General features: G+C 41.4%; 2 protein-coding genes across 5 annotated transcripts; one reads left to right on the top strand and one right to left on the bottom strand.

Moving 5' to 3' along the window:
- Positions 1 to 12,020: 12,020 nt before the first annotated feature.
- SLTM (SAFB like transcription modulator) lies at positions 12,021 to 40,912 on the bottom strand. Of its 2 annotated transcripts, XM_084641189.1 has the most exons (21): positions 40,701 to 40,912; positions 39,601 to 39,688; positions 31,476 to 31,540; positions 30,891 to 31,079; positions 30,573 to 30,620; positions 29,460 to 29,487; positions 27,642 to 28,110; positions 27,043 to 27,092; positions 24,225 to 24,343; positions 22,166 to 22,315; positions 21,972 to 22,081; positions 21,696 to 21,856; positions 20,980 to 21,071; positions 20,568 to 20,731; positions 19,269 to 19,449; positions 18,547 to 18,671; positions 16,726 to 16,896; positions 15,768 to 16,082; positions 14,341 to 14,482; positions 13,226 to 13,383; positions 12,021 to 12,762 (listed from the first exon to the last, which is right to left on the bottom strand). In XM_084641189.1, the coding sequence occupies exons 1-21, from the start codon at positions 40,872 to 40,874 to the stop codon at positions 12,654 to 12,656; spliced, it is 3,108 nt and encodes a 1,035-aa protein (XP_084497315.1). In that variant the 5' UTR covers positions 40,875 to 40,912; the 3' UTR covers positions 12,021 to 12,653. The 2 variants fall into 2 exon arrangements, with proteins under 2 accessions (XP_084497315.1, XP_084497316.1); XM_084641190.1 differs by lacking the exon at positions 30,573 to 30,620.
- Positions 40,913 to 51,614: 10,702 nt separating this feature from the next.
- On the top strand, positions 51,615 to 142,829 carry RNF111 (ring finger protein 111). Of its 3 annotated transcripts, XM_084641191.1 has the most exons (15): positions 51,615 to 51,949; positions 66,892 to 67,781; positions 68,823 to 68,945; positions 71,825 to 71,951; positions 95,656 to 95,819; positions 98,492 to 98,689; positions 99,461 to 99,780; positions 100,846 to 101,101; positions 103,453 to 103,795; positions 110,303 to 110,428; positions 111,480 to 111,606; positions 132,006 to 132,098; positions 133,056 to 133,151; positions 139,124 to 139,227; positions 141,206 to 142,829. In XM_084641191.1, the coding sequence occupies exons 2-15, from the start codon at positions 66,911 to 66,913 to the stop codon at positions 141,321 to 141,323; spliced, it is 3,066 nt and encodes a 1,021-aa protein (XP_084497317.1). In that variant the 5' UTR covers positions 51,615 to 51,949; positions 66,892 to 66,910; the 3' UTR covers positions 141,324 to 142,829. The 3 variants fall into 3 exon arrangements, with proteins under 3 accessions (XP_084497317.1, XP_084497319.1, XP_084497318.1); XM_084641193.1 differs by lacking the exon at positions 68,823 to 68,945; XM_084641192.1 differs by lacking the exon at positions 68,823 to 68,945 and having other exon boundaries at positions 139,100 to 139,227.
- The last annotated feature ends 1,350 nt before the right edge of the window (positions 142,830 to 144,179 follow it).

Here is a 144,179-nt window from a genome sequence, read left to right as displayed (position 1 = left end):
CTTAAGCAAAAGGGTCAGCTTTAAAAAAAAAAAAAATTTTTTTCTACCAGGAATGACTGCATTGCCTCCAGCTCCCACAAGTGAGTGCAGAAAACCACCTCTAGTCCTTTGTAGTAGTTTGATATAAATCATGTTGTACGACTGACTTCCTACCTTTCAATCACAGCATCCCTCTGACTGAAAGACAGGATACATCCGCAAAAAGAACAGGAGTACTTGTGGCACCTTAGAGACTAACAAATTTATTTGAGCATAAGCTTTCGTGGGCTACAGCCCACTTCACTGGATGCATGCAGTGGAAAATACAGTAGGAAGATTTTATACACAGAGAACATGAATGTTATAATACTTGACGTCTGATTTGTGTCCATTTATTCTTTTACGTAGAGACTGTCCGGTTTGGCCAATGTACATGGCAGAGGAGCATTGCTGGCACACCATTTGCAAACTGGACACCATTAAATTAGGCTTGAATAAAGACTGGGAGTGGATGTGTCATTACAAAAAGTAAAACTATTTCCCCATGTTAATTCCCCCTTCCCCCCACCGTTCCTCAGACGTTCTTATCAACTGTGGGAAATGGCCCGTCTTGATTATCACTACAAAAGGTGTTTTTTTCTTTTTTCTCTCCTGCTGTTAATAGCTCACCTTACCTGATCACTCTCGTTACAGTGTGTATGGTAACACCCATTGTTTCATGTTCTCTGTGTATATAAAATCTTCCTACTGTATTTTCCACTGCATGCATCCGATGAAGTGGGCTGTAGCCCACGAAAGCTTATGCTCAAATACATTTGTTAGTCTCTAAGATGCCCCAAGTACTCCTGTTCTTTTTGCGGATACAGACTAACACGGCTGCTACTCTGAAACCTGTCAAGGATACATCTGGATTTTCATAATGATTTTCTTTGATTAAGCTTTCAGCATTGTCTTAAGTATTACTTGCAGAAGTACATATCAACTTTTTTCGTTTGTTTTACAATTGCCTTTTGGTATCTTGTTTTATATATGTGTATGGGCTCATGTTAACAAAAAGGCATGCTCTATACTATTGGGGAATTTTATACTACAAAAGTTGCTGCCAGTGCAGCAGCTGCTAAAGGTAATATGGTAGTTTGAAGTATTTGTTCTTCTATTTATTAATTACATGGTTTTGATACTGGGCATTTTGTTTTGAAAAAATAAAGTAACATGGAGAAAACCATTCATAAGATCCCTTCTTAAGAAAAAGGTCAGTTCAAAGAAACATTCTTATTTAACACTGATTATTTGTAATGTATTTAAGATGTCTTTCCTTAGTAAAACATACAGCAAAATGAAAAAAAAAAAATCTTGTAATTGCTGAGCTACATTGCTTCAAGGGCTTCATTGCTTTATGAAGCTTTAGCTGCCAGCTAAGCTATTTGTCTTGATGCACATAATATTAACAAATCACAATATGAACATGTTTTTACAATTTCATATTAGTTATTGCAGATCTTACCTCTGGAAAAAAAAAATTCATATTGAAAACTATACTGAAAAGCAGCATAATTTAATTAAAATCCAGTCATGTCAAGAGTCAGATAAATACACTAAAATCCTGTTTTACAAAGATTAATATGAAAGAGAGAAGGGTTTCAGTCAGTTACTTGGGTATCCAATATTGCATTACATCTCAGTTTTTGCAAACTGGATCTGTTTTGCATTTTAAGAGTCTTAGTGATTAATTTATATTGTTTTCTAAAGCATTAATTAAAATCTGTTTTACTTAATCTTTTAAAAGAGAATAATGTAAGGAACCAAAAAATTCCTTGGTAAGGTTCAAAATTTGAGATTTTAAATTTTCAGAGAAGTGTAGTTTCTATGAACTAGTTAGATGAAAATTAGCTTTTTAAAATTTCTGTACTACTAAAAGGAAAAAAGTATTGAAACGAACATTTGAAGAATCACTGGTAAGTAGAGCTTTCTTCACACTTTAGCCTGCTACAATTTATGTATGAGACACAAGATGGGTGAGGTCTTATCTTTTATTGGACCAACTTCTGTTGGTGAGAGAGACAAGCAACAGAAGTTGGTCTAATAAAAGATATTACTTAACCAACCTTGTCTCCGTAATATCTTGGGACTGACATGGCTACAACATTGCATACAACAACTTATGTATGTGAACAGTCCTCTAGAACTTAATGTGCATAAATTGAACTGAGGCCTAACTGGCAAACTGTTTAATGTAAAAAGAAAAGGAGTACTTGTGGCACCTTAGAGACTAACATTTATTTGAGCATAAGCTTTCGTGAGCTACAGCTCACTTCATCGGATGCATTCAAAAGTCTGCAGCATTGGGGCCTAAGTGAGCTAGTTCTCTGTACTGAACCCAAAGATATGATTTATAAATGAGCTTGGAGGGTTGGGGTTCATTTGAGTTTCATTGTGACATTAGCTTTTCAAAGGCCATCTTTCATTCTTATGACTAGATACAAGCAACAAAAGGTTAGTGTAGTTAAAACTCTGATTTTATCTTTAAAAAACTGTTAAAGGTGTAATTTCAACCCACAACAGAATCATAGTTAAAATAGCTTTGGGCTTTAAATTCACCCCACTGTGCCTAGATATTCTGGCACCTTTGCTCATTGGGTATTTGTGCAATATTGTACTTGGTCAAAATTGCAACAAGTTGACAGTCTCAGGCTTAGCTTTTGTGCCTTTTTGTAACTTAAGAGAGTTTTCAAATCAAAAAGCCAAACATTGCTCTGATTGAAATGTTGTATGCAGTGCCAGCCTGAGAAATGGAGTCACAACCCAATTATAAATAATAAACTTTATAAATAAAATGCTGATAGACCCTCAAATATAAAACTTAAGACAGTTTTCATTAGGAGGGGAGAAAACCATAAATGTCCTTTTCGTGGTCACTGCTAAAGCAATGCTGACTTCTTAAAAGTTTGAGTTAAACATTACATCAGTGGTTCTAAAATTCTGTACCACCAGGGGTCCAAAGGGTTGCTGGTGGTCCCTGGCGAACTTATTAGTTGAATGACGCTAGGTCCTCATTTGCAGCTACTTAATAGCATTTTTTAAAAATCCCTAAAAATACTTCCCTAATATTACATTTCCAAGTAGCAATTGTAGTGTTTCTATGGGGATTGTTGTTTGATCATAAATGAGAAGGGAGATGGTCTACAATATATTAAGATGTAGTCCACAGTATAGGATTTTAGAATCCCTTTCTTAAACAATGTTACCTAGTTTGCCATCTTCTCTGCTTCTCTACATCTGTACAACTGAAAAGTTACAGGTGACCATTGTACATTTGTTAAAAATAATAAAATAATAATACTTTAAGATTTTTCTGTTTAGTACCATACTTTTATTTCCAGTCATTTAGTACACTAGATTCCTATGGAGAATGTTACTAACCTGTTTTGTTCTTGGTATGGATATCTCTGGGTGTGTTCAGAGAAAACAGTTTTTTTTTTTCCTGATATGTTTAATACAGTCTATAGAGTTGAGTTTTACTGGGTTTAAACTTTCCTGTAACAGGATTCATGAAGATTAATGCATGCTATTTCTTGTAAGATGTCTAATACAGAATCCATATAGTTAAGTGGCTCACAAAATTGACATACTATATTTGGCATCTGTGATTAGAAAGGTTTCTCCCTGAAAACTGAAATAGTTGTGGGAACGTTACAATAGTGTTTGCATCTATTCTAACTAATGGGAAAGTAGACCTTTGTATGATATTGCTGGTTGATCCATTAAGCACTGTGTATATTATATTCACCTCATGGAAAATGCCTGCTATTTTGTATAATTTGTAATACAAAATGTCTCACTAAATTAAGGGTGAAGTATAACGAATGCTGATAAAACCCATTGTAATTTTATCCTATCTTGATATTTCTATTATACTGTTTGAGATAATTTCATTATGCACATATATTTTAGGTAAAACCTATATTATCTATATTATTTTCCTAATATAACTTTATTTAAGACCAAATAGGTATTAGCCTTTCAAGACATGTTTATACAGGGTATCTGTTTATAGACAAGATAAACAACTGTCCCATATAGTTAGAAATTACAACTTTCTCTGCATTTGATTTTTCTCCCTTTTTATTCCCACAGCTGAAGGATTAGGTAGATTGATTATTGTGCCATACCTTTTAAAATGTATCTGCAGATGTGCTTATGTAATAAACTTAATAATTTGTACCTCGTTACAGTCTCACTCTGACCTAACTTATTTCTAACTAAAAACTGTACTTACAGTTGAACCTCAGAGTTATGAACACCAGAGTTCTGAACTGGCCAGTCAACCACACAGCTCATCTGGAACCGGAAGAACACGATCAGGCAGCAGCAGAGATTTTTAAAAAAGCAAATACAGTACAGTACTGTGTTGAACGTAAACTGCTTAAAAAAAAAAGGGAAAGTTTTAAAAAATATTTGACAAGGTAAAGAAACTCTGTGCTTGTTTCGTTTAAATTAAGATGGTTAAAAGCAGCAATTTTTCTTATGCATAGTAAAATTTCAAAACTGTATTAAATCAATGTTCAGTTGTAAACTTTTTGAAAGAATAACCATGTTTTGTTCAGCACTATGAACATTTCAGAGTTATGAACAACCTCCATTCCCAAAGTGTTCATAACTCTGAGGTTCTACAGTAATATCCAGAGTGAGTTAGAACAGTAGGACAGTAACAGAAAACAAATCAATCAATGTGGTTTATAACACTTTGTACCTGATAACTTTGAGGGGGGGTTTTAATTTCTGTTGGCCACTTGAATTCTTCCCTGCCAGCAGATGGAGACGGTATAATTGGATCACTTGTATAAAAAGATGCTTTTTTACACAGACACACACACACTTTTCCAAAACAGCACAACGATCACGTTACAAAGCACAGATGATAGTCTGGACTGGTATGAGAACTCCAATTACTACATAAGAGCATGGATACTATTTTATAAGAGAAGTCTGTCTAAGGATGTCTTAAGTACCACAAGCATGTTCAGGTGTGGAATTGCTTTTCTTTACTGGTGTGAATTTTAGAGAAGTTCACATACTGGTCATTTTCAGCCTCACTTTGCCCTGATGGAAAAAGTGGTGTTCTTTGTGTGATATAACTTAAATTCCTCCAAGCTTTTGGTGAAATAGGCCCTAGAAAACAACTTCCGATAATCCGTTGTCTGATACTACTGGAATTATTTGAGGAATCCTTTAAAGAACCCTAAGAGAGACCCATCTCTGGTACATAACTTGCTATCTGATTTACCTCTGCCACCCTGTACATATTTAGGTTTCTGAAATACACAGTAGTTAGAAAAACATATTATACTGAACCAGACAACAAAAAATAACCAGATCCTCCACTTGCCCCATGCATCCACCCCAATATTTTTCATCAGCAGCCCTCTTAAAAAGATATGCATTGTAGTATCCCCTAAAGGACAACAGCTTTGGCTTATTTCAAACCAAGGAGAGAAAGCATATTCCAAAGGAAAGGGCCTCAGAACCCCGTTAGCAGTCCCCCTTCTTTGCCAGTAAGGGTTATTACATAGTAGGGTCTACCTAGAGGAACACTTACCACTTTAAGTAACAAATAACCACTATCATTATGGTCCATGGTGGTGTTGCATCTGGGTCAGACTAGTGTTGTGAAATGGGCCTACGCCTTAATTGAACTCAAGGGTGAAGGCATTGGCTTGCTTGTTGAATGGAATAGCTCACTGACCACAAGACAAATGCTTAGTAATTTGCAAGAGCTTGACTGTTAACAGCGTTGAGTTCAGCATGTTGGTAATTGACCTGTAAAGAGCTGAACTGCCTAAGTCCTTACTATTTGAGAGTCCTCTCCCTGTGTGGTACTGCTACAGCTTTACATCATGGAAGTGCTCAAGAGGAGGCTTTGACAGAGTAGAAGGGCCCTAGACTTTGGAATTTACTCACCCATGTTGGTCTTTAACAGCCTGAATTTGTCAAACCTCAGGACATGCTGCATGGCCAGTCCCTTTCCCAGGTTTTTGGCAAGGAGCAGAATTAGTGCATTTAAGTGGGAACCTATGACTGCAATTTTCTTTTCTTTTCCTCTGGGTGTCCAAACAGGTGCTTTGTTCATTTCTGAATTTTAAAACAACATATGCATCTTGTATTGGACAGACACCTTTTTAATGGCTATGTAACTTTGTAAAGCGTTCCATCAGTTAACACAATGGCAGTTGGTCAGTAAAGGTGAAGACTTTGTAAGAGTTATGGTATTTAATCTGCAAGTGTCCCTTTTCCCTGTGGGTAAGGCTATAACAAACTTCTGCTGGTATACCTATGCTGGTCAGGGAGGTAACATGACACATGTAGCTGTGGCATGAGACATCCCTAAATGTTTTTACATATTGGCAAAATTGCTTTTGGTGGGAGGTGGCTGGAATTTGCTATATGGGCAAAATTGCATTTTTGGTTGGCTAAAGACAGTGTCTGCACTAAGATCGCTTTACCAGGGTAGCATCCTGTTATACCTACACCATCAAAGCGCTCCTAGCACTGACCTGGCCCTTAGTCTAATCCTCTCAACAGCCTGGAGAGTAGAAGAGGTTTTTTGGTGAGCTGTTGCATCTTGGCACAGAATAGCAGTGTGCTTTTAACTTCGGTGTACAGTAACGATGCACCTCTTCCACTTCTGACCGTCAGGTTGGCATTGGTACCAAATCTTTGAGGGTCCTAGACCTAAAACTGTACAAATTATCAGCAGGAAGAGATATGCATTGTTATGTAGTGGCTAATACTGTGGGTAAATGCAAGAAATGGATCCTCTACTTTGTTGAAAGCCACTTGAAACACTTAGCTTCTCTCTCTGCCCCCTGCATCATATGTCACTAGGTCCTTAGCCCACCCATACCCCCAACTGCTATTTCAAATCATTTAAGACAGGAACTCCCACCAGTTGCCACCTTTAATTCCTTTTCTCAGTCACCATCCCCATCTGTTCAGGAAAGATGAGCTTTTCAACAGAGCTGGATGGTGATCAGCTTTAGGCTAGTTTGGGTGGGGTACAAGCACTAGAGCCATGGAACAATCTCCCCCTCCCCCCTTTGAAAATCCTCACAAGCAGCAAGCCTGCAGCCCTCTTGTTTATAACAGGACTCTGCCTCTTTCCCGCCCTCATCCTTGTGAGCTCCCTGGAAACATTAGAGTTAACCTAAAATAAAAATATTTTGAACAATTTGGAGCTTTAAAAGTCAATACTAACCTCTCAATTGTGACAGCACCACACAGGCAGTTAGTGCATATTCTAAATGTGTATGTTCACTAATATTTTCTACTTTAGCAGGCTACTACATTCTATATCAGCTTCAGTTTCCACATTGTTTTAGATGATGTTGCCTGAGATTGGGCACATTATAGTAATCCAGTATTGGTGACAAAAGCATAGGCCACAGGTGCAAGGTCTGTAGCTGAAACAAAAAAGCTGAAGCATCCCTAAGGTGGTCTTGGAACATCTGTTCCCCCTCACTAGAATGTAGGGTTGCAGAATCTCCAGGAATTAAAGATTAATCTTGCATTCAAGATTGTCATGTGATGAAACTAACACTGGCAAATTGTAGAATGATTTGACTAGTCTCTAGTTCAGATGCCCTCAAAAAAGAATAAGAGCTATCCCCCTTTAAGCAACATCACTGCACTTTTATCGAAATTGAACTTTAGCCAGTTATTGCATCTCACCCCACCCCAAAAAAGCCAGACATTTAATAGCTCTACTGCCATATCCAAACACTGCTAGGGGGCAGTAGTATGTAATGGATGGAACTCTGCAAAACTTGAGCCAGCCCTTAGAGAGCAGTTGCCCCATTCCACCCCCTGGGAAAACTCTGCAAGTAAAGCTAAGCACAAATCCACTCCGGTCGTAGTCTGCAGGCATATCAACGCATGAACCACGGAACTGAATGCAGATAGCACAAGCATCAGGGCAGTTTGCCTGTTGAGGTTACAGGGACAAACCATCCCAATGAGTCGAAAGAATAGTAAATATGGCAGGCGACCAGCTTGGCTTAATGGTGAAATCCTAGCGGATCTTAAACATAAAAAAGAAGCTTACAAGAAGTGTAAGGTTGGACATATGACAAGCGAAGAGTATAAAAATATTGCTCGGGCATGTAGGAATGATATCAGGAGGGCCAAATCGCACCTGGGAGCTGCAGCTAGCGAGAGATGTGAAGAGTAACAAGGGTTTCTTCAGGTATGTTGGCAACAAGAAGAAAGCCAAGGAAAGTGTGGGCCTCTTACTGAATGAGGGAGGCAACCTAGTGACAGAGGATGTGGAAAAAGCTAATGTACTCAATGCTTTTTTTGCCTCTGTCTTCACAAACAAGGTCAGCTCCCAGACTGCTGCGCTGGGCATCACAAAATGGGGAAGAGAGGGCCAGCCCTCAGTGGAGATAGAGGTGGTTAGGGACTATTTAGAAAAGCTGGACGTGCACAAGTCCATGGGGCCGGACGAGTTGCATCCGAGAGTGCTGAAGGAATTGGCGGCTGTGATTGCAGAGCCATTGGCCATTATCTTTGAAAACTCGTGGCGAACGGGGGAAGTCCCGGATGACTGGAAAAAGGCTAATGTAGTGCCAATCTTTAAAAAAGAGAAGAAGGAACTACAGGCCAGTCAGCCTCACCTCAGTCCCTGGAAAAATCATGGAGCAGGTCCTCAAAGAATCAATCTTGATGCACTTGCATGAGAGGAAAGTGATCAGGAACAGCCAGCATGGATTCACCAAGGGAAGGTCATGCCTGACTAATCTAATCGCCTTTTATGATGAGATTACTGGTTCTGTGGATGAAGGGAAAGCAGTGGATGTATTGTTCCTTGACTTTAGCAAAGCTTTTGACACGGTCTCCCACAGTATTCTTGTCAGCAAGTTAAGGAAGTATGGGCTGGATGAATGCACTATAAGGTGGGTAGAAAGCTGGCTAGATTGTCGGGCTCAACGGGTAGTGATCAATGGCTCCATGTCTAGTTGGCAGCCGGTGTCAAGTGGAGTGCCCCAAGGGTCGGTCCTGGGGCCGGTTTTGTTCAATATCTTCATAAATGATCTGGAGGATGGTGTGGATTGCACTCTCAGCAAATTTGCGGATGATACTAAACTGGGAGGAGTGGTAGATACGCTGGAGGGGAGGGATAGGATACAGAAGAACCTAGACAAATTGGAGGATTGGGCCAAAAGAAATCTGATGAGGTTCAATAAGGATAAGTGCAGAGTCCTGCACTTAGGATGGAAGAATCCAATGCACCGCTACAGCCTAGGGACCGAATGGCTAGGCAGCAGTTCTGCGGAAAAGGACCTAGGGGTGACAGTGGACAAGAAGCTGGATATGAGTCAGCAGTGTGCCCTTGTTGCCAAGAAGGCCAATGGCATTTTGGGATGTATAAGTAGGGGCATAGCGAGCAGATCGAGGGACGTGATCGTTCCCCTCTATTCGACATTGGTGAGGCCTCATCTGGAGTACTGTGTCCAGTTTTGGGCCCCACACTACAAGAAGGATGTGGATAAATTGGAGAGAGTCCAGCGAAGGGCAACAAAAATGATTAGGGGTCTAGAACACATGACTTATGAGGAGAGGCTGAGGGAGCTGGGATTGTTTAGCCTGCAGAAGAGAAGAATGAGGGGGGATTTGATAGCTGCTTTCAACTACCTGAAAGGGGGTTCCAAAGAGGATGGCTCTAGACTGTTCTCAGTGGTAGCAGATGACAGAACGAGGAGTAATGGTCTCAAGTTGCAGTGGGGGAGGTTTAGATTGGATATTAGGAAAAACTTTTTCACTAAGAGGGTGGTGAAACACTGGAATGCGTTACCTAGGGAGGTGGTAGAATCTCCTTCCTTAGAGGTTTTTAAGGTCAGGCTTGACAAAGCCCTGGCTGGGATGATTTAACTGGGAATTGGTCCTGCTTCGAGCAGGGGGTTGGACTAGATGACCTTCAGGGGTCCCTTCCAACCCTGATATTCTATGATTCTATGATACATAGACTGGCATAGGTCAAGGATGTGAGACTTCAAACAACTGATCTGTATCACCAACCTTTGCAATATAATTATTGGGCTTGGGGGGGGAGGGTGCACTACTGGCTGATAGCCAGATTGTCAGCATCAAGTATTGCTGTAGTTTCTTATGCAGAAGCAGCTTCTTTAAGAGGAAAGCAACTCTACATTCCCTCAGAGACACTGATGTCTGCCAGCAATAGACCCACATCTCTGCTGGTCCTCAGGACCCGGGCCATAAGACTTAGTTAGGCAGAGTATCAAAGAGTAAGCTGGAAAGCAACCTCTAGTCCCTTTCTGCACAGCCTAGACTCAGTGAGGAAAATCTGGTATTCACTATTTCTGCATACCTTCAACTTCCTCTACAGAAGCATATAGCACTGGGTTGAGCTACAGAATTTTACTCAAAATAATTAGAAGTTGCTTGATAATGGGGAGGGACTTATGTCAGTCACCAGGTGAAAGCAGCTGGCCCCTCAGCCCCAATACTTACTTGTAGCATCTTTGGAGAACAACAGCCTCTTCTCTCCTGTACAGCATAATTTTGAAGATCAAAATCTTTAGCAGCCAGATTTACCCCTCATCTTCCTTTATTTCATCTGGATGCCAAGGATGCACAGAGTACAAAGGCAGAGAAGGCAGCATCTTGAAGCCACCTTATTAATGAAGGATAGGCCTGAAAATGCAGACCTCCTTGAAAGTGGCCTGATCACAGAAAAGCTTCCCTCAAGGCCTTCTGGCAGTACTCTCATTCTACTTGCTTTTGGGGCATACCATTAACAGGGTCCTTGCCTGAATAGATGTGCCACCACATTAAAATGTAGGGGATAGTAGGTCAATCCATAACCGCTTAAAAACTAAGCTAATTGCCACCCAATCCCAAAACTCTTGACTCATGGCATTGCAGCAGATAATCCCATGCTAGTCATGAAAATCCTGAGTTGAAATGGAGTAGTTTGTCATTCATAATCAGTCTCAAAAGCATCCAGCACCATTGAGGAACTTTGCAGTGCAGCAAGGCTATATATATAATATATCTATATATCTATATCCAGTTGTAGTTTAACACTATTCTTCAACTCCCACGAAGTGAACACAGTATTAATCAGAGACTGGCTGGGTGAGATGAGAAAGATGGTTGTGTAGTGAAGGCACTGACTGCGACTCTAGTGAAATGCTTTCCATTCTTGGCTCCAATACTCTAGCAAGGCACTTGTGCCTCAGTCCTTGATCTGTAAAATGAGAATAATGCTCCCTCTACTCCCACTGGAAAGCTGAGAATAAATCCACTGTATCTGAGATTTTCAGAGGGTACTGTGAAGGGAAGCATGCAAGTAATGAGATAGAAACTGTAAATATTCTATGTATTGAAGAGGAACTTGCTTCTTCAGACCCTGCTAACCAATTGCATTTTTGATCACAAAAAAATCCCCAAACCATATCCTGTCCTATTTGTGAATGGAGGGCAAGTCTTCATCTCTACCCCCCCAACAGGCTACTTTGTTTCTCCCAAATTTGATCACTCCTACTTCTAAATTAGGGAGGCATGCAAGGATTAAATGGATTGTTGATGCTAAGTGTAGGTCTTTGTTCCTTTGCAGGCCTTCAAAAGTACCTTTAACTTCTCCCCCCATGATGAAATGTGGAGTCAGAGGCTGAGCATAAAAATAAAACAGGGACTTTTAGGGACTCTAGTGTTTAGATTCATCATACATCCTATGAAGAAAAAAGTGATACTTCACATTAATGGAATTACACTCAGAGGAAACTTTTCTTTAAAATTGCCTGCATCCGATCTGAACACATTTTAATTGACTTACATCTCAACCTAAAATCAGAATTGTCTTCCGGATATGAACTGAGTTCTACTGGTAGCAGTACAGAAACTGTGGTTAGTGACTTGAACAAGCTGTCCTTTTAGATTACAAGGAGGTAGTTTGTAGAGAGTTTCAGCAATCAAAACCAGGCTGTCCCCTATGGTGTCTATTGTATGCCATACAGGAACAGAGCTTGTGTTCAAAATGTGTCAGTTTTATTCTTTTTTGCCCCAGCAGACTGAAAGTTCCAGAAACTTACTAGGAACTATACAGAATATGAAGGTTTATTTCAAAAGAATACATTTGCAAGAATACACATAGATGCACTCAATGTAACAGTACCTTCTGCAAAAATAGGTTACATAATACCCAGAAATGCAAGAAAACCACCTTATTCTCTACAAATTAGAAAGCAGGTTTTATAGCCTGAACAACCTTCAAAATGGAGGTTACTGTTGTGTATGTTCTGTTCTATGGAGCTAACTTTAAAGCGTGACACCACAGAGCTAATGCTGGTAAATTAAACTACTAGCACACAGCTGCAAACTATTCCATTATATTTATACAGTGTTAACAAATATTTTGGTTCCAATTTGTTTTGCAGAGCTCTAGTGCCGCAGGGAAAATGCTTATCAAAGATACACAAAAACTATCCAAAATTACAACGCAACTATTAAAAATGCCTCCAAAATTGAGAGGAAAAAAGTAATCATGTTAAAATTAAAAAAAAATTGAACAGGATTTCCAGACAAGACTTCCTGTTTGTATCAGGTAAAGTTTAGAAGAGATTTCAATAAGTTATCTTGAAACCAAGCAGCTGTGGATCCTAGAATCTTCGTGGAGGTCCACCCTTAAACGGCTTAAATCCTGAGCCACTTCCCCTCTGCATGGAATTGCCTGTGATCTGTACAACTCTATTAATTGGTGAAGAGTTACTGGAAACAAAGGTTTAAAAAAAAAGTGTTAAAGGGTATTCTGAGTGGAAGTTTTATGAGTGTCAAATGTGTGTGTGAATAGTACTAAATACTTATGTAACTCAATTGTGGAACAGAACTGTAAAACCTCAGGAGAGGCTTGGTACAACATAATGAAAGCTTTCCTGACAAAGAGGAAGTTACACACTTTACAGCAGAATACACTGATGCAGCTGAACACTGCTGCTATTGAATAACTGCTAGTAGCAGTGCAGGGAATACTCTGCACTGTTATGTAAATGATCCAGATTCATGACTAAGCCAGCTCAGCTCATGGGAAAGATGAGTTTCATGTTGTGCAGCAGCGACCCCTTCAACCGATTAAGTGGCGTTGATTGGTTCTCATCCAGAAGGATTATGGTCGCAATGAAGAGCTTTGAGAGCTCAACAATGGGGAACCAGGGGAAAGGAGCGTTTTTTGTACCTTGTATGTGGAGACATCATGCCACCTCCTCCACGGCCATCTCCCATTCTCCTTGCATCATGATACCCACTTCCTTGAGAACTAGGTCCATGCCATTCTTTTCTTGGTCCAGTTTCACGACTATGGCGTTCAACAACATGTCTATCTTCATTATAATGCTGGCAAAATATACAGTGATTTACAGCAAGTCTGAAATGGTCACATGGCTTAAACTGCAATGTTTTGAGTTATTTGAAAGAAGTTACATATTTTATACAATGATTTTGGATTCTCTCCAATATACTTATGATGGAATTTACCCATTTCTCAACTCAGTGTTTAAAGGTAAAAATCACTTTACAAATTCAACAATTAGAACTAGCATTTCTGAATCTGATCCTCTTGTTTCAAAATAAGATTTTTAACAATGCTAATATGGGAGCTCCTTTGTGGAAGTGTTTCTGTGCAGCTTTAATTTCTGGAAGGTGGCCTGGTTCCATGGAGTGGGAAATCAAGGAACCTGGACGCTATAACCAGCTCTGATACGGATATATTTTGTGACAGTGGACTAGTAACTTCACACCCTCCATCAGTTTCCCCACTTGGAGAACAGCAATAATTATACTTCCCCTTTTTGTAGGATAGTTAATGTAATCAACAGATAGAGAAGAAATTGAGTCTTAGAGTTTCTTGGTTAGCCAGTGTCACTAGCAAGATTGTCACTACAGACTAAAGTGCCAGCAAGGCCAAGATTAGAACTCCAATTGTTCTTGGGATTTTTGTTGTTGTTACCGAACACTTTAGAAAGTGGGGTACATAATTATCTGAGACAGCATGCTAAGACTGCACTGTATTCCAGTTAAACTACTCTCCCACCAGTTGATGTGGTATCAGTGGTTATAACAGAATCTACATCCATCATTCTGATTCACCTGAAGCACATTAGATCACCAAGAGAAGTAACAGATACTCACTTCTTGGATATTTAATGGAAAGAAACACATTACCCTTTAGAACTGCACAGCAAGATGGGTATAGTGCTGCACAGCAGTATAAATACTATAAGTATAGGGTTAGCTCATTCTTCAATAGTTTCAGTAAACACTAAACAGTTATAGAGCAGTAAAGATACTTACTTGTCCTCCGCTTCCTCTTTCTCCCATGACTCCCCGTTCTCCCTCCCTGCTTCCATAACCAGAAGCACTGCTACGGCTACCGGGAGCGGCACTTCTCACGTGTCCAGACACCTCTCTTCCTGATCTTTCTGGTCTCTCTCCTCTGTAAGAGAATTATCTAGTCAAATTTTTCTTTTATTGGCACAAGGCAGTAGCTGGTAATACCTTTGTGTGGAGGCTAGACAGCATCCAATTTTCTGTATATTTTGGGTTCTTAGGAAGTTACTTGCAAGTCACTAAGCAGCAATTTATAGGTCTGAATAGTTAATTCATCTCAAAAATTGCTAATAAAAATAGGATGCATCCTACATTCTCTCATCAAGAGTGACTTACCACACTACTACTATGCATGCCCAAGAACAGCATGGCAGAAAGCAAGAACAACAAACAACACATGGAGTCTTCGGTCTTACAACACAATTCCGAGGAACCAACTGTGCTGTAAGCCGAAACATTGTAAGTTGAACCCGCTTTTCCCAAAGGAATCAATGGTATGAAGGGCAGATTGGTTCCTGGACCATGGCTTGATACACCATTTTCACCACAATAACCCAGACTTTTGTACTAAAACATAGATGACTAATGTTGCATCATCAGTGTATTTACTGTACATTGTATTTTGTAAACAGCATTCAAACAAACTCACATATGCTACTCAGAATGCTGGCAACACAGGCACAGAAAGCCAGGGAGAACAGCACACATGCTGAGCCTCAGCCAATCACTGTTCAAGCTTTCTGACTGGCTCCTGGCCGGGCTCAGCCAATCAAAAATAAACAGCAACCCGACCCAGCAACAAGCTACACTGATGCCTGGAGGCCAATCAGAAACGACCCCTTCCAGCTCCACACCAGTATAATGCAACCAGGAAGTAATTTCAAGTGAACTTTGTGCAAATTGACAGGTTTCAGAGTAAAAGCCATGTTAGTCTGAATTCGCAAAAAGAAAAGGAGGACTTGTGGCACCTTAGAGACTAAGCAATTTATTTGAGCATGAGCTTTCGTGACATCCGATGAAGTGAGCTGTAGCTCACGAAAGCTTATGCTCAAATAAATTGGTTAGTCTCCAAGGTGCCACAAGTCCTCCTTTTCTTTTTGTGCAAATTGAGCATCCTAAGGGCTAAGCGAGTGTTGTAAGGGTGGAACGGGCAGTCAATTGAAAAGCGTTGTAAGGGCATCTGACGTAAGTCGGATGTCATAAGTCCAAGGATTCCCTGTACAGTCAAGGTTATGGCAGACAACATGAACAGAATGCAAGTTCTAAACTGTGCCATTCTGATTATCTACTTTGTTTTTTAAAGCAAATTCTCCAGTTAACATTGATACTATAAATTGGTTTTATTAAAATCACTAGCAATACAGCTTTGTCTAATATCCAGACGACTATACCTGGCATCCCGTTTGTCTGTGCTTATGCCTCCCTCGTTCTTCCAATTAGTTTGTCTAGGTGGATTTGAACCAGTTTCTCTTGGATGACGACCATGTGATATTTCTGGCCTATCATGAATTATCACTGTTCTTCTCTCATCTCTGTCTCCTCGCACTTCTCGTCTGTCAGTATCTCGAAGTTCATTTCTTGGTTGTGGGGGTTCATTTCTTCTGGACTCACTGAAATTCTTAGGATACCTCTCAAACCCAGGCTCCTCTCTTCGCGCTGTCGGGCGTGTCTTTTTTCCTTCACTTTGATTTACAAAGCGTTCTCGCCTGTACAAATTGGAGGGCAGGACAGGTTATTTGGAGGTCCCTTCCAACCCTGATATTCTATGATTCTATTTGCTCAATCCACTAACTTCAGCTAGAACACCAGTTGCTTCCTTATCTAGTTCAGTCAATTTAGTAGCTATGTACATGAAAGTACCAAAGTGTGAACACCTACACTTATTGTACTTGTATAAACTGTTACGAGATTCAACTCACAGCAGGTCTCATTAATTCCTGTAATGAGAACACTGTTACAGAAACACCTTTCCAGAATTATGAAATGGACTGGATAAACCAGAGAGCCAACTGAAAAAAGTATAAAATCAGTCTGTATGAATTTTACCAAAAAGTTTGGAAAAAAGTCTGTTTGGGCAAATGTTGCCATTTAGCCACATATTACATCAATATCTTATCTAGACTGCCATGAAAATGTAGCTCTATTAGCCTACTATAAATACTAGACACACTTCTCAGTGTTCTGTTTTTAAATGCTGAACGCAAACATCAAGCCTTATTAAAGCTATTTCCCTCTGTATCTGTCTTAAGGACTGAAGAGTAGAAATCTCAAACAGTTCCCTGAGTCCCAAGCGGGTCTCCAGTACCTCTTAAAAGTAAAAATCTTAGTAATTATTGTCTGAAAACATACCTTTCAAAAGAGGATGATGGCACGGATGAACCCTCTGGGTATCGCCCCCTTTCTCTGTGGTCAAAGTCATTAAACCTATTCTGCTGGCGACTGTAATCAGAACCATGACTAAAGCGTGCATCTGTATCCAAGGACATCTTTTTATTCTCATTCCAGTAGGGATCATCCCGCCTTTAGAAACAGACATTTTAAACGAATATTTTACAACAAGTTACAATATTTGAATTGTAGCCTTTTTACTATAGTACAGAAGAGGTTAAAAGTTTTCTTCAAAGTGAGTCTGTCCATTATTTAGTCTTCAAGTCGTCTCCAACTCCTGCAACACATGCTTAGAACTGATCATTTGTTCCAATTTTTCATCAGTGAATTTGATAAATGCACAACTTAATTCATTGGTTTCTGATGGTCATTTTAGAACAAAAAAGTCTAGAACACCTGATAGTATTTTAGAACCAAGAATATCTGTCCACTTCAGGCAGTCTGAGATAAAATGGAAACTATCTATACAAACATCCGAAACTACTAGTAAGGGCCCACTGTTTGATTCCTGCACAGGATAGGATCTATGACCAGTGAACATCAGTAGAACTTAAGGTAAGAACTTAACTTTCAGACAAAAATTACAAGAGCTAAAATACACTGACATGTGGAGGATAACAGTATGCAGAATGTCCCCGTTAGCCTGGTCACTGGAGACATTAAATCACAGAACTATGAACAGATTTAGTATATTTGCAGGCTCACTAAAGAAAGGCTGTGTGTTCATTAATGTGCAATTAACAGCCTTGAAAACTGAAGTCCTATTTCCCATGAAATACGTACACCATTGATAGCAGTAGCTGTATTTTGACCCATGGGAAAATCATGATCACCTCGATGAGAGAGTGATTTTAGGCGATTCCTTACACACTGTTAAAAATATTAACAATGGTGCCAACTGTAAGAATTTTAGTCCCATTCTTATCTGATAAGTAGTGTTTGACATGGGTCAAACATTTGCCAGCTAGCAACTTTTGTCACTGACCACTCAACTGGGAAGAAACTGATACAGAAATCTAGAAGCCAAAGGCTCTGTATTGCATTATTGATTCACTGAGCCATCCAGCTCCCAGGATCTGAAGTCTTAACACCAAGTGGTAGCAGCTGGAAACTTCCATAACTGTTTAAAATCAGGACAGTAAAACAACACACGTGCACACGTACGTGAGATGCTCTTGTTGGGCCATGAGGACTATCATAAGATATTTCCTTCCTAGTACAGAATTGTCTCTCTCCACAGTTGCATTACATTGATTTAGGCATATTAGTCCAGGGATTCTCAAACTTCACTGCACTGCCACCCCCTTCTAACAAAAATTACTACACAACCCCAGGAGTGGGGACTGACGCCTGAGCCTGCCCAAGCCCCACCACCCCAGGTGAGGGAGCCAAAGCCCAAGCCCCAATGCTCCAGGCGGGGAGGAGGAGGAGGAGAGCAAAGCCCAAGAGCTTCAACCCCAAGTGGAAGGCCTGTAACCTGAGCCCCGCCACCGAGGGCTGAAACCCTTGTGCTTCGGCCTTGGGCTGTGTGGTTCAGGCTTTAGCCCCACACCCCAGCAAGTCTAATGCCAACCCTGGCGATCCCATTGAAACAGGGTCGCAACCCACTTTGGGGTCCTGACCCACAGTTTGAGAACTGATCTATTAGTCCTTAGCAAGTAGGTCAGCAGCACTGGGTACTCAGTTATGGTGGCAAGCGTTCTCTGCATGGACCCACTTAATGATAAACAGAGGTTGTTTGGTGGCATGAGCAACAGATTAGCAAATTGGAAAATACACTACCTGTGATCTACATCACGTGGACGTTTCAAAGAGTTCCTTTTCTCCTGTTCATAACGAAGCTGCTGCTGCTGTCGACGAAGCTCCTCCCTTTCACGAGCAATACGCTCTGCTTCTTTGCGACGCTCCTACCAAAAAAAATAAGGGAGGATTACTATGGAACGAACCCATTAGCTTTGCACTAGAGGCAAATATACAAAAGTTGCTACAAATACAGAATTAATTCCCCACACACAATCAGATCAACTTCAATTTCTGTACTAATACTGGAGAAACTTGCAATACAAAAGAAGTAGTTTTAGACTATTGGGATCTATTAGACATAACTCACTATGTGAAAAAGCAGAGCAACAGGACCTTTGGTATGCCATCTCGTTAACCAAGATTTTGTCACTAGAAAGTTTTATACATTTCTAGTACCAATATGCCCTGAAAGGCATTCATTTTCCGTTTGCAGTAAATTCATAGTTATAGAAGAAATACTTGCAGACTTAAGTTAGATTTATGCAGCCAACAGAATCCTTTAGCCTCTTGATTGTTGACTTCCACCGAGATCTAGACAACTCTCCATATAAGCTACTGAACAGCCAGAGGGAAAGATCACTACTAAACTGTTTACAAGTTATATTTTCTACTTAAAAGAATTACAGCAAATAAAATGGAAAGGATTAAGTTCAATATTGTAACTTGATGTAACACTAAACTTTATGCATACTGGCCTGTACCTGTTCAATACGAATCCGTTCTCTTTCCAAGCGCTCTCGTTCCATTCTTTCCCTCTCCAGTTTTTGTCTTTCAATCTCCAATCGTTCTCTTTCCCTCTGCAAGCGCTCACGTTCCTCACGTTCACGTATGATTCGAATGCGTTCTCTCTCCCGACGCTCTCTCTCAGCAAGTTCTCTTCGCCTACAACATTATTTTTAAAATATGGCTTATAGTGGCTGTTTGAGACTGGTTTCTCCTGTGCAATACTGCCATAGCTGTAGTCAGCAGGTGTTCAATTTGAAAGACATGGCTGCTGGCAGGGCCCTTTTTTTGGAATTCACTTCCTCCTTTGTCCCCAACAGCCCGAACTGGGTAATCTGTATGGCATGCTACAAAGCCCATTTATTTAAGGGGTCATCTGAGGTGTGCGTAGATTTGATGTTGATAGAATGGGGAGTAGGTGTTAGGTTTTTGTTTTGTTTTTTTAATTGGCATCTGTCTGCTGCTACCGTCTGCATTTTGACTCTGCCTGGATGCCAGCCTAGCAAAGCTATATAAAGGTGTGAGTTAGATTCTTTGCTGTGTACAGCTTGTGGCAGCTCCAGCAGAGCTAGAGAATCATTACCAGGGAGCCAGTTACTGCTCCCCCAATTCTGACACTAGCTGGGCCACATGTCAGAGTGCAGCATGCTCCCACTCCTTCCCTTCTCCTCCTCCTCCCTCCCTGCCACACTAGGCTGCAGGGAGGGAGATGTAGGAACCTGCTGTATCAGCTCTACACCTGCTGGAAATCCCCACACCCACAGGACTGCAACCAGGTAACTCCTGAGTTGTTTCTGCTCCTTCTGCAGAGCATGACCCACATAGAGGGAGCAGAACAAAGCAGAGTATCTACCCAGCTTCAAAGTAGGACAGATTGGCCTGCTGGAGGCAAAAATACCAATCCCATATCATGCCCCCTTGTCATTAAGGTGTAATTACTGAATTAGCTATTTCTAGTCACGCCTATTACAATCAATTGGACTAACGATGTCAATAATTTAAAGAAATAGATCGATCACATGTAAGGAAGGACATACCACAGACAGTTATGAAATACATATCCCTGTTATTCTACTCTATGGACACTAATTTCCGACTTTTTGCATCAAATTTGGACTTCAGATATGAGAAGTATTTTCATACTAATTTGAAAGTAGAGCGTGGTGTTTGAGGAAAAAGCTTGATGAACTGCCCTATGATCAGATTTCTAAAAGTAATTTTACCCAATTAAATCTTAAAAAGTGGTCTAAGATGAAACAAAAAATTTTGATCACTACCTTCGGAGCTCAACTGCTCGACGTATTCGTTCCAATCGAACCATGTGCTCCCGCATTCTTTGTTCCTTCATTTTCTCAAAAGGCAAGATATCCTTTCTGCCTCTGTACTCCCTGAACTTCATTTTATCTTGAATGAAACGCTCTTTGTTCCTTAGCACCGGTGGCTGTTAACAGAAATTCCAGTTATTTCAAAAGTCACATGGTACTAGGGAGATTTCTGGATACTATACTAGTTTACAATATTACAACCTCGAGAACTAGTTAGCGTATCAACAGGGCTGTCCATCTTAGACTATTTTGAAACTAACAACTATCTGCAGATAGTTACTTGCCTATTAATTGATGATAAAGTGGTTAGAAAGTAATATGGAGACAGACAAGGATTATGTGTCAAGTTTAGAGAGATACTTACTTTATCAAACCTTCCCCTTCTCACTGTCCTAGTGTGACCCTGGTCTCCTTTTGTTTGGTCTAGAACTACCATCTGACCTGGACTTTTTCCACCTAAGAAAAATGGTTTAACATAAGCATGAATTAAAGTGGTTTTGATTTAACACTACAGTTACAAATGAAAATAACCACATTTTAAGATGGTCATCTGCCTACTCTGGAAACGGATTTCAGAGTAGCCGTGTTAGTCTGTATTCGCAAAAAGAAAAAGGAGTACTTGTGGCACCTTAGAGACTAACCAATTTATCTGAGCATCAGCTTTTGTGAGCTACAGCTCACTTCATCGGATGTCGATGAAGTGAGCTGTAACTCACAAAAGCTGACGCTCAAATATATTGGTTAGTCTCTAAGGTGCCACAAGTACTCCTTTTCTTTCTACTCTGGAAAGTTTACTTGCTGAAATGCATGATATGAATCTTAAAAATTAAGATGACTAATGATAGGACAGGTATGTCAATACATATCTGTGTAATAAACAAGAATACAAAAATCTAGTAGTTTATATGACAGCACTGGAATGACTTTCTAACTCAGCAATGACGACCCTATTACTGAAGGTTTTAAGGAAACAAGGTTTTAGGATTTATATGCAGTGGCATCTTGGGTATTATCTGCTGCCGTAAAAGCAAATGAAAAGATGAAAACAGAGGCAATGAGAAAAAAAGCTATATTGCATACTTATTCGTTTCTTGTCTTCAGTTTTTTTAGTGGATTCTTGATTAGGGCCACTTGATCCATTATCATTCTTCTCATCTTTACCTTCAGTTTTCTTAGCTTCTTTACTTTCTTTTTTCTCAGATTTGTCAGATTTCTTCTCTTCTTTTTTGGCTGACTGAGTTCTTGTTAAAAAGGACACAAAGAGAGACAGTGAGAAAGGTTTGGTTATATAGTTTCAGTACACATCATTTTGTTTGGACAGTCCATCAAACCAGAAGATGCAAAGCAAGCTCTTACTTGCTCGTTTTATCAATTGATGCAGTCTTCTTATCCCCCATGTTTCTACCAGAACCGGATTTCTCATCAATTTCTTTCTTCAGCTCTTTCTTGGAAGGATCACCTTTTACCTACATTTTTTAGAAAGGTAAATTTAATAGAATGTGACCCCATACACAAATAATCCTTATGTAAGGAGTATACATTAAACTTACTTTCTCAACAGAAATTTGTTGTCCATGCAGCTCTGTACGATGGAGATGTGCAATACATCTAGCCACCTCCGTACTGGAAGACATGGTTACAATGCCATAACACTTTGCTCCAGGGCTTCGTGCATTTGTGACCACCTTTGCACTAAGGACCTAAAAAATATATAATTTGAAGAATAAAGCTTAACATTTTGGATCCAGCTGGTAGAGAGAGGAGAAGATAATCTTTATTCTTAGTGAAAATTCTCACTAAGGGTAAAATTTTCTGAAGTCTTGAATGTTACCCCAACTCTCAGCTTAGTCACGCCAAGTTGTGTATCTGCTCAAAAAGTAGACACAAGTTTTAAAAGTCTTAGCGTATATGAAATACAAGAATAAAATTAGTATTCATCTACTAAAGAAACATTTTGTTAAAACTTTACCACTGTTTAAGTTTGTTGGCTAGACAAGTGAGAAACCAACAACTTATACGGGCACTCTAACTTCCAAGAAGCAAGCCACTCCACATGTACAGATGGAGGAGGGAAACCTCTTTTGAGAGTCAATACCAGACTGTCAAGTAATTTCAGTAGTGTGTCAGAATGCCTCTTGCTGAGAGGAAAGCACTGAGCAAGGTATCACCTCTGGCTCCTAGTGAAGTCGAACTTGCTACAAAGTACATAAATGCTGGGGCATCATTTCTAGATTCTGCAGCACTGAGGCAGCAGACTGTACAGCAGCTTCAATAAATGGAAGTTTAAACATGCAGTAGAGTAGCCTCTTTTGATATACTTTTGTTTACACTGTTTTCAAAATCAGTTTTTGATAGACCATAAATTTATTTATTTTACAGTAATGCAAGTCTACATTGTGGAAGGAGAAAAGGACAGAGCTGGAGGTTTCATCACTTGAATAGGAACAGTTAAGGATGTCAACATCTGAGGTGGCGTAGGAAGCAATTCAGGACTGTGGGTGTTTGTTAGATAACCAGACAGGTGTTTGTTAGATAACCAGCAGTGAAATAGTGTTCAGATGTAATTTATAAATACAAGCTTCTGGTTCTAATAACTCATTGAGATGCACTGTACACTCTTGAGCTTGTTTCAGGTGTGCAACCTGAGGAAGATACTGTAAAGAGCTTCTGAAGATTAAACAGATGCAACTATAAGACCCTAAAAATATTTAAATGAAGGTTTAGATTCTGTGGCAAACTGCATGTCAGTAGAATCCATGAAGTCCTGGTTTTAAGTCTACATACCAGGAAACAAACCCGTATAAACAGTTTTATGGATTTAAAGAAGTTTTGTTACGAAGATGGAAAGCCAAGTTAAATTAACAGTTAATACCTACATCACTGTCACAACTTTTGCAGATCTCCCCAACCCAAAACTGTGTAAAATGAAGTTAGCAACTGTCTAACAGAGCTGTATGTTTACATTAAGGTGTTAGTTTAAGGTGCAGAAGGTTGTGTGGATGCTTATTTCAATTTAAGAGGCTTCTCCATTTAGCTTAGAAGTCAACTAGGAACAAGTTTTAAACAAACAAACAAGCCACCCAGATAAGACAAAAAAAAAAAAAAAAAAAAAAAAAGAGGCCATAGCCTTTTGAACTGTTCAGAGGAAACAGACTTTTGGATCAAAAAGAATTAGACTCTGGCTATGAGAAACTGAAGGCTTATGCAGCCCAACTCCTCCTTAATCCTGACATGAGGCGGTCATTTTAGGCTATGCTACAAAACCTTTCCATTTGACCACTCCAGACTATGGCATACGCATCAGACAGACTGACCCTTGCAGGTTTTGGGAAGGAGAAATGAGAACTCAGTTGGTATGCAGATAGTAACTCAATATTCCCACCTCCTCTCATCTCTCACAGAAGATGCTCCAACAAAATCCTCTTCCTTCACTGCCAAGATACTTCTGCATGGACACACACTTATTCTGATGGCAGCTCTTGATGTTACCGTTATGTAATTTAGGTTTTATATTGGTCAGTCAGATCTGGTCTTAAATCAGCTCATATTAAAACATGAGAATATGACAGTTAGGTTCTTTCAATCAAAATACTGAACACAAATAAATACCTTTCCATATTTGCCAAAGAGATTTTTCAAGTCAGCAGCTTTCGTGTTGGAAGAGAGTCCACTAACCCATAGGTTTCTAGTTGAACTGCCACTGCTACCACTAACACTGCTTGCACTTCCTGGAACAAGTTTCACAAAGAAAACTTGAAGTTACTAATATGTGGTCTAATGTTACCATGATCACTAAACAAAAGTCATTACCACCTCAATTCATACTTTGAGAAAAAGTATCATTAGGTCATACATAGTGAGCCTTCCTGTATAATACATACCATAGAATTTCATCCATCCAGTTACCCCTGTATTTAGCCCAATAACTTGTGTGACTAAAACATATCCTTCCAGGAAGGCATCCAGTCTTTTTCTGAAGACAAGATCAAGAATTCACCACTTCCCTTGGTAATCTGGTCTAATGGCTAATGACCCGGTTAAAAATGTGCGCTTTATTTCTCATTTGACTTTGTCTGGCTTTAATTTCCAGCCATTGGTTCTTGTTATGCACTTCTATGTTAGATTAATGAATCCTTTAGTGCGTGGTATTATCTCTTCATGAAGGTACTTATTCAGCACTGTGAAGTCACCTCAATCCTTTAGTTTATTAAAAAAGAAGACTGAGCTCTAAGTCTTTCACTGTAAAATATTTTCTCCCAAGCTTCATATAATTTTTGTGGCTCTTTTTTGGACCCTCTCCAATTTTTCAACATCTTTTAAAATGTTGATAGTAAAACTGGATGCAGTATTCTAGTACTCACCAATGCCGGAGGGAGAAGTAAGATTACCTACCTACTCACTACTCCCATTTATACATCTAAGGATCACATTTGCCATTTTTGTCAGAGCATCACACTGGGAACTTGTGTAGAGTTGCTTATCCACCATGACCCCTAAATCTTTTTCAGAATCACTGTTTTTCAAGATACTGTAGGAACAAAAACTGCAGGTCATACCTAGATATTTGACCTTGCAGTTGTTTGTATTCAAACGCATTTGGGTCCTAGGCATACATACAGGCAATGCCAATAGTACCAAAATTGGAACTTCCAACCCTACAAACTATTTATTCTAAAAACAGACTTGCCACTGTTGTATTGGAGGGTCCTTAATCTTTTCCCATGTAATCTGGAGAAAAGACTACATATTATGTACTGAGCCTAAGTAATAACAAAAGGGAAAAATTTGAACTACATCATTGACTGTAATGCTTAAGTGTACTATATTTAAAAATATTAGATGGGGAATTTTATGAATACCTAATGCTTAGACCTTTTTACAGTGTACTGCAAATCCAGCAGTCTAAGTGTCCACGTGTTTTAAGATACTCCTGTGAAAATCTGTTATCTTTTGCTTTAGTTGTAACAAAATGGAGTTGCTGTATCCTAGTTATTAAAATGTTATTTGAAGTTATGTATGAAGTTAAACATCCAAAGAGAACATAATGAACATGTATCCACAATATTATGCGGGAAGTGACACTTTCACATTCAACGTGTGAAGTGTTTTTCTGTAGACAAATGCCATTTGCTGGACAGCATTCTGTTTAGTTCCAAATAAAAATGTTTTGTGATGGGGACAAGAATTCCATGCATGACAATTTAAGGACTTTGATATGGTCCCTCGCTGTGATTCTCCCCAGTGCTCATGGCCTTTTAGGCTTGGAGAGCAATTACTTATCTTATTACGCTCACCAACTATCATCTATGTAATTCTTGTTGTAACAGATACAGTAAAAGCAAATGGAATTTCCCTGACAGACCAATAGCTAAAAGGAGTTAAGACTCTGCTAACTATATAGTAAACAAATGCCTGTAACTGGCATTGCTACTGGTACAGTTGACAGCTAGTCAGTTGACAGCCTTCATTTTTTAAGAAGGGTAACAATGCAATGCCAAGACAATTTCTATGTACAGTAGAATCTCAGAATTTCAAACTGACTGGTCAACCACATACTTCACTTGGAACCAGAAGTTCGCAATCAGACAGCAGATACAAAACAAAAAAGCAAATGCACTATAGTACTGTGTTAAAAGTCAACTACTAAAAAAATACAGGGAAAGTTTTAAAAATATTGGACAAGATAAGGAAACTGTTTTTGTTCTGGTTTCATTTAAATTTAGATGGTTAAAAGCAGCATTTTTCTTCTGCATAGTCAAGTTTCAAAGCTGTATTAAGTCAATGTTCAGTTGTGAACTTTGGAAAGAATAACCATAACGTTTTGTTCAGCATTACAAAAATTTCAGTTACAAACAACCTGTATTCCACAGGTGTTCGTAACTCTGAGGTTCAACTGTACACGAACTTCAGAAGAAAAGATTAGAGTATTATACATTCATGGACAGGGCTGTGACTAATTTTAGGTTCTGTATCTAAAATACTTATTCTTCAAAATAAAGCCATGAGAACCAGAAATGGAGCTGTCCTTCTACTCATGATTGATCTGAAGTAGACTGATGTGTTTTAAAGTATTTGCTTAGGGCTAACTGACTTGAAAGGAGCTTGGAGGATTAAAAAACCACAGGAAAACTAAGGCCTAGTGTACTCCTACTATTATTGACTTCAGTCAAAAACTGAACCAATTCTCTAAGGCATTTTAGTCCATGGCAAGGAAGATATAACAGGTTAAGAGATGTTCTGCAGTAATTTAGCTTTTGGTCACCTCCTAGATTGATTACCATTTATCGGATAAAGTAAAAGGTGGCTTTCCATGTATACTATGGATACAATAAAACTGTATACTATGGATACAATTTTACAGTATTCTGTGTTTAAATCACAAGATATAGCAATATAAAACTAAGTGCTACAGTAGGAGTTAAGTTACCTTTATCATCCTTTGATGTTGTTTTGCTTTCTTTGGATTCCTTAGCAGAGCTGGAGAAGCAAATCATCAAAAGAAAATTGAAAATACAGAATTTTAGACACTGCATTTTACACTACTACTAGCAGGCAAGTTAACATTTCAAAAAGGGGTGGACTGGGTTATATTTGTACAAAATGATTCCCTTATGGATTCTTGCACTGATTTTCCCCAAGATGCCTGAAGATCTAGATTTTCTGACAATTCTATTCAGTGGATATATGGCAATCTTCTCCAGATTTCAGGACGGGGACTTGACTTCATTTTGTGTTCTTAGAACTGATAGCTGTTCATTACCATCACCACAAGGACACTTAAACTTGTCAATTTGAAAAAAATAAAAAATAAAATGCTGACAATTCGACAATGCAATCAGTAGGACATAGTTTCTATACGAAGATCTTGAATTTTTAAAAAGTAACTTATGGCGGTCAAAAAAAATATCTATAGGCAGGAGCATAAGATATTAATTATAAGATGCTTGCTGCTACCCCCTTAATGTAGAGTGATCTTACTGAATGCTGGTACTCAGTATCGTAAAGAACGGACATAGAAAGACAAACCTCTTTGCTTGACCAGAGGCCCCAGTAGACGAGGGACCTTTCTTCAAAGTGTCCTTTTCTTTGTCTCCAGATTCTGCTTTCTTTGAACCTTCTCTGGCTTCCTTCTTGACAGGATCACCCTTCACGCAGTCTTCCTTCTTACCATCTTTATGGTTCTCAGTCATCTCATAATCCTTGCTTTCCTTCTCCAGGCTCTGTGCAATGGTATCCTGCCCATCTTTTGGCTTACTTGCTTCAGAATCTGTAATTTTCACATTTTTACCTGTTTCTAGGAGGTCATCACCATCAAAATCCAGAGTGATGGCATCTTCAGCCTGGATTGTAACCGATATGTTATCATCCTCAGCTTCTTTCACAGATGTGTTAGCTTCCATCTCTTCATGAGTCGTATGATCAGCCTCAGCTAGGCTTTCTTCTGAAGGCAGAGGTTTAGATACTTCTTGTATACCATCACCAGAACCTGCTTTATCTAAGAGGATTTAACAGGAATAAATATGGCAAAACAAGAAGTTTAAACAATTTTATATGCATAAGCTAGAATAGGACCTAGAAAATACAAAGCCAGTTATTAGCACTGATGGAAGATTAGGGGGAAAAAACAAGGTGTATTAACATGTAAATAAATCCTTCACCCAGGATCACTCATTCGCCATGGCAAAATACATTTTCTAAAAGACAAATACCAACAAACAGTAGGAGTCAGAAAATGGTTCCATCCTGCAGATACCAGTTTTTCATAGCAAGTATCCATTTTCCGCTGTAGGTGTTAATATGCCATAAAGAAAGGCTTTCTTCAGATGCTTGCAGTTTGATTTAATCAGTGTTTGAAAACTTCCTTGTTGTAAGACTTTTAACCTTCCAAAATCCTTAAGAGTGACAGTCGGGAGAGTCTAAGTCAGTCTTCAATACAGTTTCAAGGTTCTGTCTTGATCCTCCTTTCTGAATGGTTGTTTGGCAGTCAAGATAGCTGAACAAGTCTGCTGCAGAAACCGAAGTGTGAACTTCAAAGTTCGTAGCAAACTGGTTTTCAGTCTTCATCCACTTTGCAGATTTTCAGTATTCATTCTCAGTCCCATAAGCAGTATCTCCAACAATATTCTTGCATTCTCACAAAACAGATGCTTCAGCGATAGGGTCCCTCGTAAATGGTGAGTCTGTAGGTTTATTCTCCAACTTCAACACTGTCCATCTTGTTTAAAGTGAAAGTGCTCCATGATCTTTCTAGTCCACAATATGTAGAATCCTTTGATTTCTCTCCAGAAAGTCTCTGGTTGGTCAGATGTGTCACACTTCTTCTGTAGCATTAGTAAGTAGAATGGCTTTAAAAAAAAAAGCCGCTGTTTAGACTCCTCCACGTTTCTGAAAGCTTCCTTTACCATCCTAAGCACAACCTGGCAGCATGTGGATGACAGTATGTGAAAAGTCAAGTAGATGATGGTCCATAATTGGCAAGTTTTCGAAGTTCAGTATAGTAATGTACTGTCTCATTCTGTTAAGCATCTACCAGTTACTGCAGTGCAAGTCTTCAATTTGTGCTTCAAGATTTATTGCACCATAGAAACAGAAGTCCTTGCATATTTGGTTTGTTTTTAATTAATAATAAGCATACATCCACCACAGTAACTGATATGTACTATCATCCACTCTTAAGAGAAAAATAAATCCACTGAGTACATGGATCTTAGTGAGCTTAATACAGAGACAGTCAATACTTAATACTAGAGACAAACCTAATGTTAACAGACTAAAAATTAAGCAAGTTTCACTTTTAATCTACCAGTTTAAAACCTCTCAACTCTACTAAATTTCAAAACATACCTTTTTCATTTTCTTCCTCTTCACCATTCTGCAAGACAGGGGGAAATCAAATTTAAGTATCTGTTTGTTATGAGAGTTTAAGCACAAAAGTTATGAATTTCAAGTCCACAGTAATCAGAATTTATGAATTAAGGAACTGTTTCCAAAAACTAAACAGTTTAATTAGAAGTTGATGGTACACATTGTTTATACCATCTTTTGTAGCCAGTGAGAATTCATATCACAGCATTCAGTAACATCTTTGTTTTCCAGTTAAGAACATTTCCCTTTCTAGAAAAGTTCCCTTTTCCATGAAAGGGAACTTACAACTGGTGGCAACACGTTACCAACTTCTCTTGTAGTCAAAGTGTTACTTGATATGTGTCTAGAGTTAAGGTCTTCAGAATGAGAGCAACAAGTAATATGATCTCTGTTCTGTTGCACTGTTCTATCAAAGGCAATTAACTAGTGTTAGACTTGAAAGTGAGAGTCTCCCTGGTTTGATTATTATACAGGAAATGTCTGATACATATGCTGTTTAACCAATGTTTACTTTTTTGTGTTATCAAAGTTAACTGAGAGGAAGATGATGATCTACTTCCACTGTGTATGTATGTATGTGTATATATATTATTTTACATATTCTGGATGTCTTCATCAGAAGTGTCTGGAACGCTGTATGAATTTCAGAACTGGAAGAACTTTACTTTTTTTAAACAAAGGTATCTGAACCTTCATCTCCAGATCATCATTTTTAAAATTTTAACTTTGGAAATGAAGTTCTGAAATGAAAGAGAGGAGGATTTTGTATACATTGTGTTAGAGATACTACATATAGTTCTTAAGTTTCACTAAAGAGGTACCTCAAAGTATTTTTGGGTAGATTAGTTAAGTGTGTGTATAATGCTCCCACAAGAGCCAAGTATAGTCACTTTGAGAGGACATCTCGAAGTCCAGGTCATCCTTAATACAGCAAGCAAAGCCTGTATTGCAGTCATTTGCAAACATATGTATTATACCATCAGAAGCTCAAAGGTGCAAGCCTGGTAACTTAACTGAGAAAGAAGGTCACTTTAAGCCAGGCTTTGCTTCAATTTCCTAATCGCAAGTTTAACAAGACCATTTGGAACTTACATGGACAGTTGGAAATGTATCATCTTCTGTGTCTTGAAGATCATTTTCCTAAGTTGAAAACACAGACAAGGGGCTTGCTAAACAAGCTAGTAATAATGACACTTACAAAAGCACCTAAAGAGTCAGGAATTCAGCTCTGTACTACTTAGACAGGTTAAGAGGAGCAGGGGAGTTTGAAGAAGTACTACCTCTTTTAGTGAGCTGAATAAGACAGACTAAAAGAGACAAACTTTAGCCCCAAAGAGTTTTAGACAGACTAAACAGAAATGTGTTTTTCGATGAAAGTTCATATAGATTTTAACAAGTGTGGCAAGGTACCTGGCTTTCAAAATCTTTTTCTGCATCTTCTCTTGTCTCCCCCTGTTTTGAATCAGAATATTTCTTTTCTGAAGGAGGCAGTTCTTTAGAATGCGAGTTCTCCTCTTCATTTTCACCAACTTCTTCAAAGTCCTTCAGTTCATCATTTCCATCTTGATCGCTTGCGTCTTGAACCTCCAACTCACTTTCCTTTCAATCAGAAGAACATATGGTATAACTAGAGGCATGAGCTAGATTTTACTTCCAGTGAAACAGAGCCATTGCTTCTTCAAAAGGATATCAAAATAGCTACATTTTCAACATTCTTTATTGTTGTCCTTCCTAGAGTTCCCATTTATTTTGAAGCACACAGCATGCTCACATGCAGAAAGGTATGCATCAAGATAAATCAAGCCATATAACTGAATGTGTGTGGAATAAGATATGATCAAATATCTTGTAGTAGTGTAAACACAGCATGAACAATGATTTAGATCTCCATTTAAGTTAGCTTGTGTCAAATGGACCTTTTCAGCTAAAACTTTGCTTCATTTACCGGACTAGAACAGTTCAGTATATAAGTTCTCAAAGAAATTTAGTTATTACCTTGACAAAGGAATCATCTTCCACTGAAGTATCACCACTTAATTCATCAGTTTCCTGTTTTTTACCTAAAAAGACAGGATACGCTAATGACTACAGTTGAAAGCAACTCCTTTTGTAAGACTTTACTTCATATGCATTATGGTGCAAGAGAAGGAAGGTTCAACTAACTGTTCTCCAGAATACTACAGCTCAACTGAATCACTCACCATGGTATAATTCCCAAACAACATTATGTTTTAAGATGAAACTCAAGGGTTATGAAATGGAGTTGGTATGTAATCATTTGACAGTGCACAATCAACAAAATGGTGCTTCTTCAATTCTGACCTCTCCCCTTTAGAATTTATTCCTTGCTCTTCAGACTCAATTCTTAAATTTAAAAAAAAAAAAAAAGTTATGTAGTAATTCTGATAACAATGAATGAAGTAGCATTAATTGTAGTTAGCAACCAACTCTAGGAGCTAAACTTTAGAATTAAGACCTGGCAATGAATATTTTCCATGAAGTTGAAAATATTGACAACTCTCCCTCTGAGACCGCTGTCACAAATCTAGCATTGTGCATGTACTTTTTTTTTTTGGGGGGGGGGGGGGTGGCAGTAAGGGAGTGGATAAGGTGACTGACAGAACTCCATTGGAGTCCATCACTTATCCTTTCCAAAGGAGTAACCCACATGTTGTGCACTTCAAATAATTACATGAATAAAAAGACACTGAACAACTTAATCCCAAGTATCAGCCTGTGAGTAACCTTTTAGAAAAGATCAAAATGCACAATCTGATCAGAATTGGTGCAAATGGGTTTCTGTGGGAATCCATGACCAGATGCAGCTGGGATGACATGGGCAATTATGATAACAACTTTGCCAATGAAGGCTTTTTGCTACTTAGTGTATTTGACACTAAGAACACATTAATGATTTGCTCTTCAACTTTTCACCCTCCCCTTCTTCCAAGGGATGGACAGTATATCTAGAGAATTGAAGTACATCACTCCTTAGCACAAACAGCCCCACATCCACCTTTGATGTAACAAAGAGAATCAGCTTTTTTTTTTTTTTTTTTTTAATTCTTCTAAGAGGCAAGTTCTAAACAGCACTTGAAAACTTGCAAACTTCCTGACCAAACAAGACACACATTGACCGTTCTCTCTCATTAGTTACATGAGTAAGATACAGGTAAATGCCCAAATTAGTTTTTATAAATGCAATTATAGATCAATTCAGATTTGAATTAAAAAGGCATCCTTTTGCCATGTTTAGCATTGCTGCTTTGTATTTGGAGTGCAATACCATGAAATTAGCAAGGTACAAGTGGCAACGAAAAAATTATGATCAAAAAGGCATGTTTTAAGATGCTAGCCTTCCTTAGAAGGTGAGTGACTTAACAGAAAGATGCTTTCCACTCCATGGAATCCTCAGATCTTGGGAACATGAGTCTAATCTAGACTGTTTTAGAATGGTACTTTTTTTTTTTTTAAAGTAAACTTGGGCAATCCTGCCAGTGGCAGCTATATTCAGGTATGTTCCAACAATCTTCTAGTCCATGTAAACAAAGGATAAATGAAGAATGAAATGTAATTAAAAGCATTATCACTGAACAGGGACTTTTGTACTTGTCCTTTCGGCTTCACAATTTGCTTCTTATTAAAACAAAAAAGAATCAATCAAATTGAATGCTTTGTTGGCATTCACAGGGCTTCTCCATGTTCTACCCTAGATCCTTGAACTTCTCCTGCACCCGTATCCAGATAAACACACACACTATGCTCATGAGGCAAGTGTTCTTGATGCTACAGGTGTCCAGCAAAGGCCTATTTCATTGAATAGCTGTCAGTCTCTAGACTCTTCAAAGGGTGTTTCTAAAATTCATCTGCTTGCCATGCACAGGAAAATTAACTAGAACCATTTTGTGGTGGGAGAGGTGCTCTTCCCCCCGACATGAAAGTCCTCAGACATTATGGCACTCAAAGGCATCTCTCTTGAAAGCCAGATTTCTGAAAGTGTCCTCATCAGAAGCCAAATGAATGGGAGTATCAGAAGGATTTTTCCATTTTTATTTTTTGTATAGCCAAGACCAGACAGGAGGACACTTGTTGCTACTCCAAGTCTCTCTCTCCATGATGATCAAGTACTTGCAGTCCACCTTAATACATTGAAATAAAAGCAAGCAGACATTTATTCCTTGATGTTACAAGAGCGTGTTCCAAATATGAGAAAATAGTCCTCTTCTAGTGAAACTATGATGCCCTTGTCCCCTCAAAAAAGTATCAGTACAACTTATTCCAGTGCAATTACTACTTAAAGGTGCTGATGCAGATAGTTTTCTAATGTTGGTGCAATATGGCTCTCTAATATTGACAGTATATCTTGACAAAAAGAGGCCCTCAGAGACTGAAGTGTTCAGTACTATTCAATGGTGCTGACGTAAATGAACTAGATTACTACTGGTCCATCCACAGGTGAACAAGCACAGAGTTATGTGTGCCCACACAGCTAAGGTCAGATCCCCGGAAAGCATTTTTTCAGCAAGAGAACAACTGTTATGCAAGGTCAGCATAATCTAGAGGACCAATACTTAGGGCTAAAAGGCACATGTTATTGTCGCTAGAGAACCCCTGGTAGCCCACAGCAGTGCCTATGAAACAAAGCAAGATAGCAACACACAGGAAAGAATCCCATGCACTGCTACAGACTAGGGACCAAGTGGCTACGCAGCAGTTCTGTAGAAAAGGACCTAGGGGTTACAGTGGACGAGAAGTTGGATATGAGTCAGTGTGCCCTTGTTGCCAAGAAGTCTAACAGCATTTTGGGCTGTATAAGTAGGAGCATTGCCAGCGGATCCAGGGACACGATCATTCCCCTCTATTCGGCATTGGTGAGGCCTCATCTGGAGCATTGTGTCCCACACAACAACAACAAAGAGTCCAGCGGAGGGCAACAAAAATAATTAGGGGACTGGAGCACGTGACTTATGAGGAGAAGCTGAGAGGACTGGGATTATTTAGTCTGCGGAAGAGAGGAATGAGGGGGGATTTGATAGCGGCTTTCAACTACCTGAAAGTGGGTTCCAAAGAGGATGGATCTAGTCTGTTTTCAGTTGTAGCAGATGACAGAACAAGGAGTAATAGTCTCAAGTTGCAGTGGGGGAGGTTTAGGTTGTATATTAGGAAAAAACTTTTTCATTAGGAGGGTGAAGCACTGGAATGGGCTACCTAGTGAGGTGGTGGAATCTCCTTCTTTAGGAGTTTTTAAGGTCAGGCTTGACAAAGCCCTGGCTGGGATGATTTAATTGGGGATCGGTCCTCCTTTGAGCACGGGGTTGGATTAGATGACCTTGTAAGATCCTTCGTCCCACATCAGCCCTGACAGGGTTAAGGAAGCTGAGACAGAGACAGTTATGATAGGCCACACATGAGGGGCTTAGGCTGGCAAAGCAACCCCTAATTGAAAAATGAAGCTCAGCTGAGCAGGTATGGGCTGGGCTAGTATAAAGCCTAGAAGCTGACAACAGAAAGGGCTGCAGTGAGGAAACTTGCACCCACCTTCTGTTCATTAGAGAAGGAAGGAGGGAACCCCTGGAAAGAGTAAGACACTGGTTCTGAAGAAAAAAGGTATAGTACAGCTTGGTCTACATTCCAAATTTTATGTCAGTATAACTATGTCCAGGAAGATTGTTTGCAGATTTGAAAATAGCTATACTTGAACAAAAAAAACCTTCAGAAACAGACTTCAAAGAGAAACAGTAGAACTAAAATTCATTTGCAAATTTAACACCATTAATTTGGGCTTGAATAGGGACTGGCTGGCTCATTACAAAAGCAGCTTTGCCTCTCCTGGAATTGACACCTCCTCATCTATTATTGGGAGTGGACTACATCCACCCTGATCGAATTGGCCATGTCAACACTGGCTCTCCACTTGTGAGGTAACTCCCTTCTCTTCATGTGCCAATATATTTATGTCTGCATCTGTAATTTTCACTCCATGCATCTTCTTACCAACGAAAGCTTAGGCTCAAATAAATCTGTTAGCCTTTAAGGTGCCACTGGACTTGTTTTTGTGGATACAGACGAACAGAGCTACCCTCTGATATCTGGTATAGACAGCGTTATGTTGACAGGAGGACTTCCCCGTGGAGGAGGTGGAGCTCTACACCAATGGGAAAAGATCTTCCATTGGCATAGGTAGCTTCTTCACTAACTGCTACAGTGATGCAGCTGTGCCACTGTAGTGCTTAAGTGTAGACAAGCCCTCAGAAGAGAGAAGGGCGGAGAAGAAAACCCGTTGGGAGTAGGAAGCAGTCCAGAGAGAGAACGAACGTGAGCAGCAAGACTGTGGACTGACCAGACCTTGGCTGCATGTTACAGGGTCTTTGTGCTAGAACCCAGAATAGGGTGCAGGTCTAGGTTCCCCTACTAGCCACTGACAGAGTGGCATTGTCTGGACAGCAGGTCCAGTGAGATTCTATACCCCAGAAGAGGAAATGACATGACTGGAGGGCCAAATCATGAAGAGGAAGATGCAGATCCTGGAACAAGAGAGGGCTCACAGTGTGAGAGAGTACAATAGGTTTAGAGACCTCAAGGGGAGGCATCAGCCCTGGAAGAGGCACCATCCACAATAAGTGAACACTGCAGGACTGTGCCCGATAATAAAAGGGGGCAGAGATAAGATCACACTAATAGACTGAGGCATTTAGGAGTATCCCAAAGGAAACTGAGTTAAATGGTGGTGGAAGATTATCTAGTATACATCAGTTTTTCCTGTTGAGAGACAGATGCCTCTTGAAAACTATCAGCCAGAGATATAGGTAACCAAGGAGTAGTGGCAGGGAAATGTATGTGAATACAGACAGCAGGGTTTATACCAAGAAACTTGATGTAACAAGTGGCATGACTGTATAAGTCACTTCAAATGTCACTATCTCCCTTGGATACGATATTATAGTTCTACTGCACAGCAGTATTGTGTACAGTTTTTGTACTGACGCCAAGTAGCATGTTTGACTGACACAAAAAAATCTGCGTTGGTGGATATCATTAACAGCCAGGAAAACTAGGGGTCTTTTTTGGGGTAGAGATGTGCCTTATCTTTAAGTATTTTATTATTTTTGAAAGATTGACATTCAGGAGGGCGCTATATCATTTAGGGACATGAAGGTTAAGTAGTGTGGAGGAATAAGACGGCAACAGTACTATAGCATGTGCTAGTAAATATACATCTTTTAGTGATATAATGGGGTTGGATAGTAAAGGAACCAAATTCATTCTGGTGGTATCAGGGTCAGATATCTACAGGCAGATGCATGTTACTTCCACAAATACACACTGCCTTTAAACTGCAATTATGGCCTGAAATTAGACAAGGAAGTTTGTTATGTGAAACCAATGGGTCTTGTTTAAATATAGTTTAACAAATTAACTAATGTCCTTGCTTGCGTTAGCATCTTGGTATTAAAACTTGCTTTAATGTTTACTACTTATTCATCCTGTTTTATTTTATGTTATAGACAAAATGTTTCAAACTCAAGTTCCTGAGCATTAGCACAAAGCTGCAGCATTTGGGTTGCAAATACTCCAGGGGAATGTTCACATCTAATAATATTTCACAGAAAACATTACATAATTCCCTTGTAGGTGAGTTACAACATCTGACCTAGACACCTAAAAAGTTACTAGGATCTTCACATGTGGCCAGAACAACATTTTGGTGACAGCATTCAGCACTGAACAGGTGATTAAGGAAACGAGATTTTAAAAACAAAAAAATACAAAAAACAATGTGCCTGCACACGAGGTATTAGCTATTAAATCCAGGAGTGAAGCGGCACAACAGAAGTTATTCAAGCAAGTTCTATTTAGCACTCAGTTTTATCTGGGCCTGAAAAGTTGGACACCTATTAGCTTTTTTTTTTAATTTTGAAGACCTCTACTGATTTGCTCTCTGAAAAGTCTGAAGTTGCTACTTGAATGGAAAAACCTTTGGTCTCCCTTTCAGATGTTCCAAAGAAGGCTCTCTTCCTTCTTATCCTTCCCCCAGCCTCCTTCTAATGGATCTACTACTTCCCTTACAACTTCAGTGGCAGTCCTGCTGTTCACAGCTTTCCCCCACCCCAGCAGTAGCTGTATCAAGTTCAGGGAGCAGTAAAATTGTCCTTACTATAATGTTCTGAATAGCAACAGTAAAGCCTGCTAGATACTTATTAGCTTCACCCTGCAGCAGCCCAGAGAAAGCTATGAGCAGCAGAAACTACAGCAGTTGGTTTGAAAAGTCTATCAGGGAGGGAAAACTGCATCTGTTGACACTAAAGGACTATTTTTGAAACCAGAATGGCTTGAGTCTTAGAGCTTGTCTACACATACAGTGGTGCAGTTGCACCTCTATGTTGAAAAGAGTGCCGTCCATAGCATTGTCCACACCGGCCCTCATGTCGATGTAATTTACATCGCTTGTGGGTGGTTTATTCAGACCTCTGAATGATTTAAGTTATGCTGACATAACCTGTGTTTACACTAGAGGTTAAGTCTTAAAGGAAAGCTCAGTTTCTGAAGAAATTAATGGCTTAAATTCCCCTGCTTACCAGGGAAAACTTCCTGGGACAAGCTAACCAATGCATTTTTCCAAGTGCTAGTCTTTCCAACTGGAGGAAAGAGTCAGGTTTATAAGAGATTAAAGTAATAGCATTTTAGCAGAAAAGTTAAATCTCTATCGTGGAAGAGAGAAACAAGCAGGAGGGGAAAACAACATCATGGGGTTAAATTAATGCATATCATCCTAACCAAAGTAACTAACAAAGGAATATATGGTTGCTAAACAGTCACTTTGGTCTCACTGTGGACGAAAAGGTATTGCAGTAAGTCCACTGAAAGCCAAGACTGGGAAAATCTGACAGATTATATTGACAAATGAAAACATTCCTTCAGGATATTCACTTTAGAAGATGAACATATCTGAATACGGTAAGAGTATCATTCTTCCATGCAGTCAGCCAAGCAGTGTGTTTGTAATGTTATAGAAAACAAATATGAACAGTGTGAATTATATTCAGGTTCTATCAAAGGGCCCTTGTTAACAGAAACATATGTGAATCACGCAAGCATCCAATTATAATCCATTTCCATAAATTTTCAAAGTGGGTGAGGAGAAAGTGAGAACTCATCTTAAGACCAATGACATCTTTTTGAAAAAAGGGAAGGGTTCATATTTTATAGGTAAACCTATAATTTCTACATATTGCTACAGAAAAGCTGGAAGCCACATCTTAAATAGCAGCTGTCAAAGACTTCCCCAAACAGTAATATCCTCAGAAGGCAGAGTGACAGGGTGAAGGTCTAGACTATCCAAGAGGGACCTTGTCAGAGGCCAATTCAATATAGTGGTGTGCATATCAGTCATGATTTAGAGGGCTGAAGAAGAAAGGAGGCAAACACTAACCATAGCAGCAGAAGGAGTAACTCAGGTCTTAGTTTACTTTTTGCTAAATACACAACCCAGTATAACAAGATCAGTAGAAAGGCTTCTAAATTTTCAAGCTTCCATACAATTTTAAGTTTCCTCCTTAACAATGTAGTAATTTCAAATGAGAAAGTGAAATTGACTATTAGAAGCAAAACCAAGTCTATTTTGTTTCTTTTTGCGTTTATCCCAAACAGTACAGATAAGACTTATTCAAAAATTCTTTATGCAAGAATATCGGTTGAAGATTGACATGCAATTCCGTTTTAGACTGGCCACTTATTTTTGGTGTACAGTCACCTTCATCACTTGACACTTTCCCTCCCTTCAAGTTCAATGACAATCTTTAATAGAGGCTGAGCATTTCCAGAAAAAACAATTAAGTAGCAGATACCAGTAAATGTGTGAGACAGTCCTCAAGTGTGGTTTGTTTTTTTGTTTTTTTTTGGGGAGCGGGGTGGAGAAGAGAGAGAACCCTGTTTGACTAAATTTGTAGAAAAGTGGACAACTGTATCAAGCACAACTACTCATAATTTGGGCGGATATCCACAAGGCCTATTTCTCAGTATTCACAATAGGTAAAAACTTATTTTTAATTTGACAATTAAACTTTTAAAAACCTTAAGTAAATAGATTTTCACAATATAATTTGTATTAATAGGTTTTAACCTTTGCCTTTTGTTGGCTTCTTGATAGGTGTATCAGCTGAAACAGTTATTTCAATATTATCTGGATCTCCTCCCTCTTCTTCAATAGCCTAAATAAAACCAAATAATAAATGTTTTATGAAATTTAACTAGAAGTTGATAATTTACATACACAAAAGCCTAATGACTTGTTCTTCCTAAATACAAAGTATTAAGGGATTCAGATTAGATAGTACATTTAAAACTCCTGGAGGACCAGAAGAGGAAAATAATCTAGGTAATGGCAGCAACCTAAGTGATTAGAGTAACATTTTTACAAAATGTAACACAGATCAACATACTACTCACACAAAACGAAATGCTACAAGGCAATTTAAACGTAACGACGGCAACATTTAGGCTAGGCCAAAACCCTACGAAAATAATACTGTTAGAAGAACATTCCTGCATTTGCACAGGCCAGCAACCCACCACAGTAATTTCGTGGCAGCCGTACCTTGAGATGCTCAGGCGATGTCAGAAGAAAGCAGACAGCCTTCTGCTGTAAACAGGCCCCATACAGACTCAACAGAGAAGGGTGCCGAAGCAACAGAACCACGGAGCTTACCAAGCAACGCAAATAGCCTCAGCCATCTATGCCAAGCCTGAGCAATGGCAAAACAGGGGTTAGGGCCAGGCTGTTTTACAGGGGGAGCCCAGCACCGGAGAGGTGCCTGGCTGCGTGTGCTGGGCTCAATCCCGTAGTACGGGGCTGCCCCTACCTCGGAAGGGAGGTGGCAGATGAAAAATGCTGTGGCGATGTCCAAATCCAGATTTCTGCTCAGACCAGCCCAGGGAACCACGCCCTGCCTCCACCACCAACCACATAAGGATTTAAAACAGCCGGGCGGCGGGCCCGTTTGCGGGCGCCAGGGCTGCGCGCCCAGACGAGCCCCTCAGGGGGTGCGCAGCGGTCCTCGTGGGCGAGGAGCACAGAGACCCCTCCGGGGCAGCGCCGTGAACGGCAGGGGTTCGCCCGCCGCCGGAGCTCAACGCCGGGCAAGGCCCCAGCAGGCTCCCGAAACCAGAGAGCAAAGTACGGCCTGGCCTGGCCTGGCCGCGCGGCCTACGCCGGCCTCTCACCTGCTTGAGCCGGGAGATGAGCACGGTCTTCACCCCGGTGATGTCCAGATTGCGCCGCTTCAGCTCCGACTTGAGATCGATGACCCGCAGGTCGGTGATCTTCTTGCTCTCCATCTGGGCTGGCCCCGCGGACGGGGCTGCAGCTGGAGAGGAGACGGCGGCAGCGGCGGCCATTTTAGGGCGAGTGAGCGCGGTAGCTGCACGCACAATGAAACCCCCTCAGCCGCTTGATCCCGCCCTCCGTCAGTACCCGGATGGCGGCCGCACAGGACCGGGCTGAAACGGGCATGCGCGTTGCCCGGCTCTTTCCTGTTCCCCGAGGCTTATCTCGAGTCCCGCTCTCTTCCCCGCCCAGCCGGCCCGCCCTGCGCCAGGGGGCGTGTCTGGGGAGCTCTGGTCCCCGCCCGGGGGCTGGGAGAAGGGGTGCTCTGTGGGGAGGAGGTGAAGGTGGAGCTGGCTATGGGCAGGACTGAGGGAACTCCTGTTGTGACCGACTCCAGCCCCGAGAGCTGGGGGCTGTGGTATGTTCTCTGCAAGGCTCCCTGCTCGGCGCCCCGGGTTCTGTCATGGGCAGCCACGGAGGCCCAGGAACCGCAGAGCCTCTGATCAGCCAGCCCATGCCTTCCTGTGCATCTCTGGGGCCTCTCAAGTTTGGGACCTGCTAGGCCACAATGGTAGAGTCCCGTTCTCCTAAAGAAACTGTATTAGCCTAAGGAAAACAGTATGATCCTGAAAGCTACTCTAGCATTGCCAACCCCAAATTCTCAAAAACATGAGTTATCCCCTCTCCCAGAATAATGAGATTAGCTTAGAAATCATGAGAATTTAAAATAATAAGCGGGGGATTCTTTGTATTTGCCTTCTGGTTTCTGAGCCTTCAGGGTTGATGTTTTCAAGTCTTTCTCTGCTACCAGGAGCCCTATCTGACAGGCACAAATGAGCTGAAGTTTTTTCAATTGTCTTAGGTCCTGTTCCAAGTCTAGACTGTTTTATGGGAGGAAACGCTTGGCTTCTTCAGCTGAAGGCTGAAGAGGGGATATGATTGGTCTATACAAATACATCAGAAGGTAAACATCAGGGAGGGAGAGGAACTATTTAAGCTAAAGGACAATGTTGGCACAAGAACAAATGTATATGAATTGGCCATCAGTAAATTTAGGTTGAAAATTAGAAAAATGTTTCTAACCATCAGAGGAGTGAGGTTCTGAAACAGCCTTCCAATAGGAGTAGTGTGGCCAAACTACTTAACTAGTTTTCAGATGGAGCTTACTAAATTTATTAACTGACTTATATGATATAGTTGCCTGTGATAGCAGGGGACTGGAGTGGATGACCTGGAAGTCCCTTCCATGCCTGTGTTCCTAATAGGGCTGTCAATCGCAGTTAACTCACACGATTAACTCAAAAAAAATAATTGCAATTAATAGCAGTTTTAATCACAATGTTAAACAATAGAATACCAATTGAAATTTATTAAATATTTTGGATCTTTTTCTACATTTTCATATATATTCTGTGTTGTAATTGAAATCAAACTGTGTATTATTTTTTATTACAAATATTTGCACTGTAAAAATGATAAAAGAAATAGTATTTTTCAATTCACCTCATACAAGTACTGTAGTGCGATCGCTTTATCATGAAAAGAAAAGGAGTACTTGTGGCACCTTAGAGACTAACCAATTTATTAGAGCATAAGCTTTCGTGAGCTACAGCTCACTTCATCAGATGCATAACACGGCTGTTACTCTGAAATTTATCATGAAAGTGCAACTTCCAAATGTAGATTTTTTTTTTGTTACATAACTGCACTCTAAAACAAAATAGTATAAAACTTTAGCGCCTACAAGCCCACTCAGTCCTACTTATTATTCTGCCGATCGCTAAGACAAACAAATTTGTTTCCATTTACAGGATATAATGCTGCCCTCTTCTTATTTACAATGTCACCAGAAAGTGAGAATAGGCATTTGCATGGCACTTTTGCAGCTGGCATTGCAAGGTATTTACGTGCCAGATATGCTAAATATTTGTATGGCCCTTCATGCTTTGGCCACCATTCCAGAAGACATGCTTCCATGCTGATGACACTTGTTAAAAAAAAAATGCATTAATTAAATTTGTGACCGAACTCCTTGGGGGAGCATTGTATGTCCCCTGCTCTGTTTTACCTGCATTCTGCCATATATTTCATGTTATAGCAGTCTCAGATGATGACCCAGCACATGTTGTTCATTTTAAGAACACTTTCACTGCAGATCTGACAAAACGCAAAGAAGGTACCAGTGTGAGATTTCTAAAGATAGCTACAGCATTCGACCCAAGGTTTAAGAATCTGCAGTGCCTTCCAAAATCTGAGAGGGATAAAGTGTGGAGCATGCTTTCAGAAGTCTTAAAAGAGCAACATTTTGATGCGAAAACTACAGAACCCGAACCACCAAAAAAGAAAAATCAACCTTCTACTGGTGGCTTCTGACTCAGTCTGCACTGCTTTGGATTGTTATCGAGCAGAACCTGTCATCAGCAAGGTGGACCACGGGTATCTCCTGAGCACTCTGCGAGCGTTTGGCTTCGGACCCCAGTTTGTGGGGTTTCTCCAGATGCTGTACGCCTCCACAGAGTGTCTGGTCAGGTTCAACTGGACCCTGACTGAACCGGTCAGTTTCAGGCGAGGAGTACAGCAAGGGTGCCCCCTCTCAGGCCAGCTGTATGCTCTGGCAATCGAGCCCTTCCTCTGTCTCCTCCGCAGGAGGTTGACAGGGTTGGTGCTGTGGGAGCCAGAGCTGCGGCTGGTCCTGTCAGCGTACGCCGTTGACGTGCTCCTCGTGGTCCAGGACCCAGGTGACTTGGCACAAGTGGAAGCTTGCCAGGCCATCTATTTGGCAGCCTCCTCCGCGTGGGTCAACTGGGTCAAGAGCTCTGGCTTGGTGGTGTTTGTATCATATTGAAGAAGTTCTGTATTAAAATCACAAATGAGTTTGATTCCCCATAGTTTAAATTCCAGGGTATTACTAATTAAGAGGTCTCTTGGTTTTTGGTACTGTTTCTCTCCCTCTCTGTGTGAAACTTGCAAGCTGCTAATTGTGTTAGTACATTCTAAGACAGAGTCTGTTCTCAAAGCAATTCTCTGTAACAGCAGCTACTCACACAGAGAGAGATTCAAAGCAATACTCTGTAACAACAGAAACAGCACCCAGAGACTCCCCGCCCTTTTGTTGTATTCATCTCGCTTTGTTAACAATTGTGATTAAAATAGAGATAGAGGATGTATGTGGATGGAGGCTTGGTGTGGATAATAACTGAATGATCAGGGAGGTGCCAGCCGAAGAATCCAGTGTCCATCGGCCGAAGAAGGCATCAAGTGGAAATAACCAGAGGACCCCCGGAAGGCAGACTGGAATCCACCCAACAGCCTCAAGGATGGGAGAACCAAAGAACAAGATAACATCTGGCAGCACGGAGCCGTCAGGAATGTGCCATCTGCTGATTGATTCAGCAACAGCATGATGAAGCAATTCCCATAGACTGGCATAGAAAGAAATTCCTATAAAAATGGACTCTAGAAAGTGAGAACTTTGGGGTCTGATTCTGCAAACCAACTTCCAGGAGCATCAGATGAGCATCTGACAAGGCCCTGCTCCCTCCTCGTCTCCAGGCAACGTGGCCAGTGGCTTGGCATGAGCAACTCTAAGGCTGGTAACTGTGATAACAACCTTGCAGAACCTGTGTGTGTGTGTGTGTGTGTATGAATGAATGTGTGAATAAATATGAGATGAAATGGAATGTTATAGCTATAACTAACTGCTTACTATGATTCTTTCTGTATTCACAATAAATGTGGCCTTTTGCCTTTTCCCCTTTAATAAGATCCTGCTGGTTTTTATTTTATTGGTATAACAGTGGTAGGGGACTGGTGGCAGGCGAGCTCCCTCCCACCCCCACTTCAGGCCATCTGGTGGAGCGTGAGTCTGCTGCTCTATCTCGGCATTTACCTTTCTGCCACGCATCCCTCTCTGCCGGAGAACTGGCATGATTTAGAGGGCGGGGAGATAGAGCGGCTTCGGAAATGGACAGAACTACTCCGGTGCCTCTCCCTTCGAGGGAGAGCGCTGGTGCTTAATCAACTAGTCCTGTCCATGCTCTGGTACTGGCTCCACACCCTGGTCCCAGCCCCGGGTTTCCTGCCCAACGTCCTGACATCGATTCTGGAGTTCTTTTGGTCAGGACTGCACTGGGTCCCTGCAGGGGTTCTCCATCTACCGCTGGAGGAGGGAGGGCAGGGCCTGAAGTGTCTGCGCACTCAGGTCCATGTCTTCTGCCTCCAGGCCCTGCAGAGGCTCCTTTATGGTGCAGGTAGTCCGGCATGGAGCATACTGGCGCATGCCTTCCTGCGCCGCTTCCGAGGGCTCCAATACAACCAACAGTTCCTTTATCTCCATCCGAAAGGTCTTCCGCAAGACCTCTCTGGGCTGCCGGTCTTCTACCAGGACCTCCTCCGGACCTGGAAACTGCTTTCAACAGCCAGGTCTGTGGTGGCCACCGAGGGGGCAGATCTCCTCGCGGAGCCCCTGCTACACAACCCCCAGCTCCAAGTGCAGGTGGCGGAGTCCCTCTCAGTGCGCCTGAGGTTGATCCTGGCAGAAGTCACAAGAGTTGGAGACCTCCTGGACTACGACCGGGGAGACTGGCTGGATCCCCTGATGCTCACTCAGCGCATGAAGCTCTCCAGACCTCATACTCCCCGGCGCATACTTCAGGAGCTGAGGGCTGCTTTGCCCGCCCGCTGCTTGGGTTTACCTTGACTGGGTCCTGCACGGGGGTGCGCCTCGCCCACCCTCCACCCCAGGCCTGCTGGACCTTTTCATCGGACCTCTTCCCCGTGGACCCAACCGACCCCCCCCCCCACCACCACTACCACTTCACCGTGAGCCAGCTGCACAAGCTGTAGCCGGTCTGCTTTCAGACCGTGCCAAGGAAACATCTATTCATGCTTGTGCTCCACGCCCTTCACGCCGTCACCCTGATGTCCCGCCCCGATACAAAATGGCGGGACCTCCTGCCACCTTTGGAGGTTGAGGAGCCCCGGTGGGCCAGCCTATATTCCACCTTGGTCCTGAGGCCCGCCGGGGATATCAGTTGGCGACTCCTTCACAGAGCTGTGAGCATGGGCGTGTAGTTGGCGCAGGTCACCTCTATCCCAGACACCTGCCCCTTTTGCAGCGTGAGGGAAACCCTGGCGCACACATATCTGGAGTGTGCCAGGCTGCAGCCCCTATTCCAGCTCCTCACGAATATTTTATTACGTTTTTGATTGCACTTTTCCCCTCACCTTCTTATTTATGCACTCCCTAACTGCGGCCCCACAAAGTCACAGGATCTTCTGGTCAACCTCCTCCTGGCCCTAGCTAAAATGGCCATCTATAAAACCAGAGTGAGGAGGTTGGCCGATGGAGTCTCCTGTGACTGTGGGGCCTATTTCCAATCCTCGGTCCGTTCACGTATCCAGGCAGAGTTCCTCTGGGCAGCGTCCACTGACTCCCTGGACGCCTTTGAGGAGCAGTGGGCGCTGTCCGGGGTTCTCTGCTCGGTGTCCCCGTCTGGTTCCCTTCATTTGACCCTTTGACCACACTCCTGTCCCTGTTATTTCATTAGTTGTTCCCCAGATTTATTTGGTGTCCAGGTCCTGTGGATCCCCCCTCTTAGGCTGGGGGGGATCCTTTAGCAGTGGGTGGGCGAAGCCGGATCCCAATAGGATCAGCAGGGATGCATGTCCCTTGGAATGGTGGTTGAAGCATGAAGGGACATATGAATCTTTAGCACATCTGGCACGTAAATATCTTGCAATGCTGGCTACAACATTGTCATGTGAACACCTGTTCTCACTTTCAGATGACATTGTAAACAAAAAGCAGGCAGCATTATCTCCTGCAAATGTAAACAAACTTGTTTGAGCAATTGGCTGAACAAGAAGTAGGAATGAGTGGACTTGTAGGCTCTAAAATGTTACATTGTTTTATTTTTGAATGCAGGTTTTTTGTACATAATTCTACATTTGTAAGTTCAATTTTCATGATAGAGATTTCACTACAGTACTTGAATTAGGTGAATTGAGAAATACTATTTCTTTTGTTTTTTTCCTGGGCAAATACTTGTAATAAAAAATAAATATAAAGTGAGCACTGTATACTTTGTATTCTAAGTTGTAATTGAAATCAATATATTTTTGAAAATGTAGAAATCATCCAAATATATTTAAATAAATGGTATTCTATTATTGTTTAATAGTGTGATTAATCGTGCAATTAATTTTTTTAATCCCGTGACAGCCCCAGTTCCTAATTATATGCAAAGTCTGTGTTTGCTGTGTTCTCTCTCTCTCTCTCTTCTGAAAGCAAAGCATGAAGCATAATATAGATTGTACATAAAGGCCTAATTGCAGACAGATAAATTATTAGTGATCCTTAATTTTAAAATTTAATGCATTTGGTTGCTATACAAGGAAAACACTATCTTCCACTCCACTGTGTAGTTTTCCTGTTGATCTATTGTTGAAGTAGTGTATAATGTAAAAGTGAGAAGAAGGTTGTAGAAATTAGTTTCTGCTTTAGCTCCAATACCATTCACCCATAAGATAGCAAGGAAAAGAACCATAGCTTATTTAAAAATCAGAAATTAATATTCTCCATTTGATGATTAAAACTGTGCATATTTGCTAGGAAGTAGCATGTAATCTCCTGATCTGAAGTTAGATCATGGAATAGAAGCAGGTAGTTTGTCTGTTGAAATGTAACTGTTTTAATTGTCTGTGATTCATCATGGAAAAATACAAAAACAAAAAACACCCACAAAAATTAAACAAAATAAAAATACTACACATTTCCTCCCACTTATTTTACCAGCATTGAAAAAGTATACAGATATATTATCTTTCCATGAGCAATGTGCTTGGTGGAATGTTTGGTTATGGTTTTTTAATGAAAATATGAACTTAGTTTGCTCACAAATAAAAAATACTTCTCCCTCCATCATGTTAGTTACTTTTATACTTTATTATGTGATCACATAGAAGAAAGTATCACTCTCACTACATCTCCTTAATCATGTGACTAGAAAACATCCAGCTGCTTGAGCACACTGGATTTATGTAATTTCTCAAGGCCACATTTTGCCAACGTTTTGTATACAGTAGTTTAGGACACTTTGTTTTTCCAGATATCTCAGGAAATGTACAATTATGTGAGTGGTGCACATTTATTGTGAAATTAGTGCTTTTGAAAGATGCTCAATGAATGACATTACAAAATTAATTTCTGTATCCTCAGAAAAGGTACAGCACTGACAGCACTAGTGCTTGCTTTTCCACTCTGCATATGCTTCAATCCTCTTCTGCCTCACATAGGCCACTGAATTTAGGGACTCGCTTTCACAACACACACACAAAGTATGCAGATGGGGGTGGGGACAAGGACATTTTTCCTAGAATTTAAACCCCAAATATTTTCATTTAAAAACCTCACCTTTTCGACCTACAGGGAAGCCTGTTTCAGATATTAATGTTGGAAAAACATTCCCAAAATATAATACTGGTACAACTGAGTGGACTATGGAATATGTTGTATGTCAGGTTTACTTGATTCTGCCTCTGTGCAGAGGGCTAGGCTTGATGATCTCTCAAGGTCCCTTGTTCCAGCCCTACATTTCTGTGAATGAGGCCTGTGGAACTCTATAGCTGAGAGCTCTGAAGGAGGAAGAGTAGTAGCCCAACACTATTTTCTGTAATTTCCCTTGAGGAATGAATAGAACCACTTTAGGGCTAGTTGTTTTCCCAAGGAATTGAAATTAGGAGGGTGTTCAAATTTACGGGGGGGTCAGGGCCGATGAGGGGGTAAGACCATGAGGGTGAAGGTGGGCAGTATGGCACCATAGTAAAAACTGAAAAATGTTTCATGACCATTTTATTAGATTTAATTCATGTTTTAAAATCATCACATGAGTATGGGTATTGTTAGCAGTGAGGTGGGGTATGAGAGCAGACTGTGGATTTAATGATGGGTAGGGGAAAATATAGGTTTAACTGATATCCTGTGTGCAAGTATAAATGAGTTGTAAAAGGGTTTGAAGTGGTTGTTAAATTTTGCAAGTGTGGTACTCTGTCAGGGGAATAGACCCAGGTTTTGTCTACACTAGCACTTTTATCAATAAAACTTTTGTCGGTCAGCGGTATGAAAAAACACACCCCTTACTGACAGAAGTTTCACTGACAAAAGTGCTGGTGCGGACAGCGCTATGTCTGCAGGGGAGGCTCTCCTGCCAATGTAGCTAATGCCACTCATTGGTGGTGGTTTAATTATGCCAGCAGCAGAGCTGTCTCCCTCTGATAAAGAATAGCTACACTGGAGACCTTACAGTGGCAGAGCTGTAATGGTACAGCTGTGCTGCTGTAATGTCCGTAGTGTAGACATAGCCTCAATATTTGAGCATAGGGCAAGTGCAGATAGTACCTGTCCATTACAGTTAAAAAGCAGAGTCTGAGTGTGTGTTCAGGGTGTTTTGGGGTATCACCATAAAGGGTGGAGTTAAAGTTGTGTGGGCATTTACCTTAACTCTGTATTTCCTGGTTTTCAGAAGTTTGAGTTTTGCTGAACTTAGCTTGTCCCTTCCAGAATGTCATCAGTGGGCAACCTTAACTGTGCATTAATGAAATTTTTGGCATTTAATTTCTTAGCTGTAGAAACAGAGAAATGTTTGCTGATAGTTAATGGCCATTTAGGCAGTTGTAGTTTTCACCTAAGTTTGTAGTTGATATACTGCTGTGGCTAGGTAATAATCAAAAGCACTTTTATGCAGCATGTTATAGCAGTAGCTCTTAGAGAACTTTACATCATTATCCCTATTTTACAGATGAGAAACTGAGGCACGGAGCAATGAAGTGACTTGCCCAAGGTCACTCAGCAGGCCAGTGGCAGAGCTAGGAATAGACCCAATTTTTAGTCTTTCCACTAAGCCATCTGGTTACTGTGTAATTCCTAACTGCTCCTCCCCTCTCCTGTACAGTTTGGTATAGTGGACTAGGAATAATGGTCATATTTTGAAATGTTTGCAATGTGTAGTTGCTAATAGGGCCAGTAAAAGAGAGACCATAGATGGCATATGTCCCAAATCTAGACAATTCTAGACAGGTCATGGTTGTTACACTAACAACACTTCATGGTTGCTACACTATGTGAGAGAAGACTGCTGTGTATCTCTCATTCTCCACCTCCTGCACGACAATCCCGGTAACATGTATCCTAACTCCACGCCCCGCACACACACATTTCCAGCTCATTTAGCTATTAGTTGGCACCTAGAACATATCACCATCATCATCACAGCAGGCCCAGAGAGATGTTAAATGGCCCATTCATCTAATTGAGATGTTCTTCCGATGAAGTGAGCTGTAGCTCACGAAAGCTTATGCTCTAATAAATTTCTTAGTCTCTAAGGTACCACAAGTCCTCCTTTTCTTTTTACGGATACAGACTAACACGGCTGCTACTCTGAAACCTGTCAACTGAAAGAGACTCTGAAACGAGACAGATAAACAGCCTGACACAATAGCTATGAAACATGTGAACCATTTATACCAGTGGGTGTTTCCAATCCCACTCCTCAAGTGCTGGACAATTCTGGTAGATATTAAGCATACGCATTATCAGCTCCTCAGCCATCTCAGCAGTGTGTATCTTAGGAACCCCTTGTTCAAATGGCCACAAATTTGGATCACTTGTCAAACCCTGGGCTACCAGGCGGCACTCAAATTCCAAGGCAATCTGAGACACTGTACAGATTTTAGAACACATAGAACAGTGAAACTTTAACCAGAAAGCTGGTCTTAACCATAGTGGAGCCATTGCTCAATTATAATAAAGAGCCCAGGTAGTCTTCACTAGCATCCGTTATCCATGGGGACAAGGATCCATATCATAGGAAGTTGAATGGAGCTCTATCAGAGCACGTAGAGGCCAACCTCTTGACTTTTTAACTGGGTGAGATTCAGGATACAAGAAAAACTAAGTTGGCAACATTCTCTCTCCCTTTTATAATACATCTTTATTTACTTGTATTTTATTGTGTGATGGGGAAACAGTTTTGTAACTGTTAATGAACAATGCTTTAGCATAGGTCTGAATCCAGCATCAAAAATGACTTTACGGTAATTGAGCCTTCATAATGAGGAGAAATAGAAGGGCAGCATAGTCTCTTGCAGACTCCTTATTGCAGGTGCATTCACCACTGATCTTCGAGCTATTTTTAAGTAAGTTTCTAACCCTTCTGGTTAAAGAGAAGAGTATGAAAAGATGAAGTGAGTGCACCTGAGAGCAGGGATGGCTCTACCAATTTTGCCACCCCAAGCAGTTGCCGCCGAATTGCTGCCATGCCCGGAAGAGCGACGGAGCTGCAGCTGAATTGCCGCTGTGGGACACGGACTGCCGCCCCATTCTGAATGCTGCCCCAAGCACCTGCTTGGAAAGTTGGTGCCTGGAGCTGGCCCTGCCTGGGAGGCTCGGAAACCACAAAGCAAATACAAAGAACCCAGCATTTATTATTTAACAATATCTGGTGATTTGTGCACCAATCGCATGATGTGATTGGGCCTGGCTCATGACTGTTTGACTGCTCGGGTTTGGCAAGACTGCTTTCCTCTCTACCCTTCTCCATCACGAGCCAGGCGGGGGCTCAGCAGAGCAGCCCTGGCTGTAGGACGGCTGCCGCGGCCATGCCCGCCTCCGCCCAACAGATGGCGCTCCTCGGCACAGGCCGTGCGCCACCCTAAGCCCCGCCCAGGCGGAGGAGCCGCACGGGAGGAGGGGCGTTCTGCGCAGCGGCTGCGCTCTGCAGGCTGCTGTAAAGCAGCACCAAGTGTCGCGCCGCGCCTGGGGAGGGAGGGCTTGGCAGCAGTAGCGGTCCGCGGAGGGGGCTGCGCAGCAGACAAAACCGCAACCGCCTAGGCTGCGCGTTCGCCGGGCGGCTTTGGGTGGGGAATCGGCCAGCGGGCGGAGGCCGTGTTGCGGCTCTGCGTGAGGGGCGGTAGGGCCCCGGGTGAGGGCGCAGCGGAGAAGGGAGCCGGGGCCTGCTGGGCCGGGCCAAGACGAGCTGTGCCGCGCTGGGTCCTTCCGGTGGCTGGTGGCGCCTCTTCCTTGTTCTCTCTTCCCCCTAGTGGGGGCTGTTACCACCCAGCGCCCCCTCCCTCGGCGTTAATGTCCCAGGTACGTTGGGGTCGCCTCCCTGGGAGGGGGGGTGGGGGCGGGGCCGGAGTGTGGCTGTGGGGGAGAGGAGGGAGGTGTGTATTGTCCAGCTTAAGGTGTGGGTGAGTCCGAGGCTGCTGATGGTCCCTCTGGTGCGATGAGTGGCAGATAAAGGGTCTCGGGTGAACGGGCCCGTTTGTTGTGTGTGGTGGGTCAGGCCTTTCTATGTGAATGTTAGTGTGACGGTGGGGGAGAGGGAATCAACGTAGGCTCTGCTGATGGAGTTGCCTCAAACTGTGGGGGTAGTTCAGCTGATGGAGACCTACTGTTATTTTTAAATGTCTCTCTGACATGCACGCAAAAACCTTCTCTCATCGGGGAGGTTAAAGTTGTTTTTTCTTTTTAAATTAGCCCCAAAATAATTTCCTGAGTGAAAGAGGTTTACGTTTGGTGTGTGTCTATAAGAGATGTTTGCACTGAAGTCACAGGCATTAAAGACAAAAATGAGGGCACATTTTTAAAAAATCTCTGTGAAAGAGTAATCACTAGGTATATTTGGCATCTGTTTTTCATAACTGTCATTTTTTTGTGTTAGCTTGAGCATCTTTTAGTGGGGTATTTTAGGAGAATGTGACCTACTCCACTGTTTATAGGGGGCTTCAAACATTTGTTTTTCCTGGTCTGTTCATTTCTTTTTGTTATTTTTGATGCTTCAGAAAAATGTTTGTCTGGCTTGCCTTAATAACCTGAGAAGAAGGTAATGCTTAAAAGGACTTTTTTTGTGCTAGCAAGTAAAATTACGTATCACATATCACAAGTTGTTTAGTGTAATAGACTACTTTATAATTTGCTGGTTCAAAAAAAGAAATTATTTGTCTTGTTGTTAGCTCTAAAAATGTTGGTAGGCTTTCTAGCAGACTCTTGTTGTTTATAGTATTGCCTGGGGGCCAGCTGAGAACAGGGCCCCATTGTGCTAGGCAGTATGCAGTGTAGTAGACAGTCCCTTTCCTGACAAGTGTACAGTCTGAATAAAGGAGACCGGTAAAGGGTAGGAGAATAGGATATAACATACCAGCAGAGTGATGTTTTGCAGTTGTCACGTTAATACCATGATCTATTAAAAATGTTAAGGGATTAGCTAAACGAAAAGACTGTGTGTGTGGAAATGGAATAGGAGGAGAGAAGGGGAAGGAATAGGGGAAATGTGTATGGAAGGTGGTGGGTGGCTGAGGTATGGGGATGGATTGGGGGCAAGCAGTCAATCAGGAAAGGGGACAGAATGTCCAGAGTCAAAACTGTAGGAAGTGGTCTGATGACATCACTGGTACAATGGTATGCTGCAGTACCTGCTGAGGCTCCTTGTGGGGAACCTAGAGTTCCTCAGCCAGCTAACACAAACTGCAATTTCCCTGTCTACATTAAGATCTTAAAATGTGTCCAACTATCATGTTAAACAAAAAACCTTTTTTTCCCTTAGTATGGATGAGTCTTAAGGAAGAGCAGGGGAGGTCTTCTGATCAACAAGAACAACATATGTTAATAAACTTATTCCCTGTATATATGTGTGTGTGTGTGTGTGTATATATATATATATATATTCATATTCATGGTTTTATGTCCTTCAGTGAAAACCTGTATTGTATTTTCAAAAAGGAATATTCTTTACACTTCAGTTACACATCTTCTGCTTTGGTAGTAACTTTCTATTTAGAAAGCTCAGTTAATGATGATCTTTTCATAGAATGATGAACCTGGAGGCTGAATTGTCAGATAATTGAGATAATGGCAAGAATTTTAAGAGGGTGAAACTTAATTCGTATGTAAACAAGACTAATAGCACAGGGCAAACCATCCATAATGTAGGCAGATGCTGCACAAATGATTTCCAAACAGCTCTACCAATGTGTCTTAATCCTGATCTGCAGTGCATATGCTATTCTTGTTCTGGAGCCTTCTGGCCCAAATTTACAAACACATATATTGAGCCAGATTGTATAGTGACTTTGTGATATGTATAATTTGGGACTGGGATGAGTTTTATTTTCACTTTGATTAAGTGAGTATTTGAACTCCATCCAGTTTCTTCTGCTCCCCGCTGCTCTTCTGAGCTATTTAAGGCTTGTCTACATGGGGAAATTTACTATAGTTACAGCAGTATAACTGTATACTCTTAAATTTCGCATTTTAGACAAGCCCTAAATTGGGGCTTGAAACATCTGCCTGACAGTTACTAGATAGAGGACTAAGTCTACTAGCAAGAGATGAAAAATGAAGGGCTAATGAGACTCCATTCTTTCTAGTTGCTGCCAGTGAGGTGTAGTCTTGTCTTTCCTGGTTGTTGCCAACAGAAGAATGTCCACTATTACCCCAGCATCTCCTGGCTGCATTGTGGAGGAAGAAATAGAGATCTCTGCTACTCTGATTCCCCAACCTCCGTTAGTTGGCTGTTCCTCCTCAGTGAATAACTCCAGTGTCTGCTTCTGCCCGTAGCTGTCCAAAGCAGTATCATGAAATTGTCCTGTTGATAGTGAGAACCTTGCATGTGGGAGTGAAACTAACAGTGGCAGTGATCAGTCTTGTTTCATTCTACTGCTTAGCAAAGCTATGAGCAGCAGCAATGAGTTGTCTGTAGATTCATGATGGCACTGCATCATTATAGTTTGTATTTGGAAGGTTTTCTTAGCAGCCACGAGGGCTGGAAACTTTCATTTTAAATGAAAGCTTGATATTGTGAGTTGATATTTCTATGACTTGCCAGAGCTATCTTCCCATTTCCCTGGAAATAATACATCTAGTTTGTTGAAGCCGTAAATTAGGGCTTGACCAAAGGCTTCAATAAATTTTTTTTCTTCGTTCTGTTCTAAAAAAAAGTAAGGCTTACTCCTGAATTCATTGATATTTTATTTGCCTTGGAGATCACTGAAGCTAAAACATTCCTGGGTTTTCAAATATTAATGCTTACATTTTAAAACCATGACTTACATAGTGTTGTTAACCTAACTGTCCACGTTTAAATCAAGGTTGAAGCTAAGAATACTAAATGTAAGAATGAAAATAAAATTGGAGTTTTTGTAACAGTATACTAACAAGATTAGATTAAAAATTGGACAGTTTTCTTGTCAAACCAGTTGAATAGCTGTAGTACAACTAAGTTCAATGCATGGTACTTTTTTTTCTGTTGCTAATAATGTGGCTGACTCTTAGAATAGAAATATGATTGTGTGTGTTTGTGTAAAGAAATATCTTGCCAAGTCAACTAATTAAAATATGCGGTCATAGACTTGAGTTCAGTGGGTTTTTTAGAGTAAATCTAAAGCTATGAGAACTTGTCTAACAATGAAAATGTGTGCCTTTCCAGCTTGCAAACATTCTCTGCTTGTCCTAGTATAGTCTCTTCTATGTACAAGTAACCTGGAATGTCTTTTCTCCTGTAACCACTTCTGCTTAGTAACCGTCACTGTCATTAATAAGGCAACTTCCCAAAATCTTATGTCGCTCATTTTATGCCATCATTGTTGCTATCTATGCACTTTGTGTAGCTATAATTCCTTTTGCTCTTTTGTAACAACTGTTTGCTCGGTGAGCTTAATGGATAAACAGTCATGAATTTTTAAAATTCCTTAAAGGGCTTTTTCATATTGTTCAAGTTCTTAACAGCTTCCTACATCTTGCTCTTACTAAAGCGAATAAATAATAACCTTCCCCCTTGACCTCTTACTCTGAAAGATTACTAGGCAACGGTGTTCTTCTATATCTGGTTGTAGAAAATAGCCGATCATCTGGATTCTGCTAAAGATTTAAATACAATAGTAATATAATTCTGCAGACTATTGAATGGATTATTTGCATATCTTGAACTTTCTCTAGCCATTTCTGAAATTTGGTTTTAAGCTTGTATAATTGGAGCTCTATAATTAGAGTCATATTAATAAAATATGGTATTTCTTATGTGTAAGCATTGAATACTTACCATGATTATAGGAAGGAATCCAGTTAAAGACGTTAAACTTTTTTTTTAAAAAAAGCCAAACTTTGGAAGTATATTAGTATTATCTTTCAATTACAAATAGAACACCTCACAATGTTTATCATTACTATAGCAGTTTTTGAGTTTATAAAGTAATGTTGTTTTTAAATGAAATCCACAATGAAGTGAACTCAACCGAAAATGCCTCTATTCTTAACTTGCCTGATTGTGAATCCATATGGGTGTTTATAAATGGTTATCAAGATCTCCCATTACTCTGATAGGCAAGTGTGAGTTCCAGAATGTTGGCACTCTAGGGTGAGTCTTTACATTCTTCTTGCTCCTGTTTTTTAGGTCAGGACCTTCAGACAGTCCCCTAGCTTAGTTCTAACTTTCCTGTTTTATTTCTTGGTAGGACTTCTCCTCTGATCTAATAGATATATTGGAAATGAAACTGTGGAAGTAAGGTTCTAATATCAAATGTAAAATAGTAATAACAAATGTGTGGGGTACTCTAATTGCACATCTTGATGTAGTTTAAAATATTTCCATTCATTATTAATCAAAAGTAAACACTCTTTGTGTTGAATCAGAGCCCAAAAGCACCGTATAAGGTCTGGTCCACACTAAAAAGTTAAGTCGAAGCAGCAATGTCACATAGGGATGTGAAAAATCCGCCCCTCTGAACAATGTATTTAAGCCGACCTAACTCCCTGTGTAGACAGTACTAGGTTGACAGAAGAATTTTTTTTGTCAACCTACTGCCTCTTGTGGAGGTGGATTACCTATGCTGATGGGAGCATCCCTCCCCCGTTGGCATAGGTAGTGTTTTCACGAAAGGACTACAGCAGTGTGCCACTGTAGTGTTTCAGGTGTAGGAAAGGCCTATGTAACCAGTCCTTTAGCCCTTGTCTTGATGGGCAAAAGGGTGGCTTTTTTAATTGTGTTAGCTCAGTTGAGTTACCTTAGCATGATTAAAAAGTTAAGATGCAGGTTGATAGATATATATATCTGTGTGGGTGTAGTTATACCAGTATAAAATAATTTCATACTGGTATAATTTCTGATTCTGGAACTGGAATATGCTATACCAGTGTAAAGCACCTTTGTGCCAGTATAACTGTCTACACTAGAGCTGTTACTAGCATAACTTCTGGCAAAATAAAAATAAAAATCACACCTCCAACCAACATAATTATGCAATAACGTTTTTGTGTAGATCAACTTTTGATAAAGCTAACATGATTAGAAAAACTCACCTTTTTTGCCACTCAACATTTACTGTTGCCCCTCAAAGCATTACTGTTGTGTAAGATTGCTTTCATTTTTCATTATCACAGTTTTAAAAGGTGGGGAAATTTGTCCTAATGTGAATAAGATATTGACAATCTAGAAAGTACATAATATTGAACTTGTAGTGTGAGGGGAAGTACATATTGATTAACTTTGCTGGCTGAAGGTGAAAGCACTTCTGTAGCCTTAGAAGTGGCTATCAAAACAAACTGGGATTTGTGCTGCTGTTTTTTCATGACGTATAAAGGCCTGAAATACGCCCCAAACAAAGTCTACTTTTTTTCGTTGGAAATGTAGGGCTTATCTAACTTTTTTCTCCCTTAAAACTAGTAAGATTGCAGTATTACACATGCCATTGAAACCTTAAATTTATTCAGAATGTTTAAAACTTTTTAAAAAATACCTATTTAATTCCAAAGCCTGAATACTGTTGTGTTGCTGTTAAAGATCTAGTATTCTTCCACAAATGGCTGCGAGAGCACCTAAGTCATAGCTGAGACCTTTGTCTAGCCCATCAAATAAGGGAGCACCAGACCTGTGTTTGATACTCCTAAGGGGAGAGGAAAAGCAGTAGTTGAACATTTTGCGTTTAAAAAAATAGGGGGTATGGTGAGCCCAGTTACCTGCCCCATATTCACTTAGCAGGACCGTTTAAAACAAACATACAAAAAAACCTTTAACTGCCTTGTCATCCCTGGTCCCAGTTTTCAAAAACATAAATAATATATTTGGCTGTGGTCTGACAGTATACAAAATTTCAAATTAATGAAGTTTGAAGTATCTGAACTATTAAATTCTCAGCTGCTAGAAGTTTAATGGAAAATCCCGGGAGATCCTTGTCTATAGGCTCAGTGCAAGGATCCAGCTGTAGGATCATGGCCTCAGATTTTAATGGGTGAGGAGAAAGAATCTGGAAAGGCCCATTTAGGCATTCATCTTAACCTAAAGATGCTGGTTGAAGCCCGAAAGATACTCATTGGTGTAAATTGTCATACTTCTATAAATGTGAATAGGCTTGTAGATTCTTAGATTTTCATATAAAAAATAGTGCTTGTACTGGACTGCTTCAAAAGCATGCTAGTTTTGGAAAGAAATATGTCAAAACACATGGAGCTGAAACTAGATGAAAAGTATTGTCATTGCTGTGGAAGTACTTCAGAAAAGTAAGGAAATTCAAGATGACGAGCACATGCATTTCCCTCGACCTTGAATGTGAGGGTTTGCTTTCATAAAGTACTTCCGCTGTGGAATCTTTGCTATTTAACGTCATGCATTGACTTCTTGTGTTGCAGTACCAGTTATTTGCAGTGGCAATAGATTTCAGGGAGTTTTGGGAAATTAGCATGCCTTTGTTTAGGTGTTGTGTAGTGTCTGTGTGTGGGTTTTTTTTGTTTGAGATGCTAGTAAAGGATATTAAACTGCTGCCAGTAGGAGACAAAATAGAAACCCAACAAAATAATGCAGATAGCATTACAGGAATCAAAAACTTACAGCTAATACTGCATGCTTAATTTTCCTTAACTACTTTAAGGTATATCAATTTGGCTGAGTTTCTTTCTTTAACACATTACATTGCCAATGTAAGACATGACTTAAATTCCTGGATGGGTCTTTCAACACTCGTTTCAACCTATCAGGGTGTTGCAGTGTTGTCATACTTACTAAGCAGGGCAGAATTTATAGGCTCTGAAGAGCTCTGTTCAGCCTTCCAAGGCCAAGGAAGGTTATCATGAGGCTGTGGACTACTTCTGAGGGGACATGGGAATGCAGGAAGGCTTTGATAAGTGAAATGGACGAACAATTTACCGTAAGGCAGGGGTTCTTCACAACAAATTTTTTGGTGGCCTCAGAGAGCGGCCACTAACTCTTGCTGGTGGCCACACTGACATTTTTTCTTAAAATTATTTATTTTTCTTAAAGTTAATAAAGTAATATGCACATATATACATCCAAATCACTATCATTTTTTTATGTAAGGTTTTTGGGGGGGTGCCCCCCCGCATCCGTCCTCACCCCCCAACCCGCCACTTGCCTCCTCTCACCCCCCCGAACCCTCTGCTCACCTCCTCACTCCTCTGCCTGCAGCCAGACACGCCCCCCTCCTTCCTCCTCACCCTACTGCTGGCTTGCGGCTTGCACACGCACACGCACACACACACACACACACACCCCCGCCTCCTGCCCTTTGCCTTACCCCCCTGCCTACCGCAAGGACCCCCACTTGTTGCTGGCTCGCCTCCTCACTCCCCCACCAGGGCCCGCCCGCCGCTTGCCTCCTTACCCCCGCCTTGCCACTTCCCTCCAACCCCCATTCTTTCCTGAGGGGGATAGACTCTTTCCTGGAGACCTCTGTCAGTCTTTGGAGAACCTGAAAGGTGGCATCACAGAATCTTTACTTATAATGTAAAATGGTAGTTTAAAAAAAATGCTCTGGCTATGTTGATACATCACAAGAAGAAAGCAGATTTGATTGTTTTGCAGTTCATTATCTATTCCTGGACAGCACATAGATACAATAATGTAATATAGTAACTACTACACTTCTAATATTTTCTTAAATAGAATTTAAATAATTTAGCTTACTATAGTTACCTGCAGTGTAGGTAACATTTTGCAGCGCCATTCAGTTGTCCTCAGTGCACTTTCCTAAAACAAGTAAGTTATGTTTGGTATTCAGCATTTCAGGCTGTGATCAGATTCTCAAATTCCTTGTCATCTTGTTGTTGTGATGAAGACTGTACCAGAAAGGAACGTTCAGTACATATAATTAAAAAAAAAACAACCCTGAGCTGTAAGTGGTGATCACTGAGCACCACTATTTGCTGTTTCTTTTAGATATTGCCACAGATATGTATAGGAATCCTTCCTCAAATATCTGTTAAGAAAATGTTTCCACATATCTAGTATTGGCATAGCAAAATAAGGTGGGTGAGTGGAAGTGGAGGAGACCTAAGTCTGAGGGTAGGTCTACACTATCGGGACTACACCAGTATAGCTGTGGTGCTGTAGATATGCTGGGATAACCCTGTAGCGTAGATGCAGCCAATGCCGAAGGAAAGTATCTTTCTATTGCTGTCGCAACACCACTTTACAAAATGATGGCAGCTATGTCAATCAAAGTATTCTAACGTCAGTTTAGCTGTCTACACTGGAGGTTATTAGATTGGCATATCTGTAGTGGTTTGGGTGAGAATTTTCCACACTCTTAACTAACATATAGCTATATCATCCTAGATTTTAAGTGTAGACCAGGTCTCGGTGGAAGCTCTGGTGGAGGAGTGGTGCATCTCTTTAAAAAAACAAACAAAAAAAAGCCTCCGGTGCACTGTGAATATTGTGCCAAACAGTACCACTGTAAAGATGACCTCACAAAGATACTGAAAAAAGTTTTTGTGGCCTTTTTGCTTTCTGATTTGTGAGTGTGTGTATAGCGGGCCGGAAGTATTTTCCTGCTTACATTAGAAACATTAGAAATAGAAAGCCTGGGAAATCTAGTGTGTATGTGTAGGGAGGGGGATGCTGTGGGTTCTTCAACCTCATACTTGGCACTGAAGCAGGAGGAGAGGGAGAAAGGAGGGCCTGAATGTTGAGTCTTAAGTCCTTTCTTTAGTCAAATTGTTTAAAATGTTGACTTTATTCAACTCTGTTGATTAAATTTGCATTTTGAATAAACCCCCTCCTCCTTTGTTGACTCTTGTGGGTGTCAGCACTATTCTTCAGCATGGTCTTCCAACTTGGACAAGGCACAAATTTCTGATGTGGATAAAAACATGGAAAAACTATTTGAAAAACCTTTGGGTCACCTTTATACATCATAAAGTAAAATTGGCACAAACCAATCTTTTTCTTTTTGCGTTGCTTTAAAGGAAAACATGGATGCAATATCGATTTTGTGCCTGTGGCACCACTTAAATTCAGTGGTGGTTAAACCCCATTCCTTCCTCAGGCCAAAACAAATTAGAGCTTGCACTGGGGCTCTTTCAGCTTGTTTTGGAAGAAGCTTTACAGACATATATAATACCACTAGGCATGTTCTGTTTCTTAGTTCCTGGTAAAAATGAAATTGAGACTCTAAATCAAGTGCTTTGTTATAGGCTCCAGCTCCTGAATACATAACTTTGTACATCTTCAGTTGGCTATTTCTTAATGTGAATGGTGTCTCTTATATCTGTGGGAAAAGCACGTAGGTGCAACTTTGAAAGTGTTGCTATGCTTCTCTATTCTGTACTGTTCATAACACTTTTTCTTTTCCATGTTATCTTTTCTTATTCTCTTAATCATTGGTTTTATTTTTCACATGAAATACTTGTTTCCATCACAAAAGAATGAAAGAATAATAATGGAGGAGTGAAATGAAGTAAAAGTGGTGCTGTTCTCATTTTGACACAGTTCTAGCAAAAGAGACGTGGTACATCCAGGTGCCAATGGCTTTTGATGATTAGCAATGATATTTTTTTGTCTACCTTGCTCCTGTGGTGTTCGCCAGCTTTGGAAAAATTTTGCTCAGAGGTTCCTAGAGAAGCAGATGACCACCTTCTGTGTTGTAGTAAATTTAAGTGGAAGGCACAGAATGCTGCTATTGAGGATATGTCTGTGCCCGAGTGACACAGCTGCAGCACTAGAGCTGTGCCTCTGGTGTGCCCTGGTGTAGACACCTGCTACAGTGATGGAAGGGTTTTTTTCATTGCTGTAATTCCACCCCCTCGAGGTAGCAGCTTGGTCCATGGAAAAAGTCTTCTGTTGACCTACTGGTGTTTATACCGGGGCTTAGGCTGGCTTAACTATGTCTCTTGGCGGTCTGAATTTTTCATATCGTTGAGCGATGTAGCTAGGTCAACTGAAATTTTACTTCTAGATCAGGCCTAAGTTGTGCCCATGTAACAACCCTAAATAGCAAATGTCTCCTTTAACAAACTCTGCCTTGTGAAGATGAGAGTCAGAATCTGACTGCACTCTACCCACTGGTGGGAAAAGGTGTTGAGGGTGGTGTGAGGTGACAATAATTGGTTGACCAATTTCTAAATGACCAAATCTGCTTTTCAGATTCTCTGCAATGAGATTCTTCCAACATTGCTGATGTAATCTGCAATCCCAGTGGACAAGGGAATAAAGCATTGTTTCTTAGAGAGACACCACTTACGTGTAATACCATAGTCCCATTTGCTTTATGATATAGGATAAATCCTACAAATATGGCTCAGGCTGTTTAATCAGGAATTTTGCTAATAGAAAGATTTTTTAAGAAGTCTAGAGTCTTCCAAACTGAGCTTAGGAAATCCAGGGCCCTGTGGATTTCATAGTTACTTATGATGGCTCTACTGCAGTAACTTCTCCTTGCTGCGGAGTTCTGTTTCAACAAGCTCTGTTGCTTATGACTATGAAGAGAATGCAATGTAAGCGCAAACTGATGCAGTGTTGTCTTTGAGTTTATATGCAGCCTGAAACTGTCTTAGAATTAACCCTGAAATCTAAAGATGACGACGTAAATGTTGGTATTAACTGTCTCATAGCTGCTGATCTTAGTAGAAGCAGCTAGCTGATGAACCAGAATTTCCAGTGTGCTACACCAGAGTGCCATAAAATTGTGATCTTAGTGAAACTAAATTCTGTGGCTTTTTTCAAAGTAGACAAGGGCTTAGGTATTCGTGACATCCAAAATACATTTGTCCACTCCAAAATGCTACCATTAATTTGAAGATGCAGGCAGTAGTGGATCACTGATCTCTTAATAGATCATTCTGGTTGGTTTGGCAAAGTCCACATGAATTTTAAACTTGTTTGTGTACATCATCGGTGGTTTTCCCACCTTCGGTTAGAGAATGTAATGGCACTCATATTTCCATGGTGCTACTTGGTGTCCTGCTTATTGTTTGTTCTAGCTTGATTACTTTGAGAGGAATAGGAGGTGCTTCTAATATTATTGCAGTTATTATTGGAGTCAAATGCTTTTGGATTGTCCTTTTATTAGTCTAAATGGGAGGTGTATATACCAGTTGAAACATATTGACATTAAATACCTTGCCAAGGGTATTGCTGCTTTTATTTCACAACAATTGTAAGAGCAAAAGTGGTTGGTTGGGGTTTTTTTGTTTTGTTTTCCCCAGACTGATCTGTGGAGACGAATGTTTTTGCATAGCAGCAGCCTAACATTCCAGCAGTGAGGGGAATCTTCCCTGGCAGCAAGTAGCAGGGGAGCTAATATGATATGTGACACTCTCTCTGCCAATTTGCCACCATGTGTAGCATAGGGTAAAGTGTTCATGGAGTGAAAATAGCCTTGTCTATACACAGCTCTCCCATTTCAGTGTACTATAGCTCCTTTCTTATGAAAGGGTAGATTATATACATACAGAGAATTTGTGTCAAATCTATTCAAATAGTAAGTTGTAACATGTCTTTTGTTTCACTTTACCTAGGTTGCTGATAAAAAAAATAAACAATTGCAAATTACCTAAATATGTGCTGATCCAATGTCCCCATGCCGTAGTTAATCTTAGATACCTACCATATTCAGTTTTCCTTTTGGAAGATAATGGTTGCACAGGCTTAGTGGAATTAACACAAGGTACAGCTACATGTTTGCAGAAACATTATATAATTTTACAGCTGTGTACAGGAAGTATCTGCCACTGGAACCCTTTTAAAAAAAAGTGTTACTCTGAGTGAATCTTGTGAACTGTCTGCATGACAGATAGTAGGGAATGGATGTTTATGGTGTGAACTGGAAAAGTAGGTTGAGTGCTGGGTGAATATGGGTATATCTACAGTATAGCTGCAGCTTTCACACCGTAATATAGATTCTTCCTAAATCAATGGAAGGGGATTTCCATTGATGTAGTTACTCCACCTCTCCAAGAGGCAGTAGATAGGTTGACAGAAGAATTCTTCCATTGACCTGGCTATGTCTCGGTTAGCCTATAACACTCAGTGCAAAATTTTTCACAGGCCTGAGCAACATAGCTAGGTAAATCTAATTTTTAAGTGTAGACAAGCCTAAGACCAGAGTTGCTGAGAAATTAAGTACTGTTGGGACGTGTAGGTGTATGGGGGCCACATTCTGAGGGTGGCAGTGGTGAAAGTATTCAACTTCTTGAATAGCCAGGCTAGTCCTCTCTCAATATGCAATAGGAGATGTAACTGCTTGGAGTTTTCAACTATCTCCACATCTGGTATTCCTACATATGAATTATAATTGTACCCCATTCCACATATGTGCGAGCCTTGTGTCATTCATCAGCTTCATCATGTTTTGTGTAGTGCCTCTTCCCAATCCATCATCTTGAGATTATTCAGAGAGACAGAATCTAATGCATGATTTTCTCTGGGGGCAAATATGCAGAGGCTGATATACAAAAGACAGTTTGAGGAACCTTCCAGCCTCAGGCTATAAGGGTTTCAAAATGTTTTGGTGAGGTTAAGGAAATAGTTGTGTTCCATCACTGTGCTTGGTACCATATATTCAGCTGTGAACTTAGACCTTTTCTAAAAACAAAAGTTTTACTAAAGGAGTGATGTTGCACCGGTTTATCTTAACCAGTGCACCTTGAATACACTAGCTTATAAAACCACGGCTTGAAGAATCTACTTAGAAAGAAAGAAAGCTTTTCTGAGCGAGCAACTGGGACAAAGCCGTTACATTTTGGAGAAACTAATTGATTAAAGTCAGATAACTAGCCCTTCAGGTTTTCTTGCAACTGTATAAAATGTGAAGTGATCTAATATGATCTTCATTCTTCCAATGTTTTGTTTCAATATTTATGACGCTATTCAGGTTGATATCACTTTGTTGCTTACCAGGAAAGCTATGAGCAGGAATAACAGGTGTGGCACTAGCTATTCATGGGTTCAGGAAAGTATAGATTAGGAATCCTGCACCCCACTCTAAGGAGCCAAGAGTACAGTAGTGGAGGCCTTCCCTTCTTTAAAAAAAAATGCTGAATGAAATGAGGGATCCTGTTTTCTCCATCCAGCAGCCAGAGGGGACCAGCAGAGATTCATACTTAAATAGTCTCTAGCTAGCAGCTGATATGAAAGAGAAAACCTAAGAATGGTTAAGGACAGCCCTGTGGTAGGTAGTGTAGCACCCTTGTCTTTCCAGCAGCTGGCTGTGGTTGATCAGAGATAGGCTTCTCATTATGGCAATGTCCTGGGCCATTTGGGTGGAGATATCTCTTCCACTGTAGAAGTTGCTGGTGGTGACAAATTAAAGCTATTTATATTTTCTGAATATGGTAATGTATCAGAGTTACTTCAAAAACATGTATCATCCTTAAAGATAGTCTAGTATGACGACCATTTTTTAGAAACCAATAAGCAATTTGCTTCACACAGTCACTAATCTCTTGACAGCATGTTGAATTACTTGTGAAGTATTACAAGATATTTGTAAATTATCCCAAAGCTAATGCTTTTTCAATTTCAACTTTACAGTGTGTGTGAAATTAAACATTCTTTGGTTTAATGTTTTGACATTTTAAACAACATTCCCTCATTTTGTGGGGGGCAGAAACAAGACATTTTAGTATGTTACAGTACTAGTCAAAATAGCTGACCTGACTTAACAAAATATTTGTACTAGATCTTGCTGGACTCTGGAGGGGGAAAAAAGCCAAAGTTACTTGCGATTTCTAGAATTGTTTTACTCCAAACAGCTGATGCAGACCTCCTGATGGGGCAATAAAGTAGTGACTTCCCAGAATGTACTGGCAAATTTCTGACTGGCTTGCTGGCATATTTCCTTTTGCCAGAATTCAACAAGACTTTCTAAAAGTATCTTGCGTATTCATATCTTTCCACAGAATTATTTACAGTAATGTGAAAGGCAAACTAGTTCTGAGACACCTATGTAATGTTAACATTATTAAAAAAATAAAACATGTTTGTTACAGTTTTAGGATGTCTTAAACATTGCGTTGAAATTGACAACCTCTGAGCACTTTGTAGGTAACATTGAGAGTACTCAGTGGTAAATCCCTTAATTCTGTAGCTCATTCCATGCTTAAGTAAAATAGGGTAATGGCCAGAAAGGAAAGGTTCTATGTTAGTTACATTGTACATATATGAAGACATTATTAAAATAATTTGAAACTCAAATTATTTCTTGGTAGGGAAACACTGCATAACTTGTACTGGATGGTTATATCCTTAAAGCTCGCTTGCTTTTGAGTTCCTTACTGGGTTTCTGTCTTATGTCCTGGTGATTAGAATCTCTGAATATGCCATATTGGATGTCTTACTATAAGTTGTTGGCTTCTAGTGTAAAAGGTTGTTTGGGACCACCAGCAGGTTGAGTCATAGAAAGCCCATTATGTCATTATTGTCCTATCTTAATATTTTGGAGTCACTATTCTTTCACCTATTTATATACCTGTAAGGCCCTTTAAATGCTGATGAGAGTTGCGTATAAAGCCCCCTTGGCCAAAGGTAGAATAGACATTTTGTCTGACTACATTTCTAGAAATAATTCTAGAAATAAATAAATTGTCTGGAATAAAATCAGAACATATTTCTAGCAGAAAAAATACTTCATAAAACCAACGTTTTTTCTGGCATATTCGTGAAAGAAGCAAAATAGCTAGCCATACTCCCATTGCCACTAAAAGTTGTGGTATTTTTTTGGTTGTTAATCTATAGCTATTCTAGTGCAACATTAATAGCAGGTTAATTTTTTTTTTTTTTGATGCATGTCTGATTTTCTTTCCAGGACTTCTTTGTAGTTTTCCATGTCTCAATGGACTCCCAAATGTAATATAGTCTATACTATAAAAGCGGATATGAAGAGTGAAGTTCCCTCTGATGCACCAAAGAGACAGGAGAGTCTGAAGGGGATCCTCTTGAATCCTGAGCCCATTGGGGCAGCCAAAAGTTTCCCTGCAGAAGTTGAGATGATTGCCAATAAAGTAGGGAATGAATTCTCTCACTTGTGTGGTGACTCTCAAAAGCAGGACATGAATGGCAATCATCCAGAACAAGACAAAGGTATCGTAGTGCGGAAAAAACGCAAGAGTCAGCAGGCTGGCCCTTCATATGCTCAAAACTGTGGTGTTAAAGAAAACCAGGGAATTTTAGGACTAAGACAACGCCTAGAAACACAAAGTGAAGACAATGATTCTTCTTTTAGTGACTGTGTGTCTTCACCTTCATCTAGCCTACATTTTGGAGACTCTGATACAATCACATCTGATGAGGAAAAGGAGACCCCTGTAAGACATACTCAGGCAGTGTTGAGTACAAGTAGAACTCATAGTGCAAGGTCACAAAAGTGGCCTCGTACTGAGACAGAATCTGTACCTGGACTGTTAATGAAACGACCCTGTTTTCATAGCAATTCACCGAGAAGACCTCCATATAGAAAGAGGTTTGTGAAAACCAGTTCCTCACAGCGAACACAAAACCAAAAAGAACGAATTTTAATTCAGAGAAAAAAACGGGAGGTATTAGCTCGAAGAAAGTATGCTTTGCTACCCAGCTCTAGCAGTTCCAGTGAGAATGACCTCAGTAGTGAATCTTCCTCAAGTTCTTCCACTGAAGGAGAGGAAGACTTATTTGTATCTCCTGGTGACAACCACCAAAACAGTACAACTGTTCCCTCAGGTAAAATGGAGCTCTTGTTTTTTTTGAGTGAGTAATCTAGTTGGTTATTAATCTGTTCATTTTCCGGTGAATAGTATGTGCATGGTTTTCCTTAGCCTTTTTGTTTATAGACCTTACAAATGCTGCTCTTCCTTTAAAAAAGGAAATAGGTTATTTGGGAGAGTGTACTATAGTTCTCCCATTAAGAGAGTTCAGTATTTAATATATATCTGAGTAATGATGTACTTTTAATTTGTAACAGAATTAAACTGAGAGTTTAAGTTCCTATAACCATGTTAGCCCTAAGTCCTGCACTAGGATAAAATAATGGTTCCCAGACTGTGGTCCACCGGCAGCATGGATAAGAATCAATGATTTTAAAAAACAAACCATTTTTGAAATTAAATGCAGGTTTATATAAAAACATACGTAAATCGGAAATTGACAACCTATGTTAAGGTCTAAACTTTTATTTCATTTATTAAAATTATTTAAATTAAATACAAAATACAGTACTGAGCAGTCTGTACAGTTTTGCTGCCGTTTTAAATAAAGACCATTGGACAGGTGAAAGTTACTGGCTAAATACCTGGAACCAGAGTTTGCTGAATTTCTAAAGCAGCTTTTGAGAACAATAGCCTCTTCTGTATGTGCAGAGAGAATTTTTTTTCCATTTTAATTCAACTAATTCTGTTCAATGATTAGTTCAGACTTGAGAAACTAATTTGCAGTTGAACAAACAGGAATGCTTCTTTTTCCTTTTCCAGTCTGAGTAAAACTAGGTATGAGAGGATGAGATCTTCGTTTTCTTCAATGTTTTTTAACTAGTGACTAGAAACATTCAGTTCACTAGCTACAGATAATAAAATCATTAATACAGGGTTCAGGTTTCCCAGTGACCTCTTGTAACCTTTCAGAACATTGAGTTCTGCAAAATTTAAACTTCAGAAAACCAGGAAATATACAGTTAGGGTACACACCATACAACCTTAACTCTGCCGTCCATGGCCCTAAAATACCCATAACAGATGTACTCATGCTCTGATTTTTTTGTCATTGCAGTGGAAAGGAGCTACCTACCCTACATTCAGACATTTAGGGCTTGTCTACACTTGAAAGGCTACAGTGGCACTGCTGCAGCACATCAGTGTAGATCCTACACTGGGGGTTCTTTCGTTGGCGTAGGTAGGTAGGTGTAGGAATTTCTCTCCACAGGAGAATCCTAGCTCCCCCCTACTGAGTTCTCTCAGCTTCTTTATCAGGTCCAGGTGCCTAATGATCCTTATGGAGCTCTTATCCCACAGGACAGGAGGCAGGCACAGGTGCACTAATTGGCTCTTACTCCGATCACCTGTTAACCCCATCTCTGAAGCCCATCAGTATGTATCTAAATAAGTGTCTTACCATTGTCTGTGGAATATGTAAATTTAGTTTCCTTTTTCCAATAAGCTGCTTCACTCATGGAAAGTGGGTGTGTATAATAGACTCCTGGAAAAATTGTCATGAAATACTCCTGAGGGCATTCTGCACCAAAATATTAAAAATTCTGTGCACAATATTTTAGAATTCTGCAATTTTTTTGTCAAATAAATGTGGAGGCTACAGCATGGCATTGGGGAGCACAGGCCACTGGCTGCAAAGAGGTGGGATCACTCTGCAGCTCCACCCCAAGACATAGACTCAGCGGTGGGGCTGCTCCCAACCCTGACACAGTGCAAGGACTGGGCCTGCCCCAGAAACACCCCAGGGACCTGCCCCTCTGTGCCGGGTGCACCAGGTGTGGGCAGGCAGGCTCAGCAAGGCAGGATCCAAGTATGGAGGGGCTTAGTGTGGGGGGATCCAGGTGTGGGTTGAGAGGGTTCTGTGTGGAGCAACCTCTGTGCAGGCGGCTTGTTATGAGAGCAACAGTAATGGGACTATGCAGGGAGGTCCAGGTGAAGGTGGTTGGGGCTCAGTGGTGGGGGGGCGTGGGTGGCAGAATAAAGCTTGGCAGTGGGGTCTGGATGTGGGGGGGGGTTCAGTGGGGAGGTCCAGATGCTGGGGAGTGGGGTTCAATAGGGTGGGGATCCAGGTGAAGCTGGTTGAGGCTCAGGGGGGTGGTGATCTGGGTGCAGGTGGCTTGTTGTGGTGGTCCAAGTGCAGGGGAAATGGGGCATGGCGGGGGGGGCTCTGGGTGTGTGTGGGGGGTGAGGCTGGAGGGAGACTGGATGCATGGGCTTTGAGCGAATGGGGGAGCAGCTCCCTGTACAGTGATCCCTTCCCTTCTCCTGCAGCTGAAGAGCAATGGGTGCAGGAAGCAAGTGGGGGGAGAGTTTGCAGAGCTTTCTGCAGCCTGGGGAGAAATCTGGGGTTGGGTCTGACCCAGCCCCAGATGCTGTACAGGGGAAGTGCAAGGACTAGCAGCTGAGCACGGCCCAGGGTATCTACAGCCAGGTCTTCCGCAGTCCCACCGTCTGCCCCACAGTAGTTTACCTGTCTGCTAGCTGTGCTGGGCACCCAAAACATACCGCTGGGGAGGGTCACATGACCACTCTTCCCTTTGCTTCCCCATCAGAGAGTCATTTTTCTGCTAGGAAGCAAAGAAATCTGTGGGGGACATGAATTCTGTGCATGCACAGTGGCGCACAATTCCCCCAGGAGTAATGAAAATATTATCATTAAAGACCAAATCTATTCTGCAAACTGATGACAATGGGACAATATTACTTGCCTATCAGAATATTGCTCTTGCAAAGTGAGTGGGTGAGCACAGCTTTGCAAAACTGGCTTAATATTTTGGGTATTTGACTCCAGCTGGCTGGGTAAAAATAATACAGAAATATTCAGTATTTAGAAAGTAAAAACCAATAGGCAATAACTTAATTTTTTAGCCTCTTGAAAAAGATTTGTTTGCCAAAAAGTTAGGGAAAAATATTGACAAGTGATTCTTCCCTTCCCCTCCCCTCCCCCCACCAGTTGAGATTTCACTTGTATGCCCTTGCAGTCAGCAGTGTTCCCAACACTCAGAAACTCTTATTTTAACATCAGAACATGCTGAATCTCTTCTTTTATATATGAATAGCTATGACAAAAGGAGGTGGCAAATACAGATTTAATTTTGTAACTGTTTACTTACAAGTTGTAGAAAACATAATGCAATTAGGACACAGTTTAAACTTACATGTGGTATTCTCCCCAAGTCTTTTTGGTCTTACATTTTTTTGGTGAGACTTCATGCAAGTTACAAAATGCATCCAATCATCAAAACTGAAGACACAATTTCTACATTCTAATATGTTTCCTCTAAAATACATAGCCCTCACAGTCTCTTACCCAAAAGTCTTAGTAAAGGGATAGGCTGTGTAAAAATGCTTGTAAGTTCCAATGTGTTCATGCAGGCTCCTTTAAGATTTAGATCACAGTTTGGCACTCTTCAGTTCTTTCTAAACTCCTTTTCTAGTGTACCTTTTAGGTGTTCATTAAATGAAATAAAGTGGTACAGATAATGAGACTAAAATGTTTTAAATTATCTGTGATAGAAGATTGCATATCTACTTGCTGTCTGTTTCTAGCCTTTGAACTTCATCTTATTTCCATTAACTGTAGAGATGTTCAGTTCAAGATTATCAGTTATTTTTTTATCTGTTGCTTTGGTAATCTAAAACTGAAAAATCTCAGTAAGTTGAGTTGTGTTGTCTCCCTCAAAACCTAAAAACGTAGTTGTTGAGGGTTCGGAGAGGGTAGTGTTGAATCAGTCCTGCTTCTCTGAATAATTATTTTGGATCAGATTTGGTAGATGCTTTTGACGGGCTTGCATTACAGATTTGTTACATTATCACTACTGTATCCCTTTTACTTGTGTATATACTATAAAATGCAAATACAGTTTAATAAAGGCAGTTTTTTAATATATAAAGGTAATAACTTATAAACAAAAAATGAATTCCATGAGTGCAGGGGACTGGACTAGATGACCTCTCGAGGTCCCTTCCAGTCCCATGGTTCTATGACGCTTGTATGAAAAAGGCAATATCAAATGTACATAATCCAAACTGTTGATTTTTCTCTCCCCTTCCCTGCTCCAGGAAGTATTGATGAAGATGTTGTAGTGATTGAAGCATCCTCCACTCCCCAGGTCACTGCCAATGAAGAAATCAATGTTACCTCAACAGACAGTGAAGTGGAAATCGTAACAGTTGGAGAAAGCTATCGGTAAGATTAGCCTCTATCTCTTTGTATGGTGGGTGAGTTGAGTGGGATAGTTTATCTCCTGTGTAAGTAACTTAAAAAAAAATGCTAACCTCCTAAAAATGTGGATATCAGTTTAAAAAGCATGTTATACTTTGTGTGTGTGTTTTGTATAGTCTTCATTAACAGCCTGAAAACAAGCAAGAAGTAATGTTGTTCAAAATGGTTTGTATGTATGGAGGATATCCATATCAAAATTTGATTCTCATTTCCACTAGTGATCCTTGGTTTTAGGACGTTGGACAAAATCCACAAGGATGTTACAGATGTCTGTCTGTCCTTGCAGAGTGTCTGATGAGCCACAAGTTCTCCAGGTTGAGAATTTGCCTTCCTACTAGAGCTAGATGCTTTTGTCAGGCAACTTTGCTTGAAGCAGAAAACTTGGCACTGACATGTGGAGCCACTCAAGTGCCTCTGCAACAAATATATACATATCTATTTGTTGTTGAGGGTGTGTTGCAACTTCTAAAACTTGAAGGATTGTAGAAATCATTTTTAGAAGGTGGTTGTAACTTTTTTATCAAAGCTGATTTCTGATGAAATTAACTAAGGGAGTTACATAGACTCAGACTTCAAGGCCAGAAAGGACCATCCTCTAGTCTGACCACCTGCACATTGCAGGCCACAGAACCTCACCCACCCACTCCTGTAATAGACGCATAACCTCTGGCTAAGTTACTGAAGTTTTCAATCCTTGTTTTAAAGACTTCAGGTTACAGAGACTCCACCTTTTACACCCTAGTTTAAACCTGGAAGTGACCCATGTCTCATGCTGCAGAGGAAGGTGAACAACCCTTAGGCTCTCTGCCAATCTTACCTGGGTGAAAATTCCTTCCTGACCCCAAATATGGTGATCAGTTAGACCCTAAGTATGTGGACAAGACTTACCACCCAGACACCTAGGAAAGAATTCTCTGCAGTAACTCAGAGCCCTCCCCATCTAGTGTTCTGTCTCCAGCCGTTGGAGATACTTGCTGCTAGCCATCACAGATCAACTACATGTCATTATAGGCAGTCTCATCATACCGTCCTCTCCATATATATATCACGATCAATCTTGGAGACAGTTAGGTTTTTTGCCCCCCTTGGAAGGCTGTTCCAGAACTTCACTCCTCTGATGATTAGAAACCTTAATCTAATTTCAGGTCTAAATGTGTTTATAACCATTTGTTCTTGTGTCCACACTGGCGCTTAACTTAAATATCTCCTCTCCCTCTGTGGTATTTATCCACCTGATGTATTCATAGAGAGCAATCATATCTCCTATCAGCCTTCTTTTGGTTAGGCTAAACAAGCCAAGCTCTTTGAGTCTCCTATCATAAGGTAGGTTTTCCTCTCCTCAGGTCATGCTAATAGCCCTTCTATGCACCTGTTCCAGTTTGAATTAATCATTCTTAAACATGGAGACCAGAATTGCACAGAGTATTACAGATGAAGTCTCACCAGTGCCTTGTATAATGGTACTAACACTTCCCTGTCTCTACTGGAAATACCTCACCTGATGCATCCTACGACTGCATTAGAGTTTTTCATGGCTGCATCACATTGGCAGCTCATAGTCCTGCTGTGATCAGCCAGTACACTCAGGTCTTTGAATAATAATATTTAACAAGAATGACAAAATGATATTCCCGCAGAGTCATTTGGTTTGAATAAATTAACTGCATTCTAATCATAAGCATCTACTTCTTTGAGCGTGCTCCTTAAAGCAGTAGTGGGTCACTTATTTGGAAGTGTGTGTGTGTGTTTTACAGAAATATCTGTTAATACAACCCCCACTTCCATAAATGTATTTTATAGGTCTGAAACATGACATTTGCTTCAGATTAGTCTGTGCACCAGCAAGATTACAGTCCTAATAGGCAACATAAAACAAGATAACACACAGTGGGAAGGAAAGGGAGGAGAGACAGGATAAATCAACTTTATTTTTTGCACATAGTATGGCCTGTAGCTCTTTATCTTAATTTATTTTCGTTTTTAAAATCATGAATTTTCCTTTGGAGTACTGTTTCTTGTTGACTCTGCGGTTTTAGCCCTTGCCTATTTTCTCAGTCTTGTGCATTTTTAACTCTTGCCCATCATCTTCAGAGATGCCTGCTCAGTCCACGTTAATGTACATTATTAAGAGCTGCAGCAGTATTTTTCAGGATGCTTGGAAAGATTTTTCAGATACCTCTCAAACTATCACTTTAAGCTTTCTGTGTATTGTAGATAACCTTTAAAGCATCAAAAATGTGCCTAGATTAAGCTGATTGCATTTATAGACCATTAATTCAAGGCTTGATTAAAGATGGATGGGATTCGTTTACATATTCAGCTTTTTCTCTGCTCAGCATAATTAAGAAAAGGTTTGTGTCGTAGCCAAAAGGACTAAAGGAGAGTATCAGATAAAGGCTAGGAGTACTTCTGGCACCTTAGAGACTAACCAATTTATTTGCCACAAGTACTCCTTTTCTTTTTGCGAATACAGACTAACACGGCTGTTACTCTGAAAGATAAAGGCTAGTGTTTCTCTTCTCCTCCTCCCCCAAATACATGAATCTGGCTCCCATTGATGGCAATGGTAGCCTTGCCAGTGGTAGCAAGATTAGGTCAAAGGCCTGTTCCTTTTGATGCATTTTGATGACATCTGTCAATAAGTTTTAGATTGTATTGAATTTACCAGCTCCTTCAATATGCAGATTACTAATAAATTTAAATCTTTAATGGCGTGGCAAGGGTAACAGTCTGTTCTTCTACTGTTTACTACTGGTCTTCAGCTACGAGGAAAAGACCTCCTTCTAAAACAAAGCACTGTATCCTTGGCAACTTTCAGTTGAACACATGCATGTAATTACTTTGTCTTTCTCTACAGTTTTATATATTTGTGTTTTATAATAGCAATGCTGATCTTCAGCTCTAGGATTCAGTCATCTAATGACTGAAAGAGGTCCTCAACTCGGCCTTAAGCCTTAGGTTTTTCCAGGCAATCATTAAATGCCAGAAAATGCCCTCCCTACCAGTCAATTATTCTTTACTGTGGTGAAGTTATCTTAGCCCTGGTCTACACTAGGAGTTGAGGTCGAATTTAGCAGCATTAAATCGTTTTAACCCTGCACCCGCCACATGATGAAGCCTTTTTTTTTGACTTAAAGGGCTCTTAAAATCGATTTCCTTACTCGACCCCCGACAAGGGGATTAGCGCTTAAATTTGCCTTGCCGGGTCGAATTTGGAGTACTGTGGACGCAATTAGACGGTATTGGCCCCCGGGAGCTATCCCAGAGTGCTCTATTGTGACCGCTCTGGACAGCACTCTCAACTCGGATGCACTGGCCAGGTAGACAGGAAAAGGCCCACAAACTTTTGAATTTCAATTTCCTGTTTGCATGGTCATCTGCAGCTTGCCATGCTACCCAGAGCTCATAGAATCATAGAATAGAATCATAGAATATCAGGGTTGGAAGGGACCCCAGAAGGTCATCTAGTCCAACCCCCTGCTCAAAGCAGGACCAATTCCCAGTTAAATCATCCCAGCCAGGGCTTTGTCAAGCCTGACCTTAAAAACCTCTAAGGAAGGAGATCAGCAGAGGTGACCATGATGGAATACCAGAATCGCAAAAGAGCTCCAGCATGGACCGAACGGGAGGTACGGGATCTGATTGCTGTATGGGGAGAGGAATCCGTGCTATCAGAACTCAGTTCCGGTTTTCGAAATGCCAAAACATTTGTCAAAATCTCCCAGGGCATGAAGAACAAAGGCCATAACAGGGACCCGAAGCAGTGCCGCATGAAATTTAAGGAGCTGAGGCAAGCCTACCAGAAAACCAGAGAGGCAAATAGCCGCTCCGGGTCAGAGCCCCAAACATGCTGCTTCTATGATGAGCTGCAGTGCCATTTTAGGGGGTTCAGCCACCACTACCCCAGCCATGTTGTTTGACTCCTTCAATGGAGATGGAGGCAACACAGAAGCAGGTTTTGGGGACGAGGAAGATAGCTCACAGCAAGCAAGCGTAGAAACCGGTTTTCCCGACAGCCAGGAACTGTTTCTCACCCTGTACCTGGAGCCAGTACCCCCCTGAACCCACCCAAGGCTGCCTCCCGGACCCGCCAGGTGGAGAAGGGACCTCTGGTGAGTGTACCTTTTTAAAATACTATACGTGGTTTAAAAGCAAGCATGTTTAATGATTAATTTGCCCTGGCATTTGCGGCTCTCCTGGATGTACTCCCAAAGCTTTTGCAAAAGGTTTCTGGGGAGGGCAGCCTTATTCCATCCACCATGGTAGGACAGTTTACCACACCAGACCAGTAGCACGTACTCTGGAATCATTGTAGAACAAAGCATTGCAGTGTATGTTTGCTGGCATTCAAACAACATCTGTTCTTTATCTCTCTGTGTTATCCTCAGGAGAGTGATATCATTCAGGGTCACCTGGCTGAAATAGGGTGCTTTTCTTAAGGGCACATTCAGAGGTGCCCGTTCCTGCTGGGCTGTTTGCCTGTGGCTGAACAGAAATGTTCCCCGCTGTTAGCCACGGTGAGGGGTGAGGGGCTAGCCACTTGGAGGGGGGAGGCAAAATGCGACCTTGGAACGAAAGCACATGTGCTGTGTATGTAATGTTAACAGCAAGGTTTACCCTGAAAGAGTGTAGCCATTATTCTATAAAATGTGTCTTTTTAAATACCACTGTCCTTTTTTTTTCTCCACCAGCTGCATGTGTTTCAAGGATCACAGGATCTTCTCCTTCCCAGAGGCTAGTGAAGATTAGAAGGCGAAAAATTGCACTCGTGATGAAATGTTCTCCTCCCACACTGACAGAGCACAGACGAATGCGTGGAGGCAGACAATGTCAGAGTGCAGGAAAGCACAAAATGACCGGGAGGAGAGGTGGCGGGCTGAAGAGAGTAAGTGGCGGGCTGAGGAGAGGGCTGAAGCTGAAAGGTGGCAGCAGCATGATAAGAGGAGGCAGGATTCAATGCTGAGGCTGCTGGAGGATCAAACTAATATGCTCCAGCGTATGGTTGAGCTTCAGGAAAGGCAGCAGGAGCACAGACCGCCGCTACAGCCCCTGTGTAACCAACCGCTCTCCTCCCCAAGTTCCATAGCCTCCTCACCCAGATGCCCAAGAACACGGTGGGGGAGCTTCCGGCCACCCAGCAACTCCACCCCAGAGGATTGCCCAAGCAACAAAAGGCTGGCATTCAATAAGTTTTAAAGTTTTAAACTTTTAAAGTGCTGTGTGTCCTTGTCCTTCCCTCCTCCACCACCCCTCCCAGTGCTTCTCACCTCCACCACCTGTCCCAGGCTACCTTGGCAGTTATCCCCTTATTTGTGTTATGAAATAATAAAGAATGCATGAATGTGAAGCAACAATGACTTTATTGCCTCTGCAAGTGGTGATCGAAGGGAGGAGGGGAGGGTGCTTAGCTTACAGGTAAGTAGAGTGAACCAAGGGGCGGGGCGTTTCATCAAGGAGAAACAAACAGAACTTTCACACCGTAGCCTGGCCAGTCATGAAACTGGTCTTCAAAGATTCTCCGATGCACACCGCACCCTCCTGTGCTCTTCTAACTGCCCTGTTGTCAGGCTGCGCGTAACCAGCGGCCAGGCTATTTGCCTCAACCTCTCACCCCACCATAAACGTCTCCCCCTTACTCTCACAGATATTGTGGAGCGCATAGCAAGCAGTAATAACAGTGGGAATATTGGTTTCGCTCAGGTCTAACAGAGTCAGTAAACTACACCAGCGCGCTTTTAAATGTCCTAATGCACATTCTACCACCATTTTCCACTTGCTCAGCCTGTAGTTGCACAGCTCCTGACTACTGTCCAGGAGGCTGCCTGTGTACGCTTCATGAGCCGTGGCATTAAGCAGTAGGCTGGGTCCCCAAGGATAACTATAGGCATTTCAGCATCCCCAACAGTTATTTTCTGGTCTGGGAATAAAGTCCCTTCCTGCAGCTTTTGAAACAGACCAGAGTTCCTGAAGATAAGAGCGTCATGTACCTTTCCCAGCAATCCCACTTTGATATTGGTGAAACGTCCCTTGTGATCCACCAGAGCTTGCAGCACTATTGAAAACTACCTCTTGCGGTTTATGTACTTGCCGGCTTGGTGCTCCGGTGCCAAGATAGGGATATGGTTCCATCTATGGACCCACCACAGTTAGGGAATCCCATTGCAGCAAAGCCATCCACTATGACCTGCACATTTTCCAGGGTCACTACCCTTGATATCAGCAGATCTTTGATTGCATTGGCTACTTGCATCACAGAAGCCCCCACAGTTGATTTGCCCACTCCAAATTGATTCCCGACTGACCGGTAGCTGTCTGGCGTTGCAAGCTTTCACAGGGCTATTGCCACTCGCTTCTCAACTGTGAGGGCTGCTCTGATCTTGGTATTCTGGTGCTTCAGGGCAGGGGAAAGCAAGTCACAAAGTTTCATGAAAGTGCCCTTACGCATGCGAAAGTTTTGCAGCCACTGAGAATCGTCCCAGACCCGCAACACTATGCGGTCCCACCAGTCTGTGCTAGTTTCCCGGGCCCAGAATCGGCATTCCATGGCATGAACCTGCCCTATTAGCACCATGATGCCTGCATTGCCAAGGCCCGTGCTTTGAGAGAAGTCTGTGTCCATGTCTTCATCACTCTCGTCACTGCGCTGATGTCGCCTACTTGCCCGGTTTCGCTTTGGCAGGTTCTGGTGCTGCATATACTGCTAGATAATGCATGTGGTATTTAATGTGCTCCTAATTGCCAAAGTGATCTGAGCGGGCTCCATGCTTGCTGCAGTATGGCGTCTGTACAGAAAAAAGGCGGAGAACGATTGTCTGCCATTGCTCTGACAGAGGGAGGGGCGACTGATGACATGGCTTACAGGATTGGCTTACAGGGAATTAAAATCAACAAAGGGGGTGGCTTTACATCAAGGAGAAACAAAAACAGCTGTCACACAGAATGGCCCCCTCAAAGGTTGAACTCAAAACCCTGTGTTTAGCAGGCCAATGCTCAACCACTAAGCTATTCCTCCCTCTTGTATTTCAGGCAGGACTTGAGGGAGGGAGGGGGGAGCAAATGCATACAAAACAAATCTGGTCTATTTCTTGTTTTGATCCAGTCCATCTATCTTTTACATCTTTGGCTGGCAGCAGACGGTGCAGAAGGACTGCAAGCCATCCACATCTCTTGGCTGCTCGGCAGAAGATGGTACAATAGGACTGCTAGCCATCCATATTTCTTGCCTGCTCACCATAAGATGGTAGAATAGGACTGCCTGCAGGACTAAAGAGAGTGACCTGGTCGAGTCACTCCTAATGTAGTCCCTGCACCCATGTCTGCCCAGGCGCTCTTGACTGACGCGGCCAGGAGCACCTCGGAGATGACGATGGTGGCTACCAGTCCTATTGTACCGTCTGCTGCCACAAGGCTATGGGTTGCTGCTGCTGTGTAGCAATGCAGTACCATGTCTGCCAGCACCCAGGAGACATACGGTGACAGTGAGCTGAGCGGGCTCCATGCTTGCCCTGGTATGGTGTCTGCACAGGTAACTCAGGAAAAAAGGCACGAAACGATTGTCTGCCGTTGCTTTCACAGAGGGAGGGAGGGAAGGAGGGCCTGATGACATGGACCCAGAACCACCCGTGACGATGTTTTTTGCCTCATCAGGCATTGGGATCTTAACCCAGAATTCCAATGGGCAGCAGAGACTGCGGGAATTGTGGGATAGCTACCCACAGTGCAACTCCGAAAGTCGACGCTAGCCTCAGTACTGTGGAAGCACTCTGCCGAGTTAATGCACTTAATGCACTTAGAGCATTTTGTGTGGGGACACACACAATTGACTACTTAAACGATTTCTAAAAAACCGACTTCTATAAATTCAACCTAATTTTGTAGTGTAGACATACCCTTAGTACTTCCTATTCAGACCAAAGTCATGTGGCCTGGTTAGGCACATCACAGCGTTTCCAGAATTACAAATTTTGTTGCTGTTCTGCTGAACAGAAGGTGCCATCAGCAGTCTTAAAATTCCAACTTAATTCAGAGTTTTAGTTTCAAATATTGTGAATAAACTGAACATTCTGACATAGTTGTTCACCACTATTTAGAATACTGTTCAAAGCAAAAATAAGTGTCTGTCTTATGTTCAGCTTCACATAACTCTCATATAGATAAAGCAGGTTACATTTTTTAAAAGTCAAGGATGTGTTTTGGAGGGAAGTAAAAATCTAAGTCAAGTGAGAATAAAACATGAAAATACAATATACAGCACTCTAATTTATAGTATCACTTTTCTGTCTAATCTAGAAGATAGATTTTCTTACAATACCTATTTTAAATGTATTGAATAAGTCTTGTGTAAGGAATGGGTAGTGTTAACACACACACACCCCCAACCCGGATAGGTCATGGTAGTTTATGAACTTGTCATTTTGGTTTCAGTAATTTGGATGGCTGTAAATTTAAAAAGAGAAATTTTACAACTTCTTTGATTCACAAAGTTTTGAGGTTTTTATGTCTATTTTAGGTATTTTGCCATCAAGTTAAGTACATTTGTTTTCTGTATCCTTTACAGTTTCTATACCCAATATACACCCCAAAAAATGGAGGTCAGCTGGTGTAATGCTCTACTTATCTCATATAATAGAAAATGCAGCCTTTATTTAATTTTTAATGACTTTAGGTTCTGATCCTGCTAATAGTTGCACGTCTCCTTAACTGTACTCCTGTTAGTCATCCCACTTACTTCAATGATAGTAAAGGTAAGTACATATGTTTTTGTGGAATTGGACTCTTATAACAGAGCATCTTAATTCAGTGAGAGAGGATGTTCAGTGTCACAGGAAATCTTAGCTTTAATTTTTTTTAAATATTCCCTTTTGAAATTTTTCGAAGCAGTCAAAGGATATTAGATATGTCTCTTACTAATATTAATGGAAGGTATATCTAAACCCTTTAGACTACTCAACCCTTGGGTTTTAAATTTCCTGTTAGAAAACTGACCTGAGGAGTCCCAGGTACAGCTGAATTTGCTTCATGACATTCTTCTGCATAACCTCTATGGAAAGAGGTCTGAGAGATTATATTAAGAGACATTTGTGGAAGGGAGAGAGAGGGAGGTATTAACAATAACTTCTTTAGTAAATGATGATGGTTTGTGTCTCTTCAGCTATTTTTCAGTTGACAATATTTTGCATGCTAAAGTAGGTACTTTCCACTGTAGAAATGTATGTTATATTCTAGCTCTATTAATACTTGACTATAAGAAGACTGATAGTGAGAAAAAGATCTGTCATTTTGTTACCTGCAATCCTACTTAATGAATGAATTATATGGCACATGCGGTATTGCAGAGAAGTACTGTTTACTGCAGATTTGGGAGTATGTAAAATATTTCCATTGTTGCCATCAAATCTGTTATAGTTAAAACATGGATTATAGTAATTCCTGTGTTAAGCTATTGATCCCCTATTAAGTGATGACTCATTGAGTAGTTATTCAGTAGTATTAGATATTAGCTTTAGCCCTATTGTTTAAAAGGTGCTTGTGAGCAGCTAACTGTATTTTTGATGATTTAACTTTTATTCAAGTTTGTCACTAGACTTAAGTAATGGTAGTTTAAAATTTGTCCCTCCTCTGGGGGGAATTATATTAGGATTGAGACATGGAGTTAATCTTCAGATATTTGATCGTAAGTGATATTCTTTCTCTTTGCCAAAACTAACGTAAAAATCATATTTAAAATTCTGAAGTGCTAATGGCCTGAGAATTGAAAAGTTCAGTATTTTAAAAAACATTAAATTTGTTAACCTCAAAGTGGGAGATGAAATAAGTATGAGAGATCCGAAGTTGTGACTTTGTATAAGGAACTTGTTAGTATAAGGAATCTGTTTGTGGGAGACTTTTGAAGTTAGTTGATCTCTACTCTCTTGTACAAGTAAAACAAAGAAAGGTATTACTTCTTCAAACACTGTTTAAAAGGTGATAGTGTATCAAAGAACCCTTAACAAAGTACCTAAATTATGCATCAGGTATATGTTTAATTTACAAACTAGTGAATTAAAACTGGAGCAAAAATTATGATGCTTTATAGTACTTTATTAAAAAAAAATCAACAGTGCGCGTCAACTTTTTTTGGTGGTAATGAGATGGGGAAATCTTCTTGGAGCTCAGCTGACTGTCAGTATGTTGAAATTAATCCCTACTGGCCACTCATAGTCAAAGAATTACTAGTTAAGGTCAGAAAGAAGAAAATGTAATAGTAAACAAAGCACTTAAATTATTTGGTTCATGGTGAGCCCTTCTTTCAGATGATGGTTACTCGTGGTGAGGGAGGAGGATACTGAGGGAAAATATGCCTGCTAGAACTGTGTAAGGAACAGTAATTCCATTTTGTGGAGGATTTTGAGAGCAACTTGTTTTTTGTTTTGATTTGGTTCAAAATGTTTTGATTTTTGTAGCAAAACCCTGCAAGAATTAGTTTCTCAGATAACAAAATGTTTAGTCCCAAATGTCATAACAAAATATTTTGACCTGGAACAGAAATTCCACTAGTGGCCATGTTGTGTGTAGTTTTCAGTGTGTCATTTAATCAGGGCAGGGAAGAGGGGTAGCTGAGGAGTAGGACGCTGACTTTTTAAAACAAACAAATGGACTAGGACGAGTGGTGGTGGTGGTGGAGAGGTGAAAGAGGAGTGGGGCCCCTTACTACAAAACTCTCCCTCTCCTCCAGTGTTTGGGAGCACTTTTCTGTGGTGATGGGGCTGTCAAACATGGCTGTCTTCCACTACTGTGAAGGGGGGGGCCTCTTGAGACTCCCCATAGCATCTTAGTACCACCTCCTTAGGTGGGACCACAGATTGTCAGTCTCACAGACTGCATCCACTATGAATGCATTGAGGCTGAGAGCTGTTGTTGACAGCAGTTCCTGCACCTTGTAATGCTATCCAGAAACTGACTCACAACCAGATTGAGGCAGTGAGTGAAGCTAGGGATGTGGAAGAGACCATTGTGCTCTGTCTTTATGATTACTCCCTTGTTGCTGCAAAGCCAGCAGAGAGGGACCTTAGCCATTCCTCTATGACATCATGCAGCTTTTCCAAGATTATGCTGAAAACCATGACTGTGGCATGCTGTCAACTGAGGATGTACATGTTGCCAGAGCTGCTGCCAGTCTCTCTGCTGCTCCTGACCTAGTAGGCTGTAACATATGTAGTCGGCTGTCTGACCACTGAGCCATATGTGAGTAGTCAGGTGTACCCTTCTACATTCAGTTACCCAGACCATACTGTTCTGCAATTCTTAAAGTAGCACACTGATCTGATACTGCCTTGTTAGTAAAACAGGAACATCTAGGAATCTGATACAAGGGGACTTAATCTCACCCTCCACGTAGGAAAAAGGAAGTATGTCCATACCTACCATCTTTGCACATTCTGCTGCATGCTCCTGGACTTAGCTGAAAGTACTTGAGTGCTTGTCCATAAGTATTCCACCACTCAGTTCCTTCTCACTACCCACTGCTGCAAGACTGAGCTCCTCAGTGTCTGCATCTTTATGCATCCCTTTTTGCTCTTAGCTGTAAGTATGTGTACTCCCTTCTTTTTCTTCTCTGACTGGGAGTGTCCTGGTATTGGGACATAGGGAGGGATGTTATTAAGTCTCCTAGGTTTAAGTATTGCCCCTCTTGGAGACTGGCAGTTCTGGTAAATGATGGGCACATAACATGCCATTTTGTTTAGGAGAAGTACATCTCTGATAAATGTGTGGTGTGCAATTCCTTTTCTAGAAGGTCCTTGAAAGCTAGAGAGGCAAATTTAAAGATAATTTTGTTAGATCTATCTATGCAGCTAGTCACTGATCTGGGGAGGGCAGACCCCCTTTGAAAAGTTTCACCTCAGTACAGGAGTGTCCCCATCGGCTTCAGATCCAGTAATTCAGCTCCAATCTGGAAAGACCGGTGATGGCTTCAGACAGAGGTAGGGCTGATAAAACCTGGATCCTCAGATAAGAAGGGGCGTTGCTAATCTGAGAAAAGCAGGGACAAATCTCAATGGGAGTTTCCCAGCGAGAAGAGGTCTGTCATCTCACCTCTTTGGTTCTAAGGGGACTTTATGGATTGATGTGGGTAACCACTCTGAGGGAGCGTGGTACTGGGGCTTTGGGACTACTTGGGGACTCACAATCCGCTGCTGCCAGGGCATCAGGGATTACCTGAGCACAGAGTGCTTTGGAGTCAGTTACTATGGTACAGACCTCATCAGCACTACTCCCCTAAACGCTACTTGCTTCTACACAGAGTGTCTGTACCAAGTGCACTGGCATAGCCAACCCTAAGGTTTGTGGCACTGCCTCTCTCAATACAAAAAAGCATGCAGTAACAATGGACCTTCAAGTCTCTTATAAGAGTCAGTCTCCCTTGCTATCCACTGGACTAAAAATCCCTCTTGTGGTACTGATGCCTTTTATGTCATTGGCACAGAGTACTGTTCTGGGGCTTATGTCCTGTGGAATCCTAGTACTCGGGCTTCTGATGCTTCCCCTTCCTCCCCCTCCCCCTTAGGTTTAGAATGTTCATTGTCCTCTTCTGACACTCAACACAACAGGGAAGGCAGGGAAGGCTCCCTTACTTATTACAAATCTGAAGGGGTGTGTCAAGGTTCCTTCCCCACTCTGAACTCTAGGGTACAGATGTGGGGACCTGCATGAAAACCTTCTAAGCTTACTTTTACCAGCTTAGGTTAACACTTCCCCAAGGTACAAACTATTTTACCCTTTGCCCTTGGACTTCCACTGCCACCACCAAACGTTTATCTGGATTTATTTTATTAGGAAAGCGTTGTTTGGAAATGTCTTCCCCCCCCCAAATCCTCCCAACCCTTGCACCCCACTTCCTGGGGATGGTTTGATAAAAATCCTCACCAGTTTGCATAGGTGACCACAGACCCAAACCCTTGGATCTTAAGAACAATTAAAAAACAACATTCAGTTCTTGAAAAGAAGAATTTGAATAGAAGTAACAGTAAAAAAAGAAGTAACAATAAAAAGAATCACCTCTGTAAAATCAGGATGGTAAATACCTTACAGGGTTATTAGATTCAAAACATAGAGAATCCCTCTAGGCAAAACCTTAAATTACAAAAAGACACACAGACAGGAATATCCATTCTATTCAGCACAGCTTAATTTCTCAGCCATTTAAAGAAATCATAATCTAACGTATATCTAGCTAGATTACTTACTAAGTTCTAAGACTCCATTCCTGTTCTGTCCCCGGCGAAAGCATCACACAGACAGGCTCTTTGTTTTTCCCTTCCCCCAGCTTTTGAAAGTATCTTGTCTCCTCATTGGTCATTTTGGTCAGGTGCCAGCGAGGTTATCCTAGCTTCTTAACCCTTTACAGGTGAGAGGATTTTTCCTCTGGCCAGGAGGGATTTTAAAGGGGTTTACCCTTCCCTTTATATTTATGACAGGGAGTAGAGGGCTTCACTTAGGACACAGCAGGTTTGTGAGTAGACACTTGCCCTGGTGCTCCTTTCTGATATAATGTTATAACATAGCTCTGTTGGAACCTGTGGGGTCTTTAAGGTCTTAGATATCATGCCTTTGCATCTTCTCCTAGAATGAGAACCTTGTGAGACCCTGACACTCCAATATTCACCGCTGTCACGTAATTAGGATATGTTTTGTAAAAAGTATATCTTGTGAGGTATCATTCTAAAAGTCTTGATCTGCTAAACATTAATATTGTTTGTGTTATTGTCGTATGGGAAGTAATGAAGTTTGACTATGTATGTGTTACTGAAAGATATTGTGAGGTTGAAAACATCCGCAGGCAGCCTTTCATGTACGACCATTAAAAAGGCCAAACAATGTTAATGGCTTATTCAGGGAATGCACACAAGCATAAAGATTACCCCAGGAACTGTGTACAATAGAAACATCTCAGAGATAGCACTACACAATGGTAACTGTTTGACCCAGGTCACAGCAAAAGAGCTTTCCAGCAAGTGGGAGGAAGATATAAAAGGGGGACAATGACCTCATGAGGGTACCTCACTATCCCTGCAACATCAAACCTGGAAAGACCTGAGGGGCAAGGACTGAACTGTAGGAAGTGATGGTCCCAGGCTAGAAGGATCTTTAGCCTATGTATGAAAACCTGGGAAAGCCAAGGCAACTTGTACCTTAAGAATCTGCCAGCCTGTTTATCACTCAGAGTGAGCATTTGCTAATTTATATCTTACCTATGTAATGTGTTAAGCTCAGTTTGCGATTTGTTTATTTACTAAGCTTTGATCTGTTTGCTATCCCTTGTAATCACTTAAAATCTACCTTTTGTAGTTAATAAACTTGTTTTGTTTATTCTAAAATTTTGTGTAATTCATAACTGGAGGGGGCCAAAAGCTGTGCATATCTTCCTGCACATTGAGAGAGGAAGCGGATTTCACAAGCTTACGCTGTACAGTTTTCTGTGCAGTGCAAGACAATATAATTTTGGATTTGCACCCCTTAGGGGGTGTGCACTTGAGTGTTGAGCAGTCCCCTAGCTGATTCTTCCCATGCAGAGCTGATTTCAGTGTCTGTGTCTTTCTGCAGCTGGGCAAGTCCCTACCCCATGTGTGTGCTACAGGAGGCATAAGGGCCTGGCACAGCAGGACAAGGTGAGGGAGTCCAGGCTTGATGACTCCAGTACATCAGGTGGCACCCCGGAGTTGGGGACAACCCATCACAAACCTCTCCTTTCCTGTATCCGGAAACTGCAGTGTCTCAGATTGCAGTTCATGAACCTGACAGTTCAGGCAATATCAGCAGCTGTTTTGTCCTCATCCCTATCTGAGGCAGTGGTGGTTCGTTGAGTGCTGGTCCTGACATGTATTGCACACGTGGGTATGCATGTGTGCCCTGCGCCTGAGTCCGGATAGTCTTTGTAAATAATGTCACTTGGCCTGCACATTTTCAGTTGCTCTCCTCATGTTCTAGACTGAGGGCAGAAGAGGCAGTGTGGGCCAATACTTCTCCAGTTCCTTCTTATGTACCACATGGCCAGAGTCAGAATCCTATATGTCCACAGATTTCTCCAGCTTCTTTATTAGTCAATAAATATATATTGTAAATAGTTTTATTATTTAGCATAATTAAAATTTTAATACAGTAAGGTTAAGCTTAGCTCTTCCCCCTCTTGGGGAGTCCATTCCCACAGACTGAGAATGATTCCCAATCCTGGGAGTCAAGAATTCAGTCCCTTACCCTAACTCTCTCTCTGTGTGTGATGAGCACCAGTGCTGCCTTTGTCTGGGCGAGATGAATATCTCAGCAGAGTACAGCATTTGCTGCTGCTTTTCCTTCTTGAACATGTGAGGCTTGTGAGCTTTGGTTGAGAGAACACCTTATAGAGAAGCTCATGAGACCTCACTCTGATCCAGCCAGGGAGACTACCCTCTACATTGGCCTCAATGACACCCACCTCAAGCACAAGCTTGGGAGTGGAACCTCGAGCTCCTTAGCCCAAGGAATTGTCATTTAGGGCTTCACACGAGAGTAGGGGGCACTGTCATGGATTTGAGGACAGAGCTGCATCCAAATCTCCTCCTAAGAGAAGTGACCCATCCCCAGCTCCATGCAGGTGTGCCTTTGCATGCAGATCTTAAGGGCTCAGGACTGCTTAAGACCCCCAGGAAGGAGGGTAAAGCATGTAAGAAAAAGAATCCATCTGTTGTCTCCTAAACATAAAGACCAACATCCACTGGTTCCATCGAAGACTGCTAGACCTGACTTTTCAGTTGTAGCAGTCACCCTTTCTAAGGACCATCCATCCCAAATGTCTTGGGAGGTAGCGGCAACATCAGTCCCGATCACTGGAATGCCCCAAACACTGGGATGCACAGACACCTATATCTTGGCAGAGGATATCTTCTTCCATTATCCTCAGTCCGCTCTCCTTTTGGGCTTCATCCTCCTGAGAGACATTGCCACGCCGGAGATGAAAACTACTATGACAATACGGGAACCCTCTCTGCTCCAACCCTCAGGCAGAAATGTTCACTCTCCAATACTGATGGCCCCACTGGTGAAATGAGACCTTAGAAGAGCTCGGTGTTCTGACCTATCCATCATCCTGTATTTTAAAGAATCCTTATTGGGGTTACGGGGACAATCCATCCCAATGTGTAGAAAGAATAGTAAATATGGCAGGCGACCAGCTTGGCTTAACAGTGAAATCCTTGCTGATCTTAAACACAAAAAAGAAGCTTACAAGAAGTGGAAGATTGGACAAATGACCAGGGATGAGTATAAAAATATTGCTCGGGCATGCAGGAGTGAAATCAGGAAGGCCAAATCACACCTGGAGTTGCAGCTAGCGAGAGATGTTAAGAGTAACAAGAAGGGTTTCTTCAGGTATGTTAACAACAAGAAGAAAGTCAAGGAAAGTGTGGGCCCCTTACTGAATGAGGGAGACAACGTAGTGACAGAGGATGTGGAAAAAGCTAATGTACTCAATGCTTTTTTTGCCTCAGTCTTCACAAACAAGGTCAGCTCCCAGACTACTGCATTGGGTAGCACAGCATGGGGAGGAGGTGACCAGCCCACTGTGGAGAAAGAAGTGGTTCGGGACTATTTAGAAAAGCTGGACGAGCACAAGTCCATGGGGCCAGATGCGCTGCATCGGAGAGTGCTAAAGGAGTTGGTGGATGTGATTGCAGAGCCATTGGCCATTATCTTTGAAAACTCATGGCGATCGGGGGAGGTCCCAGATGACTGGAAAAAGGCTAATGTAGTGCCCATCTTTAAAAAAAGGGAAGAAGGAAGATCCTGGGAACTACAGGCCAGAGAGGCCTATAGCCTCACTTCAGTCCCCGGAAAAATCATGGAGCAGGTCCTCAAGGAATCAATTCTGAAGCACTTAGAGGAGAGGAAAGTGATCAGGAACAGTCAGCATGGATTCACCAAGGGCAAGTCATGCCTGACTAATCTAATTGCCTTCTATGACGAGATAACTGGCTCTGTGGATGAAGGGAAAGCAGTGGACGTGTTGTTCCTTGACTTTAGCAAAGCTTTTGACACGGTCTCCCACAGTATTCTTGCCAGCAAGTTAAAGAAGTATGGGCTGGATGAATGGACTATAAGGTGGATAGAAAGCTGGCTAGATTGTCAGGCTCAACAGGTAGTGATCAATGGCTCCTTGTCTAATTGGCAGCCGGTATCAAGTGGAGTGCCCCAGGGGTCGGTCCTGGGGCCGTTTTTGTTCAATATCTTCATAAATGATCTGGAGGATGGTGTGGATTACACCCTCAGCAAGTTTGCAGATGAGACTAAACTGGGAGGAGTGGTAGATACGCTGGAGGGTAGGGATAGGATACAGAGGGCCCTAGACAAATCAGAGGATTGGGCCAAAAGAAATCGGATGAGGTTCAACAAGGACAAGTGCAGAGTCCTGCACTTAGGATGGAAGAATTCAATGCACCGCTACAGACTAGGGACCGAATGGCTCGGCCCCAGTTCTGCAGAAAAGGACCTAAGGGTTACAGTGGACGAGAAGCTGGATATGAGTCAATAGTGTGCCCTTGTTGCCAAGAAGGCTAATGGCATTTTAAGTAGGGGCATTGCCAGCAGATTGAGGGACATGATCGTTCCCCTCTATTCAACATTGGTGAGGCCTCATCTGGAGTACTATGTCCAGTTTTGGGCCCCACACTACAAGAAGGATGTGGAAAAATTGGAAAGAGTCCAGCGGAGGGCAACAAAAATGATTAGGGGACTGGAACACATGACTTATGAGGAGAGGCTGAGGGAACTGGGATTGTTCAGTCTGCGGAAGAGAAGAATGAGGGGGGATTTGATAGCTGCTTTCAACTACCTGAAAGGGGGTTCCAAAGAGGATGGATCTAGACTGTTCTCAGTGGTAGCTGATGACAGAACAAGGAGTAATGGTCTCAAGTTGCAGTGGGGGAGGTTTAGGTTGCATATTAGGAAAAACTTTTTCACTAGGAGGGTGGTGAAACACTGGAATGCGTTACCTAGGGAGGTGGTGGAATCTCCTTCCTTAGAAGTTTTTAAGGTCAGGCTTGCCAAAGCCCTGGTTGGGATGATTTAGTTGGGGATTGGCCCTGCTTTGAGCAGGGGGTTGGACTAGATGACCTCCTGATGTCCCTTCCTCCCTGATATTCTATGATTCTATGATCCCCTGGCAGAGAGCAGGACTGCTGGTACCTGATGCTGTGTGGTCCCTCTCAATCAGTTGATCCCTTGTATTTGTCCTAGTGGGGCCCATGGGACCCATATGGCAGATCCATCATGAGCCCTACCACACTTTTCCCACATGGCATCTACAAAATCCATTGGAGTATGAGGAGGAGGAAATGGATCCTGCTGGGATGATTTAGTTGGGGATTGGCCCTGGTTTGAGCAGGGGGTTGGACTAGATGACCTCCTAAGGTCCCTTCCAACCTTGATATTCTATGATTCTATGATCCAGTACTGCCAGGGACCTCATCCTCTTCACTGTCTCTGCTAGACAACTGCAGACAATGTCAGGAGCTCCTACAGAGGATAGCAAATAACCTCCAGATTCCTCTGGAGGAGGTCCAAGATGCCTGGCATCAGCACCCTGACATCCTATAGCTGATAGGTCCCTGCAAAGTAGCTCTCCCAGTAAATAAGGCTGTCATGGAAGCAGCCAGGGCTGTCTGGCATGCCCCGGCCCCCTGCACTCCCACACCTAAAATTGGCATTATTTCGTCCCAGCCAAAGGAGTGGAATTGCTTTGCATATACCTAATGCCCTACTCGCTATTGGTGCAAGCAGACCCAGAAAGAACAAGGTTACAACACCCAGCAGTCACCTGGCTGATAAAGGCTCAAAGAGATTGGAACTTCTGGGAAGAAAGGAGTATTCCTCTATAAGCCTGCAGCTTCGTATCGCTACCTATTAGGCTTTGTGAACAAAATATGACCTTAATTACTACTTCAGACATGCCAGACTTTGAGGACAAGCTTCCCCTAGAGGACAGAGCCCAATTTCAAGCCTTCATTGAGGAAGGCAGACTAGTGGGGGGGAAACGTCCCTACCAGCTGCAATGGATGCAATGGGTATGGCATCTAGAGGGTTACTTATGAGTGGTGAGTCTTGGCTTCACTCTTTAGGGTTCCCATGGGAGGTCCAGAACACCATAGAGGATTTACTATTCAAGTCTCACTTGTTCCACACAAAAACTGATGAGTCTCTACACTAGTTGGTTTATAGAGCCTGTTTAGTCTCTTACTTGATTGGTTTTATATGGACCTCTAAGTGATACATCTTTGTATTTTCATGTTGCTTGCTGTTTACTGTAATTCTTAGGTATTCTTTCTCTTTTTGTGTGTGTACTTCTGTATTGTACAGAAGTCAGTCATCTTTCACTTTCAAATAGGCATGATGCACTTTGAAAGGCATGGGTTCAAAATAGAGGTTGATAACGTGGAAAATAATCTAATCGTATCCCCAGGGAATAGCCATAATTAGACTTATTGATACATATGGTAAAATGAAGATAGAAAGCTAGGGTTGGAAGAGAGCTCGAGATGTCAGCTAGTCCAGGCCCCTGGGCTAAGGTAAGATTAAGTATATCTTGACCATCACTGACAGGTGTTTGTCTAGCTTGTTCTTAAAAATAGCCAATGACAGGGATTCCACAGCCCTCTTGGTAGCCTTTTTCAGTGCTAACTATCCTTTGTTAGAAAGTTTTTCCTCATATATGACCTGAATCTTCCTTGCTGCAGATTACTACATGTCCTACTGTCAGTGGGCATGGAGAACAATTGATCAATGTCCTCTTTATGACCGTATTTAACATATTCGAAGACTATCAGGTCCCCCTTTAGTCTTCAGAATAGGAGACTGAATATGCCCTTTTTTTAACCTTTACTCAAAAGTAAGTTTTCTAAACCTCTTAGCATTTTTGTGGCTCTCATCTGGACTCTCTCCAATTTGTACACATCTTTCTTGAAGTGTGGCACCCAGAACTGGACATAATACTTCAGCTGAGGCCTCACCAGGGCCGAGGAGAGCAATACAATTACCTGATTGTCTTACATGCATCGTTCCTGTTATTACAACCCAGAATATTGGCTTTTTTCACAACTTCATCATGTTGGTTCATATTCAAGTTGCGATCCATTATAATCACCAGTCTTCACCAATACTACTGCCTATCCAGTTGTTCTCCATTTTGTAGCTTTGTATTTGATTTGCTCCTTCCTAAGTGTAGTACTGTGCAGTAGGTGCTGACTTCAGACAAGTTCTCACATTTGTCAGTCATTTTGAATGCTAATCCTTTCCTCCAGAGTGCTAGCAACCCCTCCTAGCATGGTGTCACCTAAAGGTTTTATACATCCATTCCATTATCCAAGTCACTAATGAAAATATTGAATAATACCAAACTCCCAACAGACCCCTCCGGGAGCCCACTAGATACTTTCTCTTCCCCCCTCCCCCATTTTGATAGTGAACTGTTGATAACTACTCTTTGATTATGGTCTTTTGCATGCATCTGATAGTAATTTCATCTAGCCCACATTTCCCTTGTTTGCTTCTGAGAATGTCTTGTGGGTCTGTGCCAAAAACCTTACTAAAATCAAAATATATCCTGTCTACTGTTCCCTCCCATCAATCCACTAGGCCTGGAACCCTGTCAAGGAAAACACATATTGGGCATTCATGAGCCTGTTGGCGTTATGGATCAGCAGTCTGATGAATGGTTCCTACATTTCAATTCAAAAATGTTGTCATTGCTTGCTAATTCCTGAACAACTTCTTAAAGTTTGTGTGTGCTCTAGATTAAAACTAGATGATCATTGGATTCATGGAATCCAGTATATAGGCTAAGCTGATACAAAATTTATAAGAACATTAATTTTAGGGGAGTGTATTTTTTTGTGGAGATGGGTACAGTACTACTAGCTCATGAAGTGGCATTTCTCTTTGCCCAACCTAAGCCTCCCAAAATGGTTCTAGCTTTATAGATTCTGCTTTCCTTGTATCAAATCACAGATCTGATTCCTAAATTCAAATCAAATGTTAAAAAAATTCTGATATTTTTTTTCATGTATTAGCTCTGCTGCACAGTCACATAAGTGCTGAGCAAAACAAGGCCTTGTATCTTATATGGTGTTATGAAGCAGTTTTATTGTTCCGCCATGTCACCAAAAATTAGCCCTCTGGGCAAGTGGAAATACAAAGGAACTTTTTCATATTGTATTCACTTTGTGGCTCTCATGTAAGAATATTGATTTGGTAAATACATTAAAATATCACAATTTTTTGGAAATATAATAGAAATGCAATCTAAATCTGTCAGTTTCTTTAGTAACAGAGAAGATTGGCCTATAATACAAAAAGCTTGCATGCTGCAGGGAAAAAATCTAACATCAGAGCTCATAAGGTCTACAGAAGTGGTGGTTTGGGACGGAAGATAAATGTAGGTGATCATGCTTGTGGTGCAGCATGCCAGCATTCCACTATGTCTCTATTCCTGGTGGACTTCCTAAAGTTCTAAATGCAGCATTTTCCAATTTGGAAAATCAGGCCATTGTTGTGCTTAAATATTACAGAGGAGGTAAGTGCCCACAACTCTCACTGAACTCTAGGAGCCCCGGGTGTTTAACATCTCTAAGGATAAAAGTAAAATGCTAAATGTGGAATTTAATTCACTTTTTTAAATTAACAGGAGGGGAGTGGTTAGTGTGCTTTGACCTGGGGTTCGTGACAGAAGTGTATTAAGGTGATTAGCAAATTACCACATCTCTTCTAGGTCTACCCCTAATCTACCATACACGATTTCCTGTAGAACTCAAAAGATCTACATGAAGGGAACCCCACAACTGCAGAGTTCAGGAAGTCTACAGCCTTATTTCTCCCCTCCACAGGTGGAGTCTGTGGTTAGCCAGGTACTTTGTGGGCAGCAGGGGTTAAAGCAAAAAGAAATCGCAGCATATGAAAGGTATCTCCCAAACTATCTTAACTGCTCCCCTGTAAAGATCCCACAAGAGAAATTGCTTGGGGACATATTAACCTGGTCACTGAGTGCAGAAACTAGAATGCCTTACTTATAATGGCAAAATGGTTGTACCAATTCCATCTTCCTTTATGGGCATATAATGTACACAGAAAGGCAGGCATACTTGCTAAATTTCCAATTAGATAAGTAGTATATGTAAGCCAGTCATTCCAAATTCTTTGATTCCATGTGCCATAATTATAGTATCATTGATTACAGAGCTAACATATAGACTTACAGAAACACCATGAAATTGAGGCAGAAATAAACCAAAGTATCAGACTGTGTCCTAGACAAATTTGTATGGAACCAATTCTGAAATCAGTGCTCTGTGTCTGTCATTTGTAAACCTTATACACTTTCTGGGTGAAAAAAAATTAGTATGTCTGGAACTGTAGGTTGGGGGATTTGATTATGCACTTACGAATGATGATGATGATGGGAGGATGGTAGAGGTGAGTTACACTTTACCAATATGATGGCTTTTCCAGACTTGGGATATCTAGTGCTGTAATAGTAGGTTGAAAGAAATTAGTGAAGATGAGGCTGGCATTGTTAAGCAGGTAGAATTAAGATCCTTTTAGATTACTTTGTCTGTGCATTTCTGTATTTTGAATGTAAAGATTAAACTTTAGACCCAGACATCTGACTTTTCTGGGTTTCTAATGCTTGTATTTTAGGAAATACAACATTGATGTAAGGGGCTCTACCCATAAGTAACTGATCTATTCTCTCAACCGTAACACCAGTTTAACAGATTCTTTGGTCTGGGTGTTTGGCTTGTGGATGGATTGAATTTACTTGGTGTAAAGTTTCAGCCTGGAAAAATAAAACCAGTGGTTTCCATGGGCATAGTTCACGCTTATGCTTACTATCCCTCCCAAAGTTTATGTGAGAGAGGGTTCTGAATTATTTCTAGAGAAGAAAATAATAGCATATATTTGAAGGGATTATAAATTCAGAGGTTGTGTTCTGAGTTTATTTTAAAAATACAGACTTAATTATATAACAGTAGGTAAAAATCCTCAAAACAAAATCTTAGACATAAGTGAATAAAATAACATACAAAACAATACCTATAGTGTTCTAGATCTTTTCATACCGTGGACATTCCTGTCATCCTTGGTATGTCCGGTATTTCACTAATTTGATACAAATAGTGGTGTAGAGAACTGAGGGTTGGGAAAGACACTTCTTTGTTTTTTAACTTTGTATAAAACAAGGGCAGGTATAAGCGCTAAATGGTGGGAACTCTGGTTTCATTTTGAGGTTTTTCCTTAACCTTATCCATATTTTCAAGTCTTATTGTGGTACTCTTTCCAGGCAGACTGTATGGCAGTATTAGACTAATGAGCTGTAACACAGGTGTGAGTCCTGCCTCTTTGGATGTTTGCCAGAACTGGAATACTCCCAAAGCTACAGAAGTATTAGTGAATAAGCTACTAGTGTGTATGGTTTAGTGGTGTATTTGAATGTGGCAGAACATTTAGAAAATCAAACTTTTCCAAACAAATACAGTTGGAACCAACTCACGGTGAGCAGAAAACTTAGTTTCCATCTCTGAAAACCGGACTCAAGAGAAAATGTATCAAGTCAAGGCCAAACGTATGTGTTACTTTTCCAGGCAGCTGTATTTTTTTTTCCCCCCTTCAGGTCTCGTTCGACACTTGGACACTCACGATCTCACTGGAACCAGAACTCTAGCTCTCATGCTGCTCGATCACAAGAACAGCGGAACCGTAGTAGGATTTCCACAGTCATACAGCCACTGAGGCAGAATGCAGCGGAAGTGGTGGACCTCACAGTGGATGAAGATGGTAAGTTATAATTGTGACTTAGATCACTCTAATGAGGATGCAGGATGAAAGAGAGGAGGGAAAGGGGGATGTTGTCAGCAGAACAGAAAACTGAGTTAACGCTAACAAATGAATAGTTGGTTGCTATTAAAATATAGGTGTTGCAATCACAAGGATAAGCCAAAATAAACCTGCTAGTCAGATGCTCCTTACAAACTAAATCTTGAGCGTTGTTGCTGAATTTATGCTAAAAATAAACATGTTAGTCTAGTGGACGTTAAATAAAAAAGTAGATTTTTTTACTGGATTAATGAGAATTTTGCTCTTCACTATGAAATTGTAATGGATTGAAAGATATGCATAGTAGCAAGATTCAAGTTTAATAAAAGATCAAAGAGTGACGTGTCAGTCAGTTTGCCATTTCTCTTCCTAACTACTGTCTATATTTATCATGAGGCTCTACATCTCAGAATTAAAACAAAGGGGAGAACATCAGAAGCAATTTGGCTTATTTTTAAACAGGTAGAAGAGTTAGAAAATCTAAAAAAATTGGTATCTACACTCATCTTGTTGGCATTCTGAGTTTGTCTTAAGTCACGGTAGTTTTTTTTAAAGTAGAAATTCTGAGAATACTGATTAGGAAAACTATATTAGTACTTTTTTCTTTGAGGAAAGGCTATGTCACTTGCAATCTAATGTTGACATGGTAAGTCGTGGAGTTCGTAAGTTTTAAAAGCAATTCTGTTGCCAAGTTATTGCCCTGACTTTACTACTTAACTCATACTACCGAAAGCTTACTCATGCTGTTTGTCTTTCTCTTGCTGTTTGAATGCTCTGTCTGTAAAGGGAGAGCAGTTACTCTAGAAGACAGTAATGGAGGTAAAATTCTGATTTCACCTGGAACTAGTGTTCCCATTTTAAAAGCCAGTGAGTCAGAGAGACTCATACAGCTGGCTTAAAGAACCACTATAAAATTCCAGCACACCTCATAACTGTAATTTCCAGGGTGTCTGTGTGTGTGTGTATATGTATATGTATATGATATATATATATATATATAATATGAGGAACTGATCTGTGGGCTCAGGGAGGCAGGCTTAGAAGCATTAGAGAATAGAACTAGTAGGCAGGGCTTCAGTAGTGCTGTCAGCATGTCTTTGTAGAGAGCAGTAAGGTTAAGATAAATTAGAGTACTAACTTTTTATGTTCTAGTGTAAATTTGGAAACTTTTTCACGGTGAAGTTTGATTGTGAGGACCGTGGTTTGGGAAAAACTTTCAAAAGGACTCATTTAAAAATGTCTCTGGCAAAGTCAACTAATCTTAAACCAAAAATCTGGAAAATTGTTATAGGAAGAATTACTGTGTGAAATAGATACAATTACACCACTTAAATGTGAAAGAAGATTAGTAATTCTGCTGTTAAGTGAAAATCAACTCATCCTTAACTATGGAGTTGCTTAGGTATCTCCACTGTAATTCTCAAGAGACTCTCTCCCATTGTAATTGACTTTTCTTGCCTAACTCAGTGATTCAATGGTCTAGTGTTGATGGATCTTACACAATCTTCAAGGAAGAGACTGTGATATTACAAACATTGCATAATGACATTACATTGAATCACAGGACGAGCAGGATAATTGTAAAACCGGGGAAAGCTTCTATTTACACTCTATCAATAGTAAGTGGTATGTTGGGAAAGAGTGCCAGGGGACTATTTTAATGAGATTTTAACATTTTCCCCTAACTTCTGGAAGTCGCTTCTGAAGCTTCCAGAAGGTACTTAAAATCTATTGGCATTTTACTGGTTGAAAATAAGGAGGAAAAAATTGAAAGTAAAGAGGCTTTTTGAAAAACCTTACTCTCGAACATACTTTTTGGAAATATTCTACTCCAGTGTTTTGAAAAGGAGATAATTATAGCAGCTCTTTATTACTACAGCTATGTGCTTTAGTTTAATAAACAAATATTGTTTGAAAATGTTGGATTTCAAAAGGGGTGCCAACTTGTTTTGTAATTTTTACATAGTTAATTATGCCCAATATCAGAAGCAGTTTTTAAAAATCAGAGCCAGTATGACACACTTGGAATTATTAAACTTGTGTAAAGTAGAACCATAAATTAAGAAATATGCAGGTTTTTTGAAAAGCCACTGGACCAGGTTGTGTAAAGTTGTACAGTTCACTGATATGCATTAAACACATGATGGTGATTATGAACTACAAGTAATCATATAACTGCTTGCTTAGGGATATGTGAAAGTCCATAGAAAATACAGTAGTAAATAAAGTCAGTACTTGCATCATATATTACAATGACTTAGTTGCCTTTCTAGTTATGTATAATTGCCAAATAAATCTAAATCTTTGGTTTGGCTTGTGGAATGATTTTATACTGACCTTTTACAAAGTTTTTTGCCTTTTTTTTAGTAAAGTCAGACTACTCACTATAAAACTCTTCATACTTTGGCTTTTTCATACTTGTGGGGGAAATAGAACTAACTTTCACATTTTATATCCCATCAAGCCACTTGTTCTGAATTTATCAGCGTCTGGTAGAAATAGAATCCAAAATTTCATGTAAAATAAACAGTTGTAAGGAAAACTGAATTTCTTGGGAACTTTAAAAGCTTAAATAGCATGTACTGTTGCAGTAATCATTATATTGATTCTCTGTAATGTCCACACTTCCATAGAGCCCACAGTTGTGCCAACAACCTCAGCTAGAGTTGAAACCCAGATTGTGAGTTCTGCTTCCGGTAACAATACCAATACATCTACCTCAGAGCAGGCCTCTGATGCTGCTATAAGTGTCTCCAATAGCCAGATCTCTACAGCACCAGAGACATTGACTACTCTTCCCAATAGCAACACTGCTGGGACTTCAGTGGGAGGTACAGAACAATAGAACTTTCTCAAGATCTGTTTTATGTTTAAATTGCTTTGCTACCTGTTGAAATATGCTTAGGCCTGGCTTTACTTTGTTTAAATGAATTATTGTGTCTGTGTAGATACTGTTTAACAGAATGGCAAATTTAGATATTTTTCAAAGTAACACAGTTTTATTAATATTTAACACAATAGAAATTAAAGGCCCCATGAGTTTAAGGCCAGACTCTGCCTGTCCCTGTGCTAGAGAAGAGAGATCTGAAGGAAACTGCCTCAAACACACACATGCCGGGGTCAGTCATCGTTGGACTTGAGGGGAGCATGAGGTCAGCTAGTACTACCTGCAATACTAGTAGACCCAGGAAGGGACTTCTCTGGCCACAATATGTGTGCATGGGACCTTGTCTGTGCCCCTAGCCAGCAGCTGCAATGAAGTCTGGGTTTGAATGCACTCTGAATGTAATAATGCAAGATTCTTCCTCTGACAATTCATATGAACAGATCTAACTGATTAGTTTCAGGACTTCTCAGAGGAATCATTGAAACCACTTTTCATATCCTTTTAAAATGTTTGAGTTTCAAATATCAGTTGGTGAAGTCTCCTGTAATTTTGTTTGATGTGGATGTATTTCCTATCCAATTACTCACTATTTAATGGGTTAATGATTGATTAAATCCAGATACTTCTATTTCAGGCACCATTTCATGATGCATCTTCCACTTCCTTGCCCAAGTTTCAGCAACATTAAATTTGTTTAATTTCTCTCCATTTTAAGATGATGTAAGGAGAACTGCCTCTAGTACTACACTGGAAACTGGTCCTCCTGCCATGCCAAGGCTACCATCATGCTGCCCCCAACATTCTCCGTGTGGAGGATCTTCACAGAATCACCATGTATTAGGACACCCTCACCCAAGTTGTTTTCAGCAGCATGGCCACCACTTTCAACACCACCATCACCACCACCATAATCCCCACTCAACTGTCCCACTGTCTCCTTCGTTCAGTGACTCCAGCTGCCCTGTTGAAAGGCCGCCTCCAGTGCCAGCTCCTTGTGGAGCAAGCAGCAGTACTGGCACCAGCTACCATGACCAGGCATGTTTAACTTTTATGATTTTTCACTTTACAGTTTTAAAGTGATGTTAGCGGAATAATAGAATAATAAGTGAATTCCCAATTCAGTAGTCTTATCTGTGGCAGGTATAACAGAGGCTTGAAATAGGAAAATTTAAAGCACGAGTTCTGAGCAGTGAAATTGAAAAACAAAAAACAAACCAAAAACAGAAACAACTCAAAATGTGTTAATTTGATGTTGACACTATCTGTCACTTGTACACCTCTAAAATTTTAAATGTTCCTGTTTTTAAAAACAAAACAAAACAAAAAAAACCCCCAATGGCTTAGAATATACTCCACATACTTTGGACTCTTTAGAACTACTTAAGTATATAGCAGTCTTCTCTAATATGGCCTGTGACTCCAAAGGTAGGCTCTTGAGGTTAACAGTTCTGTGACTAATTCAGCCACTGCAGAAAAACTAATTTGTCAAATATGTTTTTCAGAATCCTTTTTAGAATATTTGCACTTCAGTACTTCATTTTATGCTAATTTAACTTCAGGTTCTCTTTAGAAATACCTCTTATTTGTCAGTTGTTGAAAATTGCAGTTTCAGGCCTCTGAGAACTGAACTGTATAACTTATTCCTAGAACTTATGATTTTTTTAAGAGTGCTTTTTGTAATAAAGCTTTTGGTCATTTTTATAACTATGAAACTTATATCAGTTAGGCCCAACTAAGAAGAATACTAAGGTTACCGTTTGCATCTATGGAAATGTACAGTGAAGTGCCCTCATGGGCATTGAATTAAGACTTGTTTTCGGACGAATGATTATAAAATAGAAAATAATGAAGCTAAATTGAAGAACTCTTATGAGCATGAACATTCTTGTTCAACTCCGTCCTCCTTCACTAAGCTTGTGAACTTTAAACAATTATCATATCTAAAGAGTGCTCTACATTGGGGCCTTAAGCATTTTATCGCATTAAATATTTCACGTGCAAAACATTGCAGTAAATATATTTTGTTGTAGCACACTTAAAGGTGACCTAGCTTTAAATATTTGAAGAAATGCTTGAAAACAAGTCAGTTTGTTTATACAGCAGGCACTGCCAGTAGACTTAAGCAACAATGGTATAAGAAGTCATGGAAATGGTGCTTTCCATGGAGCATCAGCATTTGACCCTTGCTGTCCTGGTTCTTCATCCCGAACTGCAATTTATGGGCATCAGGCTGGTGCTGGCCCAAGCCAACCAATAGCAATAGATGGATATGGAACAAGCATGGTTGCACAGCCCCAGCCCCAACCTCCTGCTCAGGCCTCGCTCTCATCATGTCGACATTATATGCACTCTCCTTGTAAGTACACTTACTCTACCTATAAATATACTTGTGTGAAATACAAAACAGGAAAACATAACTTCCCTGACAACTTTGGTTATACCGTCCTCTTGATTAGGCCTTAGAACCAGCATTCCTAAACCTACAATAAGAAATATTTTTACTGTTGGTAAACCATCAGGGTCCTTCTGAGAATCCTTGCAGCATGGAGGAATTTAAAATAAACAGATAATCCAGTATGTACTGCTTTGACTGTGCCTAAGATATAGAAAACATGAGGCTTTTGTTTTTTTAATGTTTATTACTGTGAATTAATTCTGTACCCTAAAAGTACCAGCTTTATATAAAAACAAAACGAAAAAAATCCTTGAGGTTGAAATAGTGAAAAATGACTTTTAGGGTAAATCATCTTTGTGGTATAATTAAAAGGAAACTTTCCTTTTTTAAAAGAGCATTTTTAGATAAATTGTTTCCTGCATAGCACTGTATACAATTTATTTGAGAAGATTCTAGGACCTGAAATTTGATCATCTAAAGTAATGCATGGGAGTTATTTCTCTCTAGGCTCACTCATTTTTTATCTGAGTTCAGACACACTAAGTTTTTTCAAATTTATACTTATGTCAGATTTTTGAGGCTTTCCCCCTCGCCCCGCCTTATTTTACATTAACTGTTCATTTTCTGATTCAGTAAATATCAGACTTTAATATTTTTTTTCTCCCCCACTTTATCTGAGACTGGCAGTCTAGATCCTGTACTGTTCAGTCATTTCCTTAAGAAGTAAGGATGTATTCTCTACTTCTTCTTCTTTTTTTTTTTTTTTTTATTTATTTCCTTACTTTGGCCTCCATCTTGCAGGGAGCTCTGCTTGGGCAGACTCATTAAGTCAGTGTGGCTTCTCATAAGCATAGGGATCTACCCATGCAGAACTGATTGTAGGGTTGGGGCCTTTGTGCCTTTCTTCTCCATTTCTTTGCCTCTCACAATCCATTTTTAAATAATGGCTTTGAAATATTTATGAGGATAGTATACAAAATTAAATACCTCTTTGACGGTTGTTGCACACAAAGGGAAACCTATTTAGTGCTTAAGAGTGTGTCTACACTTCAGTGTAAACCCAGAGTTCGAACTCAGGCTCAAGCTTGATCCCCACTTCTGTCTACACACAAATCATGCTAACCCAGGCTTTGGATCCAGGATCCCACAGGGGTTGAGGGTCCAAGACCGAGTCAAGCTGGAACCCAGGGTTCAAGCCCTATTGCTTTGCAGTGTAGACACATCCTGACTGGACTCTTACTCTGGGAGTCCACCATAAGCGTACCATAATCTTGTGGGTTGACTTTTTGTCCTCTTGACAGTTAACTTTGGTGGACAGTCAAGATTTCCCACACTGCACCATGACAAAGGGATATAGTGGCCACTTTTTTGGGGACGGGGCTAGGAAGTCTGGGATTATGGGTGGTTGGATTATGGTCTGCACAATGAAGTGTAGATGCTGGAGCCTCAGGTTGGGACCCAGGGTTCAACTATTCCTAACTTGGCCAGTAGCCCAGCGTTTACTAACTCAAGTTCTGCTAACCCTGGGGTTACATTGCTGTGTTAACATACACTAAATGTCAGTTGGGGTTGCCAGAAACTTATTTTCTTGGAAAAATGCCAAGTACTCAAAGATGCTTATGTTTTGAGAACAGTAAGGGATATGGACTTGCTAGGAGGCATTGGCTCTTTTATGATGATGTTGATGATAATTCTCATTACCACGGTAACATGTAGCAGCCCTAGTCATAGGTCAGGACCCATTGTGCTAGCTGCTGTACAAACACAGAACAAAATTCCTTTCCTCTCGTTTCTCTTAATACATGAGTTCTAAAAAAGAAGAGGCTGACAGCATCCTGGTAGTTTTTAATCAGGTGTGTTAAATGGATTTTTCTCAGACCTTACTTTTTTTTGTCAATATTGCAATTTTGTCAATATTAGCAAGTCCGATTTTTCTATTTAAAAAAAAAATGCTTATTTTTTTTCTCATGCCCATCAGTCCTCTTATGGCAGCCAGTTGGTTATGTATCCTTCCATCTCCAGTTATCAAGAAACATCCTATGAAAACTGGCTTTCTGGTTGCAGTTTTTCATTTTGTCTTGCTCATCTACATGATGGGAAGCTTTGGCTTTTATTTCACTTAATTTGTGAATTTCACATGTTGATTTGTCAGTGCCTGTTAATCATTGTGAAAAGATAAATGCTCATGTTATAAAGATATTATTTGTATAGTAGTAGAGTGCAGTACAGTATCGGCATGAAGTTATTGTAGTTTCTTATGCATTTGATTGAGAAACTTTACGTAATACATTAAAAATGCATTTTCATTCCAGATGCTTTGACGCGACCTCTTCATCAGTCTTCTGCATGCCCCCACTCTCATGGAAACCCTCCTCCTCAGCCACAGCCTCCACCCCAGGTGGATTATGTTATCCCTCATCCAGTGCATCCCTTTCATGCCTCCATCTCTCACGCCTCTTCTCATCCAGTTCCACCTCCACCACCAACTCACCCTTTAGCCAGTGCAGCTGCTCCAATTCCACAGCATCTTCCACCCTCACACCAGCCTATTACCCATCATATTCCTGCAACTGCACCTTCAGCACAGAGGATGCATCCTCATGAGGTGATCCAGAGGATGGAGGTCCAGAGAAGAAGAATGATGCAGCATCCAACGTATGTCATAAATGTTTAGTTATTGTTCTGAGTACATTTAATTCCTTATCCTCTGTTTTTTTAAATGCTGCATGTGACTCTTAATTGTAATACCATGGTTAGTGGATAATTACGATTAAACTGTGGTGAGATGTGACTCTTGCTATCTACCACCACAATTAGCTCTTGTATTAGCAGTTGCAGTAGAAAAGCCAAGGGTTAAGTAAGCACTGAGGCTGAACTACCCTCTCACTTGTCAAGGTGGCCCCTCCAGGAAGGATCAGAGGTACCTTAGTGGGGAAGCTTGGGGAAGCTAGTACTTCTGTTGCCCATGCTTTACCTGTCCTGTGAATAAGCAGAGTTCAGTTTCAAGTGCAAGCAATTTGCACTTTTTTATTATCACTAACAGGTAATTTCCAGCTTCCAAGCAAATCCTTAAATGTTTTTTGCACTGTTGAAGTCAGCAAGACTTTTTTAAATATAAATTGACATTTTAAAACAAATGAACAACTGAAGGCGAGTGAGATGGTTTTTTAAAAAAAATGTTGATCTTGGAAATTGTGGATAAAATCACTTCAATTTTCATCTACATTAAAGCAAACATCATTAATAGAAATTTTGACTTTTTTTCCATAACAGTGCTATTTTTCGGTGTGACCACAAAAGACTAATTAGTGGGAGCTGTTCAGGGTTTTAAGGTCAAGAATTCTGGACCCATGCATGTTGCTTGTTGAAAGAAATGTAACTTTTTTTTATAAATGTTACTAAATCTTTTAAACAAAGAGAGAAAATAGATCACCAAACTAATTTATTATTAAACTAAACTAAAAATAAAGAAATACAACTACCAAATCAAGGTCAAATCAACCAACCAATCAATCTGAATGCTGGATTGGAGTTAAATCATAAAATATGTTAAATCATCAAACTAATTCGAGATAACCAGTCCTTAGAATTCTCTGGAGAATTTATAAGAAGGTGGCTGTATGTTTGGCTATAACCACAACTATAAAATGTTACCAGTTCTAATCAATCCGTGACCTAGATAAATTTAGTTTCATTATTAAAAACTTAATCACTAATAGTTTCATTATTAAAAACTAACATCTGAACTACAACCTCAGGCAATTGAGCTTCTTTGTTAGAATTCTGTTCTTATGTGGTGGCTAACCCTTTCCTTCCTCCATTTCCCCAAAACAGATATTACAATACAGACTTATATCTTTGATAAGCAGAAGTTTGACAACTCCTACTTACAAGAAACTGGTCATCTGTAATTTTTTGTATCCCAGACCTTTTAATTACAGGACACAGAACACACTTTAACCAAGTCTTTAACTGTCTTTCAGACAGTTTTTTAGGGCTGTTTAAATTCGGGAAAATTACTTTCTGGCACCTTTCCCTTGTGGGCTTTGAGTGCTTATAGACATGCATGCACACAACTACATTTTCACACCCTAAAAGTAAAGAATATTAAAAGGCTGGGACACTGCCAGCTAACGAAAAGAAAAGAGAAAAACAGAACAAGGAAAATAACAGGATTAACTCTACAGCTGTCAGTTTTATGGACTTTTATGGAATAGGAGCTGGAACTGCAGCCAAGGAGCCCGATAATGATGTTTCTGGCACAGCGCTTCTTATTACTGGCACAGTGCTTCTTGCTAGTGGACTTAGGTGCAGGGAGAGACAGGTCAAAGGCTGGCATACCTATTTCTTGTTGTGAATTACTCTCCCTGATGTTCCAGAACCCTGAGAGTAATAACATCAGTTTTCCTTCAGGTGGCTCATTGGCCCAAAAGGCAAAGCATCACTGCCTTACCGTTGATGCTTATAGTTTGCAAACTTTGCTTACTGAGTCTTCCAGTGTCTCCAAGGTCTTCAAACAAATCTGGTCCAAGGCCTATCTTGGAGCCATGCAACCTGGTCCAGTCAGTTTCAAATTAGGTAATCTGTAGCTGGCATTACTTCTGGAAAAATCCTTTTCAAACCAGTAATTAAAAAAACTATTCAAGGTTTTACATGCCACAGAGACTGAAAGTCTGTGACCCCCCTGTCAGGGTTCCCTCCCCATTCTGAGGTACAGATGTGGGGACCTGCATGAAAGACCCCCTAAGATTATATTCTACCATTTTAGGTTAAAAACCTCTCTAAGGCACAAATTCCTTTCCTTGCCTTGGACGGTATTGCTGCCACCACCAAGTGATTCAAACAAAAATTCGAGAAAGGGTCACTTGGAGTCCATATTCCCTCAAAATATTCCCCCAAGCCCCTTCACCCCCTTTCCTGGGGAAGCTTGAGAATAATATACCAACCAGTTGGTTACAAAGTGAGCACAGACCAAACCCTTTGGTTTATAGGACATTGAAAATCAATCAGGTTCTTAGAAGAAGAATTGTATTGTAAAGAAAAAAGTAAAAGAATCACACCTGCAAAATCAGGATGGAAGGTAACTTTACAGGGTAATAAAAAGATTTGAAATACAGAGGACTCCTTTCTGGACTCAACTTCTCAGTTACCAAAAACAGGAATAAACTACTTCTTAGGATAGGGAAAATTCACAAGCTAAAACAAAAGATAATCTAACTCATTTCCTTGCCTTATTTATAATTTTTGTAATCTTAGATGAATCGTTTCAGGTATGTTTTCAGGAGATGTTTTACCTGCCTTTACGGTCGGTCTCGGTCTCTCTCTGTCTCCCTCTCTCTCTCTCTCTGTCGGAGAGGGAACAAAACAAAGAGAGCACAAACAAAACCTCTCCCCACAGATATGAAAGTATCTTCTTTCCTCATTGGCCCTTCTGGTCAGGTGCCAACTAGGTTATTTGAGCTGCTTAACCCCTTACAGATAAAGTGTTTCAGTACAGTGGCAAGGAGGGATTTTATGCTACCCTTATCTTTGTTTATGACACCCCCAGCTTCCAAAACAAAACAAAAAAATTCCCCTTTTTGTCACCAATTTATGGACAGATCACTATAAAAAGACCTGTACAAATAGCTGACTAAACACTGAGCAATAATCAATTGCTCACCCACCAACAAAACTAAAAAGTTAAACAGCTTATGTCTAATGTCATCACTTCTTACAACAAGACAATTTACAGTAATTTCATAGTTTCATCTTTTCATAATTTAAGGCCAGAAGGGACTATTAAACTTTATACCTTCAAAGATGCTAAAGCCCTGATGCATGATATGTAATGTCATTGAGTTACAAGGGTTATGAGCATTTTTGAGGGTACTGCAGTCAACCTCATTCTCCCCATGAAGAAAGGGAGTGAGCATCGGGTCTCATAGATTCACAGATTCCAAGAGTAGGAGGAAGCATCATGACCATCCAGCCTGACCTCCCCTACACACAGGTCGTAGAATTTCTCCCAGAAGCTGGGTTAAACCATATCTTTAAAAAACATATCTAATCTTATTTTAAACTCTCAGTGATGCTGAGTCCACCCCCCCCCCAAGCTGTTCCAATGTTTCATTATGCTCCCAGCTAGGAAACTGCATCTTTAATTCAACATCAATATTTGAAACTAGGCTGATAGGTCAAACAGTTTATATTGTAAAATGTAATCTTGATAGACTGAAGTTACTTTAAAATCTCTCAAGGTGAAACTTTTATTTAAAATTAGGGTTGTCAAACAATTAAAAAAATTAATCATGATGAATTGTGGAATTAAAGAAATTAATTGCACGATTAATCGTGCTGTTAATAATAAAATACTAGTTATTTAAACATTTTTCAATGTTTTCGACATTTTCAAATGTAAGTGTACCACGCTCACTTTATATTTACTTTAGATTTTTACAGTGCAAATATTTATAATAAAAAGAAATAGTATTTTTCAGTTCATCTAATACAAGTACTGTAGTACAGTCTCTTTGACACGAAAGTTGAACTTACAAATGTAGAATTATGTACAAAAAATATCTGCGTTCAAAAATAAAACAATGTAAAATGTTAGAGCCTACAAGGCCACTCAGTCCTACTTCTTGTTCAACCAGTTGCTCAGACAAACAAGTTAGTTTACATTTACGGGCGATAACGTTGCCCACTCTTGTTTACAACATTACCCGAAAGTGAGAACAGGCGTTCACATGGCACTGTTGTAGCTGGTGTCACAAGATATTTATGTGCCACATACGCTAAAGATTCAGATGCCCCTTTATGCTTCATCCAACATTCCAGAGGACATGCATCCATGCTGATGACTGGTTCTGCTTGTCAATGATCCAATACAGTGTGGACCAATGTATGTTCATTTTCATCATCTGAGTCGGATGCCACCAGTAGAAGGGGTTTTTTTGTGGGGGTTTTTTTGTTTTTGGTTTTGGTTTTTTTTGGTGGTTCAGGTTCTATAGTTTCCTCATCAAAGTGTTGCTCTTTTAAGACTTCTGAAAGCATGCTTCACACCTCTTCCCTTTCAGATTTTGGAAGGCACTTCAGATTCTTAAACCTTGGGTCGAGTGCTGTATATCTTTAGAAATCTCACATGGGTACCTTCTTTGCGTTTTGCCAAATTTGCAGTGAAAGTGTTCTTGAAACGAACAACATATGCTGGGTCATCGTCCGAGACTGCTATAACATGAAATATATGGCAGAATGCGGGTAAAACAGATCAAGAGACGTACAATTCTCCCCCAAGGAGTTCATTCACAAATTTCATTAATGTATGATTTTTTTAACGAGCATCATCAGGGTGGAAGCATGTCCTCTGGAATGGTGGCAGAAGCAGGAAGGGGCATACGGATATTTAACGTATCTGGTATGTAAATATCTTACAGTGCCTACTACAAAAGTGCCATGTGAATGCCTGTTATCACTTTGAGGTGATGTAAATAAGAAGTGGGCAGCATTATCTCCCGTAAATGTTATCAAACTTGTTTGTCTTAGCAATTGGCTGAACAAGAAGTAGAACTGAGTGGCCTTGTAGGCACTAACGTTTTACATTGTTTTGTTTTGAGTGCAGTTATGTAACAAAAGAATCTACATTTGGAAGTTGCACTTTCACAATAAAGAGATTGCACTACAGTACTTGTATGAGGTGACTAGAAAAGTGCTATTTCTTTTGTTTATCACTTTTACAGTGCAAATGTTTGTAATCAAAAATAATATAAAGTGAGCACTGTACACTTTGTAGTCTGTTGTAACTGAAATCAATATATTTGAAAAAATGCAAAAATCAATAAATTTCAATTGGTATTCTATTGTTTAGAAGTATTAAAACCGCGATTATTTTTTTTGAGTTAATCTTGTGAGTTAATTGTGATTAATCAACAGCCCTATTTTAAAATACAAGATTTTTGAAGTTTATACTGTATAAAGTCTGTATTCTCATAGGCTGTTTCTCTCTCAAAGATGATTTTTGACCACTAGCATAAGGAGACGTTTTGGGAGTCATTATGAAGCTGCGTTAACTTTTGTTTAAGGAGCAGTTTCTCTGTCTATTGTCACAATTCCTTTCGCAAGAACCAAATAATTGTGGCAAAGTCTGATTGTGGCACTCTCTGATGTGAGAAGGTTGAGAATAGAACTTTTAGTTAAGTCCACTATTACTAACTGATTTGGCTATTGACCAGGCAGTTTTTCTATGTCATTCTTCTGTAGTAGCACAGAAAACTTTCAATTCCTGCCAGGATAAATTACAGGTTGGTGGTAGCCTTCTTGGGGGAAGTCATCCTTGCTAGAGATTTTGTGCAGTAAAGCAGCTACCAATAGCTAAGCCACCTGCAAAAAGCACCATCTGGCAAGAGAACACTACACGTGGTTGTTTGGACATGAAGCCATCCACCCCATGTTCTGCTTTTGGGAAACACAAGTTTCTAAACTGACAGAAAAATTAAGCAAAGAGTAAACTTATAGCTACTACTTCCCTTATAGAATTAATAGATCATAGAATATCAGGGTTGGAAGGGACCTCAAGAGATCATCTAGTCCAACCCCCTGCTCAAAGCAGGACCACTCCCCAATTTTTGCCCCAGATCCCTAAATGGCCCCCTCAAGGATTGAACTCACAACCCTGAGTTTAGCAGGCCAATGCTCAAACCACTGAGCTATCCCTCTGCTTCCAAGCTTTTAAAGTTTTAAAAATTTTCCATGACTCCTTTGGAAGTATCAGCTGATGGGTTACAACCAACTGTTCCTTAGAGTACATTATACAAAAACTTCAGATGCTCCTTGTTCACCTGTTGCATGGAGAAACTGTACTCCTATCATGTGGACTAAGAGAAAATGAACTCTGTATTATCTATTAAGAGAAATTGCTGCCTTTTAACCTAGAAAACAGAAGTATTGCTTCATGTGAATACCTAAGTACCTTAATCTACCAGGAAGCTGCAGATTAAGATATGGATGACTTTTCAATTGTGACTGTCTCTGGATCTTGACATATAATGATGAAACTGAATTTTACTTTGGCAAAAATGGTTAACCTCATGTTGAAGACTTAGTATTTTTCTGTAGTCATGCCTGCCAGATAAAGGTTGAATCATTATAGTTTTAACTCGTGCTGTCTTGTATTCGAACTCTTAGACGTGCACATGAACGGCCTCCTCCACATCCTCACAGAATGCATCCCAACTATGGTCATGGGCACCATATCCATGTGCCTCAGACAATGTCCTCACATCCTCGACAAGCTCCAGAGAGGTCTGCCTGGTCAGTACTCTTAATTCCTCGTTAGTGTCATATGAGTTGGTAGGTGCCCATTTATTGGCATTTGCTATATGACCTTTCATCCTGAGAATATGTTGATAATGTTTTGATTTAATTTAACAAACTGCCAAGTGCATGTGCAGGCTAAAATGTGTTAACATGGCTCTCTCTATAAAGTGCCATTTTGTTTGCTACTAGCCAATTTAAACATTTCCAGTTTGCTTTTACAAATGCCAGCAAATATCTACCATTTTTTAACAATGCTTATACAGTTGAACTGTTTTGGTACCAGTTATTGCAAATGAAAGGAGTTCAAAACTCTTGTGTATTGGCAAAAAGGAATTTATACAAAACATTTTTTGAAGTTAAAAGTTCAGACCTTTTGAACTATAAGCTAATTTACCTTTCCTCTTATCTGTGACTGAATTTTTATTTAAAAAACTTTTGCATCTGATATGTAGTAAGAGAGATTTTAACTGAACTTTTACTTCTGAGCTTTGTCTACTCATAAACTACTAAACCTGTAACTTTGTAATTAGTTTTTCTGTTGTGTTGTTCCACTCCTAGTAACCTGTGGTTTACAGTGGCTAGATAGCTCTGGAAATTCTAGAACTTTACTACCTAGGTCTAGGATAATATCTCAGATTCATTGGGCAACTTCCTGTAACCACAGTGATTAATGGAATGGTGAACTGCAGAGGACTTATTGTATGAAAACACAGGATTCCAAATCAGTAATAGAGTAGTTGTGCATAACACATGATTTCTAAGTTAAGTCTGTACTGGTATTTGTTGTTAATTTTATTTTTACTGATTTTTTTTAATTTAATTTTTAAACCAGTTGTTAAGTCACAAACACGTTATTTGAACCAATGATGGGATTACAGAACTGATTAAATGGAAAATATTTATTTTAAAGTAATTAATCTTTTATTTAAAATGTCCTTTGAGCGTGTGTTTTAGATGCCATGATATAAATTTCCAAAACCATAGAGATGTAGCTAGAGGGCAAAACGTAACTAGACTAAAATGTTTAATTTTGCTTATGTGACAGGGAACTGGGAATTGAAGCTGGAGTGGCTGCAGCTACATATCCTCCAGGCCCATTGCACCCTCATTTGGCACACTACCATGCACCTCCTCGACTTCATCACTTACAAATAGGGGCTCTTCCTTTAATGGTAAGGAGATAATATGTGGAAACTCATATGGTAGTTAATCATTACCTGTGACTTCTTAAAGAATTTATCCTCTTTTGTACAAGGTTTGTTACATTTTAATTGGATATGTATAGAATTTTACAAATAATAGTGGTTCAACTGAACAAATGCAGAAAAATCTATTCCATTGTTTTATGTATTGATACTAAATGGGAAGCTAGAACAGACTTGCATTAATTGAATAAAATACATTTAGGACAGTAACATTTCTAACTTCAGCCTTGTAAATGGAAGACATCTGAATGAAATTGTTTCTTGCATAATAATGCATTGACCCTCTGCATCTGATTTAAAAGTTCAGATCTTACTGTAACTGGTGTCACAGTGCTTAACTTTCTAAGCAGCATGTGAGAATTGTATTGATGCTTATTTTATAGTTTATCTTGCAGCACAGTAGGAGTTAAATCTTAGTTCTTCTTCGAGTAGTGTCCCTATGGGCGCTCCACTGCTCTGCTAATTGGAGAACTTCGGTAGCAATCCATCCCACCTGCACATGCACTGCTCCCTGCCTGCCACAAGACTACTTTCTTTGCTTCATTTACCTTTTATTTTGGTCGTTGCCTTAAAAGAATTGTCTTCTGTGGACTCCCTGAGGGAGGGGACGCTCCTGGATAAGGGTATGCCCAGCTTGCAGGACTTCATCAGTGACTGGGATAGATTCTTTGCAACTGAGTCACTTTTTGGACTTGTGCCAGCAACTGAAGCCCAGATCTAGGAAGGACAGAGAACTGATGCTCAAACTCCTACTTATGGAGTCAGTCCTTCAGCCTCTGAAGTCCCGATGGGAGCCATCACTGTATCTGCCCACTTCAAAGGGGGAAGAGCTCAGAAATATGCCTGCGAGCCACTCAGGTAAGGCCTCTAAGAAAAGGTCTGTGAGTTCCCGTAGTAAGCCCTGATTGAGCTGAAAATGATCCCTGGCTTGTCCAGTATCATTGGTACCGATGGCACTGAAGCCATCTAAATCTGGTACCCGGGGCACGCCTGGTATCGAACTGAGAGGGCAGGTCGGAATGCCTAAAGACCCAGTGGGCACAGGCAAAGAAGTATCGGTACCGCAGGGGTGTGAGAAACAGAAGATCCACCCCAGGAAAGACTGGTACGGTCGTCAACATTGTAACAGAGCTTGCCATCAGGTCTGTGTTTCCGACTGTCGGTACAAGCCTCTTGGCACTGACAGGCTCCACCAGTAGCGATGCCCTCTGCACCAACAGATTTCCAGTGCACAATGAATTTTTCGGTGTCTGACACCAGTTTCTTCTCTGCTCAGTACAGGGGCCCTGGTACCAAGTTCACCCAGAGCCCTTGGCTCACCAGTGACCTCCTGCCATGCACCACCCTTTTTGTCATCAGAGTCAGAAATTGACCAAGAGGACCTAGCTTCCCAATGCTCTTCTCGCCCACCGTATGGAGCCCAGTTTCACTATGGACACTGGGCATACCAACCCTCTGACGCACAACCTCCCTGGTTTGGGCAACCACGGTACCAACCACCGGTCCCCTTACCATCACAGTGGCTGTACTGGCAGGTCCAAAGGCAACAGGCCTCCATCATTACTAGTATGGCCTATCAGAAGCCAAGGAAGTACACTCCTTCAGCCGCTGTCTCGAGGGCCTCAACTCCCCGACCAGGGAAGGGAGGAACCAGAGGCCAAAGTTGAGGAGGAAGTCACTTCTTCAGCCCCTTTCTCATATTCGTCACCAGATGAGACAGTGATGCTCCCTCTGCCCTCGATGGAGGATGACTTTAAACTGTTCCAGGACTGGGGACAGGGGGTGGCAGAGGCACTCCATATACCTTTACAAGAGGTATCTGAGTCATGTCATAAGCTGGTGGACATTCTACATTCCTCCATCTCCTCCAGAGTGGCCCTCCCTATTAATGAGGATCTACTGGACCCTGCTGACACGATATGGCAGACCCCCACGTCCGTCCTACCAACTTGTAAGAGGGCAGACAAGAAATATGTGCCAGAAAGGACATGGAATTCCTGTTCTTGCACCTGACTCCCAATTCGATCATTGTGGACACAGTTAACTCTAAATGCCACCAACACCACTTTAAGTCCATCACTTATGACTGGGACTGGAAGCACCTGGACTTGTTTGGCAGGAAGGCCTCCTCCTCAGCTACCCTTCAATTCAGAGTGGCGAACGATCAAGCCTTGTGGGCTAAATATGAGTATCAGAACTATGTGAAGTTTAGTTCTTTTATTGAACAACTCCCCTATTCTCACAAGGACCAATTTAAAACCTTAATTAATGAGGGCCAGCTGGTGGCAAAAAGTCTCTCCAGTCTGCACTTGATGCAGCTGACAGTGGCACATTCTATTTAGACTGACATTGTGATGAGATGGGCCTCGTGGTTTCATCTCTTTGGCTTCCCCCAGGAAGTCCAAACAGTGGTGGAGGACCTCCCCTTTGAGGGGACAAAATTATTTGCTGAACAGACTGATGCCTCCCTCCACACGTTAAAAGGTTCAAGGGCCATTCTTCAATCCCTTAGGATCTATACACCTGGGTACCAAAGAAAGTACAGCCCTCAGCCACCATTCAAGTCTTGCTCACAATATTCATCTCAGTTATCCACGTTAATATACACAGAGATCTTATGAATCTGAGGAAGAAGCCCAGGTTCTCCAGACGAAAGATGTCGGGAACTCAGCAAACTTCTTCTCAGTTCTCTACCTTGAAGAGACAGTTTTGACGTGTTCGTTGAGGTGCTGTAGAACACTCATGCTAGAAAACCCCACCCATCCCTTTGGAGATAGTCTCACCCTGTTCCACAGCACCTGGGAATGGATAACTGCCAACAAATGGGCATTGGAGATCATCTGAGATGAACACTGCATCCATTTCTCCACCCTCCCCCTTCCCATACCCCTTTCCCCATCCTCTTCAGGGATCCTTTTCACAACACCTGCTAAACCAGCAGATTAACCACCTCTTCAGCATAGGAGCCATAGAGCCAGTGCCCGTACATCTAAGGAGCAGAGGCTTCTACTGTTGTTACTTCCTGAAGAAAAAAGGGGGTTGGAGACCCATACTGGACCTCAGAATGCTCAACAAGTTTGTCAAGGCTGAGAAGTTCAAGATGGTCATGTTATCTACGATCATTCCAGCATTAGAAAAAGAAGACTGGTTCTCAGCCCTGGACCTCCAAGATGCTTATTTTTCACATCTTGATCATAACTGAGCCACAGACATTACCTCAGGTTCACGCTAGGCCAAGACCACTACCATATGGAGTACTCCCTTTCGGCCGCTCATCGGCCCCCAGAATATTCTCCAAGGTCATCTTGGTATTGGCGGTCCACTTATACTCTCAAGACATCATGATTTATCCTTACCTGGATGACTACCTTCTCACAGGAGCCGACCGTGACTCCATTCAGACGGAAGCACTCCTCCCACATCAAACATTTCTCAGTCTCTCCTCATTGATGGAGACAGTACAGTCCAGCCCCCAAATTTTGGCTAAACATTGCCTCCAGCTCTTGTGGAACACAGCTTTGGGCACATCAGTTATTGCCTATGCAGACTATACATGAGATGCCTCCAGGCATGTTTGGTTTGGTTTATAGGCCGAACAGAGACAACATAAATGACTATTGATGCCTACCAGGGTCAAGCAATTCTTGGACTGGTGGAAGGACCCAGTAAACATCTGTTTGAACAAACAGGATTGAACAGTCTTCCCCATCTCTACTCCTGACCACCGATGCATCCCTCAGAGATGGGGGTGTACATCTCAATGGTCACACAATGCACGGCAAATATCTCCAGCTAAAACATGCCTCCACATCAACCTGCTCAAACTCGGAGCGATCAGAAATGGGCGCACTCATTTCCTCCAGCTGATCAAAAACATGCACGTATGGGTCATGACGAACAATATGGTCTCTGTGTCTTACATAAACGATCAGGGAGGCCCCAGGTCTTATTCCCTATGTGTAGAAGCATCAAAACTGTGGAACTGGTGCATCTCCCACAATATCTTAATATCGGCAGCATACTTATCAGGAATATACAGCACGCCGGCAGACAGTCTCAGCTGCAAACTCCCACACGATCACTAACGAGAGATAGATTTGATGGTACTCCATGACATTCTGACAGTATGGGACATCTGTAGTAGACCTATTCATTACCACAACAAGAAATGTCCACAGTACTGCTCCATGGGAGATGCCCTCCTCCTTCAATGGGACAGGACCTTCTTTACGCCTTTCCCTAAGTGGAAAGTCCTGTTGAAAGTGAAGAGAGAGCAAACATCATACTGATTGCTCCTACCTGGCTCAGAGAGACGTGGTACCCTTACCTGTCACAGCTGCCACCATGTCCACCAGTAACGCTTCCAATCACTCCTTACCTTCTATCCCAGAATGAGAGATGCACTCTCCATCTGAATCTGTGGATTCTGTGGCTCAAAGTCTGGCTTCTGCACATAGACATCTTGCTCTGAGGAGGTACAGGAGGTGTTATTGCACAGTAGGAGAGGAACTACTCTCCATACTATCTACAAAAATGGAAGAGAATCCAGATCTGGTTCCAGCCCAAAGGTGTCATCCCTAATACATCCATCCTACTGGTGATCCTGTTAACTCTCAGGAATTCAGGACTCTCTCAGTTCACTGAAGGTTCATCTAGCAGCACTTGCAGTCTTCCATTAGCATGTAGAATGATATTCAGTCTTCTCTCACCTGACTACAAAGAGGTTTCTCTAAGGCATAGCAAACTTCTTCCCACAACCCAGACCTCCCATGCCTCCATAGGATTTCAACCTAGTATTAAAAGGTCTGACTAGGCTACCATTTGAACCCTTGGCCACTTGTTCCTTAACTTACCTTTTTATGAAGAAGGCATTCGTCATCGCCAGCACCTCTGCCAGAAGGATTGGGGAAATAGCGACTCTGATGGCGCATCCCCCTTTCACTGTGTTCTTCATGACGAGGTCATACTTAGACCAAATCCAAAGTTCACTCCCAAGGTGTCTTCTGCATTTCACTTAAATCAACTTATTCAGCCTCCAGACTTTTATCTCAAACCTTATCTATTCCCCTCATACACTCGACATGAGGAGAGCCTTGGCCTTCTGTTTGGAGAGGACAAGAGCCTTCAGAAAGTCTCCAAGACTCTTCTTCTCCATTGAAGATAGGTCAAAAGGTACGGTGAGATTTAGCTCAGAGGCTCTCTAACTGGGTCTTGGACTGTAGTAATCTGTTACCAATTGTGTAACACAAAACCCCCATCTTCAGTATGCATGCATTCTACGAGGTCAGTCTCCTCATCCATTGCCTTTTCCAAGGGTATCCCTATATCAAAAATCTGCAGAGCAGCTACCTGAACTTCTGCACACACCTTTGCAGAACACAATGCCATCCTGGACGATTCTGTTGCAGATCCCAAATTCAGTGCCACAGTACTATCATCCATATCAGACTCTACTTTGAAGTCCCAATCCCCAGTGGTGGGCACTGCCTGGGAGTCGCCTACGGTGGAGCACCCATAGGGACACTACTCAAAGAAGTTGTTACTCACCTTGTGCAATAATGATGGTTCTTTGAGATGTGTGTCCATATGGGTGCTCCACGACCCACCCACCTCCTCTGTACTTCGGAGTTCTAATAGTTGACTCTGCAGTAGAGAAGGAATTGAGGAGGGATTGCCTGTGCATGCTGGTTAGCCTTGTGGCAGGCGTGGAGCAGCACATGCATGGGCAGGACAGATTGCTACCAAAGTTCTCTGATCAGCAGCACAGGGACACAGACACACCTACAGGGGAGCACCCATAGGGGGACACCTCTCGAAGAACTGTTACTGCACAAGGTCAGTAACTTCTTCATTTGGTTATACAATATTTCAAGATAATTTTGGGTGTCAAGTGAACCATTTCTTATGAAGGGGCATCATTAAAATGGAGATACAGCACATAATTTCTGTTGCATAAGAACAGTGGCATGGGGAGATAAAAATATTGATGTTGGAGCATAAATTTCCCTTGTTTTGCTAAATTAAAGCATCTGTTTACTTATTGATTCAATTTTTTTTATCATGTAAAAGTGGGTATCCTAGGCACCCTTGCTATAAATCACTAGGGCTGAGTAAAGAACTTGCAAATTTTTGGAATAATAGTTCTTCCCTTTTATAACTTGTTCTTATGTTGCTTAAGGCTTTGCTAATTAACTACCATGGTAAAATCTTCCACTACTTCAATGACATATCAAGATTCCTATTGCATTGATGCTCAGTTAGCATACTGTGAGGTGAACCAGTTACTTGTTGGAATGTATGAAAGTAACAGATGGCTAGCTCTGTCAATAGTGCAACCTTATTTTTTGAGTGGTAGGTATAATTCCATATTTTAATATGGTCAGCAATGCACTGGTTACTGCACAGTCTATTCAAGTAAGTGTGTGTGTAATATATATATAATTTTATTTGTTTTTAATCTGTGTTGCATGGTCATTTATACTGGGGTGGCCATATTTAGTGAACCTGCGAGCTGCATATGACAATCTTCAGAAGTTCAAGAGCCGGAGCACGCCTGACCGGGCTTGGGGCTTCAGCCTTGCAGCAGGGTGGTGTGGGGGTAGGGGGCTTCAGTCCTGCTCCTGCTGAAGCCCAAAGCCCTGGTAGCACACCTCACAGGGCTGAAGTCCCAAGACCCCACTCCTGACTGAGCGGAAGCCCTTAACCCCACCAGTGTGCTGCAAGGCAGAAGCCCTGAGCTCCCCCCTGTTCCTCCTCTCCCCCTCCCCCCCCGGGTGAGCACCACTTTAACTATAAAAGAGACACATGCAGCTCACAAACAACGTTTGGCCACTCCTGATCTATACGTATCCTAATTGTCATACGATTTTTAAATTAGGTTAATGATCTTCAATGGGACAAAACAATTATATTTTCTTCCTTCTTTTTTATACCAGATCGTCGGTAACATACATGAATAACTTCAGTTACTTTCAGTGCATAGATTCCTAATGCAGATGTCTACTGTAATAGTCCAGTAACCTATACAGGCATCAAAGGGAATGAGATTCATGTTCTTTATGCATCTTCGTTCCAGCTTATTTTTAAAAATAAGAACACTAAGATTCAACAGGAAACAGCAGAAATTATGATTACGGAATCAAACTGTTCTTTGCTCAAACTTGCAATGGCCCTGCTAAAATAAAGTACTTAATTTGTAATATGTAAATAAAAGCAGGCTCAGGAATGTATTGATTTGGGAATGACTAGCATGTAGCATGAAGAAAAGAGGATGAGAGAGAGAAGCTGTGGGAATAGATTTTTAAAACTCTGTTTTAGCTCCCTGTTTATGTAGTTTGGTCATAATATGTTTTACGATTGTACTTTCACATGCACTAAACCTCACTGCATGGCAATGGGCTAGAAGGCCACTGATCGTTCCCTTGGACTCCAGCCTTGATGGAAACTATCAAGTTGCTTTTGGAATTCTGCTGCTCTTGAAAGATATTGCTGTTTTCCCTCATCAGTCTGCAGTTGCCAACGTAATCACTTAATGTTATGCTACAGTAGGTGACAACCTGGTGTGAATGTGTAATAGAGCTGGTTGATTTTCACAAAAAGAACTGCCTCAAAGTACATTTATTTTTGGCCTGAAATCAACTTTTTTGTTTCTCCTTAAAGGATTGCGAATATAGAGTCCCTACATGTGGTATGTTGGTATGCTCTATATGGAAAGCAGAAACTCTCTCTAAAAGCAGTCTTTGTTGGGACCACATGCATGCTTGCTAATGGATTTAAACATTCAGACTTGAGGATATTAGCACTGTGGCCTTGACCCCACCCAGTTTCTGTTAATCTACTGTGATAAAGAACCTCAAAGTTTGAGTCTTCTGTATTTACCTTGAGGAGCTTTTTACCTGTTTTGTTTAGTGTACAACTCGTTCTGAGTAGTACCTGCAGTCCTGGTTAGTTCCACACCAGCTGTTAGGCCCTGATGGCATTGTAATAGTCAGGATTCGAATATGTGCCTCTTGGAAGACAGCTTGTCTCTGTACATCTTGGTCAAGTGTCTTTGACAGGGACCTTCCCTACCTTCCCTGGGTCTGCTCTATTTGTATGCACTTATGTGGAAATCAAGGAAAGGCTGAGAACCAGTTGAAGGCTTTTCTATTGTAATTGGCCTTACATATTCAGTTTCTCATGTCCCCAGTCCAAGCACCTGATTGACCCAAACTCTATTTTGAAGTTCCTAAGGCAGAAGTGCAGAGCAGCTTTGAGATGCCAATATGACTGAAGGCTGGCTTCAGAAGCCTTGAGTAATCTACATTCCTCTCCACCTCAAACCCCTAACTTCAGACTCTCCAGATTTGAGTAATAGGAGACACCATGGATCTATCTGGTCATTTACTGATTGAGAGGGATACAGGGTCATTTTAGGCTGTCTATACTACGCAGCTTTTAGCAACAGGACTGTGTCGCAATAGCCATGCCGCTAAAATCGCGCAGTGTAGCTGCTGTTCACTGGCTCTCCTGCCGATAAAATACTTCTACCCCAATGAGTGGCATTTACGTTGTCGGCAGGAGAGTGCTCCTGCCAACAACGCTCTGTTTGCACTGGCACTTGTCATGGCAAAACTTTCGTTTTCTAGGGTTTGGGTTTTTTTAGCACTTCTGAAAGACAAAAGTTTTGTTGTTCAATTGCCATTGTAGACATAGCCTTAGTGACTACTGATGCTCTGTTTAGAGTAGCAGCCATGTTAGTCTGTATCCGCAAAAAGAACAGGAGTACTTGTGGCACCTTAGAGACGAACAAATTTATTTGAGCATAAGCTTTCATGCTTAGACAGACCCCAACCTGAAGCAAATACTCACCAGCAACCGCACAATAAAAACACTAACCCAGAAACCTATCCTTGCAACAAAGCCCGTTGCCAACTGTGTCCACATATCTATTCAGGGGACACCATCATAGGGCCTAATCTCATCAGCCACACTATCAGAGGCTCGTTCACCTGCACATCTACCAATGTGATATATGCCATCATGTGCCAGCAATGCCCCTCTGCCATGTACATTGGCCAAACCGGAAAGTCTCTACGTAAAAGAATAAATGGACACAAATCAGACGTCAAGAATTATAACATTCAAAAACCAAATGGAGAAGTCTTCAGTCTCTTTGGTCACTCGATTACAGACCTAAAAGTCGCAATATTACAACAAAAAAATTTCAAAAACAGACTCCAAGGAGAGAGTGCTGAATTGGAATTAATTTGCAAACTGGACACCATTAAATTAGGCTTGAATAAAGACTGGGAGTGGATGTGTCATTCCACAAAATAAAACGATTTCCCCATGTTTATTTTTCCCCCCTACTGTTCCTCACACGTTCTTGTCAACTGCTGGAAATGACCCATCTTGATTATCACTACAAAAGGGTTTTGTTTTTGTTTTTTTGTTTTTCCTCTCTCCTGCTGGTAATAGCTCACCTAAACTGATCATTCTCGTTATAGTGTGTATGGTAATACCCATTGTTTCATGTTCTCTGTGTATTTAAAATCTTCCTACTATATTTTCCACTGAATGCATCCGATGAAGTGGGCTGTAGCCCACGAAAGCTTATGCTCCGATAAATTTGTTAGTCTCTAAGGTGCCACAACTACTCCCGTTCTTGATGCTCTGTTTAGTAACTCTTCTCCCCCTGCCAGCAGCAGCAATTCTTGGCAGATTCTGCTCTCTCCTATTACACCTATTTTTCTGATTCTTCCTCTTTGTTGAATCTCAGTGGAGCTTGCACTGTCTCTTGGGGTTCATCTGCTTGTAAGATCAGAGACCTGGATTCAGGGTTTGGATTCCTCACTATCCCAGATGGTGCAAAGATGCCCTTTCCAGGGCTCTTTGATCTATAAGGCTTTGCAGAGGATCTTCTTATAAGAGACGGAAGAACATATCTGCTGGTAGAGGGCTAGGCAATGTAGCGGCTCAGGTTCTAGAACAGTGGTTCTCAAACTTTTTTTTCTGCAGAACACTTGAAAATTGCCAAGGGTCTTGGCGGACCACTTTAATGATCTTTCCAAATGTTGTTTGTATGGTTAGCTAACTATGTAAAGCACTTTGGATAAAAGCGCTATATAAAAAATACATAATAATTGTTTTTTTGTTCTATAGATAAAAGTACACAACTCATTTTAATATCATTAGTCTTACCTTTCTAATGCAATGGATGTGCCTTCTCTACCCTGCCATGGCAGCCCCCAAGCTGGAGCTGGGAAGGAAAAGGGTCTCTCTTCCCCCCACCGCAGCAGCTCCAAGTTGGGGCTGGGAAGGAGGGCTGTCTTTCCTGGGCAGCCACAGCCCTGGAGCTGGGGAAAGTCATCTCTTTCTCTGGCTGCCGCAGTCCTGCATGTCCCAAATTCCCCCCACCGCCTCTTCTCACCCCAGTGCCCCCTCCCCCTATTCCCCCCAAGGCCACCATCTCACCTTACATGTGCGTCTCCTCCTCCAGGGTCCAGGCACCTAATTAGTGGAGCCCCGCCTGTGCTGCTCCACTAATTAGGTGGGTGGCCCTTCATTCTCTTTTGTGCGGCCACCCAGGCGCACACCTTAGAGGAAACTATCCACGGACCACAGTTTGAGAAACTCTGTTCTAGAAATTTCCTCTGTGCTGTAGAAGTATTCAGAACCATTGTCTTTGTCATACCTCTTCAACCCATTAGTTTTTTTGGCCATTGTGTCAGGCTTTTGAGGGTTCTCTGCTACCAAGTCTGCAACTGACATTGGCTTCATCTTCTAGGATGTTGTAGCTTCAATAGATTGGTAGCTTCTGTATTGACTCTGAGATCCTGTCCCAGAGTGGTTAAACCACATGGTTCCACCCTTGAGAGAGGTGAAGAAAACCAGGCCTGTCACCTGAGGGCAGTGATTAAAGTGGTGTGAGGCGGGGGGTGTCACAGACCCAGCAGATTTATTCTTTTAAAATCAAGCTGGTTGCTGAAAAACACACTTTAAGAACTATCTTACCAAAGCTGCTGCTCCCCTCACTTTTTTTCAGACCACTTTATGCATTGCCTGAGGAATGCTCTGAAGAAGGACAAAAAGGGGGACTAAAACTCAGATCACCATGTAACTGTGACAGAAGGACTGAGATTTCCCTTCCAACTAGAATACATGCAAATTAGGTGTCTCCCTGGGTAGGGGTTTCAAAGAGCACCAGGGGCCTACTTCAGAAAAGGGTGGGGAAATTACTAGTAGGTAAGTAAATTATACTTTTGACCCTTATGGGCACATGATACTCTATGATCCATTACAGCTGGGAAGTAGGCAGCAGTAAAACAAATCTCCACAAGTGGAAGGGAAACTTAGAAATCAAGAAAGCTGAATCAAAAGGAAAAACTGCTTTTATTTCAGTGTCAGGGAGTTATTTTGTTTTTTAATTCTTCCTTCCTCCCTCTACCATATGAAGGGGTTTTAATTAAGGCAGATTGAGAGAGGGAAGACAGAATCTCATTTTTAAGAGCTTCTTCAGACTAAACATCTATTTTAATTCAGTGTATTCTTATTATATCACGAAAGTCCGGGGTAGCAATATGGCAAAACTACCTGAATGAAGCACTGTGCTGTTTTCCTATCTAATGACCACCTCCCTGATTGAGTGAGCCTTCACAGAAGGAGGGATCTTTTATGAACAGTTTTTAAGCCTGGCAAACTCCTGACTATATCTAGCTGGAAACAGTGGATATGGATGCTCTTCATGCCCCTTTAGTCAGCAGTCTAATCATAAATTTAATTTTCTTCAAGTAGTTTTTTCATAAACAATTTGAATGTCTGAACCATATTTAAAGTGTGCAACTGATTGTCCTAGTTGTGCAAGGGCTTAGAATACATAGCTTTCACTTGAACCAATTTAACTTTTGGGGCAGAAAACTGTCCTGAAGGCCTGAGAATCACCTGAGCTGGAAAAAAAAAATTACACAGGATTACAGTTGGATAAGCCCCTCTAAATTTACTAACTCTCCTGGCCTGTCTAATTGCTAACAGGAAAAAACACTTGCACAGAAAGTATGGGGAACTCCTGTCTATCTTTAAAATAAGAGATTAACTGAAACAACATATCATTCTGTTTGTCTCCTGTGGGTGTCTCTGCACTTAAGGAATTGGAAAGGTGCTGTAAGAAGGGCTAGATGTAGACAAAATATGTTACAAAGCTCCTAACACTTAGATTCAGATGTTCAGGAAACCTGTCCCAGGACCTCTTGGCTCTGCAGCAGGAATCCAGGAAACTCTTGAGCCCCAGCTTGAACTGGTTTTAGGGCTTCCATGCCGCATGATGGGGCGGCTCCAAAGCTGTACAGACCGTGTAAGTCTGGTATCACCAGCAGCGCACCAAGTAAAACTCACTTTCATGAGACAGCTTGAGTTCAGTGAATTGGCATTTTCCAGTGAAACTCTCATCTGGAAATTTCCAGCCAGCTCTACTAACCACCTCAGCAATGACAGAGCAACCCCCAATGTACTGGGCTACCCTGCCTGATAAACTGATTCTTTTGCTGCTGCCCCCATCTATGACCTGCCCCTTGAAGAGATAGTGGAATGCTACTATTAATCATGCATATATCAGTAAATAAAAACAGGAGATGATGGAGAGGATAGGGAGAGGGAAGAGGGAACCCCATGCTTGGGGGGAGTGGGGCAGGGGAACCCTGGGTTTGTCATGGGAGCCCCCATTTTGGCAAAATGGCTGAGCAAGCCTGGCTGCAGGGGACAGGGATGGCTGGCTGGGGAGGGCACCCTGCGTGGACTGCAATAGAGGGAGGAGGCTCCTACAACGGACAGTGGAGATGGAAGGGGGACAGGTCAGTGCCTGGGGGAGCAGGGTCCCCTGATCCTCCCACTGCAAAACAGCACAGCCACATCCCATTGCCAGCAACTGAGATGGAGAGGATAGCTCGTTGCACTGGGGATTGTCCCCGATACTTTCCACTGCAAAATAGCAACCCCCCCTCCCCTGCCACCAGCTGAGGAAGGGAGGAGGAAACCCTCCAGCTTTTCCTCTGCTGCTCCCCTGACCCCAGCTCTCCATCCATCCCCCCCTCCCCCCAAATCCCTGTCTTCCAGACCCTTACCCTATGCTCTCCACACAGGCTCTGTCAGACAGGGCAAGTGGATAGGGCTGTGTGCCCTGAGGCTGTGCTCCAGGGTCCAGAGGGGAGTGGAAAAATGTGGTTTGGGTGGGGCAATATGCCACGCCCCCCCCCATATCTCCACCCTTGCTTTAGCAGGGAGGACTCCACTGCTGTGTTTTCTCATCAAATATTGTTTTGCTGTAGATTCCAGTTTTCAAATCTGGGAGGGACACCAGGGTGGGGGTGGAAGGAGGAGTTAAAAATGACAATGGAAAGAGCTTCTGCCTGGAAGATAGGAGGCTCCGCTATGGCCTGCCCTCCCCCCTCTTTTCATTTGTGGAGACAAGACACTAGGGAGTTAGAGAAGCAATTGGCTCTCAGAACAGCTCATAATGTAATGTCATCAAGTGGAAGCTAGAGAGGTTATTTTAAAAAAACAAAAACAAATAAAAAAAACCACACCACCAAAAAGCCTCCATACTTGTAAAAGGAAGAGGAATAACCCAGTTTTAATGGATCAGAGATTACCAGTAACTATTGTCGATCCAAATAATTGCTCATAGACATCCCTCCCCCCAAACTCCCTCTCTTTTAAGTCACAGCCAAACTCTTTATATTGTCATGTTCAAACTATCAGATCTGTGAGGGAAATATATGTGGTTCTCCAACAGATGCTGCTTTTTTGAGGGATGGAGGGATCAGTTCTGCAGATAGATGTATGCACGTCAAACAAATTTAGCTTTATACTGGCAATTATACTGAGTTACATTTACTGGTAAGTAACCTTTGTAAACAATTCATCGTGAATGTTACATAACAATTTAGCGGCATACACTTAGCCCTGGTCTACACTTCGGGGTTAGGTTGAATTTAGTCACGTTCGGTCGATTTTAAAATGGATGCATCCACACAACCAACCCCGTTCCGTTGACTTAAAGGGCTCTTAAAATTGACTTCTGTACTTCTCCCTGGTGAAGGGAGTAGCGCGAAAATCAACTTGTTGGGTCGAATTTGGAGTAGTGCAGACGCAAATTGACTGTATTGGCCTCCGGGAGCTACCCCAGAGTGCTCCATTGTGACTGCTCTGGACAGCACTTTGAACTCCAATGCACTAGCCAGGTACACAGGAAAAGCCCTGGGTACTTTATTTCCTGTTTGGTCAGCGTGACGCTCCATCATCTCAGGCATTGGCACCCTGACAGCAGGATTGTCTGGCTATGTAGACTCCCTCCTTAGGCCCTATGCTACCAGCACTCCCAGCTATCTTCGAGACACCACTGACTTCCTGAGGAAACTACAGTCCATCAGTGATCTTCCTGAAAACACCATCCTGGCGACTATGGATGCAGAAGCCCTCTACACCAACATTCCACACAAAGATGGACTACAAGCCGTCAGGAACAGTATCCCAGATAATGTCACGGCAAACCTGGTGGCTGAAGTTTGTGACTTTGTCCTCACCCATAAGTATTTCACGTTTGGAGACAATGTATACCTTCAAATCAGTGGCACTGCTGTGGGTACCCGTATGGCCTCACAGTATGCCAACATTTTCATGGCGGACTAAGAACAACGCTCCCTCAGCTCTCGTCCCCTAATGCCCCTACTCACGCTATTTTGATGACATCTTCATCATCTGGACCCATGGAAAAGAAGCCCTTGAGGAATTCCACCATGATGTCAACAATTTCCATCCCACCATCAACCTCAGCCTGGACCAGTCCACACAAGAGATCCACTTTCTGGACACTACAGTGCTAATAAGCTATGGTCACATAACACCACCCTATACCGGAAGCCTACTGACCACTATGCCTACCAACATGCCTCCAGCTTTCATCCAGACCACACCACATGATCCATTGTCTACAGCCAAGCCCTACGAAACAACCGCATTTGCTCCAACCCCTCAGACAGAGACAAACACCTACAAGATCTCTGTCAAGCGTTCTTACAACTACAGTACCCACCTGCTGAAATGAAGAAACAGATTGACAGAGCCAGAAGAGTACCCAGAAGTCACCTACTACAGGACAGGCCCAACAAAGAAAATAACAGAATGCCACTAGCCATCACCTTCAGCCCTCAACTAAAACCTCTCCAATGCATCATCAAGGATCTACAACCTATCCTGAAGGATGACCCATCACTCTCACAGATCTTGGGAGACAGGCCAGTCCCTGTGTACAGAGAGCCTCCCAACCTGAAGCAAATACTCACCAGCAACCCCACATCACACAACAGAACCACTAACCCACAAACCTATCCTTGCAACAAAACTTGTTGCCAACTGTGTCCACATATCTATTCAGGGGACACCATCATAGGGCCTAATCACATCAGCCACCCTATCAGAGGCTCGTTCACCTGCACATCTACCAATGTGATATATGCCATCATGTGCCAGCAATGCTCCTCTGCCATGTACATTGGTCAAACTGGACAGTCTCTATGTAAAAGAATAAATGGACACAAATCAGACGTCAAGAAGTATAACATTCAAAGACCAATCGGAGAACACGTCAGTCTCTTTGGTCACTCGATTACAGACCTAAAAGTGGCAATTCTTCAACAAAAAAACTTCAAAAACAGACTCCAAGGAGAGACTGCTGAATTGGAATCAGTTTGCAAACTGGATACAGTTAACTTAGGCTTGAATAGAGACTGGGAGTGGATGGGTCATTACAGAAAGTAAAACTATTTCCCCATGGTTATTCCCTCCCCCCAACCCCCCACTGTTCCTCAGACGTTCTTGTCAACTGCTGGAAATGGCCCACCTTGATTATCACTACAAAAGGTTTCTTCCCCCCACCCCCACCCCCGCTCTCCTGCTGGTAATAGCTCACCTTAAGTGATCACTCTTGTTACAGTGTGTATGGTAACACCCATTGTTTCATGTTCTCTATGTATATAAATCTTCCCACTCTATTTTCCACTGAGTGCATCTGCAGCTGTAGCTCACAAAGCTTATGCTCAAATAAATGTGTTAGTCTCTAAGGTGCCACAAGTACTCCTTTTCTTTCAGCAGCACAGGTGAGCATCCAGTCCCCCCTGCCCTAGAATCGTAGAGCATAGAATGTTTCTACACTCCCCCTATCATCTCCATCCCTGAGGTTATTGCAGATTAGAAGGCGAAAAAAAGCACTCGTGATGACATGTTTTCCGAGCTCATGTGGTCCTCCCGCACAGATAGGGCACAGCTTAATGCATGGAGGCATTCAGTGGTAGAGGCCAGGGAAGAATTAAGTGAGCGCGAAGAGCAGAGGCAGGACGCAATGCTGAGGCTAAAGGGAGAGCAAACGGACATGATGAAGTGTCTGTTGGAGCTGCAGGAAAGCCAACAAGAGCACAGACCCCCGCTGCATCCATTGTTTTACTGCCTGCCCTCCTCCCCATGTTCCATAGCCGCCTCACTCAGACGCCCAAGAACACGGGGCGGAAAGGCTCCGGGCACCCAGCCACTCCACTCCACAGGATGGTCCAAGCAACAGAAGGTTGTCATTCAAACAGTTTGATTTTTAGTGTGGCTACAATAAGTAATGTGGCCTTGTCCTTCCCTCTTCCCCCACCCCACCTGGGCTACCTTGTCCGTTATCTTTTTTTTTTTTTTTTTTTGATTAATAAAGAGAGAATGCATGGGTTTCAAAACAATAGTTACTTTATTTCGAAGGGGAGAGAGTGGCTTACAGGGAATTAAAATCAACAAAGGCAGCGGGTTTGCATCAAGGAGAAGCACACACAGCTGTCACACCAAAGCCTTGCCAGTCATGAAACTGGTTTTCAAAGCCTCTCTGATGCGCAGTGCCTTGCTGTGCTCTTCTAATCGCCCTGGTGTCTGGCTGCTCAAAATCGGACGCCAGGCGATTTGCCTCAACCTCCCACCCCTCCATAAACGTCTCCCCCTTACTCTCACAGACATTATGGAGCATACAGCAAGCAGCAATAACAATGGGAATGTTGGTTGCACTGAGGTCTGACCTAGTCACCAAACAGCGCCAGCAAGCTTTTAAAACGTCCAAAGGCACATTCAACCACCATTCTGCTCTTGCTCAGCCTATAGTTGAACTGCTCCTTACTACCGTCCAGGCTTCGTGAGCCATGGGAGCAAGGGGTAGGCTGGGGTAGGTGCGACCGCACGGTGCTTGTGGCTGGGAGAGCACCCTGAGGCAGAAGCCTCCAGCCCGCATGATATTCCAAGCAGGACTGAATCTCCATGAGTCAAAACTTAAAGAAAAGAATGATCTAGAGTCTCTGGCTCCCATTCAGTGCTCTAAGAGGAAGATAGCCATGTCTGTCCAGGCGCCCCTGGTCGACCTCACTGAGGTCTGCCAGGAGCACCCAGGAGACGTACGACAGCTGTTAGTAGCAATGCAGTATCACGTCTGCCAGCAGCACTCAAAGATGTACAATGACAGTGAGCTGAGCGAGCTCCGTTCTTGCCGTGGTATGGCGTCTGCACAGGTAACCCAGGAAAAAAGGCGTGAAACGATTGTCTGCCATTGTTTTCACGAAGGGAGGGAGGCCTGCCGACATGTACCCAAAACCACCCGCAACAATGTTTTTGCCCCATCAGGCATTGGGAGCTTAACCCAGTATTCCAATGGGCAGCGGAGACTGCGGGAACTGTGGGATAGCTACTTACAGTGCACCTGTCTGTAAGTCAATGCTAGCCACGGTAGTGAGGACGCACTCCGCCAACTTAATGCGCTTAGTGTGGACATACACAATCGACTATATAAAATCAGTTTCTAAAAATCGACTTCTATAAAATCAACCTAATTTCGTAGTGTAGACATACCCGTAGACGGATCCACTCTGGAATCATACCTTCTAGGCTTTTGAGTCTCCTTGTTAATAAGAATTGAGGATGGGGGCATGCACTTTTTACCTTATATTAGTCTTGAAATATTTGCTAGTCTGAGGTTCCTGTTCAGTTGCATATTTACAGAGAACTCTCCTTCTATGCTATGCTCCCCTGGAAGCCTGGCACTGGGAGGCCTGTCAATTTATAGTAAATATTCCAGTATACCATGTATGAGTGTGAGGTGTTTTTTTTGTTTTTTTTTACATTGGCAACAACTCCTATCTCATTACTTGATAAGCACACTTAAATATTTAAACAAAAAATATATTCTCAAAGTGAACTGGTACAAATAAAATCATTGTTGCTGTTGCCAAAGCATTTAAAGTTACCTATCCATAGATCCCTACCAAATTCATGGTCCATTTTGGTCAATTTCACGGACATAGGATTTAAAAAATAGTAAATTTCCTGATTTCAGCTATTTAAATCCGATCGCTGTGTTGTAATTATGGGGGTCCTGATCCAAAAAGAAGTTGTGGGATGGTTGAAGGGGAGGAGGGTGTTACTGCAGGGTAGGTTGCAGTACTGCTACCCTTACTTTTGTGTTGCCTTCAGAGCTGGGCAGCCAGGAGCCCAGCTCTGAAGGCAGAGCTGCCACCACCAGCAGCAGCACAGAAGTAAGGATGGCATGGTATGGTATTGCCACCCTTACTTCTCTGCTGCTGCCTGCAAAGCAGGGCCCTCAGTCAGCAGCTGCCACTCTCCGGCCGCCCAGCTCTGAAGGCAGCAGCACAGAAGTAAGGGTGGCATGGTATGGTATTGCCAGCCTTAGTTCTGCGCTGCTCTTGGCGGATGCTGCCTTGAAAGCTGGGTGCCCAGGCAACAGCTGCTGCTCTCCAGCCACGCAGCTCTGAAAGCAGCTCAGAAGTAAGGGTGGCAATACCACGATTCCTTCTAAAATAACCTTGCAACTCCCCTGCAATTCCCTTTTGGGTCAAGACCCCCAATTTGAGAAAATCTGATCTCCCCTCTGAAATTGGTATAGTACATAGTAAAAGTGCACAAAAGAGTAGTTTTCACGGGGGGGGACCAGATTTCATGGTCCGTGACATGTTTTTCGTGGCTGTGAATTTGGTAGGGCCCTACGTATCCATAAAGCTTTTTTTTATGCAGTCCATACAACAAAATATTTTTGAATCATCGTGGCTAGAAAGAGGCAGTTTAGCGATTTGTCATGGCATATTGTCCATGCCATAACTATCTTAAAGGTGACGTTGATTAGTTCCACTTAGTCACATTACATATTTTATAAGTTTGAACAGAAGTGATCGAATGAAATCTTTGTTAAACCTTGCTTGAATGTACTTCCCGCTAATAAAAACAAAAAGGTCATGGAAGTATTCAGCATAAAAGTGAAAGTTTAAATTCTCCATGGTATCATCTTGCGTTACTGATTTGCTGAAGACTTACCAGCCACTACTTACAGCAGTCAGGAAGGTGCTAGCTGACTCTTGGAAATACTGCTTTCCCCTCCATAAAGTTAAACATAACTTCTGTGCTTACTACTCCTCAAGATCTTTAGGCAGATATTGCTCATTCTGGGGGCTTGACTCAGTTTTCATTTTAGCTTGGCTGCTCACTTTTAAGGTGAGATGAATGATTTTTATCCTCTTGATAAGCCATGACAAGAACAGTTTTTATAAAAAGTGTTAAGGATGTGCTTTCAAAATAAGGTCAGGACTGTTATTCATACATAGTACAGTAGTACTTAAGGAGACTAGTTGGGATTGGCTCCCAGTGTGCTAGGCACTGTATAAACATTCATATAATCCCTGTTCCAAGGAGCTTACAATTTAGGTTATTTGGGTTGCATTTTAAAGGCTTACCTAAACTTTGGGTGTTATATCTTGGATTTGCCTTTGTAAATTTTAAGAACTGTATTCAAAAATGTATTAGGTTGCTTGGATAAGATCAGAATATTGACCATTGTTATGGAGTGAGTGTTTATCTTGATTTTTATGTAATATCTAAAGTTTAATGGTTGAGATGCTACAGCAGGTTTGATAGTGATTTAATACATCAGTTTTAGGTGTTGGGTTTACCAAAGTCCGAAAATATTTGAGTGTTTATTATACAGATCAGGTTGAGATTGTGAGAGAATTGGCAAGGTTTAAAGTATTTGATACATTATGCAGAAGGTGGAGAGAACCATAATAGAAGAGCATCTAGTCTCCCATAAGGGTTCTTGCTTCTGGTTATATTAGAGAGCACTAAAATAAGGAAGCTCATTGTGGTTTTTCAGTACTTATTAGTTGGATTTGTATGTGCTAGTTAAAGTTGGGCAGTATAAATGATGAGACTGAGTGACTTCAATAAAAGCAAAAGGATCTTATATTTTGCAACATGAACAGTAGAATACTGAAACTGTTCTGAATAGGTTTAACTTACGTCTGCTATTTGAATAGGTTCCAGACATGGCGGGCTACCCTCACATCCGTTACATTTCATCGGGATTGGATGGAACATCATTCAGAGGCCCTTTCAGGGGCAATTTTGAGGTTTGTAATAGAATAAACATAGATATATGCCAAAATGTGTTGAGGGAATGAGGGGAGGGTACGCTGCAGGATTAGCCCTGCATATGGATGTAAAATAAATAAATGTATAGAAAATGCCCTTAATTTTTAGAATGACTTTTGGCTGTTATCACAGACTAGGAGCAGAATGGATACTAAAAGTGAGTGAATTGTAACTGAAAAAAGTTAGTCAATAAAAGGTGCCTTTTTCCTGGACAAGGTGGCATTAGGTGGCTATTAACTGACACTACATCTAGCTGTTACGATAAATAGGATGTCATACATTCCAAGACAGTGGTGAAAGGTACTGGTGCCTCTAAACAACTGAGATCCACCTCATCAGAATGAAACTTGGCAACTTTGACAGTGCTGTCCTCAATTTATCATGTAGTACAGGAACTGAAGCTGTAAATATGGTATCAGATGCAGAGAGTTAATGAACTAGTCCACTGGGGAGGAAAAAAAAAAACCTTCAGTGAGAGCTCATGGTTCTAATAAATTTGTATTGCTGGAGAATAAGAAATCAGTCACTGTATATCTGTTGTCTCTTTCAAGCCTTAATGACTGTTAGAAAGCAAATATATTTGAATAGCATTTTAATTATATTTTCCTCACTAGACACACAAGTATTTATGAACATACCAACCAGTCATTTCTAGATTATAAAAACAGTTGCCAGTTTTTAGGCGTAAAACAATATTTTCCTATCTCTTAAAGCGACAAAAAGTGCTGTGTATCTTTATTCAGAAAGCCCCAACTTTTCCTGCACATCATAGATTTAATTGTAATCCTGCCATTCTCAGGTAAATTGTCTGAGAGTGAATAAGTGGGAGAACTAATGGTGTTGACTGATATATCATTCTGTGGATAGAATAAAACTAACAACTGTTTAGCTACTGATATGTCATAGTTCTTACCATGGTTATCCCTTGACTTCAGGAGTTGATTCACTTGGAAGAGCGACTAGGCAATGTTAATCGTGGAGCCTCCCAGGGAACTATTGAAAGGTGCACGTATCCACACAAATACAAAAAGGTGAGGATTTCTCTACATTTGTATGTTTACTTTTGCAGATATACTAAATATTACCACTTGCAGTGTTATTAAAGGGCACTTGTCTTCTATATGCTCCTAACCTAAAGTTTTGTAAGAAAATTTTATCTCAAAGTTACTGCTATTTTGAGAATGACACCCAGACTTTTTACCTTCGTTATGGACTTTTCTCCATCCCAGTTTTTGGTTAATGTCTGAATGAGGAGCAAGTACAATTTAATTGAATTTAATTTTTCTTTCTTGTTTTAAGATTAATTCCAAATTCCTCAGAATACAAAAAAAAAACCAAAAAACTAAAGATATGGGTGAAGCTTCATTTTTTTTTTTAAAGAAAAAAGTTAGTCCAGTTAATGAAAAGGCAACTTATAAACATGTCCATACATCTGGGCAAAAGTTATTTGTTTGCATTTAGAGCAAGGAATGACCCATATATTATTGTAGATATGTAGGAAATTAAGAAACAGTGCCCTGCTGGGCTATGTGGAACACTATAACACAAATGTAAAGGATGAAAGCCCATAGGTTTAGAGAAAAGGAGGACTTGTGGAACCTTAGATACTAACAAATTTATTTGAGCATAAGCTTTCGTGAGCTACAGCTCAATTCATCGGATGCATTCAGTGGAAAATATAGTGGGGAGATTTATATACCCAGAGAACATGAAACAATGGGTGTTATCATACACACTGTAACGAGAGTGATCACTCAAGGTGAGCTATTACCAGCAAGGGTGGGGGGGCGGAACCTTTTGTAGCGATAATCAAGGTGGGCCATTTCCAGCAGTTGACAAGAACGTCTGAGGAACAGCGGGCAGGGGAGAGGAATAAACATGGGGAAATAGTATTACTTTGTGTAATGACCCATCCACTCCCAGTCTTCATTCAAGCCTAAGTTAATTTTATCCAGTTTGCAAACTGATTCCAATTCAGCACTCTCTCCTTGGAGTCTGTTTTTGAAGGTTTTTTGTTGAAGAATTGCCACTTTTAGGTCTGTAGTCGAGTGACCAAAGAGATTGAAGTGTTCTCCGACTGGGTTTTGAATGTTATACTTCTTGACGTCTGATTTGTGTCCATTGATTCTTTTACGTAGAGATTGTCCAGTTTGGCCAACGTACATGGCAGAGTGGCATTGCTGGCACATGATGGCATATATCACATTGGTAGATGTGCAGGTGAACGAGCCTCTGATAGGGTGGCTGATGTGATTAGGTCCTGTGATGGTGTCCCCTGAATAGATATGTGGACACAGTTGGCAACAAGCTTTGTTGCAAGGACAGGTTTGTGGGTTAGTGGTTCTGTGGTGTGGTGTGGGGTTGCTGGTGAGTATTTGCTTCAGGTTGGGGGGCTGTCTGTGTAAGCAAGGACTGGCCTCTCTCCCACAATCTGTGAGAGTGATGGGTCATCCTTCAGGATAGGTTGTAGATCCTTGATGATGCGTTGGAGAGGTTTTAGTTGAGGGCTGAAGGTGATGGCTAGTAGCATTCTGTTATTTTCTTTGTTGGGCCTGTCCTGTAGTAGGTGACTTCTGGGTACTCTTCTGGCTCTGTCAGTCTGTTTCTTCACTTCAGCAGGTGGGTACTGTAGTTGTAAGAACGCTTGATAGAGATCTTGTAGGTGTTTGTCTCTGTCTGAGGGGTTGGAGCAAATGTGGTTGTATCATAGGGCTTGGCTGTGGACACTGGATCATGTGGTGTGGTCTGGATGAAAGCTGGAGGCATGTTGGTAGGCATAGTGGTCAGTAGGTTTCCGGTATAGGGTGGTGTTTATGTGACCATAGCTTATTAGCACCATAGTGTCCAGGAAGTGGATCTCTTATGTGGACTGGTCCAGGCTGAGGTTGATGGTGGGATGGAAATTGTTGACATCATGGTGGAATTCCTCAAGGGCTTCTTTTCCATGGGTCCAGATGATGATGTCATCAATGTAGCGCAAGTAGAGTAGGGGCATTAGGGGACGAGAGCTGAGGAACCGTTGTTCTAAGTCAGCTATGAAAATGTTGGCATACCGTGGGGCCATGTGGGTACCCATAGCAGTGTCGCTAATTTGAAGATCTACATTGTCCCCAAATGTGAAATAGTTATGGGTGAGGACAAAGTCACAAAGTTCAGCCACCAGGTTTGCCGTGACATTATCGGGGATACTGTTCCTGACGGCTTGTAGTCCATCTTTGTGTGGAATGTTGGTGTAGAGGGCTTTCTATATCCATAGTCGCCAGGATGGTGTTTTCAGGAAGATCACTGATGGATTGTAGTTTCCTCAGGAAGTCAGTGGTGTCTCGAAGATAGCTGGGAGTGCTGGTAGCATAGGGCCTGAGGAGGGAATCTACGTAGCCAGACAGTCCTGCTGTCAGGGTGCCAATGCCTGAGATGATGGGACATCCAGGATTCCCAGGTTTATGGATCTTGGGTAGTAGATAGAATACCCCTGTTTGGGGTTCCAGGGGTGTGTCTGTGCGGATTTGTTCTTGTGCTTTTTCAGGGAGTTTCTCGAGCAAATGCTGTAGTTTTTCTTTTGGTAACTCTCAGTGGGATCAGAGGGTAATGGCTTATAGAAAGTGGTGTTGGAGAGCTGCCTAGCAGCCTCTTGTTCATATTCCGACCTATTCATGATGACAACAGCACCTCCTTTGTCAGCTTTTTTGATTATGATGTTAAAGTTGTTTCTGAGGCTGTGGATGGCATTGTGTTCTGCACGGCTGAGGTTATGGAGCAAGTGATGCTGCTTTTCCACAATTTCAGCCCGTGCACGTCGGCGGAAGCACTCTATGTAGAAGTCCAGTCTGTTGTTTTGACCTTCAGGAGGAGTCCACCCAGAATCCTTCTTTTTGTAGTGTTGGTAGGAAGGTCTCTGTGGGTTAGTATGTTGTTCAGAGGTGTGTTGGAAATATTCCTTGAGTCAGAGACATCAAAAATAGGATTCCAGGTCACCACAGAACTGTATCATGTTCGTGGGGGTGGAGGGGCAAAAGGAGAGGCCCCGAGATAGGACAGATTCTTCTGCTGGGCTAAGAGTGTAGTTGGACAGATTAACAATATTGCTGGGTGGCCCCTTGTGGCATGTAGTAGTTTAGATAGTTTAGCATCCTTTTTCTTTTGTAGAGAAGCAAAGTGTGTGTTGTAAATGGCTTGTCTAGTTTTTGTAAAGTCCAGCCGCGAGGAAGTTTGTGTGGATGGTTGGTTTTTTATGAGAGTATCCAGTTTTGAGAGCTCATTCTTAATCTTTCCCTGTTTGCTGTAGAGGATGTTGATCAGGTGATTCCGCAGTTTCTTTGAGAGCGTGTGCCACAATCTGTCAGCATAGTCTGTGTGGTATGTAGATTGTAATGGATTTTTTACCTTCAGTCCTTTTGGTAGGATGTCCATCTGTTTGCATTTGGAATGGAAGATGTCTGTCTGTATCTGTACAAGTTTATTCGTGAAGTTGACAGATTTCCACTCCATACGGCTAAATTCAGTGCCTTGCATAATGACAGGTTTCAGAGTAGCAGCCGTGTTAGTCTGTATCCGCAAAAAGAAATGCCTTTTAGTCCAATTGCAGCCCTTGGCTATATGAGCTAAAATTCTGAAAGAAAAGTAGATGGATTTGTAGTCAAATTCATACTCTTTAAATCTTCCAGTATTCTATTTAGATCAATTAGACCTGAAGTATTCGGCAGGAGCCCCTGACCTATGCAGCATCCTCTCTCCCAGTTCTCTCCTCCCTCTGCATCTCCTGTCCAGTTTCACCAGTACAGCATTCCTTTTATTTTTATCTTCAATTAATTTTACTCTGCTTCTAAATTTTAAAGTATACTGCAAAGTTCTGTACTGACAAAGTAACTCGGTTGTAGCGGGGGAAAGGTTTAGGCAGCTGGGTAGTGGATATTTTAGACTTTTTGTATCCAGGAAGGTGTTTGAGGCAAAGGGGGACAGGTAGGTAGGACGGGTAGTCACAAGTCGGTTGAGATCTTTTGTTACTATAGAGGAGCTGCATCTTCTCTTTAATGCCTCCTCTTGGGCAAAGACAGAGAAGTGACAATTTTGTTCCCCATCCCACTGACCCTTGATAGCATCTAACTGCCCCACTGTACCATTTCAGAGTATCTATCACTACCTCCAACAACAGTGAATAATCACATAGCTGATCATTTCAGCAATGATATCAAGCAATGAAATAATTAATGGTGACATTTTAAATTGTCATTGGTCTTCATTGCTCACACTGTGGAGAATAATAGATGTATTTCATCTTAAGAGTTGTAACAAATTGTTTACAGACTTGGGCAGACATCATTGTTCTTCTTTGAGTGCTTGCTCATGTCATTTCCATTCTGGGGTGTGTGTGTGCCGTGTACGTGGTTGCCAGAAATTTTCTCTTAGTGGTACCCGTTAGGCTGACTCTGGTGACCCCTGGAGGCCCGTGCTCATGCACTGGTATATAGGGCAGCGCCGACCCTGCACCCTCTCAGTTCCTTCTTACCGCCTGTGACAGTTGTCAGAACAGCCTTCCTTTCCTTTGTGAAAACGCTTGCCTAGTGTTTAATCGAACTGTATTCTTGTAAAAAATTATATTCAGTAGTTACTTAGTTATGCTTAGTTTTTTAGTAGTTGGATAGTCCCCTTTAGGGACGTTGCTCCGGGGTCGGGGCATGCCCGAACTGTGGCAAACCTATGCCAGTAAGTGATCCCCACTCCAGCTGCTTGAGGTGCCTTGGGGAAGTGCATGTTAAAGAATGGCACAAGATTTGTTGTGGGTTTAAACCAAGGACATAGGAGGACAGGGACATCAGGCTCAAAGCCCTACTTATGGAAGCAGCACTCAGGTTGGCCTCCGAGCCGAGCAGATCAATGCACAATGCCCTGCCGGCACCAGGTCGAGAGAGGGTGCTCCCCAGTGCCCAAGGGAGGCGCAAGTTACTACCTATGTCAGGCCACTCTCCCTCCCCACAAAGACAGATAGCAGCAACACTTAGCCCTGTCTGGGACCCTCCCCTGACCTTGAACTCCTCACCCACCTTCAGGTTTTTATGCTTGAGTCACCCAGAATGGAATCAACATGAGCAATCACTCAAAGAAGAAGAAAAGGTTACTCACCTTTCATAGCTGTTGTTCTTTGAAATGTGTTGCTCATGTCCATTCCATGACCTGCCCTCCATGCCCGCTGTCAGAGTTGACGGCAAGAAGGAACTGAGAGGGCGCAGGGCTGGCGGCGCCCTATATATCGGTGCACAGGCCTTCTGGGATTGCCAGAGCTGGCCCTATGGGTACCACAAAAGGAAAATATCCAGCAACCGTGCATATGGCACACGTACACCCTGGAATGGAATGGGCATGAGCAGCACATCTCGAAGAACAACAGTTACAAGAGGTGAGTAACCACTTTTTTCCATTACTCTGTTCTCACTTTGAAGGCTTCCATAACTCTAAGGAATACACTTCTTTTAAAAAGGAAAGCTTTGATTCTGGAGTAGTTATGTGGAAACTTAAAAATAATCCACAAGTATGAGGCAATTTAGGCCATTGAAGACTACATTATATACAAGACCCTGTCAGTAATATGGGTGGTGGTCTTTAATAGGTAAAGGTTTAAGGTACCAGACTTTACATGAGAATAATTCAACCATCGGTATGAGTTTTGTTTGAAATGTTTGTTCATGCATGAAATGAAGATATTCATATGCTTAGAGACAAAAAAATCTTAACTTCATAGTCCCAAATATCTTTTAAACTAACATTTCAGTCTTTATTAATTCTTTATGCTCTTATATCTATACTAATTTTTAACTGTTTAAACGTTTGATATCTAGTCTTTAGAAGCAAGCAAGTTGAAGATTTACTTTTTAAAATGTAACATATAATTTGTCAATCAGATGTTTTCCTAGAAATGAAATGTTGAATATGCATAAAAAGAGATTCTACTCAGTTTGTCAATAATGTCATCTCTACTAATAAGGTAACAACTGATTGGTTCTCACAGAGGAAACTGCACTGCAAACAAGATGGGGAGGAAGGAACAGAGGAAGACACAGAGGAAAAGTGTACCATCTGTTTGTCTATATTAGAGGAAGGTGAAGATGTCAGGTAAATAAACACTACTAGTACCTAATAATCAAAATCTAGTGCCGGAACACCTTTGGATATAGCACCCAGGAAGCAAAAAGTTTACTTTTAAATTTTGCAGCATAAAATACTCCTGAGGGGATTCTGCGCCAAAAAATTGTGTACAATATTTTAAAGTTCTGCACATTTTATTAGTCAGTAAATGTGGTTCCAGCATAGCAGCGGGGAGCAAAGGCCACTGGCTGCATTGAGGTGGGAGATCACCCTAAAGCCCTTATCTCCCTGTTACAGGGACAGCAGTGAGGCTGCACCCGACCCTGATACAGTGCAAGGGCTGGGCCTGCCCCTCTGCACCAGATGTGGGTGGGCAGGCTCAGCCCAGCAGGATCCAAGTGTGGGGTGAGAGGTTTCTGTGTTGGGCAATCTGGTTGTGGGTGGCTTTACAAAAAATCTGGATACAAAGGGGCTTATTGGGGGGCTTGGGGTGCAGCGGCAATGGGACTCTGCTGGGGATCCAGGTGAAGGTGGTTGGGGCTCAGTAGAGGGGTCTGGATGTTGGGGAGATGGGGCTTTGTGTCGGGGGGGTCCTGGTGCTGGGTGAGTAGGGCTTGATGGGGTGGGGGTCCAGTTGCAGCTGGTTGGGGATCAGTGGGGTGGGGATATGGGTCTGGGGGCTCATCAGAGGGGTCCAGGTATAGGGGCATAGGGCTTGTCAAAGTGAGGGTTTGATGGGCCTGCTTAACGGGGGAGCCCCAGCTACTGCTAAGGGGATGTTGCATGCTATCCTTCCACTCCTCTCCCCCCCCCCCCCCGATTCCCCTATTCCCTTTTCTTCTCCATCCTCATTCCCACATTCCCTTCCCTGTGCCCTATTCCACCTGCTTCTTCCCCCCTTCCCTGTCTCTTCCCCCCCCCCTTCCCTTATATCAGCACTCACTGTTGCACAGAAAACAGGAAGTCTCCCAGCACACGGAATGGGAACACGACTGGCACTAGGACCCAGGAGGTGGCATTCAATCAGTGGAGCCAGATGAAGCTGCCTTTAACTGGGAAGTTCTGTGCTTGCAGAAATGATAGGGCAGGTAACCCCGTGTGCCCCCTCCCCATGCCTCACCTCTGTTTGGAGAGGGGCAATCCCGATTTAAAAAAAAAACAAACTGTACCTATGGTTGTCCCCCCACGCGGCTTCTCTGCCATTTTCTGCAGGGAAGCACAGGAATTCGGAGGGGATTGGGGGAGGCGCATTTTCTGCTGTTGCACAGTCACGCGGAATCCCCCCAGGAGTAATAAAAGCACTCGCTTGATATGTTTAGAAATACATTTAAACAAGGGAAATCTGTCTTACTGTCAGTTATCGGCAATAATTCTCAATTTCTATATTGACTTTTTTAATAACAAATTATAGTAGTACGAACAGCTTTTAGGGGCCATTGGCACATCAGATCCCATATCCTACCTCCAACAATTGCCCGTGCTGTTGGTTCAGTGGATGGTGAAAGTCCTCTTAATGCACTGAGCTGATTGTCCAGTACCATAGAACTGGTGAAGAGGCAAATGGCAGGTCAATTGTCAGTCAAGCGCACGTCTTAAGCCAAGACTGATAGCACTAGGAAAAGGTAGATATGGTAATTGCAGGTGCTATTAGTTTCCTTTTAAAAATCTAACTATGCTGTCTCCCTCACTGTCTTGAACAATGGATTCCATGGGTTAATTCTACACAGCCCCATTCTTCTTTGCTAGTGCAAGTCTGGAGTAACTCTACTGAAGATACAGCAGAGTTACATCACTGTAACAGAGCATAATCTGTCCCATAGTATTCTGCATTAAAATGTTCTATCATTTTTAATCTTACTGACAATTTAGTGGAGATATATCCCTTTGTTCTTTCATTTTTGGCTGGTGCCAATTTTTATATATAAAATGAGATTTCAGCACCAAGAAAAACTAATAACACTGTAAATACTATATTAAAAATTAACTCTTTCTTTTCTGGTGACAGGCGCCTTCCATGTATGCACCTTTTCCACCAAGTGTGTGTAGATCAATGGTTGATTACTAACAAGAAGTGCCCCATTTGCAGAGTGGACATTGAAGCTCAGCTGCCAAGTGAAAGTTGACACCATTTTCCAGAACTCTTGTCCTCCTCCTCACTCCCTTCCATCCTTCCTGGTACTGCAGTCTACCAAAGATGGCATGACTTACCTGCGCAGATATGGAAGCATTGATCCTAGAGTGCTATCTCTGCTATATGGTACAACTAATGCTAGACCTACAGTTTATGTAGACAGTTGAGTTTCAGTGTATTTATAAAGCTTTTTTAGGTTTTACATTTTTTTCTTTTAATTCATTTTACTGTATTTTTGCATGGTTCCTTGTATTGCATTTGTTTGCACATATTATGGGCTTTGTGACCCCAAACTTGCAGGCAAGATTAGCTGCTTTAGTAAGTAGAATTGTGTGTTGTTCCCTTCCCTCCCAAACATAGTATCAAGCTTTGAGAATATGATTTCACTCATTACTAACCTCGGATTTCTTAATTTAATCAATCATGTATTTTAGTTTAATGTATAAAGATCATCTAGAAAAGAATAATATTGTATATTAAGACATTCCTTAATTAGGAAAAAATGGCTGCTGTATATTTACAATGTCAGTTCTGAGTCAAATACCATCCTTAATACTGGGAACAGAATACAAACTATATTCGGTCTGACTGATACAGCTGGTATACTCCTCACCAGAGTTTTGTCTGATCAAATTTTATGTTTTTAAACTTTCAGCACAATACAGATATATTTGAATGTCAATATTAAACATTTAGACTGCTGTTCAGATTGTATTTATCATTTTCTTACAATGTCTAGAAATTTGAATCCCTAACTTAATATTTGTTGCTGTGAAACAGCTCTAATGAACACTAAATATTGATTTCAATTAGCTGGATTGTAGATACTTGCAGATTGAATGCATTTTTAGGGAAACAAATATGTAGAATTTTGTTCAGTCTTCTGCTAAGTATGTCAAATTACCTGCACACATTGGTTTTGTAAAGCCATTTAATCAGAACCTAGAATTGCAGTTCTTAAGGCAGGATCCATGCATTCTTAGAACTTTTAAAGAACCCAGATCTCTCATGGGATTTTTATTAGTTTTAAAGTTAATAAAGTCAGCTAAATCCACCTGTCACTTGTTTTGTCACTAGTAACTTAAAAATCTGTAAATCTCTGTAGAAACTGAAACAAATTATGTGATTACCTTGTTTTGCTTTGATCATAGATTCCCTCTTTATAAATTACCAACAGTCCATCACTGATTGAAAATATTTTCTATAGTTAAGATTTGCTGCATAATATAGTATATAGAATTAAATTAATGTACTAACATTTCTCCTTTGGAGGAAGTTTTAATCCACTTCGGGACAAGTTCCTTATCAAAATACTTTGACACACAATATAGTATAGTTTATTTAAAATGTGTTGAAGAGAGGCTCAAGAACATCAAGACAGTATTACTGTCACAACCTGGAAGAGATGTTCCTGTGGGATCATATATGAACATGTCAATAAGCTTGCATTAAGCCACCTGCTTTGTAAGTGGATTGAATAATAAATACCTTCTGTTTCCCTTGTGTCTTTCATAATCAGTTAAGTGTAAAACAGTTTACAATAAAACACAAATCAAAATGTTTTGTTTACACCTAACAAATTGTGATCCATTTATAAGTGTAACCTTATCTAATTTGATGCCTGTTTGTCTGGTTAAAAGCAGCTCCCCCACCCCCCCTTTTTTTTTTAATCGTTTCATGTCAGGAGTAGCATTTTCCAATGCAATGTCCATTGCTGGCAATAGACTTAATACCTCTGGCACTAAGGCATTAAGCAGGGAGAAGTTTTGTCCTAACAGTTGTGATTAATGGACATTTTAAAGCTTACTTGCATTGTTAAAAGTAAACTTAATTTGAAGACTTGAATCACTTTTGTGTTTAATTTGGTGGCGTGGGGTGAGGGGGATGAGGGAGAAAGCTAATGTGATTTGGCTGCTCCAAACTGTCATGGTTTTAAACTGAAGCTTCTTAGCGTATGTAGCTATAAGGACCTGTGGCTGGGTATGAAATTGAAGCTGTAGTGGATAAAATTAACTGGAAAGACAAAAAAGGAACCCTTTTCAACTCTTCAGTGCATATGAAGAAAAAAGGAGGGAAGGTAGCTTTCCAGGGGTGCACCCCAACTGATAGTTGAAGGTGGGAGGACACTCACTTTTAAAGTTACATCATAGGTACTTAGAGACATGGAAATAATTGAGACCCAGGGTGCACAATGAGTCCACTTTGGCATACCTTCCAGGGACAAAGAAGCACAGACTTTTTTTTAAAAATGCACCAGATTTCGGTGTCTGGTACTTAGAGGTATTTTAGTGGCCCATGAGTTGACCTATTTTATAACTGCTACTGATACTGTCTTGCTTTTAAATGTATACATAACATATTATAAAGTGATGTTTAACAGTTATGTGCCAGGAATCTCAGTTCCTGTTATGTGCTAATGCAGGGGCTAATAAACCTGCAGCCTACTCCTATTCCAGAAAGTTGTGACCTGATATAATTTAGGGAAAGGAAAATTAATGGGTTTTTGAAAATTTCCACCACTTACTGTGCTTTACTTGCTTAGATGCATTGCCTTAAGTTTTCTGCAGCATCTTTGACTTTCAAGATAAGTCTCAACAGTATGCATCAAATTACTTTTCATATAAAATTCCATTGTCAGAACAAATCCTTTTGTATGCAATAAATAAAATGTTAGACTGATCATCTGCAGTCTGTTTTTTCATAAAAGTTGTTTTCAATTTTGCCTTCTAGTGTTTAAGCTCTTCATTTGAACAATAATTCTTTGGCATAAGCTGTTTACTTGCATCCTAACAATGGATGTGTCTGTGGGAACATCACAACCTCAGTATGAAAGGATTAAATATTTTAT

This window comes from Lepidochelys olivacea (genome assembly GCF_965140295.1).
Source record: "Lepidochelys olivacea isolate rLepOli2 genome assembly, chromosome: 10".
Lineage (NCBI taxonomy): Eukaryota > Metazoa > Chordata > Testudines > Cheloniidae > Lepidochelys > Lepidochelys olivacea.
This window is presented reverse-complemented; position numbering and strand designations above follow the sequence as displayed.

Excerpts from the sequence above, each read along its gene's own strand:
- RNF111 (XM_084641191.1), top strand. The coding sequence starts at position 66,911 with ATGTCTCAATGGACTCCCAAATGTAATATAGTCTATACTATAAAAGCG. Across the intron at positions 71,952-95,655 it reads ACAGTTGGAGAAAGCTATCG|GTCTCGTTCGACACTTGGAC; the intron begins GTAAGATTAGCC and ends TCCCCCCTTCAG. Across the intron at positions 110,429-111,479 it reads GCTCCAGAGAGGTCTGCCTG|GGAACTGGGAATTGAAGCTG; the intron begins GTCAGTACTCTT and ends CTTATGTGACAG.
- SLTM (XM_084641189.1), bottom strand. The coding sequence starts at position 40,874 with ATGGCCGCCGCTGCCGCCGTCTCCTCTCCAGCTGCAGCCCCGTCCGCG. Across the intron at positions 27,093-27,641 it reads GCCTCTGGTCAAGCAAAGAG|CTCTGCTAAGGAATCCAAAG; the intron begins GTTTGTCTTTCT and ends TTGCTTCTCCAG. Across the intron at positions 16,083-16,725 it reads CCATCATCCTCTTTTGAAAG|GCGAGAACGCTTTGTAAATC; the intron begins GTATGTTTTCAG and ends CAATTTGTACAG.